This window comes from Enoplosus armatus, chromosome 12, assembly GCF_043641665.1.
Source record: "Enoplosus armatus isolate fEnoArm2 chromosome 12, fEnoArm2.hap1, whole genome shotgun sequence".
NCBI classification, from domain to species: domain Eukaryota; kingdom Metazoa; phylum Chordata; class Actinopteri; order Centrarchiformes; family Enoplosidae; genus Enoplosus; species Enoplosus armatus.
In genome coordinates this window covers 21,889,048-22,012,762 of record NC_092191.1, presented here as the reverse complement: position 1 = coordinate 22,012,762, position 123,715 = coordinate 21,889,048, and the positions used below count along the sequence as shown (strand labels likewise).

At 44.6% G+C, this 123,715-nt stretch overlaps 3 protein-coding genes across 5 annotated transcripts in view; 1 reads left to right on the top strand and 2 right to left on the bottom strand.

Annotated features, from left to right (window-relative positions):
* Positions 1 to 4,985: 4,985 nt before the first annotated feature.
* Positions 4,986 to 83,012, bottom strand: slc24a3 (solute carrier family 24 member 3). Its single transcript, XM_070916554.1, has 18 exons — positions 82,914 to 83,012; positions 79,833 to 80,106; positions 49,543 to 49,671; positions 18,930 to 19,006; positions 15,820 to 15,894; positions 15,582 to 15,666; positions 15,108 to 15,211; positions 14,501 to 14,575; positions 14,334 to 14,359; positions 14,190 to 14,243; positions 13,478 to 13,605; positions 12,071 to 12,231; positions 10,465 to 10,705; positions 9,097 to 9,263; positions 7,930 to 8,044; positions 7,114 to 7,226; positions 5,270 to 5,335; positions 4,986 to 5,135 (listed from the first exon to the last, which is right to left on the bottom strand). Exons 1-18 carry the CDS (start codon positions 83,010 to 83,012, stop codon positions 4,986 to 4,988), a joined length of 2,139 nt encoding a protein of 712 aa, XP_070772655.1.
* Positions 83,013 to 106,496: 23,484 nt separating this feature from the next.
* On the bottom strand, positions 106,497 to 108,847 carry soul2 (heme-binding protein soul2). Of its 3 annotated transcripts, none has more exons than XM_070916041.1 (6): positions 108,831 to 108,847; positions 107,912 to 108,077; positions 107,693 to 107,819; positions 107,226 to 107,382; positions 106,853 to 107,048; positions 106,497 to 106,727 (listed from the first exon to the last, which is right to left on the bottom strand). In XM_070916041.1, exons 2-5 carry the CDS (start codon positions 108,032 to 108,034, stop codon positions 106,877 to 106,879), a joined length of 579 nt encoding a protein of 192 aa, XP_070772142.1. In that variant the 5' UTR covers positions 108,035 to 108,077; positions 108,831 to 108,847; the 3' UTR covers positions 106,497 to 106,727; positions 106,853 to 106,876. The 3 variants fall into 3 exon arrangements, with proteins under 3 accessions (XP_070772142.1, XP_070772140.1, XP_070772141.1); XM_070916039.1 differs by having other exon boundaries at positions 106,858 to 107,048; positions 108,831 to 108,846; XM_070916040.1 differs by lacking the exon at positions 108,831 to 108,847 and having other exon boundaries at positions 106,858 to 107,048; positions 107,912 to 108,080.
* A 4,032-nt stretch (positions 108,848 to 112,879) lies between these two features.
* The window catches only part of ccdc85a (coiled-coil domain containing 85A), a 23,600-nt gene continuing 12,764 nt past the window's right edge, over positions 112,880 to 123,715 (top strand). The window contains exons 1-2 of the mRNA XM_070916553.1: positions 112,880 to 113,116; positions 114,124 to 115,201. Of these exons, the coding sequence (XP_070772654.1) occupies positions 112,892 to 113,116; positions 114,124 to 115,201 (1,303 nt within the window). The 5' untranslated portion in view covers positions 112,880 to 112,891. The remainder of the gene's footprint in view (positions 113,117 to 114,123; positions 115,202 to 123,715) is intronic.

Here is a 123,715-nt window from a genome sequence, read left to right as displayed (position 1 = left end):
CAAAAAAAACTTAAATATTTGAAATGAAACGATCCCGCTGTCGTATTGGTTTGTTGCCTCCTGGCGTCTCCCACCAGACGGTGAGCGGATTGGCCCAAGATTGACTGACACGGGCGCCAAGGTGAAGGGGGGCACAACCATCTGCCCCCAAAATGGAAATTTTTGGTTTAGCTGCCTTGAAAGTGCTTGAATTTTACTGTAAAATTGTACGAACCCTGTCTTGACTGTAAAGGCTCATGCACACCTTCAGTTTCTTGAAGCTAGGTGTGGCAGGAAATTCCACATACAGTCCTTTTACTTGCAATAAATTTATTATAGACACAACGTTTCTTTCCTTAGATCTTCAGGTAAGACTCACCCGAGGACATTCCCCCACACAGCCCCCCCAGTCCCTTAGAAAATTGCGACACTAAAAAGAAGGTCTTTATGTTTTTTTCCCTCATTATTTGGATTTATTTATTTATTAATGATTGTGTTGATTCCCTCAGTGTTCCTCTAGTGTCACCAGCAGGTCAAATATTTATTATTTTATATGAGTTGGCACAACATTTGGTACTAACATTCATGGCACCCAGACCATGTATTTTAAAGGGGACCTTTTATGCTGACTTCCAGCTCTATATTCTTATTCCGGGATTCCACAAGAGTAGCTTTGCATGACTCACGGTTCTTATTCATCTTATTTATCTATTGCACTTACAGGTTACACTTATCTGCTTTGTAAGTATATTTTGCTGTTACTACTTCTGTGCTTTCAACTACGTACAATTTTGAATGCAGGATGTTTACTTGCACTTTTAAACACTGGTATTACTACTTTTACTTAAGTAAAAAAAATCTGAGTACTTCTTCAACCACTGCCTTAATGGGAAATAAAATTCACTGTTTAATGATAAATACAAAGATAAGGGTCAGCCCTTATAGGTAAGCTTCTGCATGCATGTGTGAGTTTGTAGGTTCAACAAAAACTTAGCACTGGACAAGACTCGTGTTACCTTAAGCAAAGACAACTTTATTAATGCTCAGGTAGCAAAATGATCTCTAAAATTACATTTGAAACATCTAAACACAAAGTAAACCATTCTGTTGAAAAGTTTCTTGTGTAGGAAGAGGTAAAGCTTGGATACGAAGAGAAACGTATCGTCTGCAAACACTCTCACTCTCCATCTCTTATATCCTATACTAGCAACAGCATGCAGTCATCTAGGATATCCAGTTCAAACTAAATCCAGTGCCATCTAAAAATTCATTGGACTCTCATCCCAAAGTACATTAAGATTTACCATAAATAATTTATTATATTGAAATATCTCCATGCGAGTAAACAAAGGACAATAGCTTCAGAGGTCTCAAACACAGCAAAACAAAAGGGAGTACAAGGGAGACCTAGGATCTATGAAAATATATTCAACAGATATACAGATTGAGACAAAAAATATATAAATACATTTACACCTATCTATTTACATATGTACATCAGCAATATCACCCATGTGAATATCACAAATTATTTAGAAATCTCCTCTACAAGACGCCTCTTTTCAAAATGTGAGCGCCTTTGTGGTAGTTTGGTTAGTTTTAAAGACATGGTACCTCATGTTTAGGTGTTAGGTACATGCAGTGAATAGCAGCACAGAATGTATTGAACCAAAATAATCTGTAGAATCAGTTGTTAAATGGTAAAGTGCATGATACAGATATTTTCTGATAAATACGATAAACTGAAAAAATGCCCTGGGTTAAAAAGATACTGATAATACTACAGCCAGCATATTGTTTGACATAAAGTAAATATCTGTATCTTAGTCACCCTACCAAAAAGAAGTAGAGCGCTTGTGGCTAATGATAGACACTGGCTTGAGCCAGGAATGCTACAATACACATACTTAAAGATGCTCGTCTCAATTTTGTTAAAATCACCAATTGCTGATGTTTTGAAACTAAGTGTTGAACAGTGATTTTCAGAGTGCCAAAACTCATCACCACTTGATTTGAGAGAGATAAAAAAGTAATTAGTTAACACTTTATTTAATTGGTCCCATGGCCTCCTAACAATTTCTTAGAAAGAAACTGATATGTAAGGGTACATTGTTACAAAGGTCCCTGGAAACTATGTCATTTTCAACAATTAAAATGGAGACAGTGCCCAGTTAGCACACCTCCAATTAATAATTGCTAGCTCAACCTCAAGAGTCTTTAAGTCAATGCACAGCATTTCAGATGATCTGGAAATCAGCAACTGCCTATAAACTCCACATCTTGGATGTTCCGAAGTCAAAGTGCGTCAAATGTGACCATTTCCTGGTTCTTTCAAATAAACTTAATGTATACTGTCTCAGAATATATAATTTTTCCCAAATAATTGCACCACAACTGCACTACTGTAGTTCTTTCAGAGAAATATTTGAAAGAAATTATTAGGAAATGATGGGACCTATAAAAGAAATCTTTAAAAGCAGTGTCTTTTATCACTGAGGTGCAGTGAAGGAAATTCAGCTCACCAGTAATTTGATTATGCTGCGTGGCAGAGTTGGCTATGCTGATGTTCAGAGTTGCAGGGCTCCGTGTGATAATAACAGTCCTGTTTTGATTGTTTGTATAGTCAGTGATAAATAATTTCATAGAGAATGACAAGCTGTTACAGTGTCACATATTGACAGACATCATTTACAATTGAAATACATCTTTTTAAACTCTAATATAAATTTGTCTTTGATCATTAAAGCGGCATATTTACACGTTTGTAAGCTCATAGTTATTGCATTACATTAGATTCAAAACACATTTAAACCCTGTTTTCCGGTCATAGCACAGAGTACGCCCTGCCTGTGTCTCTGAAATAAATAAGTATGTATGATAAACAAAACAAAACAAAACTCAACATTAATTATTTGTACATTCGAAAGACAACATTTCTCCGATTTGATATTCCATATTACCAATCAATACATTTAAAATGTACCTGAAACAAAGCAGACTTTTAGCAATTGTCTTCCCTCAGTGAGAAAAACAAAAAAAAAGAACAAAAAGAAAAAGGAAACAAGTAGGGCACTTGACATTTTATATGAACCTATCTGGAGGAAAAGCTGACATTTCGATGAGTACTGAGTGAGAATCAACAGGCTCTGACAGACGAGTGTTCACTTCTGCAGTGGTGGAAGTCTTTGAGGAATAAGTGCGACTTTTGCTGGCGTGCCTTGAATGCGTGGAATAGAAATTCCCCCGTAGGGTTCACGAACCACATTGTACATGCTCTAAAAACTAGTAGGAATATTTATGTACCACAAACCTACCATATCTGGACAAATCTAGACATTAGGCATTACAAAATACAAAGGACTTCTGGATAAAAATAAAGTCGAAAAAAACCCAACCAAACGTTTCATGGGCTGGGATAAAAGTTCTGACGCGTCGTATTGCATCTTTACTCTACTCCTACAGTACTACCGCTTAAATGCCTCACGTCCTCTTCGGGGGCCACAGAGGAGTGAAGCAAGGACATCCATCCGCCACAGAGGAAATACCTCGTCCGACTCGCTTGGCAGGTTGTTTTAAATAATGCCGCCGCTGTTTCTGAGTCTATTTGGTCAGTGTCTTTGAGAGGAGGAAAAGAAAAAAAAAAAAAAAAAAAGCAGCAGTCCGTCTCTCCACAAACAATCCCCAAATACATAACATTTGCTTTATTGAAACCATGACAGGATAACTTCATACAAACCTGCGTCATTTTACAAGGATGCTCTCCTCATAATCAGCGTGCATTAGGAGGGGGAAGCCCCCCCGTGAAGCGAGTGGAGGCTTTTCAGTGCAAGTTTGAATTTCTGTTTTTTTTTTTTTTTGTTGTAAGTCATCGACAGAATCGACCTTCAGAGGAAATTGTGCTTAGTTTGTACGCGAGTGGTCATCTGGAACAAAAAAAAAAAAAAAAGGATCTCGGGTCTGGATTTCAGCAAATCCTGGGGCCCCATGGACCCCACAACCTGCCTGGGTGTTTTGTGATACTCCCGGAGGAGGAATGTGCGTATGACATGAATAAATAATAAATAGGACATGTGGGGGTATTTACAGGGGTCTGCTATTTACAGAGGGAAAAGAAAGGGGGGAAAAAAAAAAAAAAGCCAATTCTCCATAAAGCTAATTCATTCCCAGTACAAAACACAGACCCTACAGCTGTGATGCTATTGAAGTTAATTTAACGGAAGGTAACTGGATAATGCCCTGGTTCTGTGATTCGTTGATTGAAAGAAGTTCCGGTCTGAAAATGTAGCTGTGTGTTTGAAAATGTTCTGGAAAAATCCCCCCCCACCCCACCAAAAAAAAAAACTAACCGCGACATAATTGGAAAACGCACTCAACAAAACCACCTGATGGAAATATAAATAGTCCAAAGATAATGTGCTCATCTGCATAACAGATTTTGTTCTTTGCCTGAAGACTTTTAAACAAACTCGACAAATCTTCAAAACTACACCCTCCCACCCGTTGACGCCATTGCTTTTTACCGTTATTACTCTCGACTCGTCGATCTTAAAAGACCCGCCTTTCCCCCTCAGGACGGGTTAGCAGCTAGTAAACTTACGCCTAAACACAGGGAAGTTTCAAAATAAAAAGGTCCTCACGTCAGGAGCAAGCAGTAGTTGGACAAAGAGTTCTTTCTTTTTTTTTCTTTTCTTTGCTGTCCTGCGCGAGGGCTTGAGAGCGACAGTCAGTCTCTCCCGCCTCTGCTCCTTTTAAAAATCAAATCCCACGCCCTGGTGGCGCCAGACACCAGGGCAACTCCGTATTGCACCGAGCACAATCAAACAGTATTTGCAAATCATCCTCGCTATTGATTCGATTTAGAATTATACTTCCTGGCTCTCATTCTGTCGTCGGAACACCACCGTCTATTTAATACTTCGCTTCCTTGCAAACGCTGTATGTGCATCCGTGTGTGTGTGTGTGTGCATGTGTGCGTGTGTGTGTGTGTGTGTGTGGTTGAGCGTGTCTCAGTCATCCCGGCAGGTTGGCAGGTTGACAAAGGTGAAGATGTTGTACTCAATGAGGCAGGAGAAACACAGGAAGACGGAGTAGAGGAGGAGACACACGAATCCCAGGCGCTTGTCTAGCGTCCACTTGTTTAGGTGGACTCCCATGACCTGGACAGACAGACAGACAGACAGACAGACGGGAGGGGAGGGGGGCAGATCAATAGACAGATTGAGACGAGGCAGAGGCAGAAGCTGGTCCTTGCTAGTGGAGCTTGTGTCAAGAGGCGCTGTTGTGTACTCACAGTCAGGAACACCGAGGCCAGCAGGAGCCCCACGGAGAAGATCAGCCCTTTGCTGTTCAGTTTGATCTGCAAGAGGATCACGGGTGAGACATTAGCGTTGCTACATCGCCGCGGCCTGGACACGCCGCGGCCTGGACACGCCGGGATTCGAACGGCGAACTGGCTGGTTTTTAGCAGCTAAAGAACCCCCTTTTTGTTTTGTCCCCCCCCCCCCCCTCCCTCTCAGGAGTTGGCAACGGATAAATCAGAGCCTCTGGTCTGGCCGTGGATCCACCACGCTGTCCTGCTCAGTGTGTGTCATTTTAGTCTGTTGAACGTACAGTTTTTGCAAAGTTACGGAGAGTTTTAAGGACTTTTTGTTTATCTCGTCGTACTACTGTTGGTTCCAGACCTCCCAATGTGGACCTTTTGATTAAAAAAAATAAATAAATACAATACGAGCAGCAAATACACACCTCTCATTATTCTGATTATTTTAGCAAAAATATGTTCAATACATTACAACAACTCTGGCTTAGAGGACTTTGTTTCATCTCCGTTCTAATTTTCTGTCATTGAATGTCTTTGTGCTGATAATTTGGGGATAGTGCGGCACGTAACACAGCTGCTTTTACTGTCAACACACACACACACGCACACACACACACACACACACACACACACACTTATTACCACGCTCACCTCCCTCCCCTGCCACTTAAATGGCTTTTTGCTGCTCCACTTTCTGTCCCGCCGCCCGTGTCGTCACTCTAGACTGTGTTATCTCTGTATCAGCTCATCACGCTGACTTTTTAAAATTTATTTATTTTTTGGCGCTATTTTTAAAAGCCAGCTGGGTTTTATTATCTCAAGTGCGCAGATGACTTATCATTCTCACCTAATGCGGCGGCGGCTGAGTTTCATCACGCGCCGCAAACGAAACTCGCGGAGTAAACTCTGCGATTTGCATCTTATCTGTTCCCCTTCCCCCCCCCCGCCCCGTTCACTCCCCCACACTGAAATACGGATTTCACGTTCAAAGATGATTGTGTCTGATACTACTTGTGGTTCCCAGTTTGCCTGCATGTTATTTATTTATTTATTTTTTGTGTACCTGATCCATGCTGTGGTCTGTAATTTTCATTAAACTGACATGCAGCTTTTGTACGTTTTCTGGGCTTCTACTGCGGCTCATCTACCTGCACGACATGTTACTTTTTTTTGTGCTTCTGCTAGTAAACTTCAGTGTATATATATATACATATATATATATATATATATATGTATATATATATGTATATATATTAAAAAAATAAAATAAAATGGGCACACTTTTGCGTATAGTTGCATTGGCCGAGACTTTTGACAATTACCCGTTGTCACACTTTGCTTCCCAAGTCATGTGTTCGGTTTCCTGTTTTATTTTTGTTAACTTCCCTCTCCTCTCGTTTCGGACTGCTTCACTTCCTGCCTCCGTGTGTTTTCCCACCAGTTTCGATTGCCTGCTCCGCCCTGATTGAGTTCACCTGTGTCTTGTCTCCCTGTGTGTCTCCATTTCTTTTGTTAGAGTTGTAAGTAGTCATGTTTTTATAGACGAGAGGTGCATTCTGTATGTATTCTGTGTTTAGCATAGTCTCATCCTTGTGTACACAAGCATGTGTGTGTGTGTGTGTGTGTGTGTGTGTTTAGGCATATGACTTTACATAGTGCCGCTCAAAATGTCTGCTGACGGCAGACGACAAAATGAAAGTTAAGCGTGTGTTTTGGCACTACAACTCCCATCATACTCTGGGTGACTGCACCCCGGAAAGTCATGCTGCATCACAAACGTGCAGACAACAACCACTGAGGAGTTTGCTACTTACATCAGAGCCGTAGTTGATGGCGAGGGTCTTCAGGGCCCAGGGGAGTCCGAGCCCCACCAAGATGTCGAACACGTTACTGCCGATGGAGTTGGACACCGCCATGTCTCCCATTCCTGGACGGACAGAGGGGGAGTTGTAAAGCGGCAGAGACGGAGGGAACAGGAAAAGGGAGAGGCGCAGAGAGAAGGCATGACAGGGAAAGTGAGTGGGCATCAAGGAGACAGGAAGGGTAGAGGGTGTGTGTGTGTGTGTGTGTGTGTGTGTGTGTGTGTGTGTGTGGGAAGGGAGGGAGGGGTGTGTCAGTTTGGGACAGAGGTAGGTTGATACAGGCGAGATCAGCGGAGCTGCCTGTCCGACCGACGTCCCGCGGAAAACAACGAAGCAATGAAGCGACAGCACCCACAAAGCGGAGGATCGACAACTAAACTGTGTGTGTGTGTGTGTGTGTGTGTATGTGTGTGGGGAGTGTGCGTCTCCCAGCGAGCCCCCGCACACAGACAGACAGAGCCGTTTAAATATTTGATGACAGGGGCAAGAATAAACACAGATGAAAGGATGGAGGAAGGGACCCCGTAGGGCTGTCTCCCCCCACCTCCTTCTTTTAGAGCCTCACCACAGGGATGGGGGGGGGGGGAGGTGGGGGGCAGCTCTCTACCATCCCTGAAATAGGTGGGGAGGGGACAACTCCTGTCATCTCTTTGATGGGGGCTTCACTTTGATTGTGTTGTTTGGCTTCCACCGGGCCGTAGGTGTGTGTTAAATGACAGCTCTGTAACCTGTCATTTTGTGTGTGTGTGTATGTGTGTGTGTGATTACCTTGTCGTGCCACTATTAGGCTGGCCATGCAGTCAGGGACGCTGGTGCCGGCTGCCAGGAAGGTGATGCCCATGATGACATCTGGGATACCAAGCGTGAAACCTATCACTGTTACCTGACAGGGAGACAAAGACAGACGCAGGCCATTGTACACCGCTTGTATTTTGGTTGGTTATGCGTGTGTCCTCGTGCACGAGATAAACAAAACGGGGACCCGCGCATATGAAAAACAGGTCCATAGTGCTACAGGAGATCTAAAGTTCCACAGGGAACCTATAAATTCATCAGTTTGCCAGAAACACAAATTTGTATATAAGCTGCCTTTTGCTGATATGTTCACCATATCAACTTTGTCTTGTGGTATAAAATCTTTTACAACAAAGATTAAGTGCTGGCTAATCAGAGCTGTACCCATCTTTAGCTAATTGTACTTGGTGTATGTGTATTGGTGCATCGTGGTATGTGTATTTCTATGATACCGAAAGTTGTACATTTTAATTACACTGTACATGTAAAGCCCAACTAGGGACAAGAGTTGATAATTAGCAATAAAGCTAAAGCCTCCGCATAGCACATCAGTTTCATGCTCTGTATTGGAGCTATGTTAAATTGCAAACCGTCCCTGTCAAATAAATTCAACTGAAATATGTCAGTGTTGTAGCTTTCAGCTTGTTCCACTACACCCAAGCAGCTGTAAAGCCAGCATTCGCTTGCTGTGCGTCGGCTCGGTGTGTAAACATTCAGCACTTGGCTAACACGTTAGCCATGTCAACTTCAAAAAGACAGCACACGTTTGACACACTATAGTCTTGAAACGTTCATATGGCTAACGTGTTAGCAAACTATCGCGTATTTGCACTTCCAGCAACTCTGTTCACCAGCTAGTTGCTAACTTTTATTGAGCTTTTTCACTGAGCGACGAAAGTCAGACAAAACCGTAATGTTGCAGGCCATAACATTTAAAAACAATAAGCTAATGTCTGCAGCTACTAGCTAATGTCTGCTGTCTATGAATGTACCCTTTCACGACATAGTCAGTTGACCCATAGTTAATATACCGTAAAAATATTGATTGCTTTCGCATGTTGATTTCTGCTGGAGATATAAAGGATTAAATGTATATGTGTGTATGTCTGTCAGTTTGAGCCTTCCCCCTCTGGGCCTTACCATCCAGACCATGATGTAGGAGAAGGCAGCGATCCACAGGGTGGAGGCGACGAACGACAGCATGAACCAGTTGTCCCAGCGAGGCGTGGAGCTGTTGGGGACGGTGAAGTACAGCAGCAGGCACAGCGGCCAGGCCAGCAGCCACTTCAGCTTGTTACACACACCCGCTGCAAAACACACAGGGCAACGTGCAGTGTCAAGACTGAGATCCACGGACTTCTAGTGCGTCCTTTCATACTATAAACTGACAGACAGTGAACACTGTTGCCCACCCATAAGAACAATTTGCTGTCCAATGAATACGTTTTTTTACATAAGATTCCTGCAAGGTTATTTCTGACTACATCACTTTGAAATGTCATTGTTTATGCGCTCAACTGCATCTATGAATGCATTTGAATTCTGCATTGTTACAGCATCTGATGTGCGGGATGTACATTATACAAATGAATGGTTAAACACAGTACATTCCAAAAGGCTAGAATGCAGGAATAATAAGATGAATCATACCAGGGTGGAATAAAAAAAATTAAAAAAACGCGTCTTAATGCATGAATTACTAAACTTGATAAACTCACATTTGAACTTGTTTCGATAAAGACATGATTCGATCCACGCAAACGTGATAAGAAATTGCTCTTGCATCATCTTGCGGATGATCAACAATAACAGATAAATAGCTCACAGAGTTGTGTCAGACCGCGTTTTAATCGCATGATTTGTGCCTTTTTTTTATCTGAAATGAGATAAAACGTTTACAGCACATTTATCAATTCACTGTGCACTTTCGTCAACCTTGTGATAACATTTTTGCCTTTTTTTTTTTTATTATTTGAAGTTAAGAAAAGCCTTCAGCTGTGTTTGAAAGATTTTTTGTGAGTATATATTTTGTGCCATGACCGCTAACAACCTTCAACAACAACCTAAAACCAACATTTGACACTGCATTATGGGAAAAATCACTCTCCTACTGTGCTAAAAACAATTGCTGCTATTGACAGTGCTTTTAGAACCTCTGAAAACACATTTATTTGACTGTACCAAACATTGGCAGCTACAAATCCAAACCGCAAAGCTCCCATATCAAAAGGAATAGTTCGACATTTTGGCAAATACGCTTTATTCTCTTTCTTTGCAATGTCATGTCTGTGCGTTAAGTATGGGGCTGGAGTCAGGGCGTGGTTAGCTTAGCTTAGCATTGAGACCGAAAGTAGCTGGAAACCGCAAGCCTGACTCTGTCCAACACTCAAATATATGCCCCACCAACACTAAAGCTCACTAAACACTAAACACATATCTCGTTTGCGGTTACGTGCTGGGACTATTTCATGCCAGACGTGTAACACAGATCCATCCCCGGGCAGGTACCTGGGCACTGGAAGGGCACGAGGGGTCCCTCTCCGTCCTCCTCCTCCTCCTCTTCGTCGTTCTCGTTGTTCTCATTGTCCTCGTTCTCCGTCTCGTTGCCCGCCTCTCGGTCGTCGTGGCGACCGCCGACACCCCTCTCAGCCCCGGAGAGCCCATTTTCTATTCCCCGTCTACTTCCCCCTTTCACTGGAACGTCGGAGTCGCCGTTGGTAAAAGTCCGCGTGTTGATTAGACGCTGCCTCTGTATCACGCACACACACAAACACACACACACTTATACAAATATGCAGACATACTGATAGAAACAAATAAATACGATATTTCATTCATTTCTGAAATTGAGAATTGGGTGACACAGATACAAAACTTTTATTGTCATAAAATTGTTAAAATCGGTTAAAATCAGTCCAAAATTGTGTGGTGGTTCGCGCATCTGTGCCAATGTTTGATTGGCAGCAGAGTTGAGAGTTGAAACTTAAGAGGACGAACAGCATTTTGTTGTTGGTGCTGCTGAAGAACAAGGACCACACCACTTGGCATCTAACCTGACCGACGTTGACATTTGCAGGTGAGTCTTTTTAAGCTGTTCAATGGAGGACAGTTGACGAGCTAATCAGCTAGCTAGGCTGCAAAACGGACACTAGCAGTGCAGACGTCCCCTCGCGGCGCGGTGACCGGCGCTTCATCCACTCCACAGAGAATCCACTCAGTGCTGGGGTCACGAAACGATCCTGCAGGACTCACAAGTGGCGAGGAACCCCATGCTGGAGCTACAATTTACGACGGGACGTGGTTGATAAGGGCTGGCAACGCCAGACGCAGGGAACCAAGAATGTCATGTGAAATTGAATGTACGCTAATTGATACGCTCATGCTGAGTTAACACAATAGGAAGAGTAGGAGGCTTTGAGTTGATATGCTGATTCTGATGCAGGAACAATAATATAATAAACTGAACTAACAGGAACTGTTTCCTCCTATCCACTTAGCTGGAATGTGAATATATATATATATATATATATAAAGAACCAGTACACTGTAGGGGGGAGGTGTGTCCCTCCTAAGGGAGTTAAGAAAAGCACATGACCCTGACCTCCTTTTAATGGTACTTGTATTTTTTTCTGTAATCAACAGCGTACACATGGATGCTGTCGCACAAAAACAAACAAACCATGCAATTTAATTTTCAGGGGACTACAAGGAAGTGAAGGGCTGAGGTTTGCTGCAATACTGTACTTTGAGGACTTTCTGTGATTTACATTTGTAATAGTGAATGAGGTGAGGTCATTTTTTTTTCGGACCAGGTTTTTTTTTTTTTTTTACATCTTGTCTTGACTAGTCCTTGAGAGATGTCCAAAAAAAACAAAACAAAAGAAACCCGGAATGCCTTCACTGGTGCAGCTGATTTGTAGGCCGGGGGCCTGCGTGCAGCACCAGATTACTTTGTTAAAGAGGCTGTCTGAATCACTTTTCCCTCTGAGAAAAACACAGTGCAGCCCCCTTCAAATTGGAAATGGCAGCAATCTTTTTTTTTTTCTTTTCTTTTTTTCTTTTTCTTCTCCCAACGAGAAGTGCAGCCGTAGTGCGCCTTGTGTGCTATCATTACCTCGGTGATGAGCATTCGCGAGGCCATGGTGAGGCGGGTTCTGGGGGAGAAGTGGCTGGTGATCATGATCCTCATGCCGGCCTCGGAGAAGGACAGCTGGTGGGGGTACGCGGACAGCAGCTCGTCCACCATCAGCACCGACGGCTTCCTGTGGTGGTTTGCTGTAGGACACACACACACACACACACACACACACTCATGCACATGCATGTAACCGCACAATATACACATGCACTTATGACCACTTTTTCATGTCCGGTACCGATGCAGCAACCTCGACAACTGCGGATACCGATACCAGCCAATACCGTCTTTTTCCCTCTCTTAAGCAACTAACTAACTTACAAATCTAAAAACGAACAACTCTACTCCCCCAAAGGAAGAAATACAGAGCCCCCAGCATGACTCAGTTACAGACAGTACGGTCCACATGGCATCTTCAGGCACTCACAGCTGAAACTGGAGGCTATTTCACCTGATATCAAGTTAGCTACGGCCTGTTGTTCAAAGGTTAGCTTAGTGTTTACGTGATAGTTTAGGCTGACAGATCATATCTGATTATACTTTTTTTTGTCCTCCGATATCCAATCCAGTGATTTTGGCCGGTATTGGTCGATTAGTCCGATTAGAGTATCGGATTGGCACATCCCTACTCATGACCGCAAGAGAACACGTCAACTGCGTTCTATGCTTTGCAAATATCTGTGCTGGAACATGTGGCTCAGCAGCACATCATTAAAGTCCTTTGACGACTGAATGTATTCTTACAATGTTACAATGCAACCGGAGCGATGGTTCCTCCCATCTGAGCATTCAACTCTGCAGTGAAGAAGTGAGGCTTGAAGTGATGAGTTTTACACTTTTTAACGCCTCCTTCAGTGCCGCTTTCATGTCTGAGTGTTACGTATGGAGATGGAGCAGGGAGGCCTTTAGCTTAGCTTAGCTTAGCTTAGTTTACAGACCGGAAGCAGCTATCCCTGGCTCTGTCCAAAGTTCTTTTGTTCAAGTGGTACAGAAATACAATAGTAAAAAACTTGCTGCTTGGAGTTCAATCATAAGCAATCAAATACAGTTCAATAGGCCTGTTATGAAAAGTACAAATTTCTGCCGCATAGTTGCATCTGTGGTTTCCCTGTGATTTTACTGGCCGCATTAAGCGGTTTCCCTTCACATTTGGTCAAGATGACGGGCCACAGATGATGTTAGGTGCTCAGATAGAAGCCTTACATTTGCACAGAATAGAGGTCAGCGCAATTGGTCTAAAATCATTTAAAAGGCTAGCCCCTGATTTCTATAGGCACGGTGCTCTTCAGGTCCAGGAGGAGCTGAAACAATTGAGCCGCTTAACCTTTAAGCACTCGTCGAAGGCGGGGCTGTGTCGAATCCCCGTGTAACAAAAAAGTGCACCTTTCTTCAGCAGAACGGCGGTAGCGTCACAGCCGTCGTCTAGTTCGGCGTTGTTGGCCGCTCCGTTCCTCAAGCTGGACGAGTCCTTCTTTCGCCTCTCCAGAAAACGGACCACATTCGAGTTCAACCTGCAACAGACGTCAGGTGGAACACTTTGCAGTTATTCACTAGTTCTGTTAATTCTTCGATCAACATTAAATACCAGTGTATATATAACCCAGGTCACGCAGAATACAGATTGGGCTACGTGGTGCGCATTATTTTCAGGTAACTGAAAGGCTCCGGCGTTTAATGCTCATACGCAGGAAGGCTAGAGGATGTTTATTCCAAGGTTGGTTTAAAAAATGCAGACAAATTGTTTTCCAAAAGCAAAAATAAAGATTAATAACATTAGTGGGATAATCCAATCTGACCCATGCGTTTATGAAGAATAATGCACTCCATGAAGTCCTTGCAGACACTGCAGAACCTGACCACAAAACGCGACAAAGCATTTCCCGTTGGTGCTTCACTACATAAACATATACATAATAAATGCCAACATGGCAACAGCGTTACACAGAAATGCTTTGACATGTGGACCTCTGTCCTGTTTTTAAGCATCCTCATTTTAGTAGGTAACCTTTTTAATTCTTTACGGGAAGAACCCCCCCCCCCCCCCCATAGAATGTTCTAACTGTGTGCCATCCAAAAATGAGGCTCAGTTACTTACTTCATGATCAAGATGTAGACGAAATACATCAGAATCAACGTGAGAGCTTCCCACCTGGAAAACAGAGCTCGGATCAAATCACCGCGTTCAGTGATTGTCCCGTCATTCATCTTAAACAGTCTCTACTTTGTAAATTAGACTCACCAAACCACTTTCTCGTCGTATATGAACTGCAATATGGAAGAGGAAAATGACATGTCATTTACACAGCCGTGTGTCACATCAGGCCAACTTAAGTGGGACGATGCAGTTTATTAATATTTCTCCGCCTGACGGAGCTCAGGTTTGTGTTACGTCGGGCTGTTCCTTACCACTATAAGAGCAGTGATAGACAAGGTGTAGTAGACGGAGTCTCTGAGCAGAGGCCAGCAGGAGAGACGTATTGTCTAGGAAGGACGGACAGACAGACAGACAGACAGACGGGGAGAAGGAGTGAGACAAAGCAAAAACTTGCAGACGCTGAACTACATTTTTTTTTTTGTCCTGTTGAGTAACACATCCCACAAGGTACTCACTGCTGTGCACAGCTAACAAGATAAACCAAGCTGTGTGTGTGTGTGTGTGTGTGTGTGTGTGTGTGTTTTGGCCTTACGTAACGCGTAATCTAAATAGGAAAAAAAAAAAAAGAGAACTCACACACACTTCTGCTGCAGAATAAATGCAGTTATGACGAGAGAGAGAGAGAGTGTGTGTGTGTGTGTGTGCGTAGTTTTCCATCCAAGGTTTTTAATGTGAACTGTGATGTATCAACTATCAACAAAACAATTTCAGACTTGCTTGAGGCAGGAAAATTTAAAAATAGACCAAGAACATTAAAGATCGCACAGCGCCAGAGGCTTGGCACAAACGGGTCGGCAGCAAAACATCATTGATAGATAGGTGTGTGTGTGTGTGTGTGTGTGTGTTTTGGTATGGTACCTGCACAGCGAAGATCCCACACACCCCAATAATGCAGAGGATGTTGAAGACGGCTGAGCCCACAATGGTGCCGACCCCGACGTCGCCTTTGGTGATGAAAACCCCTGTACGGCGTGCACACAGAAAACACTGGTCACCGCACACGGCGAGCAATGTTTTCCCACGTTTAAATGGAAGCCTCGTAGCAGGAAGAGACACTCGACCTCAGACTGTCCATTAACCTTTTAAAAGCAATTTATTCACTTCTGGCAACTTTATTAACTATTAAACACGAGTCTGCTATAAATAAGTTATTGTGAGCCATGACATATAATGTTAATCAACCCTCTTCTTGTTATTATTTCTTTTACGGTATAATAGGAAACATTATATTCGTCTTATCACAGAATAAATGTGGCTTTCAACTTGTTTTGTGGTCAATACAGTTCCCTCAAAATGTCTGTGTCTGTGTGTGTGTGTGTGTGTGTTTCTCACCGATGACAGAGGTGAACAGTTCCGGAGCCGAGCTGCCTGCTGCCATAAACGTTGCTCCTGCAACATCCTCGCTCAGCTGCAGACGCTGGTTGAGAGAAGATAAGACAGAGAAAGAAAGACAGAAAGAAAGAAAGCACTATTTTTAACGGAGATACATCACAATGCATTACTTGGAGAGCTCTTGTGTGGTGACGTAAGCTCAGTAGAAGTGCAGCCATAACCTGCAGTGTTTCCTTACCTCACATAGCTTCTCTAGTGAGGGGACAAAGTAGTCGTCGCACACCAAGGCCAGGGCATAGAACATGTAGACCGCCTGCGGGGGGTGGGGCACACACACACACACACACACACACACACACACACACAGGTGAGCAACAATACACAACTGGCCGAGACACCTGCTGAAAAAAACATGTATAACTGAAACTGGGCCCTGACACAAGCCACGTAGATACTGTAATACATCCATACAAAGAACCCTAATGGTGGCGGGGGGGGGGGGGGGTTAGCTTAGCTTAGCATAAAGACTGAAAGTAAAGGGGAAAGTTCCAGTTCAAAAATGTGCTTCCCAGACGCAGCAGTGTGCCCACCTTATCCATAGGGTGACCTGAAGAAGTGGCCTCGGATAGCATACAGAAATCCACCTATCAGCACTTCCACAGCTCACTAGTTATTACTATTATTATTATTATTAGTTACTACCTTATATTTTGTTTAATCCGCACAAAAACAAAGTGTAAAAATTGTAAAAACGCAACAAGAGTAAGTCTGCAGCAGACTGCGAGGGGTTTTAAACTCTTTGTTAAAGAAACTAAGTAACAAGTGGCAAGTTCCCCCACAGAAGAACGGGTCAGTGACCTCAACATTGGCTACATTACTGTGTGTTTCGGTTGGGAGTGTGAATTAGTTTCTTAATCCTCTCAGCGGCAGCTGGGCAGAGCTGTGGTGCTGAAAGGACCGGCTCAACACGTGCGCCCAACGTTGCGGCACTGCTGATCAAGTTTTCAGTTTGGACAGCGCCGCCCTATACATGAAACATATATACGCCATAGGCCGCGTATAAAGATGGCCGACGCGTCTCCACTTCCTCCCACTGTACAGACATGACGGCCAAAATATCCCGGATGCGGCTGCTGACGTCTTGCGCTGGTAATTGGGGGGGGGGGGGGGGGGGGGGGTTTGTTTTTGTTTGGCCCATGTCCCATCCGCTAATATGGAGGGGGCGGGGCTTATGACCTATACTGCCACCAGCCAGCCACCAGGGGGGGGCGATCGAGACGCTTCACTTTCAGGGCGCTGTCATGTCGTCCATCTTTATACACAGTCTATGTACGAGTTGCGATGCTTTACACCCCAATGTATATATTAAAAGGTTAGTTCATTATATATATTTCTCTTAAGCCAAAGGAAGAGTCGCTATGAAAACTACTAACAGCTTGTTTGATGGGTTATCCAGAGCAACCAGGATGCTGTTTGTAGAAATAGGAATTAAAGGCCAATCTCTAACATAAGCCTGTTTATGAATAAAGCTTTAGTCAGGTAAATAAAAGGCCCGTCCAGTATTTGAGACAGCCAACTAAAACAGCTAGAAAATAGTTTTTTGTTTTTCTTTGTGGTTACTACATACAGTGTATGTTGACATGAATATAGAAGTCCATAGCTGAACAGACCAGGCTCCCACAAACATGGATTTCATTTTAGGGAATGATGTAACCGCTGTGTGACATGCCGAGCAGTTTTCGGCGTCTGAATCTTTGGAGAGTCAGTCAATGTGTCCTCGCATCACACATAAGCCGGCGCTCAACATCTGCCAAACACTTCCGCATTACACCACACGGGCAGCCGGCTCAGTGGGCGTCTACACTTTCGGTGCATTCTGTGTGTGTGTGTGTGTGTGTGTGGGGGGGGGGTGTGCCGCTGTACTGTTACTCCCTGGCCATCAATTTGATTTTATTTCAGGGAGAAGTCTCCATGTTGCTGTTTGCTGCGTGCTGTTACTGTAAACTCAAAACTTCCTCCGTGTTTAGCCTACCTGTACATTCAAATAACGCGTTATTCCACTTTTCTTTTCTTTTCTTTTTCTTTTTGCCACCTGATGCACACGTGTTTCACATTACACATAATTCATCCCTTTCCCGTTAGGCTTTAAGTTTGGACCGTTATGCTTCATTGATGCCGACACGACAGTGATCAAAAAGACGGCAAAGGAGAGTTTGAAATTGCGACTGAGGACATGTCTGTTTAGTTGCACAGTGCTGAGTAGGAGGTTACACTTAGTTCAGGGTGAGGATAACGTCAAAGTGCCAGGTTTAATGTTACTAAACGAATGAAAGCAACGCAAAGGGACCAATCTGGCAGCTGGTTTACTTTTTTTGTGCCGGAACCGAACACATTCACACAGGTGTTTGGGTTGTACGAAGTCTGCGGTCGCCCAACAGGTATGTTGAGTCTCAAAACACTAGCCTGAAACTGGTTATGAAACAGGCTTTGGAATAAATAACGCATGGAGCAACGTTAGCTAGCTAGGCATCGCCTGCTAGCCTATGATTTAAATCATCGAACTCCACGATTCCTTGCATTGTAGTCAGAAAACGTGCATTATAATATCATTTTAATAAAAACTGGCAACACGCGATGGTGCAAAAGTGTCATTTTCGGCCACCAAGAGAGCCAGAGATATGCGCGGCGGCTAACCGTCGGCACTGTGTAGGCCGCTCTTTTGCATTACTTGCAGAGTCGGCGAGAGTGCGATCAAAACGTGAGGATTTGATGATGATGTGGATTCAGGAAAGTAAAACTGATTCAATTTTTTTCTCTCAAAGTCACAGTTTGTTGTCGGAGCAGCTGATAAGAGCACAGAGCGGAATGTCCGTTGACCTTTTCAGCAGCAATTAGGTCAGTGTTATGTTTGGTAACTTTTATCGTAATGTTTTAGGCATAAAGCAGCTTTGACGGGATCTACTGGACAGACAACACTGACAAATGGAAATCCTTTCTGAACATGACAGCGTTACATGGCAGCTTGTCTACTTCTGCTTGCAGCCTAGATTTGTCTATAGCTGAATCATATGTGTGTGTGCTGTATCTGTGCACAGTACATACATATATATATATATATATATATATACTATCCGCCATGGGGCATCTTTTTGAATCGAACCGTGTTGTATTGACGAGCTTTTTATGCAACCTCAGCTTCCTGATATCCCTCACAGGGGCCTTTTCTAATGCTGTGTAACTGATTTCAAGCCACGCAAAGGAGGAAAGCGTGGGAATGCAGTGGCTCGATCAAACACTGGCGCCCTTTACTGGGTGTGCTGTATGTGCAGCGCTGCAGGTGACACTCACACAGAGGACGTGCAGGCCCACTGCTCCCTCGACGCGCTCCTGGTTGGTGAAGTAATCCCTGGGGAACTCATGGATTGCTGCGGACAAAAAAAAAAACAAACAAAAAAAACACAAACACATGCTGAAACACTGAAAGCAGAACAAATCAACTGCAGAAGAGAGAGAGAGGACTCGTGTGGGATGTCTCGTCGGCCAATCAACAAGCAGGGAAAATAAACGAATAAAACCGCGGCTGCAAATCAGGTGCAAGTCAAACGGGCAGCTGAACTGGATATCCAATGAGGAGGCAGAGGCATGAACGGAGAGTAGCGACGCTGCAGTGGACTCGAGTGAAACCAATTGTTGAAGAAGACTAAACACAAGAGTTGCGTCTCATTTTTCACGGTCCGCTTCGTCTTCTTCGGGAACCGCTTCTGCCTGTTTGGCGTTTAGGGGGGTTTTGAGATTTTGGTCATTGGCCAATATAATTCATGTCAATGCAGAAAGCCAGCCGTTAGATTATGGTTAGCTATCCCCAATAGCGAGTACAACAATATGTCAAGTTGGTTGGATGGATAACTCCTGTAACAAATTTTTAGATTGTAAGTCGTTGTCAGACTCAACACAGACCCAATACTTTCAACCATAAGCTAACTGTTGGTCTGATTAACAAAAACAAACTGTTATTTCCCCCACTGAATGGATTATATGTATAATGTGTAATGGATAATAACACAGGACAGGAGGAGGGTGATGTCATTCCCACTCTGTCTGAAAGATGCGGGCTCGCAAATCATTTCGACAGAACATTCTAATGTTACACAATTAAGAGCAAATAATGAATAAAACAAAATAAAACACCTTGCTGCCACTGCAGGTGGTTCATGTGTATCCAGCGTCGGAGCAGTGAAGTACGTACACAGTACGTGTGCAGAACGCAGGTTTTTAAGAAAGGTGCGTGTTCCTCTCGCTTATCTGATCAACATTTAGAAGGCTTTTTTTTTTTTTTTGTAGGGGGACTTTAATTCCCCTGCCCTGCCTGACCCTGAAGAAATACATTTTTTTTATTCCCCCTTTAAAATGTCTTTGTGGGTAACTGTTTTCCATTTTAATGTTAGTCAATTCCAAAGAAAGGACTGTTTATTTGTCAGTCAATCAATCAGTAACAATCTTCACTAATACTAATTATGCTTCTTCTATTTTCAAGCTCCAATCGAGGTGAGATTGATGTCACCTGGCACTTATTCCAGAGATCCGCCCCCTCTCCCTGATTGGCCACAGACAGCAGGTGACCAGGTTATAAAAGGTTGTGGAAGAGCGCAAACTGGTTGGGTCTGGTCCCCCCCCCCCCCCCCCCCCCCCAAGTGACGAACCTGCACCTTTTTTGGTGGCCGGTCTGAATAAATGTCCTTTGTTTGTAAAATCAGCGCCTGCATGCTGGTCCATCCTTCCCGCTCGCACTACCAAGCATCCTTAAGTGCAGCAATGCCGAAACAAATAGAGAGACTTCGTCAGGAACGGACGCCTCCTCGCATCTTCACTGGGAGGGGCGACGATGTAAGAAAAAGATGCCAAGGGGGGGGGAAACATGGATTCAATGAAGGGAATTGGGATGTGCCCAGAGACTTTGGGTTTTGGTTTTGACCCCATTGGGACCTGGTACAAAATCAGACAGGTACTTGTGGCTATCAAATGCTTAGAAGTGTCTCATACAGGATCTGCTCAAAACCAGAGCAGGTCCTGACGTTTCTCTCTGCTAATGACTCAAATTCTCAGCTCTGCTGGAAGGGGCGCCCACACCGGCGTTTCCAAGGCACACAAGACGCCGCCCTGCCGCGGCTCAAAATGACAGCCTGAACCGATGGAGGGAGCGCCCAAAGATGTTCTGACCGAGTGATCCACACGTGCCCGGTGTGAAGCGGCGGCCCCCGGCGCGAGCTGTCCCTCCACCCTCCACCTGACAGTGGTGGCACAATGAATCCGTCGCCGTCTTGACAGCGGAGGGAGCGATCACAGCGTGCCAAAATATGCCAACATATTCATTCATTCATTCATTCGCAGCCATCATGTGCATTTCCTGTTGCATATGAGTCTGCATACGAGTGGCCCGGGCTAAAAATAGCCTCAGCCCAGTGTGACTGACTGTGTGTGTGTGTGTGTGTGTGTGATTTGCTCGGCTTGCTCTGTGTGTGTGTACACGTGTACTATCTGTGTGTTTGTTTGCTCTGTGTGTGTGTGTGCGCGTGCACGCTTGTGTGACATGAAGGCAACCCAATGTGCAGTGACATTCTGTCTCCCAACAGCCGAGAGCTTGTGAGTCAGGCGGCTTCAGCTTCAGCCTGCCCTGCGTGGCCCAAACACAAACACAGGCCTGTCTGCTCATAGGAAGTGACAGCGGCACGGAGAGAGGGGGGGGGGGGGGGAGACAGAAAAGAGAGAGAGTGGCAGGAAGACAAAATGAAGAATGATGCGGAGCTGCCATTGGGGGGGAAAAAGAAACAAAAAAACATGAAAGGTTGGAGACCTTTTTTATAATAGAATAAAATAGACCTTTACATCTTATTCAATCCACTCTTATACGTTTCCACTTTAGCTGTCCTCAGTTTACTACGGATGGTCAGTCTAAAAAAAAGCAAAGCATTGTGGGTGTGTTTGTTTTTGAGGCTCAAGCGGGAACAACAGGTCGTGTAAATAGGGTAGGCAATAGTAATATATATGTGTGTGTGTGTGTGTGTGTGTGTGTGTGTGTGTGTGTGTGTGTATAGTTAGTTACTTTTTACACGCGTTCATTTGAGAGACGTTTGTCCAGACAAAAGAACCAGATGCTGAATGTCTGGTTTCCGGAGAATGCAGTGAGTGAAACGCCCGACAATCAAAGCAGCGAGTGGCTCATTGATTTGCCTCACTGTCCGCCATTTATTCACTACAACTGAACTCAACTGAAGCTGCACCAGCGCCGACCGTGCTGCCGAATCTCTCTTACCAGTTGACAACACAACAGCTCACTGTCGTGTCGTGGTAACATCGTGCCTCCCTCGTTGCCGGAGAGAAACTAACAAAGTCAATTTACAATTTACATCACAGCTCGAACGTATCCTCGTGTAAAATAAGAAGCAATGCATCCGAGTCTGGGTTGATTTGCAGTTTCGGTCCCGATCTGGTTCCCTGGAGCCCGAACATTGTCACCCAAACATGGGCAACCCTAAGGAAGAATGACGGCGTGCGCTCATACTTGCACTTACAGTCAAGGATTCATGTGCTGTAATTACACAAATGATGACTCCGCGGCTGGTAGTGGATCAGTTGCACTTTCTCATCGGAAACTCGCCCAAACAGCAAAATATCGACAAAACGCCATCTATCTCTTTAAAGTGAGTCGACCGCTCTCACCTCATTTTTGGACTGCTTTTAAATTCGGCTCTGGTCCTAAATCTGGTTTCTATGCGAGCGTCAGCTGAACACCTCGGATGTCAAACGTGGAGTCAGTCAGTCTCTGAACCTTCAGCCAAGAGCAGTGCAACACACACACACACACACACACACACACACACACACACACACGGACAAAAAAACAAAAACCAAAAAAAAACCCAGACAGCCACAGCACACTGAGAATGCATGCAGGGAGGAGAACAATTAAGTTCACTCTCTGTATCGCCTCACGTCTGACACGCATTGTATGCATATTCATACACACATAATTATGCAAACCAAAACACACACACAGGCCTCCATACATGCTGATGAGACGCCGCTTCGGCCGATCCCACAGCCCCCAAACATAATGACGGCAGCGGCCTTGGTCTGTTGCCGTGACTGGCTCTTTTGGAGCGTCTATGAGGAGTCTTTGTGTTTTCCATTCACAGATTAGAGGATCACTGAACCTGGCCAATGCAGGCATGGAGGCAGGCCAACTCTATTTCTACCAGAGATGAGTGTGCGTGTGCGTGTGTGCCTCTGTAAGTGTGTGTGTGTGTGTGTGTGTGTGTGTGTGTGACAGGCGACACAAAGCTGTCCTTTCTCTTTCCTTTCACCTCAACCTGGCACCGGCGCTTCCCGAGGGGGGGGGGGCGGCAGGCAACATAGTACAAAATCTCTACGATTGAAACACGCATGCTTGCAGGGGCGTGCAGTTCTGCAGGAGCGCGCCAAGTTTACGCTTCCAGGAGGAGTAAATCCGTCTTATCTGCCTCTCTCCACACCAGAAATGATGGAAGGTATTTTTCAAATTGAACCTCAAGTTGTCGCAGAGAAGCATTTTTTCTTTTTTCCAGACATGAATTCCAAGTGGAAGACGTTTGTTTGCCAGGAAACGGTGATATTCCTTTTGATATGCTTTTGATATACTGCGCAGCGAAGAGCAGCACTTCCTGGAGCTGGAGCTGCTGCTGCTGCTGCCTTTACAAACATTTGTGAAAGAATGGGTCTTTCTAAAGAGCTCACTGAATTCGAACGTGGTACTGTAATACCACAGCATGGGGGCGGCATGGTGGTGCAGTGGTTAGCACTGTCGCACGGGAGGTAAAGCTGGTTAGAGCGGGTTGGGGGTTCGATCCCCGGCTGCCCTCGTCATGTCGAAGTGTCCTTGAGCAAGACACTGAACCCTAAGTTGCTCCCGATGGAGACCAGCACCTTGTATGGCAGCTCGGTCGCCATTGGTGTGTGAATGTGTGAGTGAATGGGTGAATGAGACTTAGCTGTAAAGCGCTTTGGGAACCGTGAAGGTTGAAAGGCGCTATATAAGTGAGATCATTTACCATTCACTTAATAGGATGCCACCGTTGTAACAAGTCAGTTCGTGAAATTTTTTCTCTCCTACATATTCCACGGTCAGCTGTACGTGGTATTATTATAGTGGAAGTGTTTAGGAACCACAGCACGCTGCCACTGGACTCTGGAGCAGTGGAAACGTGTTCTGTGGAGTGACGAATCACGCTTCTCTATCTGGCAGTCTGATGGACGAGTCTGGGTTTGGCGAGTGCCAGGAGAACGTTACCTGCCTGACTGCATTATGTCAACTGTAAAGTTTGGTGGAGGAGGGATGACGCTATGGGGTTGTTTTTCTGGGGTTGGCCTAGGCCCCTTAGTTCCAGTGAAGGGAAATCTTCATGCTTCATCTTACCAAGTAATTTTGGACAATTCTATACTTCCAACTTTGTGGAAACAGTTTGGGGAAGGCCCTTTTCTGTTCCAAACACAAAAACAAAGTTTGGTGGAAGGAGGGGGATGATTTTAAAAGTCTCACAGCCTGGGGAAAGAGGCTGCTCCGGAGTCTGGTGGTGGTGGTGCTGCACCAGGTACTTCCACGCCGCTAGCCAGACGGCAGCAGCGTGGCGCTGGTATTGTCTTTTCGTATCCTTCGGGCTCGGCGCAGGCACCTCACCTCGGGGCAAACTTTGGCTGCCTTTGTTCTGTTTTCTACAAAACTCTTTTAAATACATAAATATGAATAAAAGAATAAACAGCAGACACGGTTAGAGACGAGCCTGGTGAACGTAGTGCAGCGCCCGGCAGCTGAAGAGCCAGATGTTTCCCTCAGGAGTCGGTGGAGACCACAACTAGAGCGAAAAAGATATGATTTGAACACGATACAAACGCCATTCTGCGTTGACCCTCTTGTGGTTTTGTGTGCGTACAGGATTTACAGTATGTCGCCTTCTGCCGCCCTGGATAAAAGCCTCTACTAAGTGCTTCAAACTTAATGTCAAAATGCCTCTTCCTCGTGTCACGTACGAGCATCTGTCATGATTTCCGAACTGAAACAAACCCATATGGGGGCCGGCGGTTGGACTGGAGCTGCACTGACGTCACCCTCTGCACTAATCTTGTTAAATATTCTGTGAAAAAAAAAAAAAGAGAAAAAAAGAAAAAAGACGGAGGTCAAACAGTGAGTGAGACAAAAGGGTTGCATAATCGCCGGATTTAGAAAGAGAAAAATAAAAAAAAATAAAAATCAATAAGATTTACAGCAGCTGCTGCGTTTCAAGCTGTTTCTGGAAATGTCTAATCTGAGTCATCTGGTGTTTTGTGGGGTTGAGTGCAGTCTGCAGCCTCTCCACTGTACAGGACGAACAGAGCATAGAACGTAAAAAGGGACGGACAGACTGTTATTAGTCAGCACCACAGTGGCTTCAGCTGAATGTTTGGAGAGGCCCGGGGCGATATTTGGATTTACTCGGAAGCATATAAAACGGCGGCTCCCATGTTTCAGAAGGTGTTAAGGTACGTGGATGCAAGGCTGCATCCCGCTTATATCCTTTCGGTGTCAACGTCCCCACTTGCCAGATGTCGTAGCATCCCCTATCCCTCCAGGAGAGATTTTGCAGCATCCAATGTGGCCCTTAATAGTCTTTTTTGTTTGTTTTGTTTTTATTTGTATTTTAATCTGTTTGATGCAACATTATAAAGGCACTTTAAGCCTATAGAAATGATGGTGGATTATGAGGTGGGGGAATCTTGTTGTATTGATCTCTCCCTCTCTCATTTCCTGTCGTTTATCCACGGTCTACAATAAAGACTAAATGTGTCCCAAAAATGCCCTAAAGTGGCTATAATTTATATTTTTATAAAAACAATGTATCAAATGTGAAAGGGGTCACTTTTTAGTGATGAACCTGCATCAGCTGTTCACGCTCACTCTGTTTTCAGATGCAGCAGGCAGCTGTATTCCGCTAAAATGCTCTACAGGAAACCCACTGAGCACGACCTGCTCGGCACCAAACGGCAGACAGACACAGTTAACAGACCAGCTGGTGAACGTAGCGGAGCGTTTAGCTGCTAAAGAGACGAGATATGTCCCTCAGGAGTCGGTAGAGACCAAAAACAGAGCTAAAACAGAGAGAATATTGGACTTCCAATTCCAATTCTGTTTCTCCATGACTGCACGGACTGTAAAGAAGCAACTATTTGCCAATAAGTTTGCCATATGAGCTTAAAAGGTGGAGGATACGTCAATGCCATGTCCACAATGTGTTTCTGCTGCCCCTGAGTGGCCAAAAAAAGTTATTGCAGGTTTTTTTTTTTATTTAAATGAGAAGATGTTTTTTGGCTCTCAGTGGTGGGAACTGAGGTGAAGATGTTCCAACTTGGGCAAAACATTCACCGCAGCGCAACAATCTGTTAAAACACAACGTTGACAAAAGTTAAGTCTAAATCTCTCCCTTTTTTTTTGTTTAGCTCTGCTGCGTGGTTTCCGCCAAAACTCACAAGCGTGATGCGAGTTAAACATCGCTTTCGTTTGTCAGACATGAGCAGTCCCGGGCGTTCAATCCTTTCTCCAATCACTGTCCTTTTAAACAAGCTCACAGGCAGTTAAATACCCCCCCGTGCTGCAGGGATGTGTGAAAGCTTAAGAACGTCTAATTGAATGTGTGAATGGATGAGCGGGGTTAATCACACTATCTAACTCAAGCCTCTCATGGTTCTACTTATGGGTGAACACGCGTGAATTGCCATGGAGTGTGTGGTACGCCTTTGTTCCCTTTATTCCCCTGAAATGTTTGACCTTTGATTGACTGTTGTATGAATCCTCGTAGCCTGGGACAATGGCAATAATGCCAACAACCAGCTTGACTGCCATATTTCACTGATCTACACATGTGCGGACCTGTGGCCTAAAGTGGTCTCATTTCTACCAGAGAAGAATCTTCAACGGCCGATCCTCAAACATCCATACCTACAAATCACCGTTTTTAAGAACATGTACCGCAATAATCTACAAACTTTTGCACTGCAAAGTAAACAAATATCATTGCAGGGATTTTTAGCTTCGTCTGCATCTACACATGACAAGTCTGGCCCATGCATGAGGGGTCTTTGTGGGCCTGAAGGGGAATAAAGCTAACAATGTAAAAATCAACTTGCCAGGACAAACTTCGCAATAGTGACGCTGTTTCTAAAGGACCTCAAACCTAGTCCAGCAGGTTTGTACTATTTCTGGTTACTTATCCACCAACATATACACTGATACAGATATGTGCGCAACAAGATGATGTCGGCCAGGCTGATTTCCTTTTCAAAAGGGAAACTGACCCTCTCAGTCAGACTACTGGAATTTTCATGAACCTGCACAGCCAACACAGGTGTTTTCACTTTTTTTCTTTTTAAAAGCTCGCTAGTCAGACCTCTGCTCAAATTGAAGTCCTCCACCAAACCTCGCGGACTAATACGAACGCTGAAGCTGTACCTTCTGCCACCCAACAGGTGCGACAAAACTAATGGGCGATTCAAAGACATGACAATCAAGTGCAGTCCCACACAGTCGGAAGAGATCTAATCAGGCAAAATAATGGGCGCACCAAGAAGATGAAGGGCCTTTCGCGTGACACATGGACATTTGACACATTTCACACGGGACTCCTTCTAGCAAGTCTGGCAAAGAGGTTCTCACACATTGGAATGTTTGTCTTTGTCAGCTCCAACAGGGACTATTTCTATGTTGGAAAGAAGTTTCAATGAATGCCTGAGCAAATAAAACCAAAACTATCTGCGTGGCAGACAAAACATGTTTGTTTTTTTGTCATTTAGGCAAACCAATCCTTTCAATTCCTTACGCTTCTTTTAGAATTTTAGATGCAGAGAAACAACTTGCAGAACACATGGTTTAGGTATTAAAAAATACACACTGAAAATAATGTGTAATGAATCACTGCTGCAATTTTGGTTATTTCTGAGAATGATACAAATGTGAGGCAAAGCTTTAGCCACACACACACACAAACACACACACACACACACACACACACACACACACACACACACACAGTTATGTTGTCAAATCCCCAAGCACTGTAAGATCAATGTGGATTGACCCAAGCGGAGACGGACGGCTCGTCACTCCAGGGGCAGAGAAGCAAACCGTCCAGCCCCCTACCCCCAACCCGGGCCGCTGCCACCCCCAACACTTACGTAACACCCCAAGCATTACATAAGAGCTCTGCGGCTCCAATAGAGACAAAGACATACAGCAGAGAGAGAGAGAGAGAGAGAGAGAGAGAGAGAGAGAGAGAGCGCGAATCCTCCAAATCCGACACAGCATTAAAGAGATCTGAGGAGGCCGCTGTGTTTTAAGAGCAGCAGAAAAGATGCTGCTTTATGCAGATGACAGATGGCTTTTCCTCCATCTATGACAAAGCGTGCTCAGCATCTGTTGTGATGGAGAGACGCACACACACGCGCTCACAGAGACATACAGCACATGCAGTGTGTAGAGGGAGAGCGCTGTCAGAAACGGTCACTACAGCCCTGCTGCCGCATGGAAACCGCGTATCTCCAAAATGCTTACTTTCCCGCCTTGTTTTCAGCATCCTGACCTTGTGTTTTTGAGTTCATCCGTGGGTTTTACATGTTTTGGTTTTTTTTTTAAATATAACACCAATGAATTATGAATTTTCTCAGGGCAAAACAAAGGCAAGCCTGACCTAACGGTGATACCACTTTTTCCATGTTCGATAATGATACTGCAACCTTGAGTGTCTGCCGATAGCGATACCAATTCGATACTGTCTTTTTCCCTCTCTTAAATAACCCTCCTCCCCTAAAGGAAGAAATACAGAGCCCACAACATGACTCCGTTACCGACAGTGCGGTCCACATGGCATCTTAAGGCACTCACAACTGAAACTCAAGGCTATTTCACCTGATATCAAGTTAGCTGCATTGAAAAAAAATACATATCTAATGGTATTTTCTGAGTGAAAATAATGTGACACGACTTTTCTAAACTTTTTCCCTCTCTTTTTTAAAAAGATATTACTACACACACAAACTGAAATAAATTAAACTAAATAAATACTTATAAATACATATACAAATAGAGAAAAATATCTGGTAATAATTACATTAATTTAAATAATGAGTAAATAAGTGGGAATGCATCAAATCAGACACATTTTTCTTCTCCTTCTACAGATTTTCGTCTTCCATTCAACCTTTAGGACAAAGACCATTTTTTAAAAATTTCATTTGACTTCCACATTTAAATCTCATTCTATTTATACAGTTATTTTTTTTCTTCTTTGATTGTTTGCCTTGTCTGTGGGCTTCACTATGTCGAAGACTCTGCAGGTGTTTCCACTCATCTGACTGATTAGACTTCAGTTCAGGTTGAAGAGGGCGGAGAATCGCGCAAGGTCACCGAACCTCATCAACCAATAAGAGGGACAGGCCCACATAGTCCGGAGAGGGGGCCTAATCAGCCTCAATAAGTAACACCAGAAAGATAAATCACTCCTTGTAGTTCAGCAGTTTTCTACAGTGTGTTTGGCCAGTCTTGAACGGATGAAGTGACGTAACCAGGATTTTAGAAATACTGAGGTCATGAGCAGAGCTTCATCCACCTAAGAAGTTTTTGACTAGGCATCCAACCAAACACACAAAACAAAAAAAAGCTTAATTTCACATATTATTTACTCAAAGAAATAGTTAAACATTTTGGGGGAACATGCTTATTTGTGAGGGAATGAGAATTGTACTACTTGTTTGTGCATAGATTGGACAGCTGAGACGTGTGTTACTCAGTGCTTTAGAGGTGTTTGGTAGGCCAGGCTAATCGCCTCCTGGCTCCAGCCCTGCATTGGGTGGTGTCGACCTTGTCTCGTCTCGCTTTCAGAAAGAAAGCGAATAAGTTGTATTTCCCAAAATGTTTAACGTTATTTACGTAAGTTTTCCCTACACTGCGATATGTAATTCTGGTGGAGAATACTAAAGTTGTTGCCTCAAATTTTTATATATTTGAGTCATTTATGGTCAGATCTCATATCAAATGTGATTTCATCCCCGAAATTACCAAGGACATAACCTTCAACCCACAGCTGTGGCAACATTATCGCTCTATTTGGAGAATTATCGACTATAGCCAGCCAGTGGGGGGAAAAATGACAAATTCTCTGGAAAACACAGAACCCTTTTTGAACGAAACCACATTCATATGGAGCAACAGTTTGGTCCATGAAAACCATACTGATGAGGAACTTTTGGATTTTTTGGTTCTCCCACGCATAAGCCACGTTTCTTTTACTTCCAACTGACACAGTTTACTTGAGAGTATTTGTGAGCCTCCCTCCCTCTCCCACACACACACACACACAGAGTATGCCAGTCTGGCGGTAGCTGTCCTAATCCTAAAGATGGCAGTTTAATGCATTGGGAGGTAAGTGCAGCACTAAGGCTCAGGCCCTGACAACGTGCCACTCTGACGGTGTCATTGAGGTTCAGTGTTTAATGCAAACTCTCTTTGCCTCGTGCATTTATCCTGTGAACTGAGCGGCTTAAGACGGACGCAGTCAGCATGCCATGTACACGCACACATCAGCAAGTACCAGGGAGAAATATGATGTAAGTTTGAAATGCTCGACCCTGTGGCCTTACGCCTGCCAGTGGTTAACAGTTTAGTGCACACACACACACACATACAAACGGCAGCATGTGGTTGCATTTATTTTCTGCCACAAGTGCTTACAAGTAAGTGGGTGGTATTACCTAACACGTCGGACATTCGTCAGCGGGGGGAAGAAGAAAAAAAAAGTGTAGAAATTAGAGAAAACGAGGGGGAAGCACGAAGAGAGGTCGACTCTATTTACAGCATTTTCCTGTAAGTGGCCCACCAACATCAGCGTTGGATACACACAAATAAACATGTCTTTACAATGGCTCCTAATGTCCACAGCAGTGTGCAAAATGTGCAGGGGGGGGGGGTCTGCAGAAATAATTTTCAGGGGAAGACAGGAGGAGGAGAAGAGCAGATTGCGGGGGGGGGGGGGGGCAAAACGAGTGTCCAGGTTGAGCTGCCCTCCGCTCTGTTCCTCTATAAACTGTTCCTCTGAGTGTCTGCAGCCTCGGGCCACAATTAGCACCAGAGGTGGCTCAGTGAAGGTTGGGTGGGTGGGGGGGGCACTGGGTTCACACTAGCCCACCCTTGAGCTACAGTAGCTGGGCAACTAACCTCAGTACTGCCCCGCTTGTTAGTTCCGGAAAACTGACTCTTCTGCTCTTTGCTGTGGCCCTGTGGATAAAGTTTTGCAACTTGCCTTTTAATGTTAGTTATCTCCAGTTCACTCTTCGGATTTGAATGAATTCGAACTTCCGTGCACCGTTTCAACCACCAGAGCACGGCACTCGCCAAAGGAACTGGTGGGAACAAGGCGACATTGCAGACCCTAGTCTCCCGGAAAGCACACCGGAAAGAATGCCTCTCATTACAAAGGAAGACTGTGTGCACGACAAATCTAAATCTAACCAACGCTGGCCACAAAGGCCAGATTAATCATCTTACCGCACGCCGTCACACTTCTTTCAGCGACTCTGCCACATTCTCAGCTATCAACTCGGTGATTGCTGGAGAAACGAGGAAGAAATCGGCAAAAATGAGAACCGAGTTGTTGCGAGATGGGACTGTCTTTTAATTAAGTTTCTCACTGTTCATTTCGAAAGGGGGGAAAAAGACAACAGAATGAGCAAGACCTGCCACACATTGCTGTCCCCAGTTGGCCTTTGGTCTACGTTTCCATCGTCTCTGAGTCTCCGTCAGTGAAACGCAGCAGATAACCCTATCAGATCAAGACGTGACAGTGGCTTCACCTCCCCCCTCCCCGACAGGACACATTCCCGATCAATCACCCTCCTGTCCATGATGACAAGTGACCGGGAATAGGCTTCCTGTCTCTCTCTCTCTCTCTCTGTAGGCGGAAAAAAATTCCAGCATTCTCGTCCTCAAGGAGGTTTTTTTTTCTCTATTTTCTGAGGCGGCTGAGGTCCTTCAACATCTGCCGGACTATGCTGAGGATGTTCTATGAGTCTGTGGTGGCCAGTGCTATCCTCTATGCTGTTGCATGCTGGGGGCAGCAGGCTGAGGGTGGCGGACTCCAACAGACTCAATAAACTGATCCGCTAAGGCCAGTGATGTTGTTGTTGGGGGTGGAGCTGGACTCTCAGACGGTGGTGTCAGAGAGGAGGATGCTGTCTAAGCTGCGGGGCATCTTGGACAATGTCTCACATCCTCTCCATGACGTACTGGTCGGACACAAGAGCAGCTTCAGTGGGAGACTCATTCCTCCAAATGTACAACAGAGCGACACAGGAAATCATTCCTGCCTGTGGCCATCAGACTGTTCAACTCCTCCCTCTGAGTGTCTTGAATGGGAGCACCGGTACTGTACAGCCCCCCCCCCCCCAGGATCAATCAATCAAGTATTTCTGATTCTGATTCTGTATGGAGGCCTGTATGCATCCATGTGAGGGCGATGACTGACAGCAAGAGTTGCTTTTTGTTGCAGATGGAGAAAATGACACACTGAAAACTTGGTTGGTTGTGTGTGTGTGTGTGTGTGTGTGTGTGTGTGCGCTACTTCCCAGCTAAAGGTTACATGGTAATACTGGCATTTAATCAGGGAGGCAGCAAACGTGGGCAGCAAGAAATCAGATTGTGACCCGCGCTGACCTGGGACTCGCATATTATACAGGACAGAAAAAAAAAATCAATGTAATGTCTCTTCAGTGTCTCACCTGTGGATGACGGAGAGTGTATGGTATGTGTCCAATACGTATCCTTTCATGGTTACGTCATGCCTCATCTTTTCAGTCCCAAAGTAGTGGAATTCATAGAACTTGTCACATTCTTGTCAAAGGGGCTTTTGCTGCCCACTGTACACATTTTCCTGACATATTAGGTAATAAGTGGGTGCAAATCTAGATTCAGAATCACTTTGGCTGTTTAGACTTTGATTGCGGGTCACCTCTATTTTCAGTGTGTCAAACCCCACGCTTGAGACTGCTGATGGCCGACTCTATTTCCACCCAAAAGAAATCCATGCATCCGCATTCTGCAAGCATCTCTATGTAATGGTTGCTACTGGTGAGTCATCTCCATTGCGGGGTTGAAGGTGCATTCACAAGGGCTTCACTCACGGGAAATGATGCATTCACGTACTGGACAACAGACAATTTCACGTAAAACCCCATCTGTGACAGTCACAGGACTACCCGGTAGAGGTTATTTGACAGTCTGGTCCTTTGTCGTCACAGTATTCGGAGCCATTAAATAACGCGGACAGAAAGAAGCGTCTAGCGGGAATCAGTGCTAACGTTAGCAAGCTAGGCTAACTAGCTTCCGCTTTCAGAGCGAGATTCAAACTTGACGAAGCGATGGGTCCTCCAAAATGTGGGCTGTTGTAACAGGAAGCTAGCTTAAATTGCTAATGGTAGATGGCTAACGCCGTGTGGACTTCAAAAGGGGGGGAAATAGTCACGCGTCAATGTTTGTAGTTTACAGTATGACTTTTTGAAAAATACGCAAAAGAAACATTATAGTTTATATGTCTTTACACCAAAAAATGAGGAGAATTCCAATTTCGGTTGGACTGGCGGGAATCAGTACTAGGATTAGCAAGCTAGGCTAACTAGCTTCCACTTTCAGAGTGAGATTCAAACTTTACGAAACGATGGGTACTCCAAAATGTGGGCTGTTGTAACGGGACGCTAGCTTAAATTGCTAATGGTAGATGGCTAATGCTATGTGGACTTGAAAGGGGGAGGGGGGATTGTCACGCGTCAATGTTTGTAATTTACAGTATGACTTTTTGAAAAATACGCAAAAGAAGCATATATAGTTTCTATAATATATAGTGTCTTTACACCAAAACTTGTCTAATTTCCCCCCGGGGATCAATAAAATATATCTGATTCTGATTCTGAAAATGAGGAGAATTCTAATTTCAGTTGGACTGAAAAGAAAACAACTTTAAGGACAATTCAGCACAAGTCCACACACCTTACACACATACTACGCAAAACCATCTAAACCCACCACATACTGTGGTCATTATACCACTACATATACCATATAGTGGTGGACATCAGACTTACTTCCTCTTCCAATCAACGCTGTGAACTGACAGGCACGGCAAACAAGTGTCATTGTCTCGACCATGAAGACAAAACATGTTCTATGTTGTCCATGTACAGTGCAGCGGCCTTGAGTCTCTCAAGCAGTAACGGACCAACAGTGGAAAACAACAGGAAGTAATGTGAAACGACGTGTAGCCGGACTGAGGTGTTCCCATTTACACTACGCTGCGCCAGTGTGATCGGCTGCTCTGACAGCATGCGACTGTGAGCCTGCTGCTTAATTGCAAACACATTTGCGGAGGTGGAATGCTTGTAAAGGGAAATAAAAAAATAAAAAAAAGGTTGTGAGGCAGAGACAAGGAGGAGAAGACAGGTAGAATAAAGATGATCCTTTTCCTGTTTTTCCGGGGGTTTTTTTGCAGCTGAAATAATGTGTTTATGTCAGTTTTCTTCTGTAAAAATCCACTGCGTGCTTTAAGAAACCAAAAAAATAAAGGGGGGGGGGGTGCTTCCTCTTAGCTTATGAGAGAATGGCAGCCTTTGGATGGCAAGAAAAAGGAGAGGAAAATGATGTGTCCGCATGCATAGATAGTGTAGTAACCTTTACACTCGCTTCTGTTGACTGACTCACTGAATCATTTTGAGCCACTCCAGCTTTGATTCATCAAAAGTCGTGGGAAATGTTGCGGCCCTTTTTGAACCACTGTGAAATCATCTTAAAAAAGACGATTAAACATCACGAATCAATGAGGAGGCACGACGAAGGATTTTAGGCGCTACAGAGTGAGGTTTCACGTGACTTTTAGACTCACTTGGCATGATGAGATGCGATCTGCTTGTGGGTCTTTGCATTCACACCTGGTATTACGATGCGTTTGCGTGACCTCGATTCTGCTTGCATTATGATCCGTCAGCAAGCAAGTTGTGGTCTTAAGGTCAAGGGAAGCGAGGGTGGAGCTGGAGGTGACCCCCAAAGGGATCCGTAGGCTACTTTTCCTGTGCTGGGTTCTGACTGATTTTGCAGGAAAACACTGCAGAGTAATTCAACATAACTGATATAAGCCTCAACCCTCATTCTCTTTACATTACGTGCCAGAGCCGCATTAAGTGACCGATAATGCAAACGGAACACCCTACTGCAGCTGCTTCAAATAAAAAGTGTCTCAACTGCCAGTTCCATTTCATTTCACTGTTGCATTTTTTTTTTTTTTTTTTTTTATGGCCGCAATCAAAAATGCGTCTGCAAAACAAGAAAATAATCATTTTCAGCAGTTTTTTTTTGTTGTTTGGATCAGTTTAAATCAGTTATACAGTGTCAGAAAACAATCCTCGTGCAATGACCCCGTTACACTAAAACATCCACTGACCTCCAAATCATAAATTACGTATTGTAAAGTTTTAAATGCACTGTTTTTTTTTACACTTAAGGCCCCTTAAGACGGAAAGCGACAACCGACACGGCGCAGCTCAAACCGCGTCACGTCTGAAGGGGGCCATTGGAATGACCAAAACGAGCACTTTTAGTGGACGTACTGTGACGGGCGCAGTTGCCCCCAAGGATTACGTTGCAGCCATTGCAGCCCGTTTTGCGGCCGCCGGCTGAGGCAGCCTGCTGGGTCAAAATGTTTTGTGCCTATTAGCCATTTAGACCCCAAAATATGTTTAAAAGAAAAATAGGGCCCAGGTTTAAAAATACCGGATTACCCTTTAATTTGACGAGTGGCAGCGATGTACTATCTGGAGAGTTCGACCCTTAAAACAAGCAAGCTAAATACTGGTTTGGTGAAAAGGGGAATAATGACGCACACACTGATACGCACACACACAGATACATGTAGGTAGGTTGAGTCCAGAGAGGCTTCACTGTGTTGATAATTCCCAGCGTTAATGCACTGCTGCCATGCAGCTCCATTTCAACAGTGCTCTTCAGCTGAGCCCCGGCCTCCCTCTGCTGCTGCTCGCAGCACAGGAGGCAGGACACAACTGTGTGAGTGTGTGTGTGTGTGTGTGTGTGTGTGTGAGAGAGAGAGAGAGAGAGGGAGAGAGACCCTGCACACAATGTGTAGATGTGAGTAATGCAGGAGAGAGGCAGGGAGACGATACAACCATTATGACGACAACACAAATGACAAACCGTGGTGACTGTGAGAATGAGTTAGTGCTTTTACACACACGCAGTGCAAGTGCTGTACGTGCGTTCACTTGATGTCACTGCATACATAACAGTGTGCAGGGCCACCCCCCCCCCCCCCAACGGAGACACGGAGAAAAGCTGCCAAAGCGATGCTGTTTTTTTAGTAACCGCGGTTTTAATATGAGGTGACCTCTGACTCCTGGAACAGTCAGACCCTCTGCACCCTGACCCATGATTGGATACGCAAAGCATGTATTTCCCGTGTCCAAGCCAAAGTCTGTCGTGCACCTGGGACGGGCGGCCTTCCAGCAATGGACAATGAGCATCATTAACAGAGCAGTTGGGGGTCAAATCGGCGGAGTATTAAACGTGTAGGTTATGCAACTGCATTTTTGATCTCGGGGAACATATGTGGCTGTGTGTTTAAGTTGCTGACAGGGATAAACTGCACCATGTAATGTCTCCATTTAGCTTCTTTTTACAGTTTTAATACCTTATTTCCATGAAAAGGGACGGGTGTCACAAATGGACATCCGCTGCAAACATTGCAATAGCTGTTTTCAGTTTGTCTGTCCTATATCAAATAAATGAATATTGACCATGAACACATAAATAAAGAAGTAATATACCAAGGGAGTAGTATGGCTCTGGTGTATATTGTGGGAAGCTCTATGACACACAGGCATAAGCTTCACAAGCAGTACTTGCAAGAGGGGTCACACTCCGCTGTTTGGTGTGTGGGTGTTTTCATGGGCTCGGTGACGTCATGGCGCACGCAAACCAAAATAATGACGGAATCCATCACAAATCATTTCAAATGACGTGTATAAAGGCGCCTCTGAGGGACACTTTACAGAGATCACCCGCAGCTATCGCTTGCAAACTGGAGGCGCGCACATTCACCCCAGCCGCTTCTGCGCCGTCGTTATTCCGGGCAGACGCCATTCGGTGGCTTGCCAGGGAGGAAGGATGCCGTCTGAAACAAGCCGTCGTTTGAATAACGAGACAGGAAATTTCATAAGTGAGAGAAAAAGATCCCGTAATGATGTTGATGTTTGTATAATTATGAGACATAGTCATAATCAGGAGCCTGTATATTTCAAATGATTTGGTTTTTCTGGGGGACGCCAAAGCCAGAAATGTCCACTTTCTAATCGTAGCGACTGGAAATATTTGACGTTCTGCTGCTTAAAAGTTAAAGTTCATGATTCAGTTTTGGAATGAGATGAAATAAAACGCTACTGCGCCCCCCACCCCCCAGCTCGTGGCACATCAGCTGTGAATGTGGAGTTGTTTTCCATCACTCCTGTCGCTGTGCTGCATGTGTGTTGCAGTCCTGTGCCTCTCTCTCTCTCAATGCTCTGTTAATACCATGACATCAACAACACAACCCCCCCCCCCCCCCCCCCCCCCAGAACAAGAGGAAGATTACATATGCCCTCTCTTTAGCATGTGCCCTCCTGACATGGAATGTACTATCCTCTTCATACCATTACCTTCCACAAAGCCCCTCCATGGAGCCTACGCATGCACGGACACGTATTGTTCGTCCGCATGCACTGTTCGCGCAAAAGACATGGAGCCATCATATGACAACTGTACATAAACAGATGGGTCTGATATTAATCTCATCACACACACACACACACACACACGTCATTTTACTTTATGGTTCCTTTTATTCTCTGGCCTGCTGTGACCTGCTGTACATCCACTCTGTGCTGCAAATCATGACATCACCCAGTAGAGCCAGCGTGGGTCTGCAATGTGTATTATATCACCGCGCTCTGGCTGATCTGTAGCATTATCCGCGGCTTTCTTTTTTTTTTTTCCCTCTTTGCTGATGCATGTTTTGGAGCTGTCCTCCTCACTGCACGAGAACACTCCTCTCGCTGCAGGGAACTTTTCGGTGTGTGGGAACACAAGATCGAGGTGGATGTCGGTTTGAATCGATAGCGCCTATTTTTGCAGTGGAAATCAGCAAAAGCCTTAGGAAGGATAAGGTGTTCGGGAATTACATGATTGTCATCAAGTGTAGCAAGTGTAGATACACAGGGGTGTGTGTGTGTGGCTGGTGGGTTATATCATGATGTAATCCTCAATTTCTGGCCTCTAACTGGTGATATCTACACCGCTGCAACAGCCTCATGATAGAAAACGTGCGTGCAGCTTACTGATTTAGAGCATAAAAAATATTGGAGCGCAGTCACCCAAAATAAACCGAGGAGGAGAGAGGAGAGAGGAAGAGGAGGAGGAGGAGGAGGAGGAGGAGGAGGAGAGAGGAGGGGAGAGCTGTTGCGAGTTTGCTTTTGACGAAATCACAGCCGAGCCGGTGCTCATCAGGATTTGATCGTGTCCATGGGGCGAGAGAAAACTGGGCAACAGTGCTATTGAAGCCGTGTGACGCTGCATGGCAGCTAGCAGGCTTTATCCTGCAACTGTGATTTATTTTAAATATCAAAGATACGTGTAAGATATGTAAGGCCTTGCGCGCCTGCTCTGCCAATAGGAAGCCTCAGCCTAAGACCAGTACGACACTGATCGACAAACACAGATCCAAACCATATTCGGAATGAAACTGATGAAAAATCCTGTGTGGGCGGTTCAACAACAAGTGGGCTTAATCAGACACTCGTATGAATGAAATGGTCACATAAAAAGCTGAATACAAAGGTGGAAATTCTCTTCCCTGTGTTCCCCTTTATTGTCAGCAGGATGGAGTTGGACACGGAGTCAAACCAATAAAGTTTCTTCATTCAAAAACTGAGGTATCACACATACGTATTAGAGATTTGCCTGCAGGAGGCGACGCGCTCGGAAGCAAACCCCCATGACGAAATCCCTCTTCTGTTCTGTATTGCAGTGTCCACGCCTCCCGCCCCCACCACCCCCCCCCCCCCACCCCCGAACCCCCTGACTCGGGTCGGTCGGCTCTGGCTCCGGCTCTTTAGTTTCCACCAGGAGAGTTTTGAAATGTAAACATCCCCCGCGGAGCCCGAGGAATGCGAAGCGGCACGCCGAGGCACCAGAGGCAGCCAAGCACCGCTGCAAGGCCTCAGCTTTGCCAGCAGCTGGCACAGCGCGCTGTTTTGCTGGCGGTAAGCTATCAAGCAAGAGAGAGAGAGAGAGAGAGACTGAGAGAGAGAGAGAGAGAGAGAGAGAGAGAGAGAGGGGGGTAGGCTTGTCCAGGTATGAAGCGGACCTGCACGGCGAGAGAGAGAGAGAGAGAGAGACAAGGAAAGCTGCAGTATTGAAATATGCATTGGACACGGTGCGTCTCCTCTTCTGGATACTTCTTCCTTTTTGTAAAACTCACACTACTGCCCGAACACACACACACACACACACACACACACGCACAAAATCCACTGGCAGGTCACACAGTTCACCGGTTGCCATGGCAGCAGGGGTAGGAGGGTCTATTCCCACCAGCGAAAAATATGCTGATTTGCCTGAGCTGCAGAACGGTCCTAAAGAGTGTACCTCAATTACACACACACACACACACACACACACACAGAGCTATATCCACTGATGTAGCCAGGTTGTAGTGTTGGCGCCATGTTACTGCGCCCTCCTGAGAGTTTGTTAGTGCTGGCTGCAGATCTGTGCGAGGGCATCTGGTACGTCCGTAATACATTCCTGTTGTTAAAGGGGAATTCCACTCGTCTGCTCTGAATAATTTGGCATAATTGCAGTGGCGTGTGTCCCCGCTTCGACTTCATCCTGGCTAATTGGACCTCCTCTTAGTTTGAAGTTGGGCCATGCTTTGCAGAGAGTCTGCTGGGATGATCGAAGTCCACACTGTAAATTGACCGATTAAAAGACGGGATTCAGATAATAATGCTGACCACCCTGCTGATCTGAGCTTCTCTTTAGAACACAAACACTGTTTTCATCTGCTCATTATTTATTTCCAATCGTTGTCAAGCTATCATCGATGAAACGTCAAATTAAAAGCCGACCAGGAAGGAGAGGGATTATGCTGTTTGAGCCCCTTGGGAGTCTCTTAATGTGAAACACATCTGTGCAAGACATGACATGACTATGTTATTGTTGTTGTATAACTATATATATAATTATTCTGAATTCGTCAACACAGCAGGTACACATAGGGGAAGTGCATTACCGGCACACAACATTAGCTAGCTAGCTGACACACGTTAAGTCCAGGAGTTGGTTGGAAACTCTTCCAGCTGGCTTGTTAATGTTTCTATGAAGAAGAAACATGCAAATTTGATGGCTACGTACATAATATCATGCACACTTGCACAAGTGCCGTGTAGCTAATGATCCAAAAAATACACGCTAATGGGTACCAGGCAAAAACTCACGTAGAAGCTAGCCAAGCATGCTATTGTTAGCAGCAGACAATTCAGTTAAACAAATAACAGCAACTCCTTTGGGTGCACCTACAAGCTGTGTGTTTTCTTTCAAAAAGGTCAAAGGTCATCCTTCAGAGCACTGTGTGTCCATGGTCACTAATAACAGATCAAAGACACAGGGGACGCTCAGCTCCTCAGTAATTTCCTCAGAGGATTATACACTGACAAGGAAAATCTCCAGCACTCAATAGCGTTTGCGTGTGCAGGTTTGGTGTTCAGGATAGACCCGAGGGGTGGGGGGTGGATTCAATTGAGGAGAATAAAGAACGTCCCGCAGGGCTCCACACAGGGACATTTATCTTTCTCACCCAGTAAGATGTCTGCTTAAAACACAGCTACAGTCAATTAACATAGATTTTCCTTGAGGGAGGAAAAAACAAACATTGCAGATAAACTACCGGGATGTGCTCGTGTGTATGTGTATTTAATGCTGGTGTTTGTTTGGAGGGTGATTTATTGGCCTTGTTAATACACGATCACCAACCGAATCCCCGGTTGGGTTAGACATCACTGAGATCAGTAACATTCCCACTTCTGTAACCTTGAAGTGTTTTCTGAATGTTCCGTCCAATCAGCCCCTGGGTATTCGTCACTGCTGTCATTCCTCAGTCAACCTGGCTGCTCAACACTGACCACTAGCCACGGAAGATGGTTATTAATTGTGACATGTCGATAAATGTCACAAGGTATAAAATCAACTCACAAACTAATTTTCATTTCATGGCACTGTAGGTGGATGTGAAACTGCTGATATAAAGGTAAAATGTAGTTAGGGCTGGGTAAAATCAAAAAATTGGACCTTGCCTCTGCTGTTATTTCACATCCATGGAAAAGGTGACTGAGCTGACATGACAGCTAATGAGCGCTGCAGGGCAGCAAGGTCCGGTGGACTAGAAGGTAAGCATGTACTGTGCAGACTGATGACCGCGCGCGCAAATTCACAGCCGCACATAAATGCTCACTTAACAACGCTTTCACGCCTCCTTTGTGCTGTGCGGCCTGGCTCAGCAAAAGGTGAAGCGGAGAGCAAAGCTCCAAACCGGGCTTTGCTAAAAATGACAATCCAAAATCATAAATGAGTAAGCAGATTGCAGTAAAACACACGCACACCTCCCAGACGCTGATGAAATCCGACACCTCGTGTGTAGCTGGCCTCGCCATTACGCTGCTGAGTAATATGACATTTAAGCCTTAATCTCCATATGTGTCTGAGGTTGGGTTTTGTGTGTGTGTGTGTGTGTGTGTGTGTGTGTGTGTGTGAGAGAGAGAGAGTGTACATGTCCCCATGCTGAGGAAAAGTAAGTGCAGTGGCAGACTATGCATAATATTACACCATTATGCACGAGTATGGCTTGACTTCCTGCCGCACACGGAAGAGACACAGCAGTGGGTGGCAGATTCAAGCACACACACACACACACACACACATTCATGACACCCTGCCCAACACGGATGAAGCAACAATCTGTTACAACTGTCCAAAACGAGATCCCACTATTGAAAGATTCTGTCTGAAAGGACTGCAGCATCTGAGCATCGCGATGAGCTTTGACATCAAAAGCAAGCAGAAGTGTTTTGCTGTCTGTCTGTCTGTCCTTTTGAGGATTGCACACCCCACCCACTGTATGCTGGGTAGGGCTTACTATGTTCCAAGCAGTCCAAGGAAGGAAGGTTTCTTTGAATGTTTTGACACCTTCTGTAACAATCTTGGTCCCTGGGCCGGAATGTATTCCTATTGCCTGTGAACCCAAGCTGACCAAATCTGCTGTACCTCGCGATGGTAGGGAATTCTGAGTGAGTACTTCATCAAACTACAAAACAGTCTTTATATAAAAACAAGTACGGTGATATCTAATGATTCTAAACAGGTCGAATAGCCATTCACCAATTGAAATGATGTCATCACAATTTTGCCATGCAGTTATTTGTGTAACAAAAACGTCTCACTGCTCAAGGGTCCATTTACAAGCTTTTGACTGCATCTCACGGTCTTCATTCAACGAATGAAGCCGGCCCTGGTGCCATCACGAAACTTAAACACGGACGCTAAAAGATATATATATATATACTGCTCATATATCACCGCAACCTATAACCTGTATACTGTGGCATCACTCCATTATGGTTTTAAATGCTAGTTAGAGCTTCCACAATTTATTCAAAATCCAAACTACCATTCGAACGTGGGAAAACATTTCATATTCGATCTGCAGTAATCTGTTCCAACCCATGTATAAGCGGTCCAACGGGGGGCGTTCATAAAATGCTCTGTGCCTGAACCGCTGCATGCCTTGTAGCCGTGCCCAACTGTTGATAATGACATGAAACTGTGTGATAAGTAAAGCGAGGACACGTTTTGGATTGGACTCAGTAGATGCACTGATCATATGGATATGGGTGCGGCTGTTTGCTGATTCTGCAGTGAGTCAACAGAGACGCGACAAATGACTGGAACACACCTGCACAGTGCATGACTTATAGGCTCCACTGTCAAGGGTTAACTCGGGGAAAGCAACTGTTTTGATTGGGTAACTCAAAATTAGCCAATTTTGTTCTCTTTGATAATGTTTATCTCCTTTCCTGTCTCAGACTTTGGATTATTTCGTGCTGGTGGGATTCCTTAACAGGAAATGATGTGATATGAAGTGACAGAGATAAGCCCCCCCCACCCCACCACCCCCTAACATATACACACAGATAAACACACACACACGTGCACACATACACACACACATTCTCCCAGCTGGCCCGCAGTCTCTGACATGCCTAGTGAGCTTTCTTGGAGTGACAGATAGACCGCGGGCAAGGAGGGGATGGCTTGGTAAACATACTCATATAATCACACACACACACACACACACACACACACACACAGAGGTACATACACACTCACATGAGGGCGTACACATGTAGCCCCACGTCAGCACACAAGCTTCCTTCCCCACATGGAGCTGGCATCAGGCTCTCTCTCTCTCTCTCTCCTGCCTTCACCCACATTCTGTGTTCGGGGCCGGATCCCCAAGGCTCCACACACATGGGGATACATGACCTGCCTGCCTTTCACAACCTGTTTGTTCTCCTGCCCTGCCAAGCACCACAGGCACACACACACACACACAACAGCAACGGCGGAGCCTGGACCGGGGACGGGCTGTGATGTAGAAAACGAGTTCACGTGGAATTCGCGATTGCGGGGGTCTCTTTCATAAGCACTCGTTCGTTGCTGTAGATGTTGTTGCGGCTACATTAGATTTGCCTTGAATGAAAAATCTGAACAACTGAAAGGACAACACAGTTTTAATTTGTCTTCCCTCTGGCTGCAAAGCCAAAGGATGGTAATTAGTGACCGTCTAACCAAAACTCTGATCCCAGAGCAAGATATCATGACAGCTAACAGAAAAGCTGATGTGAAATTCGTCATAGATAGTCCTGATGTATTATTCAACTATTAGGAATAGATTAGGCTATTCCCAATACTTTTAGCAACCCCATGATGTTTTGTCTACAGTGATGCTAACAGTTATGTTTTGAGCTAAATGCTAATACCACAAGGACAATGTCTAAATCTCTCATTCATTCACTACTCCCCATTTAAAAGACACCCAGTAGTTTTTAACTATGGTGAGTAGTAAATGTAATTTTGCATCATCACTGACAGGTGCAACATCGCACTTTAACATCTCTGTGATGCATTGCATTGTTGGACAATTAGCAAAAAGTAGTGTGCATGCCATGGGGGTGAGTAAATACAGTGCACTATATAGTAAGTAGGGAGTGATATTTTGGACATGCTGATGTTTAGCAGATACAGTGCTTACCATTGTCACCATCTTTGCTTAGCACAAGAAGTACAACGGAGGCTGACGGGAATGTCATCAGTTTTGCAGGTATTCAGTCATAAACCGAAGTATTGGGCGGTGCCAATTTTGATCTGATGGTGTCTCATTGGACGAAAAAGTCAGCAGATTACAAAAGTCACGTTAAGAATGTGTGTGTGTTATTTCATGGTAACACATCCAATAGTTGTTGAGATATTTCACTCTGAACCAAAAAGCCAAAAGGCACCAGATGAAAAGTCAAGTGATCGCCAAAGTCACTAGGATTCACCCCACGTGGACCAAGACTTTCAGAAACTTTGTGGGAATACATTCAATAGTTGAGACATTTCAGTCTGGACCAAAGTGGTGGCCCAACCAACCAACATTGCCATCCCTAGAGCCACACCACTTGTGTGGCTAAATATACACATATACAAATATGTACAAATTTACTGAGTACATCAATTTTCCCCAAACATGTTTGATCCATCCAATACTTTCATGTTGCACCATCTAACAGTGCAAACCCTAGTACTTGTTTCCTGTTTCTATTATTGCTTATGACAAGTCCCCCCCCCCCAACGTAACTCGAAGGCTCTGAACGTTTTAACCAATTTTAGCTGCCTCCATTCCGCCAGAACTGTCTCCAAATAGACTCTCACTCTGCCTTTAAGGTTCAATTTGCCTCAGTGTGCAGTAATGGAAAAAGGGGAAATAGTCCCATTAAGCAGCATAATTAGCTGCATGTTAGAAAAACCTGCAGTACACACGCTGTTTATCATGCTGTGCTGCGACTCAAAGCAGCGGTTTCTCATGCGTCCTTGAAAGAATTTGCAAAGCATTTGACTTTTGAAAGATGAGGCAAAACCGCAGCAGGACTCAGCACGGACGTTCCTGACTGGGAAATAAAGGTCTAGAGTCTAAAGCGCCACTGGCGGCCCCTCAAGGCTGCGACAACATTGGCTCATTACAACCCACAGCATGGAAGTGTTGCAAGGAACAAAACCACATACTTTAGCTATACTTAGAGTCTCACCAGGAATGGGGCCAAAAGTGTGAAGTCTGCGGGTCACGTCAATCAAAAGGTTTAGCCCCTTGGGAGCATAAATGTGCTAAGAAAATGTCCTGGCACTTTATGCTAGTTAGATTAGATTATCTTGCATGCAAAGTTGAGGTGTTTTTAGAATTTCTGGGTATGATGGTACTCCTGAGTTACTATTGTGCATTGCTGACCTGAACTTTCTTTATTGTGTGTTAAAATTGCTAAAACAGTTGGTACGATGTTGCTACAGCTCTTAAGGTTGACTCTTTGGCCCGAGGGTGGAGCACGAGGAAAGCTCGTGGAGAATCCAAAACAGAAAAGGGTTCGTCCTCAGGAGAGCGTGACTGTGTTCGGCATTAGATTTTGACATTTGTTAGGTAAAAGTGACGTTTTGAGCCTGATGGTGGTGCTAAAGAAAAAGGCCAGACGGTTACCAGAAATGTAGGGACGGATTCTCTGTGGACTTCAATGGCTGGCAAGACATTTTTGAGACACCTCACCACAAACAAAAGTGTTGCTCAGCTTTTCCAAATGCCACAAAAAAAACGAACCTTTCCAGAGAGAAGTGAACCGTCCTCAGCTGATCAGTCACGTGAGTTAAGTGTTCGCTACGTGGGAACGTAGGCGTTTCCATATCCCATTTAGCGCATCGACTCTTTTTCGGTGAAGGCAAAAACCACATCAAGCATTTTTTGCGCAACCGAGTGCGTTTTATCGAATTTTGCTGCTTCCATGCAGCTTTTCTAATGACTCAACTTTTTTTTCTCTAATAAATGAAGAGAGAGCAGAGTGAGGAGAAACAGAGAGCGAAAGAGCGTAACCTTTTTAAATGATGTTCCATTTGTGTGACTGCAGTAAAATTAGACGGTAACAAGTCTGGGTTTTTTTTATGGTTAATTAAGACTAGATAGACAGAAATGTGGGCCAAAGTGTAACTGATAAGGCAGGTCAACAGGTCCGCTGGACCACAATCGCTACAGACATCCACATCTATCTGTGCTGCTGTTTATGATGCAGCGAGATTGAATTAGATGAGAATAGATATGAGTCACGGAGGAAAATGGCAGAGGTCATTGCTACCATGGCGCACACACACACACACACACACACACAGACAAATAAATACACACATTGTAATGAGGCAGAGGTTGTTGTTTGCGGTGCATGAGCGGAGAGGAGAAAGTCGCAATTGTAAACATGATTATCTCTATCCAACACACTCCACTGTTATAATGCGTAATCATAGCTGAATGTGTGTGTGTGTGTGTGTGTGGTGGTATTTGACCTTAGAGGGATGGAAAATGGCACAAAAAAAAAAAAAAAAAAAAAGTTGCAGCCATGCCAGACACAAGCTGAAAACAAATAATAAATCAATGCCTGTACAGTTTTTTCCGTCACATATGTACGTTTGCATAAGTGTGTGTGCCTTGTTCTGTTGCACGCGCGAGTATGGATGCATTTGTGCACTGAGAGGGAGAGTTTAACCCCCCCCCGGGCACTAACTGTTGCAACGTGGTTGGTTCACCTGCACAGGTAATCAAACCAGGTTTAATAAATAAATATATACATATCTAAGCTGCTACATATTCATTTGTTCTGCCGGTGCTTTGAGCTGTACTTCACCTGTCAATCAAATGTCGCAAGCGCCTGTGACGTCCTCTTTCTCAGGTGTCTGTTGTTATTGTAGTTCGTCTGAAAAAAAAAAGCTAGCAATTGGACATTGGGTTGAGATTATTTTCTCTTCAGTACAGTTCAGCCGATTTTGGTTTCACTTGAGGTAGCCACACCGAACCCCGGCTGGCCTGAGCCAACTGCAGAAGGATGCAAACGCAATTTTTTTTTGGGAGGGGGGGGGGGGGGGGGGGTTGCAGTCACATGTCCAAGCTCCATTGTTGCCTATTTTTGCAGCGGGGCTGTCAAGCAAACGCCACAAAAATGGGACCTAATAGACTACCCCCCCCCCCCCCCAAAATTGTTGCTGTGAAGGCTCAATGACTACTGCAACAGATTTCCTTTTTTTTGGAGCCCATTCCAGCAAATATTCTACTCCCTTATTCCCCTACCGTACACTCCTTATCCCTCCTTACAAAAGGAAAAGACTGCCCACTGATAAAAAGAAAAAAGGGCCTGTCTCGCCTTATTAAATCCCCCATTTCTGGACTCTTTCGTTGGCAGGAGGGTGAAAAAATTTGACTCGTTTGTCCAGTAGTTCCAACTGAAACAAGCAATCCCATTCGACAAGGGCTAATCTCCTTTATTCCAAGACGCAAGTCATTTGGTTTTGGGAGTCTGATCTTGCAGGAAGTTAAACAAATACAACAAATCCAATTAGCCACGCTGCCTGAAATGCTCACTTGTTTTGAGAACAATAAGGCTCCGATGCTCCGCATTAGATTGAACGTTTGCTTAGATGGATACGTTCATGCACGTGTCGCCACATCCGCGGCACGATGTGTCTCCTCAGGGTGTGCGTGCGTGCGCGTGTGTGCGCGGTATCTTTTCCGGCTTTGTGCATGACAAGAATGCGCTAGGACTTGAAATTGAACTGATGATTGTATCTGTAAAGGAAAAAATAAAAAAATAAAAAAGAAGAGAGACACCACAGAGAGACAGAAAGAGAAACACAAAGAAAAAAGCTGCAGACAGCAAGTGCTCGGGGGGGGGGGGGGGGGGCTTAACAGATGATAATGGAGCGTCAGACAGAGAGAGACAGAGCGAGTGACGCGCAAGGAGCACGCCGTGAAGGCCCCTCTTAGTGCAGGAAAGCAGGAATAATCCCTATTAAGGTAATTAGTGTTTCAGGAGACAAAGCGTAATTAAACAGAAACAGGCTATAAACTACGCGACGTCTAAATATAACTCGACCGTACAAATTCAGTCAGACTGCAGAATCCAACGTCTGCATCCCCAAACTGCAGGCAGGACGAGTTTGCGTGTGTGTGTGTGTGTGTGCATGCGTGCATTAGATGGGGGCGGCGTGTTTACAATGAGATCAAGAGGAGGCTTGGCAGGACGTCATGCCTTGTAAAGCCCCAGGATCCCACATGGAAAACACTCACGCACTCCGCGCCACGGGGAAAGCACACACACACACACGCGGCAAAAAGCCCACAGAGAAAACAAACATACGGCATGATAGCTTTTTGGTCCGCACGGGGGTTCCGTGGCCCGGTGACGCCGGCAGCGGCTCGGTCTCGAGGAGAGCGGCCAGGCTTTTTCTACCTGGGAGAAGTTTTGTGTTTTTTCATCAGCTTTCATCTTAATGTCAACACCCCCCCCCCCCCTCACTCTCCCTCTCGCCTTGTCTGTCTCCAGCTCCTCGCCAGTGGGAGCGCCGTTCACTTTTTCATCTTCGCTTCGGCTCCTCTGCAGCCAGCTCTCCTGAGACTGAATAGTGTGTGCGAGTGTAAAGAATTGGAATCAGACGATTCTGAAGGTGAAGGTGGTGTTTCTTATTTTTTTTTTTTCTTCTTCTTCTTCTGCTGGACACCTGATATTTCTATCATCATGCAGGATCCTTAACCAACCAATTTGATAACCCACGTCTCATGTTATGAGAGGTGAAGCCAGGGGAGTCACCAAGACGCAAACCTTAAGAGTCTACAGCTGTGGCTAGCAGCTCTGTTAGCAACAATGACAATGCCGAGTCCAAAAAGTAGGTAACTAAGTAAGCAGGTAAGGTTTACCATGTTCACCATCTTGGCTTAGGAATGACCAAAATGATTACAATTCATCCCGAGGGGGGGCATGAATGTCGCATTTCAGCATCGGGCCTTCATTCGGCTGAAACGTGTTGGGGTAACCCATGGGTGACAAAAAATCAAAGCCCAGTGTTGGTAGCCCACTAGGGAGCTCCAGGCACTCCCCTTCTTCCTCCCTCTCTCTGTGCATTATGTATTAGCTAGTGGCACAGGTTTGATAAGTGAAATGGACCACGTCAGTGTAAAACAGACAAATAACAAAGGCCTTAAATCTAGGTTTTAACTCAGGGCCCCCTCGACAAGACAATGCCTCAAAGTTATAATGCAGCTATTGTCTGAAGGACCCTTTTTTATCTCACTTTATCTTGTGCTTTTAGTGGTGCACACAGCATTAACCACAAACTAACTACCACATGGTGAACCAGGAGACTCTTTGGGCTCTTACACTTGATTCATAATTGTACACATGGAATCACATACGTCTACTGAGTCTACTGTCTTTGGCAGCATCAGGGCCCAGGACTCTAAATAGCACAGCCACACCTGACCCAACCACACCCAATGGAATAAAGAAAGAATATGGCCCCTTAGACTTATGGCCCTGATGACATATATTCGAGAGCTGGTTTGGTTGTTCTAATCCAAACTCCCACGCTGGTGTTTTTTGCGTTCGGAGTTGCATTTGGCTCACCAAGCATCTCAGCTGGTCTTACCTGGTTCAGTGCAGTTTTTTTCGCGCTCAGTGGTGTAGAGCTTGGACTCGTTGTCATAGACCTCCTGCAGAAGGTGGCGACTCTCCCACCTCGCCCCCTCCTCAACCGTGGAGCCGGGAACGTGATATCCTGAGTGAGTCGGGGGGGGGGCAAAAGAGAGGGAGATGGCGGAACGGTTAGAATGGTTTCATAAAAGAACTTTTGCACTGCAAACAAATCCGCCGGACAAACCATTAGTGGCAGCTCTATCCCAGGGCAGTCACCTCGGTGAAAGACATTGAATGCCTCACGTTGCATTCAACAACCTTTCAGATCCTTTTAGATTTTGTTTTGAAATTTCTACAGATAAACAGTAGGTTAGTGACCTTTCATTCTTTAAATAGATACATGTTGAGATGTTTAAATGCCCGCTCGTGCGCTCGCACGCTCAGACTAATGGCCGTGATGCACAAGCTCTTAGTTCCGCCGCTAATTGACATTCCTGAATACTCCGAACCTTCCCCTCTCCCCGCAGAACAAAGGCCGATGAGACATGCATCTTGTGTCACCGCGCTCCTGCGGGAGCATCAGCACGGTGAGCGCCGCGAGGCCGATCATTCCAGCTCAGTCATCTGGGTCACGGTATCCTCAAGAGACCCCCCACCTCCGACCCATCTCCTCTCCCACCATGCCACAGGCCCCCGACTTAGGTGCAGAGCACGCCGGGGCCTCTATAAATAGCACCACGCTTGGCTATATCTATCCAAAAGGTTTTGAAGCCGGACAAATTGAACGGCAGCGAGGTGGAAGCTTGTAGCTGCTGCAGCATGGCAGTGTCATAGTGGGAGCATATGTTTGGCTAATAGCCATGCACACCAACGACTGTAAGTCCGAAAGCAGAGCTAAGCCTCAGAGGTGCAGCGCAACAAGTATGTGTATCCCTAAGAAAAATGTATCTCCTCATTAACACCCCCCCCAAAAAAAATATATTTTTCATTGATTATTGTATTTTTTTAAACCCTTGTTTCACATGAAAGGCAGCGTTTACAATAAAGGCCCAGTGCAACCGAATTACTACTACAAAATGTCTGCCATTGCCACAGCACTATAGAGGGGGGGCTTTCATTGGAACCCCCTCCTCAGTAGAAAGTAGGGTCAGGCAATAAGACACATACCATGAGACAACATAAAGTAAGTGAGTAATGTGGCTTCAAATCTGAAAGTGTATTTTCTAAAGGATGAAAAATTAACGGCAAAATAAGCAAAAACCGAAGTCAATAAAAAAATATCTTTAACTATTATTCGTGAAGAGTTTAGCAGTCAAAAAAACAAAAAAACAAAACACAGCTTCATCGGGACCGTGTGGGGGTGCTCTGATCACCTTTGATTGACAGTTTCCGATCAGCGTGAGACACTACCACTTCCATTGGCTCCTTCACTTCCGTTAGGGCAGGGGTTTTTACCTTCCTGAAAGCGGCGCTAGCAGGTGCATCACATGAGGCCGTGTACTCCGTCAGCTATTAAGAGTCCTCGTGCACGTGTGTGGGACAACTGAAACTCACAAGCCCTCCATCCTCGACTAGAGGCCAAAAACTCCACAGGGCACCTTTAACCTTTGCGCTTCTTTGTATTCATCACTGTGCTTTTAAAACTTTTTTTTTTATCAATTATTCATTTGACTGCTGTCTATGAACAAAATTGCCCCCCCCCCCCCCCCCCGGGACATTCCTCTTGTGTTGCTGATCAATGATGAGCAGGACCGCTTTATGGCAATACTGGATTCTGATAAGATTCTGGTGACATAGACATTCTATCAAGGAGCAGTTTTCACAATGGATCTTCCAGACAGTGCGTTTTAGTCTAGTTTAATTTACGTGTACTGTCAGGCGTGCTCTGTGAACAGGGACACCTCTACTGCGCTGAGTTGGACCCGGAAATCTCAGAGATGGATGTCTCAAAAACCTGGACGAATAAAGCCCAGACCACATGCATGACTGGATGCAATTAGAGGCACGAGGACAGAGCCTTTAATATCAGCTGGCAAAAAGAAAATGTGCATTTTACGTTCGAGCGCGCACACAATGCACAGCTGTGCGGCGCCACTTGCGCGCGGTGTGTATGATTCCGCAAAGAGAGCTGAAGGGTGAAATCTGCCAAACTGCATCAGCGCCAGAGCTTCTATACAGCTGTGACGCCTTTTGCCCTCTTACTGTATGCTCTTCCCCTGAGCCTATGCCTTCTGTGTGTGTGTGTGTGTGTGTGTGTGTGTGTGTGTGTGTGACATTAGCAGAAGACATTGCACAACTTGACGGCTTGAAACACACTCAACGCGCTCCACAGGAATCCTCTCTACCTCTTGTCGTTACTCAATAACTTGAGTCTGTGCCCCATTAGACAGCAGACACACACACACACACACACACACACTCACCACACAGGCCATGGTGAGCCCTTCAGGTGCCTGGTGGTCCAGCGAAGCAGGAAGCATCAGCCACTGCTGAGGTTAGCATTGTGACGTGACGTAACAGATAAGATGCAGGGAGCGGGGGGGTGGGGGTACATGACATAACACTGAGTAACTCACGCACATACGGATACACACACACACACACACACACACACACACACATCAATGACTAACCAAACTACAAGCTACATGCTATCAGAATTGCCGTCAGTCACACAGGTAAACACACTCGGGCTCATATCAGCAGCCCGGCGCTCCGCGCTGGTCGCAGGTCCACATGGTGGAGAGGAATGTGAGCCATGCTGACCAGGGTCATGGGAAGAGCTAAAAACGGAATATTTGCAATTTGCATATTCATGCCTATGAATAGCTACAAAGGCATACTAATGCACAGATTTCAGAGCTGAAGGATTTTGGGAGACTTTGTGATGAACACTGCCGCTGTCTATTAGATCATAGTATGCTTGGAGGGAGGTCTGTATACTTTTGGTGGTGGGCAATATCTGTTGGACAAGCTGGGTTTCTGGTATAACTCGGCTGAAAAGTGGGAGTGCCAGCGCAGCTACTGGCCAGTTTGGAACACTTGATTATCTCTTTGGTCCACGTCAAGGTCGAAAATCTGATGTCCTGGTTGTCCTGAAAATTCCTTCGGATACTCACAGTCCCCCGATGGATGCATTTGAATGCTTTTGGTGATGAAGCAGATTAGGGATTTTTGACACAGCTTCACCTACTTCCAGGGGTGCGTAGACCAGGAAATAGTCTTGAAGGGTCAAAGCTCCAGTAACACTGTGACTGTAATTGTAACATCATGTTATTCTTTTGTCTGTTGCATTGCACTGTTTTATTTTGACATTAAGCTCTCCTGACGTGTCGGTTCCTGCCCTCGTGTTTCTCCAGCCCCTGATTATCCACACCTGCATCCACTTACCTGCCCCTGGTCTTGCCCTCGGTCAACCCCCGTTATATATATATACGCCCCTGGTTTCACTGCTCACTTGCCAGATTGCCTTTGTTTCCCCAGTGTGTTCATCGCTTTTCCAGCTATTTCTTAACGTTTACTTCTCTGGGTTTTGGACTTTGATTAGTTTCTTGGTTTTTTGGATTTTTTCCCTCCTCCCTGCCTGGTTTGTTTGTTTGACTACAGGACTGATCTCCCCTCTGTGACTGTCTGCTTATAGTAAAGATTGGACCCATTTTGAACTCTGCCACATGTGCTGTGTGTTTCCCTGCACCTGAGTCCTGTCTCGAGCCATTACATTCACATGTGTATTATTTTCATTAAATACAGGCAAATGTACTTTACGTTGCCCTTTTTAGTTGAAGGTAACGGAAGGGGAGGAGAACGCTGGCTGAAATAGTCTTATCCCAACAGCCTACATCCGGAGAGGCCGACTATGTGATGTCAGATAACCGCTTCCTCATGAAGTCGGACAGATTTGTAGGAACTCTTACTTTGAGCAGCATTCCATTGCGCTTTCCCTGGTGGGAGGTCGGAAAACGTCCCGAGTTCCGAGTTGCCTGGAACGCAGCATAGTTCACTGAAAACAGCTGCCTGTTGTTGGAAACGATGCTGATGAGAGCCGCGAATCTGAACCAAACAGTAAAAGTAACGGGGCCGGAAAACCAAAACAATGCGCTGAGACGACGCTAAAACGCTCCACAGAACTAAGGGGAACTGAGTCACTTCTTCCACATTATTCACTCATTTGCTCATATAAGAGTTTCAATTAGTGCAACTTTAAAGACAGTCAGAGAAAAGGAGAATCGGATAATAACAATAATAATAATAATACAAAGAGCAACAGAAAGGTAACTAAACAGCAGGTGAATGAATGTGTGTGTGTGTGTGCGTATGTTGCTGGATTTCCCTTCATATTTCAGACCAGTATGGAGTCAGCCAAGATGTGCTGTACCTGCAGGAATCACCCACCTCACAGATCTAGGCCAGCAATGCATGTGTGTGTGTGTGTGTGTGTGTGTGTGTGTGCGCTTCAAGGGAATTTGAAACACCAGGGGAGCTGGAATGAATCTCGAAAGTATTCCACCCATTTATACATTCTGATACATCTTTCTCCCCACTACATTCGTCCGTCCGTCTTTCTCTCCATTGGCCAAAAGTCCTATGTCTATAGGTCCAAGCCGACCCCATAACGTCACATAACACGGCCGCCCATCGCTCCTCACTGTCATGTTTAATTAGCCACTTTATCTTCATTAGTGTCCCTTGGCAGGCGTGTGTGTGCGCGCACATTTCTCTGTCCACGAAGACGAGCCCTTGTGCATCTGTGCAGAGCATGTGTGTGTATTTATATGTTGTACATTTGTATGCGAGTGAGTGGTAGCTACAAGCTCGTCCCTGGAGAGAGGGGGAAAAAAAAAAAAAAAATAAGGCCATGACCACGTGGATCATACTATACGGTGCTGTAACATGCTCCACGTGACACCAACATCCTTGGCTTTTCATCATGGGACATATATCTAGGTTACCGTTCTGTGTGCATTGTTGTACAGTACATACATTATGCATACACAGATATACATGAACTTCCAAACATGATTGCATTACTCTTTACATTAGCATTGGCATTTCAGGCACTGATCAAAGGAATTCCATTGTTGTTGTAAGTTAGTGCAGGACTGACTTTTCCGGGTCACTGTACCCAATTAGCAACAAACAGTAAACGACAGCAGTAAACGACATACACTATGGTAAATGCACGGCTAACACATTATATAATGTTGCACTAATTTAACAATGCACGGCAGAACATATTCACAAAATATTTGCGAGATCGGTTGTTACTGAGGTTGCCAAAAAGAGGAAAGGCTTCACTGACGTCGAAAGGGGTTCATCTGCTTGGGAGCGCGAGCGTGCTCAGATAATCTGTCCATTAGCTTTCAATGTGTCCATGACAGGGCCTGCTGTTAGTCAAGGAGAAATCCCGGCCTGATGAAGGCGTTTGATGAGAGGTCAAGGGGTCCCCAAAATCACAAGGGATCAACCTTGGGAGACCACGAAAATCTGCACCTAATGTCGTAGTAGTAATCAACGGCCTGAGGAACATCAACATCCTGTTTTTATTCCGTGTTCTCACTCGGCATGATAGCTAACCCTAAACCCAAAACTAAAAGACTACAATTGCATCGGCAGGCGTGAGTCATCAATGACCATCTAACCAGCGAATCACTGATCACCCAGAACAAGTAAAGCTGTCGGCTACTCCACTGCTCCAGAACACAGTTTCATAGTCATGTTGACTGTTGAGTTAAATGCGAGAGCTGGCCAGAAGGAGGTGATGCCTCAGCAGAGCGTCACGGTTGTACTTGCGTGACTTTTCCAGGAATGTAGTACTGTTCCACATCTTAGTTTCATTCAATTAAAACTTGATGACTCGATGTCAGTCCGAGAAAATAGTTTTGCCTTGGCTGTTTGCTCCTTCTGCTGCCTGAATATGTGAAAGTGTGGGGGAAACTCGTAAGGATGGTACCATGGAATGCAACCTGTGTCCAGGTCAGAATCACACTGTCCGCCAAAGCAAATTCGGCAAGCAATCTCTCGAAGCAACTGACCAGGAAAGCATTTCCACTGGAGTCTTCCCCGTTACGGAAAATGGCGAGAATATCTCAAGTTCCTGTCGAACAGGCTGGGATCATATTCCAATCAATATGCTGCTCACATGGACAATTAGTATCTGACAGACAGATTCCAAACAAGATCCCAAATCACAGGTTACTATTATAGCAGCCTCTGTCTCATTTTGCCATTCCTATCTGTAATAAGAACACTGTACTCGCCGGGTTAATTGCTGAGATTCGGGAAGAAATAGGGTGAGAAACACTGACAATCAGACAGGCTTTAAACAACACCCCAGGACAGTCAAACTTATTTGGGAGAGAAAACAAAGGCGAACAGTGAGATTTTCAGTTTCCTAAACTGTGTGTTTTAAACATCGATCGCAGCTTACAGGCCTGGGTAAACCTTCATCTATTGTACTACTATTGCACACCGCTCTGATTTTCCACCTCATTGGAGACGCTATAAGTTTTGTTTTTTTTCAGAAAATTTTCAACATGCAAGCTGCACTTGGAAACACGAGATTATTTCCTCCATGCTCATTTTGACACACTTCACTAATCAAACCAAATGCCATACTTGCAACCCGTGCACGAACACACGAGGGCCCTGTAGGGAGTTTTTTGCGAGTGACAAACATTGTGCTAGTTGTGATGGACAGCTGCAACCTGAATGCAATCCCTGACGGACAAGAGGCTCACGTTTCAGGGGTCCCAGAACTGCACAACGCCATTTTAAAACTATACCACTATCCTGACGCAAAGCACAACGGAAAGTCCGCAGGTTTGTGAATCGGGAGATATCAAACGATGATGCTTCCTTGCACCTGGTGACACAAATCTACACCGCGCATTATTTCAGGAAGTCTTTCTATATGCAGAATTGAATAAAATCAAAGTACATTTTCACCTAAAAAAGAGAGACACACACACAAGCCGTCAGTGGCAGCACCTTTCAACGCTGGATTTACTTTTCCAGATAGTCAAGCAGTCAATGCGCTGTTGCAAATCCCGACTGTCACGCTGCCAGCTGAAATTCAGAAACACACTACACACTGCTCAATATCTCGGAGCAAGAGCAGCGCAAGATCCGGCAGGCACCGCTGTGAGCTGCGTGCCACACACCTCGCTCTCTCTGGGCCACGCACCAGCCGAGCCGTGCCGCGCGGTTGCCCGTCAATAAATCAATATGACTGAGTGACGATGACACTGGTCCCTTGTGCTTTTAAAGAAATACTGTGTGTCTCTCTGCAGATGATGTCAAAAAAGATTCTCCAGAGGGAATATATATATACCATCTGTATTTATTCCTATGTGTATTTTTATGTCAATGATTTTGCGTATGGGTATAAAATATGGCAACACAAAAGATCAATACATGCAAAGCCCATCAGAGGGTTTCTTTAACTGTCGCTTAGCGAACGTGACAGCTCGTTAATGGTCTCATTAGCAGACACCGTCAGACGCCACCCCTGCTGCGAGTGTGTAAGGGTGCTGTCATCTCCGAGGGTTCCTATCACCTCTCCCTCTCATCTCTCTTTCTGTCTGAAGATGCGAGTCATGGGGGGGGGGGGGGGGGGGGTCACGCGGGTTGGATCCCCTCTCCTCCTCCTGTGGAGCTTTGTCTGAGCTCAGCTGACACGCGCTGCGGTCAACTTCAGGTAAACCGGCGTTTCTGCGGTTTCCTCGAAATTAGGTCTGTCAAATATACGTGCACCTTTTTAACGAATTTAACAATTTCAAAACACTGTTATCTTGGCGGTCAATTCTTTTATTTAGTTTTTGCCTTTCGGCTGCCACTCCTGAAATATACTCATACAGATGTATTTTGAGCACAAAATCTCTTATATTCTTGTAATAAGGAAAGAATCATGACCAAAAAACAGGCTCATCGTCTTCAGTAGAGCCAAGGATGAAATCACCAAAGAAGCAAAAAAAAAAAAAAAAAAAAAAAAGATAGAAACCAGTTTCATGAGATTTTTGAGGAAAGTCCTGTTTCATATTTAGGAAACACTAGCACACAGGGAGACATGAGGGACACCAAATAATGTTCAGTCTGATCCTGTTTCTATTTTAATTTGTCTTTTCTGACCTTTCCCACAGACAAATGAACTAAATCTGCTCTTTCTTTTTCTGGCCCACAGCAGATCCACTTCCCTTTGGATGAGCGACCCGTCCAGTATACACGTCACATACAATAACCAGCGCGATGCCGCCATGATGTCACTTATGTCACAGCGTGTGAATGTATTACATAAGTGTCATGTTCCCTGTGTCGATCAAACACAGACGAAGCCAGAAAACATCCAGGTCCAGAACCTGAGGAGATTTCTGCTCTTCTTTACAAAGACCTACTGCATGAATTCTCCTCCGCACTGCAACCCAGACCAAATAATGTATGAGCTTCAGAGCAGCAAAAAGAAAAAGAGGGTGTGTGTGTGTGTGTGTGAGAGAGAGGAAGATCACTGTGGAAATGTTTTATGTGTAAAGATCGGACAAAACACACACACACACACATTTCAGGACAAATTGTCTCTCAGACGCAGAAATGACTTCAGACAAGATAGTTATGTAATCAGGGTGTATTTGCCTAAATTGTCCAAAAATTGCTCTAGGGTTAGTGTATGGTGCGTTCTCTGTGTGTATCCCACGAGACGTTTGATATGAACAAAGCACAAAAATAATCTTAGTTGGACCAAATTCAACATATATATGTGTCGAGTTACGTGTTTGTGGACCAGTGCGCTACGCAGCCTATATCGAGTAAAATGTGAAATAAAAGAATACTGCCCCGTCTGCTTTGAGTGTCTGTCATAAAATAGGTGGTTCTGGGATCTTGGTGACATGGTGACTACTTGCAGGACTAGTCAGTGAACTACTGTAGCTTACAAGCTAACCAATAGCATATTAGCTAGCCACAAGCGTGCAAGCTCTAGCCAGCCACAATAGTTGGCTAACCAGACAGTAAGTTTACACAGTTTGTTCAAGAGGTGTATTTGTGCCATCCTGCCGCGCTGACTGCAAACCATCATCTCTTTTGTGAAACCGTTAATACTCCTAGATACCTCCCAGAGCAGGGGTTGTATAACAGGATAGCGCAACATGGCTAATATGGTAGCGTCTTCCATTGCGACTCTTTCATTCCCTCAAAGTTCTGCACTGTCAAGACGGTTTGCCACTGGTCAACGGTGACGTTTTGCATTTCAAAGGTGGTCAAAGTTGATTTACTTCACCTACCTTGCACTTACTTGCATACGTACATATATACATACAGTGATTGGGTATTGGGCTCGGAGCACTGCCAAAAAAGCGGGCGACCTACAGTCAAACCTGAACTTTAACTGACATGAACAAAGAACAATGAAATTATTACAATTGACAAAAACAATACCATGTTTCCGTAACGCTGGCATTCTGTTCATCCCGCTGCACCAGTTCTGCTTACCAAAATACCTGCATTTGAAATGGAACGATCTAATCTCAAACTTTAAATGGGTAGTCTTCTTACCCGTTTTAAGTTTCTCTCTCTTGACTCTTGAGCGCCAACTACCCTATGGGGAACTTCATAGGGAACTAGATGGTTCGATTAGTCTTTCACCCCTATACGTTGGAAATTCCTTATTAGGAATAACCCCTTGAGATGTACCATCTCGTTTTCAAGGGGGTCCTCAATACCCACATCGGATAACTGATTTGCACGTTAGGAACGCCACAGGCCCCCACCTCCAGTCTCCTCTGGCTCTAACCTTGCCAGGCACAGTTCAACATCATTCTTTTGCAGGCATTCGTGCTCTACCTTCCGGTGTGCCCAACCATGCAGGGCCGCGAGTCACAGGGTTTACTTCACCCTCTCTAGTGTGGGTAAGGCTCCTTGGTCAGAATTCAGCCACGGCATTTTGATGAACTTGCTGAAAGTCTCAGTCAGTCAGTCTCCAAAAGTTATTCCCGTCTTTAGAACATAACACAATATGTATGCCACTTGGAATCAAACTTATAATCGGCGAGACTTGAATAGAATGGCTTCTGGCAGCCAGACTGCCTATTAAACAGTGAGTTCTCTGGATGAAGAGCAGGCTGCAGATAAGGAGACAGTTTCACTCATTATCTTTCCAGAGAGGAGATTAATATCCTCAGCATATTTGTCTTTTCAATAGGAAAGGCCTTTCTAATCTCTGCCATAATAAGCTCCAACTGTCTCACGCACACACACACACATACAAACACAGACACACAGATTGTTAAATTTCATTCAGAGTCACCTGAGAGTATGATTAATCTGATCGGAGTAATTAAAAGCGCAGCGGGTTCCTCTGGCCCTGCTAAGTGCAGGTGAATAGTGTGAACTGTGATTGTGTTTGCATTGGTCCAGGGAACAAAAGGGCCCTGCAGGCTAATCGCTGTAGGAGAGCTCAATCACACATCCAACTGTGTCATCATCAGCCAAATTGGTATTTTCCAGACTCAATTCAATTTCAATTCAATTTTTTTATTTATATAGCGCCAAATCACAACATAAGTCATCTCATGACACTTTACAAATAGAGCAGGTCTAGACCGACTCTTTATAATGTTATTACAGAGACCCAACAGTTCCCACCATGAGCAAGCACTTTGGCGACAGTGCCAAAGAAAAACTTCCTTTTAAGAGGCAGAAACCTTGAGCAGAACCAGGACTCTAGGTGGGCGGTCATCTGCTTTGACATAAGATACCAGTCTTATGACGGGGGTAAGATATGCACCCATACAAGGCTGGGAACAGTGGTTGTGGGCTTGTCTCTCCAAGAAGAAAACACAAATGTTTACCTTCTTTCGGAAGGATGAAGAATGTGTAAGACTGTTTGTCCACCTGGTTAGTTTGGAAGTCAGTCCGTATGACAGAATATCTGCTTGCTGTAGTTCCAAGTCATCGTGTAGATACAGACTTTCATGGTTCCCAGATGATGTATCCTAATGACTTTAGTGATCCCCCTGCTTTTCCTCTAGTGCCACCATGAGGTTGACATTTTTGGTTCAGATGGACTGAACTATTGGATGGATTGCCATGACGTTTTGTACCAACATTCATGTTCCACTCAGGATGAACTGTTATACATTTGGTGATCTCTTGATCACCTAAGTTCAGGTCAAAACCTTTGATTTATGACCAAATACTTACAAACTAATGACCTTCCTACAGATGCACTTTGTCTTTTTGTGCTAATCAGCAAATGTTACCACGCAAAAGTAAGATGGCAACCATGGTAAACATCTGCTCAACATCAGCATGTTACCTTAATGTCATCATTGAGATCATGTAAGAACTGCTGTTCCTGTGTACAGCTTCAAATAGCTGTTGTATTACAAAATATTGCGCTAAAATATATTGGTGCACCACCAACATTTATGGTCATTTGAATCCTATCAATATGGACAAGAAGTCCTTAAAGTGCTCAGGAAAAAAAATGAAATTTGAACTTTTATAATTCCATGACAACCGGGCAAACTGTGTCTGCTAGTGAAGCTCATGTGATATGATTGAATGTTCCAGAACAGATACTAGTTTTCCCAGCCATCAAAAAAAAAAAATTGGTTATGGCATGTAATGGTGTAATGGACAGATATCCTGGCTCTTAGGGCAATTGACGTTTTGGAAAAGTGAAAGCAAAATGAGTCTATGGCATTAAGGTGTAATTATATTTCATCCTGTCATTTTTTTTTTTTCAATAGTACTGCAAGTGTCTCATTCAGGACAGTCTCTCATTTTAATCTACAGACACTGACCTACATTTCACTGCATAATAATTCTCAGTTGTGTAAAACTAATACTGTCAGACTCGTGGCCTTTGGGGAAACAGGAGGACTGTTCTATTTCTGATGTACAAGGAGGGACTTGTATAGAAAGGCAGAATGTGGAGGGCCAGTGAGAGGTATGGCAGGTCTTTGCCAAGCTCTTCAATCAAATACTTAATGAGGACGTTTAAAGTTCTTCTCTATATATACAGTCTTATATATTATAAGACCACCCTTGTTTTCTTCAATTTCTTGTTCATTTTAATGCCTGGTACCACTAAAGGTACATTTGTTTGGACAAATATAATGATAACAACAAAAATAGCTCATAAGAGTTTAATTTAAGAGCTGATATCTAGCCATTTTCCATGGTTTTCTTGATAATAACCAAAATCACTTAAGTTCTTACATCAATAGCTATGGCATTGTACTGCCAAAAACAGTGCTTTTAGGCATTCCATGTTTTCTTTTCTGTCTGTTTTAGTCACATGATACACACAGGATTTAGTACTTGATTGCATAACCATTGTTTTTGATGACTGCAGCCATGCGTCTTGGCATGCTCTCCACCAGCTTCTGACATTGTTCTGCTGTCACAGCAGCCCATTCCTGTTGCACAAATTCAAACAAATTTGCTTTGTTTTTGGGCTTGTGGTTCTCCATTTTGAGTTTGATGATTTTCCACAGGTTTTCCATTGGATTTAGATCTGGTGATTGAGCAGGCCAAGGCATGGTTCGAATGTTCTGGTTCTCCATCCAGGCTTTAACTGACCTTGCCGTGTGGCAAGGGGCATTGTCTTGTTGGAAAATCCAGTCATTCGAGGCAGGAAAGAGTTTTACAGCTGATGGAAGAAGACTGTTTTCAAGAGTAGCCCTGTACATGACCTGGTTCATTCGCCCTTCACACAATTGCATTTGCCCTGTTCCACCCATACTGAAACAACCCCAGATCATCACTGATCCACCCCCATGTTTTACTGTAGGGGCAAGACAGTCTGGTTTGTAGGCTTCTCCAGGCTTCCTCCTAACCAGTAAGTTGGCTGGAGTGGGCATCAACTCAAAATTGGATTCATCACTGACGAGAACCTTAGCCCAATCATCAACAGTCCAATCCTTGTGATCCCTAGCAAAGAGTAACCGGGCCTTCCTCTGCCTTTCGTTGATGAAGGGCTTCTTCCGTGCCCTGTGTGACTTCAGACCAGCTTCAAGAAGTCGGTTTCGAACTGTCCTTGCCGAACAAGTCACATTTCTCGACAGTGCCCACTCATTTTTAAGGTCCCTGGAGGTCTGACGACGATTCCTGACACAGGAACGGATGAGTGCACGGTCATCTCGTGGGGTAGAAAGACGTTTCCTGCCTCGACCAGCTAGCAATTTGGTAGTACCATGTTCGGCTTGTTTTTTCTTGGTGTAATGAACGGCTGTCTTGGAGATCTTCAGTTTTTTGGCTACCTGTCTCTCACTCATGCCAATTTCCAGCAGTGCCAAGATGGCTGCCTTTGTGGCTTCACATAATTCTTTTGTTTTAGGCATTATGTGAGAGCTGACAACTTATGAGTTGTGCTACGGCTTGAATGTAAGCAGGAAACCACTCCAGGCCTTTGCATGTGCAGTGCTGCTTATGACATGAAATGGCCTCTTATATACCCTGGGAATACAATTAAGCTTAAGCATGTCAAATAGGACATAAAGTATTATGTAATCAGCTGCATTTTTTGTCGTGTTCATTGTATTCTTCAGGTAATATACCTTTAGTGGTACCAGGCATCAAAATGAACAAGAAATTGAAGAAAACAAGGGTGGTCTAATAATTTTTTTCCATGACTGTATATATATATATCTATATATATATATAGATGTGGGATCTACAGGTCAGCTTGAGACAGCATGGGACATGATTTTAAAAAACCTATATGAAAATTTGACAATGCCAAGACTGTGGCTCGCTGAGCAAGAAGAACAATGATTCTAAGAGTTAAAGTCGCCATAGGTAAGAGCTTTATTGGCTCAAAGAACGAGAAATGGCATCATTAAATAAAGATTTCAGTATTATAACCATTCCATAGTCAGAATGTGTTCTCTTCGTGCTAACTTTACACTCGCCACCTGTGTTGTAGAGATTCAGGACATGCCGACTCCAGTATGCAGCTGAAACGGTTAGTGGATTAATCCACTAGTCGATAGAAGATTATCCACCAATTGTTCATTGTTTGAGTCATTTTTAAAGCAAAAAAAAAAAAAAAGCCAAACATTTGATGGTTCCAGCTTCATAAAAATGGTTATTTGCTGATTTTCTCTGTTTTAAATCATTGTACCCTGATTGTCTTTGGGTTTTTCGACTATTGGTTGGGCAAAACAAGACATTTGAATAGCTCACCTTGAGCACTGGGAAACTGTAATAGGTATTTTTTCCCCAATTTTCTGACATTTTATTAGACCAGAGGTTTTCACAGTCTTATACCGTGGACCACCTTGCACCCATTTGTTTTAGCCTCTATTCTTTTACATTTTGGCAAACTGGCACCATTTAAAAGTATGCCGAATTAGCTATTAGCAGTTGTTGGTTATCTGATTAACTATCACTGGATTACTTTGATAATGACGAAAAAGTTAAAAACCTGATGATTCTGAGGCAAGTTCTGGGATCAATGATTTCAAAGCAGATTTACGGACTTTTATTGGACATCAGAGATAATGACATCCATGACTGAAATTCAACAGCAGGTTATCGAGTGAACTAATACGAGGACAATCACGAGTCATTTCACTCTGATTGGCCGACCATATTTACATGAACCACGTTTTGGAGCGTGAAATCCAGTCCCTCGCAACTCCTGGAAATTCCAACAATGGATGATAGTGCTAAGCCTTAAACTGAGCCTCGCGTCAACGGCGATTACCAACGTACTGTATAACAATGAGCCTAATACACAATGGGGAAGAACAGGAGATTAGAGACGAGGAACAGTGAAGAAGAGAGGACATGAGAGCAGAGGTGGAAAGAAAGCAAGTGATGAAGGAATAAAGGAAGAGAAAGAGAGAAAGTAAAGACAACAGCAGGTCTACAGAATCTTACACAATGGACACACTCAGGGGTCCATGGATGGACCCCTCTCTTCAACTCTTCTTCCTTTCATCTGTCTCTCCGAGCCATGCGAGGATCCCAAAATACAGATGGCGGGTGCTAAAATAGGCTTTGGGCTGGGTGATGAATTAGCCAGGGCGTATTTGGGGAGCAAGGGAGCGACAGAGAGAGGGAGAGAGAGAAAGATTAGAGTGAGAGAGAGAGAGAGAGAGAGAGTGTGAGATAGAAAATAGCTCCTAATGTTTAATCACAGCTCGATCTAATACATTACAGGGCCCACAGACAAACTCAGTGCCCCTTGCTTAGATTTGCCCATCCATCATAACCGAACTCTGAGTGTGCTGTGTGTGTGTGTGTGTGTGTGTGTGTGTGTGTGTTTCCATATGATTTGATTATGAACACGTGACAAAAGAATCTTGATGGTGAAACTACTGTTTACAGATTGCGGGCAATCAGGAGACACACACACACACACACCTACGAAATCTAAAACCCTACGTTATTTTGCCAGAAAATTAATGTAGTTGGTTCAATATATTATACTGTACAATACCATATCATAATATACTACCCCATGCTACTACACCATTTTATACTATACAATACCATAATATACTATCCCATACTACTACACCATTCTATTCTAGACTAAAATATACCATAATATACTATCCCATACTACTACACCATTTTATACTATACTATACCATACTGTACAATACTATACCATAATATACTATACTGTACTACTACGCCATTCTATAATAGATTAGAATATACCATACTGTACTATACTATACCACAATATACTATACTACTACACCATTCTATACTGGACTAGAATACACCATACTGTACTTTACTAATTTTTGCCTGAAAAATAATAAAAATTGTTGCTTTTATTTGTTGAGTGACACTGATTAATCAACCAATCATCTTGGCTGTAGAATAACGCAAGACCCGTGTACAAATTTGCAATTCATTGAATTACCAGAAACGAATTGTCACACACTGGGAGACCCCCGGACCCTCCAGGCGTCACATCGTCACTTCGTCCACCATGCTATATTTAGAGTACACTAGTCTGGCTTTTCTTGCCGCCTGAAAGCACAGTGAGATTTGGCTGCTGCTGGACGAGCCAAGTGGCCACTTAATTATCACCTCAACGCCAGAATGTTTCCTATGAAGTGCACACATGCACACGCCCATCAACTCCCGCTTTCTTTCTCTCTCACACACACGCACGTGCAAACACTTACATAATTCTGAACTTAGCGTGACATTATTCTCAGCGTGTTTATTAAATAATTACCTTATCCTCTGTCCTGATTTGAAATGAGCGAGGCCCTGCATCACAGCGCCCTTACTCCCAGCAGACCGGTGGAGCAGCATCGCCACGCCGCTCTCCGGCGCGTAATCCAAAGTCTTCCCCCACAGTTCAAAGTGTCATGCAGTCGTCTCACGATGTTACACCCTGGATCTGCTCTGCTGCGGATTCATTATTCATCTCCAGGCTTAAATTAAACATAGGTAGGGATTTCCGTGGAATCAACAGGAGTCTTATGATAACCTCGTTATTTACCAGAAGCCTGTGAGAACCTGTGTGTTTGTGTATGTGCGTGCTCAGCGCTTTAATTTTAGCTCACCCTGTTACATTTGAAGGACATACATATCTGTGTACACTTTGATGAATAAATCACCTACAAACCAAAGAGTGGTAACCCAACACACCTTGCTAATTACCTTGCATCTGGTACTGCTCTTGTGTTTTACAGAGGAATGCACCAAAACGCCACTTTGGGCTGAGCCAAAACCTTTTAGCATCACGCTAAAATTAAAGGCAGCATCCATGGCCTATCAACAGCGATGGACCCACAGAAAATAATCACTTGAATCGGCAGTTCCCCTCAGCTCTCCACCACATGGTCATTGTTTCAGTTTTCCTCTCTTCAACGTTCTCTTCAAAGTTCTTAACCTTAAGGTGCTTGTTGACTATTGGTCTCTTTTAGCCTTAGATGGATTCCCGGACAACGCGACTCCGAGAAGACCGGACGAGTATCAGTCACGGTGGCACAAATGTGGAATCAATGTAGAGGTGGGTTACATCCCACAGGGGTAATTTCTTCTTTCAATGAGACTCGTCAAGGACAATCAACATTTGTCAGAGCGCTATGAGTGAACGTGTCTGTGTGTTCAGGGGCCTCCTGCCGTGGTAATGCCCGGTATTCAGTGACAAAAGCGTGGACCTGTCACCCACGCAGTCATACAATGGGAGAATAGAAGCTTTGACTGACTCACGCATGCAGTTCATTGGTCTGCTGAAGGTGCACTGCTACAGCAGAACAGTAAAAAAAAAAAACGGAAAAGCGCTGACATCTCATCCAACCCACAATGACACTTTGCAGCCTCTCTAGACCCTACGGACCCCCATTTGACAAGGTTTGATCTGAGGGACCTGCATATGGACCCAATGGTATCAATTCAGTGGTAAACGGTAACTGCTACAACTCCCGTGGCAACTGGGGTGAAAATCAGCGTTACACACCATATAGCATAGTGAATAGCATGGCTGATTCTGGTCGAAATGAGAAGACAGCGCCAGCAATATGACTACTAGCTACTGGGAAGGACACACTGCTTTTACTTAAAACAGACAGCTCATATGACAACTGCTCGAAACGGTGAATTTAAGAATAATCCATGGTTGGCGAACCATTTTCCCCACCTCCAAGCTCCAGCAGATAAGAGCCTCCTCCAGTCCTGTGTGATAGTCGAGGATCCTCACAGTCTGTAGGCTCGGACCGTTCCATGATTCAGTCATTACGAATAAAAAACAATTGTCAGGCTCAAGTATGATCGACTGCTGCTCGACACATAACGTTAAGTGTATAACATTAAAAGAGGTAGTTGTAGTAGTGGTCTAGCAAAGCGTAGTGTTGATAAAGCCATTTCTCCTGACCGCTGTAGTCTTTTTAAGACTTTTTTTCCTGGCCTTTCTGTGACATTTAAGATGGTTGTACTTATTTGCAGTGTTTACATTTGCTATTTGCTTGCAAAGTAATGCGGACGCTTTTGACTGTCATTGTCTTTGAATCCAGTTCCACACGGAACAATGCATAACTTCTGAATATGTTTGTCCTTTCTTTCTTCTTTTATCATATTTTACACAGTTTGTCGCGTGGAGTGACACCCACTTGCTATCTGTTGAATCAGCTTCGGGAGAAATTAGGAACATTTGTTTTGACGCGTAATGCTAATGTAAACTTGGCAGAGTCATCGTCCCATTCAATTTGCATCGCATCAAATTTAGGGGTCTACAGAGTCAACAAGTAAGGTACAAATGACCTTAGCATCTTTGGGATGTTACAGGGTAGGTGTTCAACAGAAAGGACACAAATTTACAAACACGTAACTAGGGTCGGGTTCCGATGGCCGGTTCCACTTTGGATCCAGTGCTCAATCGGCGAAATATGCAGATTTTCTAAATAAAGGCACTAATGAATCTCATGGCTGTTAGGAAAAAAAACAGGTGGCGATGGTTCTCTAAAGAAACGATCGAGCTGATCGAGTCAATGTCATTTTCAGCAGAATCTCCCAGTTAAACTTTCATACACACCATATCAGCATTTTAAGCTTGCCAACTTGATTGTTCTGCATTAGGACCTGCAGTATTTGAAGCAATTTGCTCATGAAAAAGGTGTAAAAGTGTGAATAAAAATTGATGCTCGCACTAAAAACTTCAGTATTGTTGTGTTCTCAGTCAACAAAAATTGATTGGAGATGTTTAAGTGTTAGTTATGTATAAATTTAGTAACTTAAAAATGTTAAAAGCCAAAGCTAATTAGATTTGATACAGGATTAGGATAAAATGCTCTCCTGAGCCCTGTTCTTCAAAAGTGGCTTAACTAATTCAGGCTAACATGCTGTTATCAGGCTGAAATAACCCTGTATATTCTCATGCAGCTAATTCTTTGAAAGCAGTTTGAGGATTGATTTCTTAATCCTGGATGAAGTCACCTTGATCACCGTTACTTTGATTAGCATTCATATGATTGGATGAGTGCTGATCATGTGATTGCAGTTACAGGAGGTACTGTAGATTCACCGAGGCAATTCAGTTCAAGATTAATGGACCCCCTTTTCTGCGTTCCTGCATTGTTGCGGGTGTCATTTTGCTCTTCACAGTGAAACGTAATCCTGCCAGTTCCTTCAATTTGTGCATTAAAAAGACTCGGAATAGAACCGGTAAATTCAGTAACCCACGGACGAAGAATAAGGCCCAGGACCCATGTGGTCCACGACGGTGGGGGGAACAAGTGCTTTACAATAAGTAAGGTGCCAAATTACCATTTGATCTATGAGGTATAACATGGTAGGTGTTCAACAAAAAGGAGCCAGGGGTTGCTTTAAAGCAGAAAATACCTCTTTATAATCACAGAACCTTGTTTTAAAGAGGACCTATTATGCCCTTATTTTCTGTCATATCTATAATGTTACAATGTGATATTCATACTAAACGTTGCAAAAGTTGCCAAATAATGAGGTAAATGTATGTAAAAGTAATCCCTGTGAGCCAAAAGCTCAGGCTTCAGACTGCTCTGAACGCTCCGTTTCCAACTTTTTTCAACCGCCGTGTCTATGTGATGTCAGACAGGCACGGACGTCCTTATATGGTGTCTCTGCTCCAGGCACAGACCAGATGTAACCTTAGGTTTACAGTTTGCCTTTGGAAATGACTTCTGGAACTTGGCCGGCCAATCAGAAGAAAGTGGGCTTCTAGGGAGGGGCTGCCTTAAATAGAGAGGAGCTCAAACAGCTTGTTTCAGGCAGAGGATGAACTGAGGGGCTGCATGAAGGGCCAGGAGAAGATAAATCACGACTTTGAACTGTGACTCATGCAAAGCTACTCTAGTGGAGTCCCAGAATAAAAATATAGAGCTGGAAATGAGCATAATGGGTCCCCTTTAAATCCTCATCAAGGCTCCCAAAGATACCAAATATACCACCCAAAATTTGGGGAGACTGTATATAAAATGATGGCGAAAAACATCTGGAACACTTCCACTTGAATAAATAATGTAGCTCGAACAAACCAGGCTTCCTAGGTTTTGATATTTCACTCAATGTAAGCTGAATATGGATTCAACGTTATTAAACTTAAAGAACATATCAACCATTAATCATATTTACACCTTACACTGAAATGCAGCTCCAGTATTCACATTAAAAATACCCCCCCCACACACACACACATTTCACCATCATGTATGTCACTTCCTCTTGTGCACGCACACGCCCTTCACAACTGACAGTAAACAGTAAATGTTCCATCCCTGAGTGCCCTGATCGATTTGCATGCGTTTCCACGTTCAAGCTGAACGCAAAAACGATGATCCTGTTTGTTGCAGCTCACAAAGGTGGACTGGAGGTGCATTTGTCATCAGTGTGGCTACATGTTGTCTCTGAACACCTCTTAGGAGGTAGTTTAGAGATTAAAGATTGGACCCCAGCTGGTTCTTTACTGCACTACCACCTGGATTTCGCGTGATCCCTGGAAACTGGAGACAAAGGGCCACTGAATTAGGGTGACAGGTCACATTTGCCTCAGAAAATCCATGACGTAAAAATTCAGTTCAAGAGTTTGGATTGCTTGCACAACCCCTATCGACTATTTGACATTTCTCAACAGCTGCTTTTCCCATAACGATGCTCCTCCTCCCATTCATTAGGAAAACACACATCGTTTGGCCCGATCCTTTTATCCCCGACTGTATCACAGCAGCTTGAGTGCCTGCACCACATGATGTTTGGGCTTAATAAAGCTGTTATGTAGCACCAGGGTCCCCGCTCTGCAAATGTGGGCTTCACTAATTCAGGCTAACACCCAGGGTGTTTATTCTGATCCAGGTAATCTGGTTCTTTGAACGCAGTTTCGAGGACTGACTTGTTAATCCTGGATGAAATGATCGCGAACGGTGCGCTCATATTTTGAAATTAAGGCATGCTGAGTTAAGAGTTGAAACCGCACGACTGGCTGATCACGTGATTGCAGGCGCATTAGGTAGGTGTGTTGGCTGTTCTACATTGTGCTCTTTCATCACTGTTAAACACGGCATATTACCAGTGGCTACGGTGGGACTGCGAGTGATGTTGGTGCACGATTAGTGGACGTGCAAGAGACCTTTCGGTGATAATCATCAGCCTGCTGTGAAAATGAAACCTCGCTTCAATCTCTCGAAAAAAAGCAGCTTCAATTGCATGACCAGCTTTCAGAAACAAAGTGAGTGTTGACGGCTGCATGCGTTTCCCTGTGTTTGTCCCCGTTTTCCTTCTGCTCTCTCGCTCTGCCCAGGTGTTGTACATCTAATTCCTCAACCAGGGGCACCTGGCCTGAGATGGAAGTACTTAAAGGATCCTAAACCTGCACCAGAAGGAGAGAGGCTTCCGGCATGGGGACTGCTGGGCTTGCTGCCTCTCAGTCTGGGATTCTGCCCTTTGGTTGTCTTTATTTAGCATCTCGGTTGTATGTAATAAATCCCATGGCTTTGGTTGTTTTTAAAGGTGTCTCACCGTGTGTTGATTTGGGCCGGTGGTGGAGTTTTAATGTTCGTCCCATAGGGCGGGACATAACAGTGAGTTCAGCTTTAAGTTTTGAGCTGAAACGCTTTATGAAAATATCAGATTGTGTATGAAATTTGCATCAGTGTGTGTAGATTTGTTTTTCAGGTGTTACTTTGCTTGATTAGCTAAAAACGTAACATTCACCCATCTGGTAATATTTATAGCCGGACTAAAAAACACAAATTAGGCCTGCGTAATTTGGTTTCGCTTCGTCTGTCGTTGTGTGTCGTGACGTTTAACCTGCAATGGTCAAGGGCTTATTGGAAATTGGTGTTAGGCTACTAAAAACAGAAATATTGAGGGGGGAAACAAAAAAGTGACCATCCTTATCTAAACATGTGGCGTGAAACACACACACACACACACACACATGCTGTTGTGTAGGATTCTGTTGCAGGGCTGGATTTTTGGTTATTAGCGTTGTCACTAATTGGGATTTTGATTTTAGGCTTTATTACTTCTGGAACAGAACCCTGAAGTTCCAGTTTCACTTTCGCTGCCCTTTCAGTGCTCTTGCATTGGGTAGATGGCGTGCGATCAGTTTGTGTACACTTGTGTGCTGGAAAAACCCACCAGACCAAAACATTAAGCAAAGGTTGTATGTATGTGTGTGTGTGTATGTTCTCAGTGGTAACAACAGTACCAACAACCCTTTCACATTACAGAAAGTCATTTAATTCTGTGCTGAAACCAAGACAAATCCTTAACACAGCTTTAAATCTGCATGTGGTCACTGCCCCGAATGGCGTTGCAGGACTGATGTGACTGGAGTGAATAACGAGAGTGTTCTCTTGTCCATCATTCAGTCCGAGAAGAGGACAATATGATTCCCAGCAATCTAACCCAGAGCGGAGACAGGCCCCATTAGGTGCTCAGCTTGTTACAATAACACAAAGCCATCTATCAAAGCCTGGACTCGCTGTCACAAAGCCCACAAAAGGCAGCTCCTATAATGAAGTGCTACATGACCATCGGATCAAGAGGGGTGTATAACGGAGAGCGGATGGAGCGAGAGAAGAGAGAAGGAAAACAGAGAGAAGGGATGGGGGGGGGGGGGGGGGGGGGGGGGGGGACCAAGCAGCGGTAATAAAAAGCAAATGAGAGAAAGGGGAGAGAGAGATCCATATAATGTAGTCCCTGATGAACACCAGCAGGCCATTTGCACCTCATGTTCTGAGTGTTTCATTCATCACACGCGCACACACACACACACACACACAGATTCACACACACATATACTTCCTTCCTGTCATGTAGCTACTGTGCTCTCTTCGGTTCACAAAGGCGGTGCACTGCACGGCGGCGTCTGCATTCTCCTGTAAAGTCAGAGGCGCGTTTGGGTGTGTGGATAACTTGATGTTCACGTATCAAATTGTGCACAAGTGCAGATGGAGGTCAGTTCATCCGTGCTTAGCGCAGTCACTCACGGCAAATCTGTGTGTACCTGACATGTTTGCCTGTTTGCACACACACACACACACACACGATCGGCGCACACAGATGCACTATTTCTTTCATTAAATACGTTTCATTCAACGTAACATCAACCGTTGTTATGTCATGTGTTGCACCTTAAATACTGAATACAAGAATTGAATGTCCGGTCAGATTTGTAATCTTGTTTATTTTGTCTTATTTCTTTTTTTTTAAAGGCTTCTTCTGATAGCTTTTTAATAGCTTTAAATTCATTTTTTTTGCCAATTGTATTTAAACAAAGTTCCTTTATAGCAGCTTGTTTTGGATATTTGGGCTTCTTTTCTTCAATTACAATACTAAAAGTTTACAGACACGCTAGCAGCTCTGCGAGGCTGCACTTTGACACAATGGTGCTTTGAGCTACAGGCTAACGTCAGCATGCTAACATGCTCACGATAACAATATTAACATGGTGACATTTGGAAAGTAATGTTTACAACATCTACCTTAGTTTAGGAAGCTAAAATGTTCTAATCAGGGTAATGGGACTCAATGAAAAGTCGGGGGGGGGGGGTCGCTGAAGTTACAATTCATCCTGTGGGGAACATTAATGCATGTACCGAAACATCATGGCAACCCACACGGTGGCTGTCAAAACCTCTCAGCGCAGATCGCAACGGCGGACCAACCAACGCTGCCCTCCCCGCAGCCCCAGCGTGGCTAAGAAAGTTCTTTTATGTGCTGCCATTGTCATGTCTACAAGTGCCACTATAATATAGTGCCCACCGTTTCACAACTGCAACTGTGTCTGCCAGCACAACCGACACTTCATTTGTCCATTACTGGTTGGACAGAGACGGCCCTCATTGCTAAGTTCCTGCAGTGGAAAATGGGAGGAAAGTACGACGTTGAAAAAAAGCATCAGTACTAAAACACAGGCATCGTAACAGCACTAGCGTCGAATATTGATATCCAAGACCGCTCTATTCAGACAGAAGCAGTCTAAGCATACATTTCTTCCACTTAGGCTGAGCTGCATCGAGTGTGCTTGGGCCAACGCGGTGTTTAACTCAGAAACAATGACGCAGATGCGGGATGGTGAGGCAAAACAGCAAATAAATAAGTCAGCAAACAGGCGAGCTGTGCTTGAGCAAATTCTGTCAACAGGCTTTTGAAGACTGCGCGCTGATGATACAGGAGAGAGCGAGCGAGGGTGAAAAGGAGAGGGGGAGGAAAAGAAAAACTGTGGCGCTGCGAAGGGCATGAGGGTTACAGCTACGGGTAAGGGGGGGGGGGTATACACCGAAATGATAGCTGAGTGCCACCGAAATGGAGGGAGAGAGGGACAAGATGAGAGCATAGTGACCGCTAGATGGAGGGGATGATTGCGAGAGAGTACCGACAGAGGAGGGAGAAATGGATGGATGGCAGAAAGGAGAGAGAGAGAGGTTGTTTGCGTCTGTCTCAGACTGGGGGGGGGGGGTGTTGCTCTCTGTTCACACAGGCTGACCCAGATGCAGCTGAATTAGACACAGTCCTGTGTGTTGAGGTGTGTGTGTGTGTGTGTGTGTGTGTGTGTGTGCATTAGTGTGTGTTTGTGGATGACAGCGTAGGTATGAGAGCCGAGGAGCTTGAGGTAGAGAGAGAGAGAGACGAAGAGTGATGCAGACATCTCTCGGTTTCTGAGGCTCACGAGCCCAAAAAGCTCAGAGAATCCATAAATGAAAGGCGCTACATATAGCGCTCCGACATCATTAGCACATTGATTTCGAGAGTTCAACAGGGCTCGGTACGGCAACCTAAATACTTTCTGGCTAACCCTATAGCACAGAGTATCCAAAACTGTCAAGTAGTAAAAGCTAGTATTGAATGTCTGGTCAGATTCATAGTCTGGCGTTTCTTTCGTTATAGGAAGGGGACTGTAGACATGACGATAGGTATTTATTCCACAAAATTAGGTATTGAAAAATCGATACAAAAACTGTTGTACCAATACCAAGCAACACCCTGACATTAACATGATCTTTGCTGGAAAGACTGGCAGTCTGTACTGGCATGTAAACACTGCTGAACACGTGAATTGCTCTGCAGTACGACACACGGGGAAGACCAGTGACACAGCGAGTGGCGTGAGCACATTGGTGACGACATACAACATGTTTGCAATAGGAATGTGGTCTTAAAGAGACGAGTTACTGAGGAATATTACAGTTTTTCATACCAGGAAAAAAAAACAACTCTTTTAATGTTTGCCGTGACGAACCTCCCATTGTGGCTGGTCAAAACAAAAACAAACCAAAAAAAAAGAATCAATTACTGCAGCTTTAATGTGTCTGCCCAGCATAACTCAGTCCATGCAACGCAGCTCCTCTGAGAAAGAGGGAAATGCAGCTTTAAACTTCTCTAAATGACTGGTCTGACTTCACCACACATTGTAATTTACGTGTTTAAACAGCTGCTGATTTCACTCTGAACAAAGAGAGAGGAACGGATCGACCTACTCGCCACTTCCTTTTAACGTCCTCAAATGTTAGCACACACACCCATGGGACCTTGCTGTCCTAAGCTGTGCCTATCATACATACATGTCAGTACATACATAAATGCTTCATGTACTGTAATTCTTTTTTTTTTGAGGTCATTAAAAAGCTTTAAGTCTGGCATCCAATGGACGAAAATGTTCCTTGTGTGTACCTGCACAGCTCAGTAGGCCCTCTCTGAAATTTAACTAGGTAATTAATGCACCCGTCAATCACACATGAAAAAGCACCACCCAGGGAGGAGCAGCAGTCCATTTGTGGGAAATGTCAGCATCTGCCCACTGGCCACGGGAACAGGAGACGAAACATATGGAAGGCAGAAGAGTAAATGTAGAATGTTGAGTTTCCTGTAATGAAGCTGCGTGAGATGTCTTGATGGTGGTTAATTTTCGCTTGGATGTAGCTGGTGGCCGCTTTTACTTTGGTTTTTTTCACTTCCTGTGAAACGCTCCTCCATTGTCCTCTCTCGTCATTCTGCGGTCAGCGCAGAACCACTTCAGGCCCTGACCTTTGTGCCGCTTAAAGGATCGTTCTGAATGTATGTATGTAGCGTAACGTCCTTGTCCCTAGGAGCATTTATGCCAGAGAGACCCTGAGGAGGCTTTGTTTCCCTACTAGTGCAGTGAGGCCGCTTCAAGGTCTTGCAATAGAGCGCTGAAAGAGGGGTCTTGGCAGTTCGATCCTTGTCCACTGTACAACAACACAGAGTCGGACCCACCACACTGGGATTTTGGAGCATGGCAACACCGCTACAATCAAATCCGATGTGCCAAGAAACAAGAGCAGTCAGATGATCAGACTGAATTTATCGAAAGCACTTTGGTTCGAGGCAAAACTGAACGTGAGCGCACCTGAAACGTCGGTAATCATCCCTCATTGCACGACTACAGTAGATACAGTAGGTCAAAGTCTTTCCTTGCCTTCATTTTTTCTTCTAAATAGGTTTGACTGCCCCCCCCCAATCTCTCGATTAACTTGCTAAGTACATCGTTATTACAGCAGACAGGACTGATGCTCCGAAACGCCAAACATGAGACCCAATTTGTAATAAACCGGAAATTCTACTTTATGTTGATCCGTGGAAAAAAATGGCTTCCCTGCTGCTGCACTCATTGGAGGTTGTTTTGCACACGACCTCCAGCAAAAATGCCTCAAAAGGTAAAATTAATTATTAGTTTGGACTCTTCAAGAAAGGACAGATCAGAGTCAATCAGAGTCTGCATCGCCGGCACTGTCAAACCTAACCTCTCTTCGTCCTCCCTCTTCCTTCTCCACCTCAACATGGACGACCCCCCCCCCCCCCCCCCCCCCTTTCTCACCTCTCTCTCCACCGACTCCATCTCACCCTCTACGTCTCGCTTCCACCTGCAATACTTTCCCTCCCTCCAATCTACTCCTTCGGCATCTCCCTCCTTCCACCACCTCCTTCCATCGCTGTCACTGCTGTCCTTGCTTGCTCCCACTTTTCCTCTTCACATCACTCCCCGTTCCACCCCCCCTCCCCCGCTCCTCCTCCCCCTCCATTTCCCTCCACTCTTGTCTCTTTTCCTTTTTGTCTAATTCGGCTCTGAATCCCGGGGCTTCGTCAGCGCAAAGTGCTCTGTCTGTGCTCCTCCGCTCTACCCTCCCGTCCCCTGCTAGCGTGCAAAGACAAGGGAACCCACCGATGAGAGCTTTAAGTTATGTAATGAGATCATCTGGAGACTAATGCTGTACACCAGATATACCAAGCCTTAGTGGCTGCTCTATAGCATGACCATTTGTCTGGCTGGTCCACGCGTCCTTTAGGTTTGGTCACAGATGGGTGATGGAGGGACTTTGGCTTGAGTGGCAAGGCTCAATGACATTAAAACATCCAGATGATGGCAACATGTGTTTGCTCGTATGGGTAATCCTCCTTCCTATAGTGCTTTTGTCCTGGGTCTGGCTTTTTAGAAGGTGAGATGTGGACGGATGAGCTAAGAGGGATGGTGGTGGAAATAAGGACAGATGGAGGACAAGGGGATATGAGGAGAAACGAGTGCACGTCCACGTGTCCGTCCGCAGGGCCGCGAGGGGGGGGGGGGGGGGGGGGGTATCCAAGACCTTGAAAGCCTCAATATGGCCTGAGGGCTTACTGTCGCTTACAAGAGAGGAGGTCCCAGTCTCAGAACACATTTATACATCAGGGGAGGTCGGCATTGACGGTATATTCCAACGATGGTGCTGAAATGATTTGTCGATTATGGGGCCAAGGTGGTAGGGTTGGGTTGTTAATGGTTATTGTAATGTATCAATCACAAAGATCAAATGTTCAAGACTCTCCAATGTGCTTTCCTTCTCTTCTATGTCACTGTAACATGAATATCTTTGGGTTTTGAACAGTTGGTCGGACCGAGCACACAATCTGAATATGTCACCTTAGACCCTGATAATATATGGCCTATGATTTCTCACTCATTTCTGATATTTTAGGGAGTCAATCCGGGGTTTTGGAAGTCTGACACCGTGGACCCAGCCCACGCTGTTGCAGCTTCAAATTTGGAAAACATCAGGACAAAACTAATTGGAAAAGAAAGACTAGACGAGAGAAAGAAAAACTCGACAGATAGATTTGGCCATACAATCTTAACTCAAGGTCCAACTTATTGGCTTTTTTCAACCACATCCCAGGATCTTCCGAAGCAGATGCAGTTGTCCTCAGCAGCTGTGATAGAGACATGACAGGGCTAACTCCACTGAACTGGATCAGCTGAGATGTGGCTGAAAGCCCAGCCCAAAAAAAAAACTAGTAAGTGGACCTTGAGTGAAACAGTTTTTCGTTTATTTTTTCAAGTTAATCTGTCACTTCTTTTTCTGATTGTTCAATTAGTTTAGTCTACAAAATGTCATTAAATGAATGAATCATTTCTCAGAGCCCAAGGTGAACCAATACCCAGATGGAACAGTGAAAAGCAGCAAATCCTCACATGTGAGAAGACAGAATTACAGATCAGCCGATAATGAAAACAATAGTTGCAGCCCTAATACCATTAGCAAATAGAAAGAAAGAAAGAAAGAAAGCTCTTAATTATATTAAGAGTAATAATGTATCTTCTTCATCATCATCGTTAGTCATCGCAATACTGTGCACAACAAAATCACAGTCTTCTGATTCGTTTCTATTACTTTTCATCTTGATTAGATCATCGAATTGTGAAGAATGCCCTCTCACACCTGAGAGGCTGGAACCACAGAACGTTTCGCATTTTGCTTGTTTTTGAGGATTATGACCATTGAATTCTTGCACCCCGTTGGCTACATTTTATTTCAGGGAACCTTTTTTACTTCTTGCGATGCACGACACCACAGTTTTTTTTGATTGATTCTAATGCATTATTACAGGTGGACTGGGTTGTGCTGAGGTGACGATAACAGATCATGAGGAACGTTATCCATGTCACGGCGCTCGAGCGCCACACCTGACAACAGAGAAAATCACGTGGCCCGGACTTGTGAAACTCCATGGAAGTAAAATGATCGACGATCTCTGGCTCCCCCAGTCATTACATATTGGGAGACATCACCCACCCCCCCAAACCCAAAGATTTGAGTTTCAGCACACCATCACCATCAGAACAAAGTTCACATTCCCAACTATGTGAACAATTAAGCACCGAGCATGGGAAAATCCCACTGTGTGTGCTATCCCTCTGCTCGGTCAACAGTGGGGAGAGCGCTTGGAAGGATGGAACATGTTTCTCCACAGTCTGTTTGCATCCAGGCGATAATATTTATTAACACTAACTGGGCCCACTGACTTGACCATTGACGAGACCCACTTGGCAAAAGGCACCCAAACGCTGGCTGAGCTCACAGCCGGTGACGACTTGAAGCTGTTCAAAGGGTCCCACTCGAGCTTGGGCGCTCTCTATTATTTACACAATGTAGTGTTGCAACCGATTGATTGTTGCCCATAACTGGGGTCGATCTGAGAGTCCCTGCTAGTGGCGATAAGCTCGCGAGGGTTACTGGTAACTGGTTCCCTGTTTGAAATGATAATAATCTTTCAGCTCGTCGTTGAGTCGGCGTCGCCAGAACAAACGGGCACCATCTACAGCAAGTTCCCACCTCCCGTCTGGCTTATCGGCTGGACCTCTGCCGACCCGTGGCTCGCAGGAGATGGCAGGAAAGAGTCCATCCCCGAGAAGTAATTCAAGCAACGCCGGGCAGCACAGGCACCGCTACCATTTCCAGGGGGATTATCATTTGCAGATGTTGAGCTCCAAGAAGGCATGTTGTTGTTTCAATTCTTTGCCGTGACTGTGAACGTGTGCACAAGATGTGCAAAATCCAACCTGACATCCAATCCCATTGGATCTATACTGCTTTTGCGTGTCTGATAGCCTGACCTGTGGTCAGTTTACAGAACCAGCCCTGTGCTTATTGTGACTGCTGGCATTCAGTCCCATTCATGTGCAGCTGTTTTATTGCATGCAAAGTGTCAGTGACCAACACTGACTTCACTGCACTTGAAGCTTTTAAATAAAACATTTTAAATTCCTTGTTTTTGCTATACTATTTCTCATGTTAACACGCATTTTTCTGCATATTTTCCTTTCTAGCACCCGTCACAGTGGAGCCGCCGAGGGTTGTTTTGTTGTTTCATTTAAAATGTGACCAAATAAAATAAAGGACAAAGAACAATTAGTGGGGGGGGGTCGTAAATATACTCTGTTTCTCAAGCCCGCCTGTTTACCTCCAAACTGCCTGTTGTTCCTGCCTGCCACAAACTCTTCGTGAACGCGGTCCTCCCCGCACCGCGGCGCAAACACGTAATTCGACAGTGAAAGACGGGAGAAACTGAGCTGCCCCTCACCTGCTTTCCGTGCCAGAGACTGGAGCCCCACGGCGAGCCCCAGCAGCACCCCCGCAAAGCACATCTGGATGGCGAACAACTCCTTTCGCTTTCTCCGCCGGGCTTTGCTCCGCCGTCGGTTCAGCATCACTCCTCCTCCTCCGACGGCCGTCTCAGACGTCCCCTCAAGCACCGCGCGGGCCATGGCGCTCTTCTCTCGGCGAGCGTTCCGGCGGAAACCCCCTCCCCGGTGGCGGAGGTGGTGGCGGCGGCGGTGGTGCAAAGGTACGAGAAGCTGAGGCGCGGAGGGAGAGGCGGAGAGGTGCGCTGTGCGGGCACCGAAGTTACTCGGCGAGAGGATGGATACGACTGGCTTGTCGATGGATCGGTAAAGTCCACCAGAGTGCGCGGGGCGAACATCCGTTCTGACATTTCAAAATAAAACCCCTATCGATTAACGTTGGCGAGACGTTGGATAGGTGGCAAATATTTGGGTCGCTACAGCTAACGCAAGGATTTCAACATAGAACATTATTTATCTAGTAGGGATTTTTTTTCGTCCTAGATACATAGTAATACAAATATATAGTATAATGGTAATGGCTGGATGTTTTGAAATCGACAAACACCAACTGGGCCCATTAAAACAGTACTAATAATCAAAGCCAACATTTATTAAATATATCTAAATTTATTAGGTTTGTTTGTGATTAATTTGTTTTATGTATGATTCGCATAGACTTGACATTATTTTGGGTTGGAATGATCCCATATCACATTGTAAAATTCTATTCTGGTTGACATCTGATGCAAAAATTACAATAAATATAAAATATTTGTAAAATAAAGACATTTTTTATCAGCTAGGAGTGGACCCCCCCCCCCCCAATTTTATTAAGGGCAGCTTGGAAATATTTCTGGTTAGAATCAGAATAATGCAGCAATATACCATCATCAATATTTGCCAACCGTGAAAAGTCCTGAAATGAAACAAAAGTACAGTATATATAGCATAAACGCAAATACCAAACAAGTTGTATAATGTTCGTGCTTTTATTTTGAAGTTCCCGTTTCCGGCGCGTGGCTAACTCTGAGGCACTTCACGCAGTTTGAAGAGGTTGGCGATCGCTGATAAGTGCCCCCCCCCCCCCCCCCCCCCCCCCCCCCCCACACCGTCTCCCGCACCTCCGTGGTCGGAGTCAGATGGCGGGCCTCCTGACTTAAATGACCCCGGGTCAGGAGCGAGGTTTCCCGGCTTGGACGTTGGAGGAGCACGCCAACTTCAGGGTGACTTGGGTCTGCTGCTCCGCAGCCGGAGATGTCACAGGGGGAGAGAGACATAGAGAGAGAGAGAGAGAGAGAGAGAGAGAGAGAGAGAGGGAGGGACGTGTGTGTGTGTGTGTGTGTGTGTGTGTGTGTGTGTGAGAGAGAGAGAGAGAGAGAGAGAGAGAGAGAGCGAGAGAGAGCCTATATCAGACATTGTGTAACTAAAAGTCGGTTTTATCTGATTTGGAAATGGTCATTTTACACTGTTTATGTAAAACAAACCAATCATGACATTCCAAAACGTCTCCTTACCAGGACAAAAAGTGACCACACTGTGCATCACAATAATACAGCTACTGCATTTAATATTACTACTGCGTCAGATAGCGTCCTCTAAGACCTTTTCAATTTGTATTCAATTTTGGTTGTGCAGAGTAATTACTTAGTTTTACGTAGTTCTCCCTTTTTTTTCCCCCTCTTTTTTTTTTTTTTTTTTTTTTTTTTTACTAACAGATTGAATTATGTTCCAGAAAATGAGTCTCTTGGGAAAGAAAAAAGAAAAAGAAAATGTGCAGCTACAACTGGAAAAGTGTGTTGTAATGATGGCTGGACAAAAGGCCTTTGGGGGGGGGGGGGGGGGTCAGCCGTTATGGGCGCCACCATTAAAAGCAACAACACGCCAGCTGATTGGGTGTCAAAGGTCGCGCCCTCTGACATCCCTACAGTGAAACATCAGGTGGACGCTTTTATTCCAGAAGCGGAACAAAGAAAAGGAACATGAAAGTGGAAAAGGGGTGAGGAAAGTCAACGGTGAGGCGCTTGAGATTAAGCCGTCGCCGACTACTCTGGACTTTCATGTGTCACATGTATGTTTGTTTGACAACATACAAACATTCAGATAAACAATAGCAGCACATACAAAATGACAATAAAAGGCAATTACATAAAAATTAATAAAAAAAAAAAAAAAAAACAGTAACCAAACAAAAGCATATTCAGTCAGAGGCTTCAGGGGGAAAAAAGTTCCACAGTGTTTCAGAAGCTTATCACTTTTTATTTGCTGTTTAATACACTGAGTGATGTAAGTAGAGAAAAGATGAGCTCTTAGAGTTAGCAGCTTCAAAAAAAGTTCCGTGGGATATTTCACAGTAAAAAAAAAAAAAAATTAGGTGAGAAAATGTTTCTGTATTATGTTTACAGAAGATACAAGAAATATTAGTGTCTGTAAACAGGGCAATAAGACATTTTGCAGGGTACAAATACATAAATTTTTTTGCAATGTACTTCCTCAGCCTTGTCTGAGACCTGCCTGTATGGCTTGAGCCTTTCTTTGAAAAGTTCGGCAAATACGCTCATTGTTACACTTTACAGTCTGTCGGCTGTAACCCCACCCAATGTCAGTAAAGACAGACATAAAGCGTTCAGGGGACAGCGTGTTGCCAAATTCGTCAAAAAGATTGCGAATGCGGACCGTTTAGGAAAGAATAAGGATTCGTCTCGGATAAATGTGCTGCTGCTGTTTTGTGATGTGAGACACTGTGGGGAAAAGACAGCTTCCCAAGCTGGAAGGGCTCGCTGATGGAATTTTGACAAAAAAAAAAAAAAATGACAAAAGCAAAGAAAGACGTCCAATTTTGTTGAAAATGTGATTTGGGATGAAAATACCGCATTGAATCTGGATTTGAAGAATCTGAAGACACTTTTTTTAACCTCGAAAAGGTATTAGCTGCAAGATTTTTAGTCAAAGTATTCCCAAATACTGAATCCGGAGTTCTTCACCGGGCTGTTTTCAATCACATGGATCATCCCAATCACGCGGGGACAAACATTTCACACCCGAGGCCCGAGGCGTTCTTCGCTCGTTTTCTTGCCCGCCCACCGAGGTGTGAAACGATCGCCATCGCAGGCAGGGGCGGAAAAAACCGAGGGACCCATAATGCCATGTGAGAGATAGAAGGCAGCGTGGCATTAGCGAATGAGCTCCCAGATTACACCCACAGCCCCTTGGCCCATGCTTATACACACACACACACACACACCCACACACTCACACACACGCACACACACACTTCCTTCATGACGGATTGGGCATAATCCCTGTCCTGAGCAATAGCGTCCGACAGCCGTGATTCAAGACAATGGCAATGACATATCGAGTGTGCTGGATTAGGAGGCAGCGAGGGATTTCTTTTTTCTTTTTTTTTTGCTCTCCATCCTTTGGGTAAAATCTCCTAACAGAACAGCTTGTTGTTTTTTTTTACATCTGCTCTTTCAAAAAAAAAAAAAAGAGGGTTGGCCGTTTGTTCAAACACACTTAAAAGGAAATATTATTAAATTATAATTTCGGTTGAAATAACTAATTTTGACCACTGCATGCCGATAACAATATCTAACTGGAGGGCTGCTTAAAAAAAAAGAAAGTGTGTCTGTGAGCACTTTGTATTTAGTCTTTAAAAAAAAAAAAACTGGACCAGGTCTGAACCAAAAAACCAATCAGGGTAATCGCGGGGTGGGGGGGGGGGTTCACACTCCACAATCCCAACGGTGGAACCCTCTGCAGAAGCCCTTTGTCTGTACAGAGTCGATGCGATTGGCCAGGTACGTGCTAGCTAACCCCCTGATTGGTTGTTTGATTCAGACCAGGTCCAGTTTCTTTAAAAGACTAAACACAAAAAGGGGGCAGGTGGCCACAGACGTTTTTTTAAAAGAGCCCTTCAATTAGATATTGTTAGTGACACGCAATGGTCCAAATTAGTTATTTCAACAGAAATTATAATTCAATGATATTGCCTGCTGTGGCTTTACAGCAGATAACGTGACTCGCGTTGTTTCCCACCTCAACGTTCCACTGCATGAAGAGAAAAGGAAAGACTGGAGTTGGTGGTCTCGGCTGACTGGCGGTGGCTGGAGGGCTACGTTACTGGAACTGCTGACACCACTCTGTTGACAATAATTGCGATGTTTATATGTTGTGTTATGATGTGGTGTGTTGCGTTTTTGTTGAGAAAAAATGGTGGTGGACTTCACCACTCTATGATGATGATGTGATTGTTTGAGTTAGCTAATTTTATTTTTTATTTTTTTTTGTGCACCAAAATGCTCATGGTAATGATTAGCGTTAACCAGCGCAATTGTTTATGATTGATGAAACTGCTATTTTTGCGAGCATAGAAAGCTCAAGGGGAGGTCATGCTATAGAAATTTCCACACCCCAGGTACAAACTGATAAAGGTGGCCATATACTTGTATGGCCTGTCCTGTACTTTGACACTGTGAATAAGCAGAAAATGTGAAGAAACCATGTGTTTTATGCATATAACAAACCGCTAGTGACTTACTCCGGGTCCAGGGGACAGGCCAGATAAGACAGCCTAAATTGCACCGCTATCTTTTAAGATGCTGTTTTCCGCAGCAGCTAAAAGATAATGATTGATTCGCTATCTTTCCCGGACCTCCCAGTGACAGTGTGCACAATTTTACCACCTAAAAAACGTATGTTTCAAACTGAAAAAAAAAAGGATAAAAACATCTTTAGGTTTTACAGGCGACGACACATGAGGAGAATCGGTTCAGAAGTCCGTCGCAGATTTTGCACTCTCGCTCTCCTTGCCCCCCCCCAAACACACATCATACCTGTCCCCCATCTATGCACCTCACACACTCTGCGTTTGTAGTGTGATGTTACACCTGCCTTTGATGTGTTGTTAGTCCAGGCATTGTCCTGTAAATCATTCCAGGATTCCATGTTTATTCCTTTCTGCGTGGACCATTGAAGCCGCTCCTCACCTCTTTTGATCATCAGGGATTTGGTTGGAACAGTTAAAAGGCTTTCTCTCTCTCTCTCTCTCTCTCTCTCTCTCTCTCTCTTTCTCATAGAAGATTGATTAGGTGTGTTTGAAATTCATTATGGGAGACACAGAAGACGATCCCACCCTCACTGACTGAGGCGCTCCTGGTTCGGCTGAACGCCGCTTTAATGTCTAGTCGTGCCGAAGACGTAAAGAACCATCGGTGAAATGTCCAATGGGTTTCTTTCTCTGTGCAGTTTACTAATGGCAGTATTTTACATACTTAATTTGCATACTTAATAATCCAAGGTAGTCAACAGGATTAATTAAAACGTGACAGATAAAAACTGTTCATTACAACATTTAGCTCGAGATAATGGGATACCGTACACTATAAACAGAGGTTAGTGTATATGGAATAGTACATAGCTGATAATTAGACAATGGAACCATTTGATGACAATACGTGGTCCCCTGGTGTGACATTAACACTGTATATAACATGCTATTTATGTGTATTGCGGGCTGTAAGTGGATACTTTAGACTGTACATAAAGATAGGCGTTATGACAGCTCCCCAAAGGTGAAGCCATCCATCGCCCCCTGGTGGCTGGCTGTGGTTATAGGATGGGTCGAACTACTTCTCCCAAAGATGGTCATTTTAGGTAGTTCTTATCGCGCTTACGCTTGTCCATCTTTCTGATAAGTTTGGTTTTAATTCGTTATTTGATGCTATAAAATGAGGCTGTCATAGACTGTGATGTGCTCGCGATTGGGTCAGGCGGGTGTACGGGCCGAACCTCGATACCGCGCTTTTGGCTTCACTTTTGTACAGTGGGAGGACGTGGAGATGCGTCATCCATCTGCACGTACAGTCTATGGTGGAGACCTGCAAAATAGACTGCAGGGATCACAAATCTAGCAGTTATCAATGTCAGCATCTTCACACATCGAGAAACAAGACTGGGAGTACAGTAGCTCGGTGAGGCTGCACTCAGTACACAGGGGTGCTTTGAGCTAAATGCTAAAATCAGCACGCTAACATGCAAAACGCGAAGTACAGCGAGGCTGATTTATGAGTGAACGTCATTCATCAAGAAAAGTATTGGACAAATTGATTGATTTATTGCTTGAAATTGGGACTTTAACCTGATGATGGTGCCGGATAAAAAGTAAGTGGATCACCAATGTTACTAAAATCCACAACTAGTGGATTCACTAAAAACCATATAATGTCAACCTGCTGGCTGTCAGTAGGCTACATCCCCCGAGAGCATGGATTTATGTGCTACAAAATTACAAAAATTCCCTAGAAATCCAATCCATGGCAAGATATTTCAGTCTGGACCAAAGTGGGGTACAGGACCCATCCAGAGCAACCCCGGGTTCAGTGCTGATCGGACCACCAACCTCGTGATTCATGCTCTAACTCCTGAGTCACATCGCCATCCCTAGAGCCATGCTGCTAGCCTACCCTGGTTTGGCTGTTGTGAAAGGGCTATGGGTAAACATGAAAACACAGAATTTTGTCTTTGTTTGCTCACTGAATTAGCATGAATTAGCTTTTGCTCCTGCGTGGCGCTTTGTAGTCGTGGCCTTCCAGCTGGTCCGACATTTTAAAAAATCCATCCTGTGACGACCGTCTCTGTCTGTCACTTGGTCTGTGTGGCTGATTTCTTTTGCAGGTACTGGAGGTAGGCGTGGCAGAGGGTCATCAGCCTCACTGCCAACACCTGGGCCCGGTGCCAGTGCTCCTTTAAAAAAAACCCTTTCGGAGCTCAGTTGTCTGATGTCCGCAGCCCTGCTAACTCTTGTTTTAATGTAGTATTTCTTCACCTGACGTTGTCATTTGTATATATCTCAGTAAGTCCAGCTTTACGCTTGTTTTGAGGCCATCAAAGTCTGTCTACAGGTCTTGGGGAGGACTAAACCTTGTTAGCTTAGCAAGGCAGCTCATGCAACCTACCTAGATGACTAAGTAGCTAGGCAGGGTTGTGAGGTTTGGTTTATTACCCAGCATCAAAGGTTGGTTTCCATCCACCTGTTTTTATGGAACATTTTTCAATTTGCAAAAAACCTGAGTGGAAATCGGGGCTTAGCCGAGGCGGAAAACGAAAAATGCGACAAAGTGCAAAACAGACTTGGCGAATAAATCATGACATTGCACGAAGCATGTGACTTAAACATCCACTGTAGCTTCCACTCCACTGAAGAGACCATAAATGGCGGCAGATGAAAACATCAGATCTGCGCGGGGCGATAAGGAGACTGGAAAATCTGTGACACGAGCGGTTTATCTCGACGAGCCAACGCCTTAATTACTCGCATTGCGGCAGTGGGTGGAATTGGAATGGAACCGCCAAAGTTTCTCGAAAGTTCGGCTCACATTTGCATCACATTTGGATGGCAGCCTACAGTGCATCCGGAAAGTATTCACGGCGCTTCACTTTTTCCACATTTTGTTATGTTACACCCTTATTCCAAAATGGATTAAATTAATTTTTTTCCTCAAAATTCTACACACAACACCCCATAATGACAATGTGAAAAAAGTTTTTTTGAAATTTTTGCAAATTTATTAAAAATAAAAAACTAAGAAATCACATGTACATAAGTATTCACAGCCTTTGCCATGAAGCTCAAAATTGAGCTCAGGTGCATCCTGTTTCCACTGATCATCCTTGAGATGTTTCTGCAGCTTAATTGGAGTCCACCTGTGGTAAATTCAGTTGATTGGACATGATTTGGAAAGGCACACACCTGTCTATATAAGGTCCCACAGTTGACAGTGCATGTCAGAGCACAAACCAAGCATGAAGTCAAAGGAATTGTCTGTAGACCTCCAAGACAGGATTGTCTCAAGGCACAAATCTGGGGAAGGTTACAGAAAAATTTCTGCTGCTTTGAAGGTCCCAATGAGCACAGTGGCCTCCATCATCCGTAAGTGGAAGAAGTTCGGAACCACCAGGACTCTTCCTAGAGCTGGCCGGCCATCTAAACTGAGTAATCGGGGGAGAAGGGCCTTAGTCAGGGAGGTGACCAAGAACCCGATGGTCACTCTGTCAGAGCTCCAGAGTTCCTCTGTGGAGAGAGGAGAACCTTCCAGAAGGACAACCATCTCTGCAGCTATCCACCAATCAGGCCTGTATGGTAGAGTGGCCAGACGGAAGCCACTCCTTAGTAAAAGGCACATAGCAGCCCGCCTGGAGTTTGCCAAAAGGCACCTGAAGGACTCTCAGACCATGAGAAACAAAATTCTCTGGTCTGATGAGACAAAGATTGAACTCTTTGGTGTGAATGCCAGGCGTCACGTTTGGAGGAAACCAGGCACCGCTCATCACCAGGCCAATACCATCCCTACAGTGAAGCATGGTGGTGGCAGCATCATGCTGTGGGGATGTTTTTCAGCGGCAGGAACTGGGAGACTAGTCAGGATAGAGGGAAAGATGAATGCAGCAAAGTACAGAGACATCCTGGATGAAAACCTGCTCCAGAGCGCTCTTGACCTCAGACTGGGGCGACGGTTTATCTTTCAGCAGGAAAACGACCCTAAGCACACAGCCAAGATATCAAAGGAGTGGCTTCAGGACAACTCTGTGAATGTCCTTGAGTGGCCCAGCCAGAGCCCAGACTTGAATCCGATTGAACATCTCTGGAGAGATCTGAAAATGGCTGTGCACCGACGCTTCCCATCCAACCTGATGGAGCTTGAGAGGTGCTGCAAAGAGGAATGGGTGAAACTGCCCAAAGATAGGTGTGCCAAGCTTGTGGCATCATATTCAAAAAGACTTGAGGCTGTAATTGCTGCCAAAGGTGCATCAACAAAGTATTGAGCAAAGGCTGTGAATACTTATGTACATGTGATTTCTCAGGTTTTTTATTTTTAATAAATTTGCAAAAATCTCAAAAAAACTTTTTTCACGTTGTCATTATGGGGTGTTGTGTGTAGAATTTTGAGGGAAAAAAATTAATTTAATCCATTTTGGTATAAGGCTGCAACATAACAAAATGTGGAAAAAGTGAAGCGCTGTGAATACTTTCCGGATGCACTGTAGCTAGTGTTAACTTCTGTCACATTGTGATTCAAAAGGTCCACCTCATAGACGCACAACTCTGTGAAGACCGAAAAGACACAGTCTCTGTGGTCGCTCAAGCCCGACAGGTGCTAGCTAACGCTGCTAACGCTGCTAACACTACGTCTCCCCTTTTTGATTCTGAGTAATATTCCAAACTCACAAGCCGGCCTAGCGGTAGTAAACCATAGGTAGCCTGAGCAGCCTTGACCTAAGCTAAGGCTTGAAGGTAAAGAGGTTTAGTTATCGTCTCTAGCTGACGGGCGCTAACCGGCAAAATCTGGTAAACCAGCCCGTGTTGAGCTAGCTAGCTCAAGAGGAGGCAGGGGCCATGGGATTGGCTGAAAAGGTGAAAGGGCTGTGACAACACCACTGCCATGAAAATGATTGGGTCGTTTGTGTCATTGGGGAAAAGGTTTTTGAAATAAAATGTTATTATGAAATTAAAAATGAACTCCTATAAAACAAAACAAACAAAGATAAAATAACACAACATAACTAGTTTTAATGATTTCTTAAATAATTTCACTAATTAACGTTTCATTTATTGGTTTTTATGAGCACATTTTGTTATGTAATGGACATCACAACGTCTGTGGGTCACTAGCAGGGATGCAGGCTTTGAATCTCGTCGAGGGAGGGAGGTGCTCCGTTTGAGCTCTGTGTTGCACTTGTGTGCGGTTTACCTGAGCTGAACTGCACATGAGGGGGCAGTGATTTTCATTAGAACATACAGTATGCGGGTGTGTGAAGCACTGTGTACAGTAGTTGCAGCTTGTCCAGACAGGAAAGGTTGTAATAAAGAAATCCTTGCTGCCCTCTGGATGAATAATCCTGTCCTCTGTAAGAAGATTATGGAGTGTTTTGTGCAGGTTTCTTGTTTATTTTCACGCAGATGTGCGCACACACAAGTGGACACGCACTCGCATGCAAACACACACACACACACACACACACACACACACACGGAGACACACGGTCGAAGCAAATATGCTCTTCAGAGTGCTTACAGGCATAAAGGTACACCTGAGCGCACTTTGGAGATTTTAAGTGCAGGTGCGCACACACACACACACACACACACACACACACAAACACATACAGATACGGTATGCATGTCCTCATGTGAACGTGCATGCTCCCTAAAGCGTTTACCTGTTCTACTTTAGCACTGAGTGTTTTTGTGGGAGGGAACATCCTATTCTACAGCTGATCTCTCTCTCACTCACACTCACACACACACACACACACACACACACACACACACACCAACAAGTGCCTACAAAACAATTCCACACGATCAGGATACTCTGTCCAGTGCCCTCCTGTACTAAAATGCCCTTGGACTCACTTTAGTTGAGTTTGGCTTTTGCAATTTAAATGCAGCTTAAAAAAACAGATAACAGGAGTGAAACAGATGTGACAGGAGAGGTCAAGAGGCTGTGGGCAGTTTGCATTGATCATAGTAGTACAGTTAGTGTTATCTTTACTATGTTTATCAACTGTTGTACAGAAATGATGCAAACGTGAGGTACATCAGCAGCGTTGTATTTGCCGTACAAACGGTCGATGCGTGTGAGCTCAAACCAGGAAGCCGCTGTGTGGACAGGAAGTTACTCGCTGAGGGAGGGACAGCTGTCAAGTTCTCTGAGTAAAGACTATCATCCATTGTGTAGAGTCATAACATCAGTCATGTTCATTGGTATCTTTTGTCTCGATGCCACAGCAGGTTTGAGTTTTGTTTCTCCAGTTTGTTTGTTTGTTTGTAGAGAGTTGCTAGAGTTCTTTGTATGTGTGTGTATTGTTCACTGTTCTCAGAGGCACGAACCCCACCCCCCCCCTGCCTTGGAATCTGATTGCCCCCTCTACCAGAGTCAGAAGGTAGTTGGCTCATTGGTATCATGGATGGACTACTGAATGGGCCTACTGGGCACAGGCCCGGGTCCCTGGACTCAAACCTGTATATGAAGTGATTAACATTACTTGTTGGAAAGTCAATCAAATGACCACAAATAGAAACACAGAGATGCAGGACAACCCCAAAGAGATGCAAAACCACCACAAAGAGACGCAAAACCACCACAAGGAGAAACAAAGAGACACAAAATCCCCACAAAGAAACACAAAACAACCCCAAAGAGATGCAAAACCACCGCAAAGAGATGCAAACCCAGAACAAAGAGAAACAGAGACACAAAATCACCACAAACAAACACAAAACCACCACAAAGAGATGCAAAACCACCACAGAAGAGAAGCACAACAAACACAGAGAGACTCAGAAACATGCGAGGGCCCGATGTCTCACAATCTGCCTATGGCTGTCGGCTGTTTGGAGTTACAAATAGCAGCTATTTATTAACAGAACTTCTGATTTCATTCTAGAATATTTCGAGTTGTCATTCATCACACAGAATAAAGCACGCAACAATTGATAATGTACCATTTATCATTGCCAAGAACCAGGGCTGCATGTCAGTCTTAACACATTCATCATTGCCTTCTTCGGAGCGCGGGTGACAAGAACACTGAAGACTGCAGTTCATGTCTTTCTTTGTCGGGGGGGGTAATGAGATAAGCTCTGTGGGGCAACTTGAATTGTATCAACTGACGTCCACAGCTGACTAGCCCTGTCCGGGCAGCTGATCCGGGGAGCTGACCACAGTCCACAGGTTACGTTTTCACCTATTTTCCTTACTGTCGAAGCTGTGGCAGCAGTATATTCTTATGTTTCGTGTGTTTGTTGTCCACAGTTTGTTAGAATGTTGATTTGACTGTCCTTGACGTGAGAGCTCTGTTACCTAAAGGGTCGGTTTACAGAACTTTGTTACCTGTAGCGGTACAGACGGATAGTTTGGGTTGCATTTGTCCAGGTTTTGAGATATCAAAAATGTTTTTTTTTTTCCATTTAAAGTGTTCAACAGCAACATGTCCATGTCCACAAAAAAAAAAAAAAAAAAAAAAAAAAAATATATATATATTTCAGTTACTGTGATCCCGCTGTGAGCAGTTTCACTGGGACTACTTTTTGCTGCAGAAAGTGCATATGAAAGCTGTTGACAGTGCGATACCACTCGGGGGTAAGTGAGAAGATGCGTTCAAGCCCGAGGAGATTGTTTTGTCAACTGCTGCTTCCGAGGTCAAGAATGAACTGTCAAACCCCGAGGATTGCCTGGACTTTGTCAGTGGACAACGTTCTGCAAAAGCACAAAGCCCTTTTTACTTTTTTAAACTTTTAAAATTCCACCGTCTGAACATGCAGGACTGCACTGCCCCCCCCCCCCCCCCAGTGTGAATTGGAGAATGTGTTTGTTTTGTGAAGAATGTGCCCATAGTTTGTCTCCAAAATAAGAAAAGCCTCTCCTTTTTTTTTTTTTTTAAATGGTTTGCTCGGTTGCAAAAACCCTCACGTTCAAACAGTTCAAATGAAATTCAAAGAAGTAACTAATTCATTGAGATCTTGATCTCTGTTCATAATTTTACTTGCTGCTTGAGTTCAGCCAACATCCAAAGTAGCTTTAACTAGAATGAATACATGTTTAATAGCTCACAGTTGAAATTACGAGCCACAAGCACAACAAAGCGATGACACCGCCGAGCATGGCCGGCTACATTGTCGTTGAAGTGTTGCTCAAGCGCTCGTTGCCTGGTGGTTATGTGTGCCTGCGAACACTGGAAAGTCACCCGATTTGGAATGTTGTCACTGGATTGAATGGGCAGTTATCAGTGGTCATCAGCCTCGTGGATATGGGTTAGAAGGGGCCTGCTACACCTGCCGGTAGGTTCGGAAGGCTGGTCAGCCTTGGTCAAGGTTTGGAAAGGATCATGGTGTCGCGTCTTAAACAACTTAAAAACTTAAATGAAGTCAACGTTGACTTTTGGTTTCACATGGGACACGAATCCTGGCCTCCACTCTTGTCACTCTTCACACGCTGCGTTCGCTCGCTGAAATAAATGGGTGATAACAGCCTCCTGAAACTCCTAGCAGGTTTCGGTAGGCCCCCTACCAGTCCGTATATTTGGGACAGATGTGTGATGGTAACGCCTGTTCAATAGATCCCTCATCGGCTCTTATCATGATTTTCACCTTTCACAATTCGCAAGTAACTAAAGGCTAAAGTAACTCCCAGTCAGAGATGTCAAATCAGACACTGACTATGTGACTGTGTGTGTGGTTGTGGAGTTAGGAATTACTTGGATAAATTGAATCTTGGACAGAAACAATGGAACTTCCAATGCAAAATGCAAATCCTACACTTTTATTGCTTTACATTGCGTCTCCAAAGATATAACGTAGTGTGAGCTTACGGTGCCTTCATATTTGATCACTGCAACACATAAACCAACTCTAGTGAAAGGTGTATTCTTGCAAGTTCACTATCTGATCAGCTTGGATTTGCCCCCCCCCCCGTAGAAAAGGATTTCATGTCATCAAATCCCACCTCCTTATGCATCTGTTATGTGCAGGTGCGTGTTTGTGTTTTCAGAAACGCACTGTGCACTGTACAGCATATAAGAGAAGGATGTTTTCCTCCAAGTATTGCCCACAAGGAGGACATTTGGCCATCTGTCCCCGTGTGCATGTCTATTCAAGAGGTGTAATTTGGTCCTCCTGTCAGATCAATAGTGCCCGTCGCTGCTCTGCCTTTCCCCAGCTCTGCTCAGCAGCTAGGCTTTCCCCTGTGGGGATTCTCCACAGCACTAATGCCTCTACTCTCTGGGCTATTCCAGTGGTGACGGGTAGACTCCGTACTCTATATTTGGAAGAGATCCGTTTGCAAAGTCACTCCAGGGACAAAAAAGCAAGATGGGGATGGGAGAGGAGGGCGTGAGGGAGGAGGAAAACGGGGGGAGAGAGGTGGAGCATGGAAGGGAAGGAGAGGTGAAGGGCAGAGAAGAGCATGGAAACGACAAGAATGAGTGCTCGTTTATTTTTAGGTCATATTCAGTTCACTTGAGTTGGGCTTAATGAAAATTTCATTCCGGCTTTTACAAATTGAGCACGCTTTGGACTGTGGCGCATTCTCCGAGTGAGGCTGACAATACAAAGAGAAGCGGTGCAACAAGGTAATGGTGCTATAAGTCAGCTTGTACTGGGACATTTACAGTGGAAGAATACTAAATGAACATGTAGTGCTTTGCATATTTCAGTCTAGAATATCTAAAGTTGTGCTTTTATTATGCAGGTATTGAGAGATGCAAGGACTTGATATGTAGACTAATGAAAAAATGTGAGTAAAGAGAAAAAAAGAGGGGGGGGGGATATGTAGAGAGTAAATGCAGCTGTCCAAGAATTAAACGGTTCAGTTTACCCAAATTACATATCTCAGGAGGGCGGCCATGTTGGTTGGTTGGTCCACCATTTTTATCCAGAATGAAATGTCCCAACAACAGCTTTGGTTTAATGACAAAATACCCCGCAAAACTAACGACACTCCCAATTGTAGTTTGTGTTTTTACTTTTTTGCTAATTAGCATGTGTTTGCATGCTTACATGCTACAACTGCTAAACATCAGCTAGCACTGTCGCCTTGAGCATTACAGCACGACTGCAGCCTCTCTCAGTTCAGTTGTTTAGCTGTTCTGGCAACTGAACTTTTTTTTTGCACAGCACCAAACGGCAGACAGACACAGTTAGCAACTAGCTGGTTGGTAGAAGAGTTGGTAGAGATGTATGTAAATTAGCAACTGTTTGCTAACAAGTTACGTTCACAGCTTGTTTCTGCTGCCAGGTGTTAAAGGTTGGACTTAATGTATGACACCTGTACATTATTGCACAGAACTTTATTTAGCCTGAGGGGAATTGTTGCGCAGCGGTTGCAGCACAAAGCAGGAAAACTTGCAATTATTATATTATTATGTAAAAACAAGATTTGAAATAGTTAAAAAAACAATTTTTGTCTTTTTTAAAGGCTACGGTCTGAAAAAAAGGAGGCTTGACCTGTGACATTTAGTAATGTCACAGTATTCCCACATCTCTGCAATTACTTTAGTTATGCTATGCTATGTTAACACCAACACAAATGAAGGCCAAAACTATGAAAATAAGACCTAAATTGTAAGAAACTGGAATTCTCCTTAAACTCCGGACCCCATGTGGCATCTTTTTATTCCTTAATTTTTCCAGATTGTTTGGGACAGCCAACTGAGACCTTCCATCTGGAAGGGACATCTGGACGAAAAGGATGCAAGGTTGTGGGCAAAACTAAAGCAGGGGGATGAGGGCATTTGTTTGAATAAATGAGGATATTTACTGTCAAGCCAATCTGTCTGGATGACCCTCATCTCCTCCCCTGTCACACTGTGACACTGGCAGAATGCATAATGGGACGCGGCAAAAACAAGCCAAAAACGCAGCAGGGGCAACACACAGTTTGGCGACACACTTCTTCAAAAACGCACCTCCGCCGGCCGACGACCATGCGTCCAGGGGGGGCTCTGACGTCTCCCAAGTATACATAAATGTCCGGCCTCGTTCTGTGTTCACATGTTTCGCCGCCTCTTTTAAGATGCTCTGTACGTGAAGTACAGGGACACGGTGCTGCAGGTGGTGGGCGGCGAATCAATGTGAACACAGAGGAGTGATACATACTGCAGGCCTTCTTTAGCCTCGGCAATCACACACACCCACACACACACATGCACATTAGCATTCATGTAATCTCCACAGAGGCGCCATTAATGCATAACTACATGCCTTCAGTTGCTAGGAAGAGGGCGTGATGCTATATGGAGAAGCCTGCTCGATGTATTTTTGAATATGGAAAAACTGCATGCATGCCCTTTAGAAACGCACAGTATGCGCATGGATGCTTGTGTTTGCATATCTGTGTGCGCATACCTATAACAATCACTGCAACACACAATCTCTCTCTGTAACACACACACACACACACACACACACACACACACACACACACACAGTATTGATCCACCATTGTGACTGGCTCATGAAAGACCCCATTAAACTGTAATCAGAGTGGAGTTCATGATAAACAAGACGGAACTTGAGCTCTCTAATGTCTTGCCATACTCACCACGACGTATTGGAACAAACTGGTAATGCGGGTGCTAATTTAGTTAAGCAACATTTAGCAAATATGCCTACTTCAACATACGCAATAACAGGAAAAACACGTTGTAATGCCATTCCGCTATGACTTCTGTGAAAGTAAATGTTTAATGTGCCGTTGTTGACTGTCAAAGAGGTGTTCAGGTTTCCTCTATGATCATTTGTCGCAAGTCTCACCCACACATCATGGTCAAACCACGATTACCTTTTGTTGCTGTTCTGGAAACGTAAAATTTCTCTGAAGTGATCCACCAAAGTTGGTGTCGAGATAAGTTTAAAGTACAAAAAAAAAGAAAGCCATACAGTTAATGATCCATACTTATATCAACGGTTCTTCATTTAAAGGATTAGTTCAAATATAAAATAACACATATTTGCTTTCTTTCAGAAAGTGAGATGAGATCGATAGCAATCTCGTGTCCGCTGTGTCAAGAGCGGAGTTGGCATCAGGATGTGGTTAGACTAGCTTAGCATAAAGACTGGAAGCAGGGGGGAAGTAGCTCCCACACTGACATTGATGATTTATACTTGAACTTAGTCTTAAGGTTTTTTATGCTCAGTATCTTATATGAATCGAAACTAAGCACACCGTCAGAAATGATCTTGCTTATTCGCACTTCTATCTATAAATCAGTATGACAGAAAAAATCTGCCTTCCCGCTCAAGTGAGCTGATCTGTAAATCGCAAATTAGCTTAAAATTGACGGCGCCTGCCTTACAATCAGCGATTTCCCCTTTTATGTCCCAAAGTGGACAGAACCTGGACAGATGAGGGTATTGCATGATGACAGCGTGTCTTCCTAAAAGAACATTTTCTTGGGAGACGATAGCGACTTATATGCCATGGATCAAGTCATTCCGGTCTCTCCCTTCTAAAAGCAAAGCTTTAGCTGCTTCTTTCCAATTCAACACAGTATTTATATACACGCCTTGCATCTGGCAATTAATTCGTCACACCTTTTAATTGATAATTCCTGTCACATTGTTCATAAAACTAATGCGAAGTTCCCCACAGGCTTGGATGTATCCTGCAATACCCCTACGTAACCAACAGGAGAATCACTCCCGCCAAGTCTAGAGTTTGCTTTAGAGTTAAGACCATTTCCACGTCAAAGTAAGGTTTTAGAAACTACTTATACGTGGTTTTCTGCTTAAGTCATACTTATGATCAAAATTGATCGTTTTATAAGTTAAGCAAATTTTAGTATAAGACTGGAAATGCTTGAGCTGTTATAAAATTTCACTGGGCATAATGTTTACTGGATATTTTGGGCTGCATGCTGTCCCTGCCACGACATCACTTAACATTAACTTAAGTGATGTCATCTAAACTAAATCAGAAAGTACATTGTTCATCTTAATAAAGATGTGTCCAGGTTGATTTCATTTATTTGTGCTGTAATTCACTTTCTGACGTCTAAATTGACGCTGGCTTGGAACTCAAATGTACACACTGAGAAATTGGTCATCTATGATGCCTGCAGAAAAGGAGTCGTTGCTAAAAATAGAAGAGAATAGAAGATGCGGCGGGATGATGCGGAAGCCTATAAATAGAGACTTGAGCCGATCTGGAGCCGCAACTTTCACAATCATAATCTCTTATTTTGGAAAGGGTTAGGGAGACGCGATGACAGTGGGCTCTCGTATTAGAGGAAACACATCGTGTAACACCATGATACCACTCAGACACGAGCCGGAGGGAAAGAATGTGTCAAAAAAAACAAAAAAACAACAACTTTGAAATGCATCTCCTGCAAAGAGCAAATTGGATGAAGTATTGCTTAAATGTTGCCAATCAATGAGCAATCCTGTCAACATTTGTGCCTGGCAAAACACAAGTGCCTATCAAAGTTCCAGACTGTCCTCACCAGACAAAACGGTTTAAAAGACCTATGTCCTCCTGACAAGCGCCCTCATGTGGCCATGTAAATAATGACTGTTAAGGAGGAGGCCAGGGTGGATGGGTACACATAATAAGTGTCTGAATTTGACACTGGAGACCGCTGTTTGCATCCCGTCCACCGACTCCTTTTTAACCATGACCATATTCTCTCCCTGACCTCAGCCAGGTAGTGTTGTGCCTACACCTAACCAAACTTTAAACATAGAATTGGCAGATCAGAAACAGCTCATATGGTCGATTTTAGAGGGGAATGACAAACGGCCTGTTTTGTCATTTATGTAAGAGGACTTCATTTTCCATAAAACCCCGCTCCTGCAGCACAGTCCACTTATTCGCTGTCTATATGTATGGCAAGTGTGTTCAAAGGGCTCGTGCCTTTGCCAAAACATGGCTGAACTCGTTACTTCCAGCTGAGATTCGGAGCTTGAAGGTGCGTAACAGCATGGGCAATCACTCGATATCAGCTTTCTTTGCTGACGATAGGGTTTTGTATCTCCTTAATGTCTATTATTGCATCATATATGACCTCTATTTAAGCAGGTAGTCGACTGAAATCAAGATCTCCTTTAGCAAGAGAGACCTGAGTAAAGGAAAACAAACGGACAAATGCATAACCACACAAGGAAAAGCGTGCAACATACAAAGAACATAGCCAGATGCAGCAAAAGCAACATGCAGCATTATTGCAAACACAGATAAAGTATCCTAATACTAAGATGCTGATCAGCAGTTTACACTCTGTTGTTGTCACACAGTAAATGAGATGTCTTAAAACATTTTTTAAAAAAGCTATCCATTTTGGAGGGGCAGCATTCCACAGTGCCTCCTTGTCATATTTATTTTTCATGGTTTCACGGTTTGAGAGTCAGTAGGCGGCGCTCTTGGCATCTGTCCGATCACGCTAAATGCCCAGTTCTTCTGGTTACTCCAGAAAAATAGACTAATACTTAACTTCCCATGTGCTAAAGTTTTTTTTTTCCCCAAGACTGAGCTACCGTGCAATGGCTGTTTAGAGTCAGTCAAATGCAAACGCTTCCATGAACTGGCAATAGATCACATTCCTATTATATTTAACCAGTCAGAGTTGAAGGATAGCAAAAGGATGTGACATGAAAATGTATCATCTGCCTCGGACAGCCTGTGACAGTATGGTATTATAGTGTTGTCTGTGCGGGTACACAGCACGTTTCTTGACCTGTGATTGTAGGATCGGGGGAAGGGAACCGTGTGTGTCACAGCAACAGTGATGGGCATAGACAGCGAGGGGGAGAGAGAGAGAGAGAGAGAGAGAGAGATACAGTATGACAGAGAAAATCTGCCTTCCCGCTCAAGTGAGTTGACTAATCCTGCACCAAACCCACTGTGGGCAAACTAATGCCATATAATCCATGCAAGTCCATATCAACACTGTGCACTTGCAACGGGACAGAGCAAGCAGCATAAACTGCTTTTGGGATAATGCACGGTGCACTGCGTGTCCATTGTAAACACTTCCCAGTAACTGCCGTGAAGTCATGCGTCCGGCCGGGCATCTCTCCGAAAAGACGGCAATAGAAAATCCGAACGCAGAGTGTTTCCACCAAACAGTATTATGCAAACACAGCACACGTATGTGACGAGATTACACCACTCCCCAGCTAAAATGTTATTATTATTATGTTATTCTAATAAATGGGTTTCTCTCCTCTGTTTACCTGCACGTGTATTTTTGTCAAAGGGAAAAAAAGAGAGAGGGGGGGGGCACCTCTTTAGTTTGCAGCCACGATAGTGCCACAGCTGTATGGATGGCGACACATTGGTCTGTCAGCTCATGGTTTAGAAGTATTTCAAATGTGAAACACCTCAACACCTATTGGATGGATTGCCGTAAAATGTGGGTAAAGACATGCGTGTTCCTCTCAGGAGGAGTTGTAATCACTTTGGTGACCCCCCCCCCCGCCACGACATTTCATCCAGCGCCATCATCACATCAGCGCTAATTGGCTAACATTGACAGTGAACATCATACCTGCTGCCCATCAGTCTGTTAACATTGTGTCATTGTGAACCTGTTAGCATGCTGACCTTAGCATTTAGCTCAAAGCACCACTGTGACTAAGTGCAGCCTCACAGAGCTGCTAGCACTAACTCTTAAAACCCAATTGGACTGGATTTATTTCTCCAGGGGAGGAGGGGTGATTTTAATTCATTTTTACCTTTTTTTTCTTCTCTTTTTTTTTTGGCGAACTCACTGGTCCTGCTGCGTTTCATCAGCTCAGTGTGAAATTTGACTTTTGTGTGAAAAAGGATGAGGTCAAAAACGTTTCGGCTGATCCGATAGATGGAAACACGCTAACAGCAACATATAGATTAGGTCTATTTGGGAGCTAATGTCATGACAGGAAGAATTAAAGCCATGGGGAGAGCAAGAGCTCATCACGTGTGCTGTAGTAATGTCAGCTACAGGTACACCAGACGCTGGTATTCTCTTTTGAGGATTTAGAGAACTTCTATTTGTTTCCATTTTAACAAGTTGGCACCATTAAAAGTATGCTGAATTGGCCATTTGCAGCCCCTGTTTGAGACTGCGCCATGGATGTGAAGACGACTATCACTGGCTCACTTTGATACGGTAGAAAACTTAAAATGTGATGATTCTCAGGCAAGTTCTGAAGTGTCGTTCTTTTTTTTTTTAATCTATGATTTCTTAGCGAATTGGAGATAATGACATCCTCAGGTATGATATCAATATGTGTTTCATGTCTCTGTGTTAAGATTTGACAGAGAGGGGTGCGATTTTTGACTCCCCTTGGTCTTCTCTTTTGGCGAGGTCCGGCTGAATGTCGATGTCTATTACAAACCATCCTGCACCACGCACACACATGTGGCTTAGTTAACATGTCTCTCACTCACATAGACTGCAAAGACCTTATTCAATACACTCAGATATACCTATATTAGAGTATTATAGGACCCCCCCCCACACACACACACACACACACACACAGCTGAATACATCAACATTGCATTTTTAGAGCACTCTCCTCCACAGAGCAAACTCTATTAGCAGGCGTCTCCCCTCAGGGCTGACACTGACTTCTCCTATCAGACTCCACTGTCCTCAAGTGGACACACATACACACACACTCCCATGGGCGTGACAAACATACACACATGGTTTGTTCTAGCAAGCCTGCGTGTGTGTGTGTGTGTGTGTGCATCAGATAAAGAGCGAGAGAGAGAAAGAAGCAAAGAGACTTATTAAGAAACTACAGAGACAAAAAGACAAAAATAGGCAGAGGAGACGTTTCAGTCACCGTACAGATTATTTCTCATACATGTTTCATACGGTGAAATCAGTGCATTTCCAACAGTTCATGCTCTTTGACTGAGACGCCAGTCCCAGTGTCCCAGCATGTCACTTCCAATTTGGGCAGTTCCAGGCAAAACCACACAGGACGTTGTGTGTGTGAGAGACAGGGATACAGGGAGTGACGCTCTATATTTAGATTCACTATTCCTGTCAGTATTTGAGATACATTTTAGCTTTCATTTTTAACTGAGCATAATCTGGATTTTTTTTTAAAGTGAAAATATCCTCTATAATTATTATTCTCAACTAAATCCTAAAATTGCAACCATATTGTCCACAAACCCTGTCACTTCCATTGCTCCCAAGGTAATTTTTTTGTTGTTGCTGCAAGAACAGCAGCCCTCTTCCAGGCTTTCAGATTTCCTGCCAAATCCAGCCCGACGGCACATGATGTAAAATGCAGCGTGGAGGCTGCTAATCCTCTTGGCAATGGTGTTGTTTATTGATGATGATTGAAACAAGATCACGCAGTGAGCGTGAAAATGATCTATTGACGCTGTAAAGCCACATACAATCTCTCTAACTAGATATGACATCAAAGAGCCAAACGGTGAGTGGGAACAGAATGAATTTCAAAGAAGCACAACGCATAGTCACATACTTCCATTGTGCATTGCTGTGGTTGGTAACCATGTAGCTTGCTCATAACCAAGCACAAAATGCCTTAAACCTGCATTCTTTCTAATGGCCAGCCGGGGGTGACTCCACTGGTTGCAAAAAGAAGTCCGATTGTATAGAAGTCTATGAGAAAAGGACGCTACTTCTCTCTTGATTTGTTACCTCAGTACACATTTTCCTCATGAGTTTATGGTCTCAATCGCTAGTTTCAAGTCTTCTTCAACACACCGTGATGAGATTGCTGGTGTAGGTAGGCGTGCACAGTGCCCTCGCCTTGTCAGGTCCCCAGCTCCACCCTATCGTCCAAATATGGCCACTTCTGGTCCCAAGAAACCAAGATGACGATGGCCGAAACGCCAAACTTGAAAAAAAAATCAGGTTGACATGGATGCAGACGCCTAGAAAAAGTATTCACCCAAGTTCTCATGTTTCATTCTTATACCGCTGGATAAAAGTAGAGATGTTGTGGCTTTTAAGACAGTGATCAACAGAAGCAGACGAAGGACAAAGTGAAAACAGATGTCTACAAAGTGATCTAAAATACAAAGTACTTGTTTGCATAAATATTCACCCCCTCCAGGCCAGTGTTCAGTAGCATGCTAGCAATAGACATGTCGACTTTGACCTTTTGGAGACATTCAGTCCAAAATTCTCAGGTACACGTATTGTTGTACAAACTTCTTTCATCAATATTAAAGAGGTGTTTTCCCAGGACATTTCCCAATCTTGAGATGACAGTCAAGAGTTGGTGTTCTCTAATATCCTACTTTAAAAAGGGGAATTTACCATTTCTGAAAGGTCATGTGACATTTATCAGGCACATGGACAATGATGCATCTAAAAACACTTCTGGAGTATTTACACAAAAATAAATAATCCCACAAAAAAGAAAGAAAAGGAAACACATATGTAAATACTGTGCGCACAATAAAGTAGTCAACTGATAGAAGATAAAATGTAAAATGCCCTCCATTGTAAAGTTCTGAACCAAAGTATTGGTACTTATTATTTCCTGTTAGTTATAATTGGTAATCATTGTAAATGGTTACTGAGACTTTACTTCCGAATGATCTCTCCTTTTTTCGTTAGTCTGTTTTCCTTGAGATGGAAAGGAAAACTGGTTCCTTTCTTTCAGGACTCTTGCAGGACTTGTTCCTTAAACCATGCAGAAACCGTTTCAATGCTATCTATCTTCTCATCAGTGGCAGCATCGTTTGTTTCAGTGATTGCACATTGACATTTAAATGTGGGCTGTGGCTCAGGAGGTAGGGCGGGTCACCCACTGATCACAGGGTTGGCGGTTCCTTGCGCAAGAGACCCAAATTGGTCAGGCCAGCAGCCGATGGTCACAACAGCTCGCTTGCCATCGGTGTGTGAGTGAAGGGGTGAATGAGAGGCAAAAACTGGAAAACGCTTTTAAGTGTATTGAAGAAGGGGCTCTCTGTAAGCATCGTCCCATTCACAGAACTGTATTTGTATTATCAGCCATGCTAGCGGTGTGGCAGGAATGGCAATGTCAGTCCACCACTTTGGTTCCAGACTGAAATATCTCAACAATTATTGCCATGAAATTTCTACAGCCATGGTCCCCAGAGGATGAATCCTACCTACATTTTAGCATGCTGACGCGCTAAACTGTCCTCTCACATCCACATTTTGACAACGTTAGTATGACGTTAGCAAGGTTGGCATACTTTTGAAACACAAACAGAATTGTAATTGTTCATAGCTATCCATGTATGTTGGGCTTTGAAAGTTTTATCTGCATTACACTTCACAAAACAGTGATGTCAAAGGTGGGCTCAACACTGTCGGATATCTTTGCTCCTATCAGTCATAACATATATCCCATAATGCTTGTAGTGCATAGTGGCACATATTGTAAGCGCCAGGTTCAAACATGAATCTAGATCATTTTGGCGTTTGAATTAAAGCTCTGCAAAGTTGATATACTGTATTTCCTCTATGTCCTGAGTTCTTTTCTCAAAGACATAATCAATTAAATCAGATTCTGAAAGCGTTTCTTTCCTCTGTGCAGAGCTGACAGGCATGTAAAAGGGTGGATGGATGGGTGAGTAAGTCGTTATTAAGCATGAGTCATATGGTCACACTCTTCTACTTTTACTCCAGCCTTCCCTAAAAGTGTGATTACATACCTGATGCACTGGGCCTGGCCTCCAGCTATAGAAACAGTTGCTGTGGTGACTGAGTGTGTCCTTTTGAGCGGACGAGGGTCTTGTGGCAAGGAACAGTGCTATGCTGCTCCGGTTCAAGGTTACTCTCTGTTCTCTCAGAGAAACCTTCTGTGCAGCGGTAGCTGAACAGAGAGCAGAGCTTACTGAGCCTACTGGAGATGCTGTGGGTTCTCTATCAATGACTCATACTGTACGCGATAGGAGGGGACAACTCGATAACCCCTGCCCGCACTCGCACACTCAATGCGCTAAAATAGGTACAGTCGGTGAGATGTAGCCACTGGTACAGTATGTAGAATCTAAACTTTAAAAATCTTACTTTACTGTAGGGTTGATGTTATTATTTCAATTTACCTTCATTTGTTGTACAAGAAAACAAATTGATTTTGTTTTGGATAGCGGAGGGTTTTTGTCATTGACTCTCCTATTGCTGAGCTCTTGATGTTAAAGTCCAGTTCACGAGTCATGGGGAGTACTACTCAAACGATGAAAACTGATGATGTCAGTTGGGGTCATTTCGGCTTGGGCTTGGAGACAACAAATTCTTGAAGGGGTACTTCAGCAACTTAGTATTACTCTTTCATGAAGTTGGGGAGACCGGTTTTAAAAGGTATGGTCAAAATCGAAGCAGCAGAGGGCAAGATATCCTGTCTTTCATTCGACCCTTTGCCTGGTAAACACCCCCCCAACACACACACCCACCGGTCTGTAACACAGGCTTTCTCTTAATAGTTTGAAATCTCTGCTGAGATAACCCCCATCATCAGTGTGACATGTCTCTTCCAGAGTCAGCGAAGACACCATAGGATTGATTGATTTGCACATCAATGTGCACGATCCCAGGTCAGTTTGTCATTATTGCCCTGTTGCCATACATGGTCATGACCTAACACAGGCCATTTCTTTTTTATTTTCGGACATTCTTCATGTCTTTATTACAGACAGTGGAGAGATGACAGGAAATGAGCGAGAGAGATGCCACAACCTCCCCAGCCGGACCCCAAACGGAGAGGAGACGTTGTGGTTCACGGTTGGCATCTTGACCCCCAAAGCCACAGGGGCGCCCTAGACAGGTCAGGACAGGGCACAGCTCCATATTCCACCGAAACTCATTGTAGCCTCATAGTATTAGTAGCCTCACAAGTTCAAGACTCAAATTCTTAGTCTGGTAAAGATGCCAGGGACGATCACAGGGATGCCATTTGAATAAAAAAAAAACCATAAAGGATAAAATTATTTTGTCTTACTTGAGTAACATTTTGAATGCAGGACTTTTACATGTAATGGAATTTTTCTTTTTCATTGTGGTACTGCTACCTTTACTTAAATAAAGGATATGAATACGGTGAAAACACCGCTGACTCTCACAGAACACAAATCTTTCACACCTCTGCAATATCACATATTGGTATGAAAACAATCAAGCTATTTCCAACATTCGAGGACATGTGACTGCACATACCTGACTGAACATAATGATGCAACAGCAAAAGAGGGAAAATGTCAGTCAAAATCAAATTCTGGATTTTTCTTTCTTTTTTTTCTGTGCTTGCTCCGTTTACCAAGTCTTATTTGTTAGCCACACCTGCAGCACCATCTAGTGTTAAACATCAGGCATCACACTCACCAGTGAGCGTGGCAGTACTGGAATTCACCAGTTCATGTGTCTTTCAAGTATGTTTCTCTGTAGTCGTGATCATTTGGTTGGTCCACAAGTTCCATACAAAAATACCAATGTGAAATGTGAAAAAACAACTTCGCTTTTCTCTCTTTTTGAAAACAAACATTGGCATCTACAAAATACAAAATAAAGTCAAAGTTAAAGTGAAAAATAACAGAGTAAATAACAGAGCCTATATTTCATTTTAATTAAGTTATATATTACAAGGCATACTATTAAACTGTATCTTGAATAAAGATGGTTTCTAGATTTCGTCGAAAACACTCAAAAGTGTATGTTATTTCGTCTGATCCCGTGTAATGTGCCACATTTTCAACCCAGACGTCAATATGTGGCTAACCCCCCCCCCCAGTTCAGAGCAAGAAGTAGCTTTGCTTGTAATATACACATATCTATAAATGTATACTGTTGCTCTCAAAATATGATCCGGTGGGTACAAGTCAAACAAAAAATACCTCAGGTTCTAATGGCATTTTTTTTGAGATCACATCAGTAATCTCCCTCCCAAACTCTTGAATTTCAGCACAACCCCAGCAAACAATGACTAAGAGACTATACGCTTTACGCTTTTTTGGCAAAAACAAGTTTAACCAGGGAGGAGGACTTTAGAAATTCTTTACATTTTTGTGTGATGGGAGACGGGCCTTTGTTCAATTAGGCAGGCTGGCCTGTAGTGAACATTCCAGGGAGATAGGAAGGAACAACTAAGAACACACGCAAACGTAAAAAAAGACAAACACTGTCAACAGTTTATTGATTGGGGCAAGGACATTGTTGTATTGCTTTTTTCTTTTCTTTTTTTTTTCATCTACATCAGATATGTTCAGAGCAAGAAGCATGATCAGACAACAACAACAATGTCATCACGACTGCGTAAAAAGTGAGAAGGGCTGCTGGGAAACAACACAGCATTCCTGAAACCGGTTTCCAGCGTGCAACAGAAGCAACAGAACATGTCTGCCAGCCGCCTGCCAACAAAACATCAGCTCATTAAATTGGGACAGCAGTGACGCAGACTGCTATTATTTGTATATATTTGTTGATATGCGTTTACTTGGATTTCTAGTTACTACAGTGATTATATGATGTACACCTTACAGCGTTCCCGTTGATGTTGTCAGGGAGTGTAGATCCAGATCTCGTTGTGGTGAGTAAAAGAGAGAATGTGGTCATAGCCGGCCGCACTGTACGTGTCGGGATCAAAGGTTTTCCCAGCTTTAACCAAGGCCTCCTGAAGCGTCTTTGCATTTTCTTCCCCACTCTCGATGCTAGGAGCACTATTGAAGACCCTTTTATATGATGTGGAAACAAAGACAGGAAGAAAATGGTGAAATCTGTTTTTTTCCCCCCTCTCATTACTATTTGGCAGCTTGTGAACGGTTAAAAATGTTGCGTGCTAAAAGTGTTAAATGCACGTTAAATGAAACCCCCAATTTAACAACGACTCGGAAGATAAAACTGTTCACCTGACATAGACAGTGGCTTCAGGTCTGCTTTGCAGTGTGACTGACGGATCGGCGTTTTCGGCCTTCATTGTATTAGGAGCAACAAACCAGGACAGCGACAAATCGCGGCCATCTGTGACGGTGACCAGTACAGGCCAGGAGTCAGGGATCGCACGACCTGGAAGTGACAAACAGTGGTCTCAAATGGGAAGATGCTTTATATGCAAAACGGTACGGCACTGCAGGGGACGCAGGCATGTTTATAAGGAAAGCAACCAGTGGTTGGTCAACTTGTCCAAAGTTTCAAAGATTGAAACATTACTTGAAGGTAAAATCTGTGCATGTTTCACCCCTCAGAAATCTGTACAATGTTTAACATCTTTTGGAGGAAAAACGGCTACAAGTGTTGAAATTTGTATGAATGCTTTTAACATCTATTTCGACGTTATTTTACACACGAACCGTCTGGTTTTCCGACCCGGACATACCTGCATCATTCTGCCTCCTGCAGTAATCCTTCAGCCTTAAATGTGCAGCCATTAAATCAGCGCTGCTAGTGCTTTCTACCTTGGTGGTAATCCATTCAGTTGCAACATACAAACGCTCCTCAAAATCCTATAGACGACAGAAACAGAAAACAGTTTTCCTACATCTACTCATCGCATACCAATCGCGTGCGAGTTTGTGTGAACTGCTCTGAAGCCTACCTGGTTTGTCCCAACCACTTTGTATTGAGGACATTCTAGCCGATGGCAAAAGTCCGGATGTATCCAGTCTAGTCCTCTGCAGGACGACGCCAGGACAACCAGCAGGAACAGTGGCCGCTCCATCCTCCCGAACTCCCCTACAAATGCAGCTGCAAGCTCCCTCCTGCTGCTTTGAGCGGAATGATATGGTCACATTTCAAGTTACCGGTTTATCAGGTCACGCAGACACTCCCACACGGTTCCACTCCCACGAAGGCTGACTGTCTCACAGTCACTGCAGTGTCACATACAGTTCTTTTTGTAAACAATTCATCTTAATCATCATCTCAGCCATGCTAACTGCTAATAAGGTCAAGGCTACGATGATATGTGGGCACATGGACACACTGTACTGCAGTAAGAAGTGAGCCAGATGTACCGAGGATGTGATATGACACGTGTTATCCTTCGTTAACTCTTTCTAATCTGTTCACAACGAGCCACAACGAGTGGTTTTCTTACGAGCTGGCAGCAGGATTATAGTTTAAAACAATGATGGCATGCCTGTATGAACACTGGAAGAGTTACTCGTCGCTGTAATTGTTCCGTTTGTCCATACTTATGTACAAAATGAGGACTGTGGATCTTGTTCCCCTATCTCTTACGTTGCAACTTTTTATTTTTGCTCAATTTTTTAATTGTAGTTTTGGATTTATTATCACTACGACTATTATGCTCTATTGCCCCTGTTTTAGGTAAAGTTCTACTTCGTTTGCCATCATTGGACCTGCCTCAGATGTACATTGAGTTTAGTGCTAATTAGCGTGCTAACATGGTAGACTAAGATGTTGATGTCAAACATGTCGTTGAGAGCGTGTTATCATGCTGATGTTAGCGTTCAGCTCGAAGCGCGACTGCGCCTGAGTTCAGCCTCACTGACCTGCTTGCATGGCTGTAGACTTTTTGTTCAGTCTTGTTTGGTCTTGTCAATCAAAAGGCTTCGCTTGCTAAATGTTTGAGTCGTCTTTGGTTGAGTTCCAGTTCAGTGAAACATCCTGGAATTTCTGGGAAATGACACCGGCTGACGGGAACTGCTTGTGTACATTCCTGCTGAGCCAGTGAGTCATTGTTGCGCGAAGCAGTTGATCTTGTGATGTTCCTGCATGCTAACGGAGCCACTCCTTCAGCGGATGCAAAGTAGCTCCGGGTCTAATGTCACATCAGAGTTTCCGACTTGTAAAAAGCTTAGCGCCCAAGTCGTAACTACAACTGGGAAACTGGTTGATTGATCGGATATAGTGTTATATTGGCAACGCAACGGAACTGTGAACAAGGGCACAGTCCTGTGCCCAACTCAAACCTGTACGCTGTTTGCATATAGACACTATGAATTGTGGGACATGACAGCTACAGCTCCAACCAAACCCTATGCTAGCACTATCCACTACAACTATGAAAGTGATGGATGGGCCGGACAACATACTGGTGACGTTGGGCGGCATGGTGGTGCAGTGGTTTTGCACTGTCGCACGGGAGGAAAAGCTGGTTAGAGCAGGTTCGATCCCCGGCTGGCCCTGTCATGTCGAAGTGTCCTTGTTGACACTGAACCCTAAGTTGCTTCCGATGGAGACCAGCACCTTGCATGGCAGCTCGGTCGGGTGAATGGGACTTAGTTGTAAAGTGCTTTGGGAACCGTGAAGGTTGAAAAGGGCTATATAAGTGAGATCATTTACCATTTATGTTGAACTGCTTAACTTTCTGTCCCTTTAAAATTGCAGAGATGTGTTAAAAGGCTTCAATTCATATGTGGTTTAAAGGTCGTTTCATTCAAACAACAAAAATATTATCATTTACTGGTATCTAGTCTTAAGGTATCTGGGCCTGAGGTTCTGCCTCCTTGCCAAAACAGTGGAGGTGAATGGAATTCGGTTTGTGGTGCTCACAACACCCAAAAAAAATATATAACCATCACAGCCTCTTTTTTTTTTCTTCTTTTTTTGCAGAAACAATGTCCTAGTTTCTTTGGATAATCCATGGAGCTCAACGTGAACTGCTCTCATTGAAACCACTTTCTGCGATCCCAAACGAAAACGACAGACGGCCGTGTTCTGTGGAATTGTTACTCTCGAACTTTTGAAACGTCGAGTTTGTTAATGCTGCGAGCACCGCTGACCAAACTCCATTCATGGCCACTGTTCGTTTGTGTTTGAGAGACAGATATCACAAAACCTTGGCGGCAAGGCTATGTGAGGACAATATGTTGCTGAACTTGTCAACTTTAAAGATGGGAGCCCCCTGAAGCTGACAGTCAGTATTTCGTGTGCTAGAGAACAGAGCCAAAACAATATGTCACGACTTTGAGACTGCACTGTGCTGTGTCTGGTGATTCAGATATTATTGTAGTCATTATCTTCTTTCATGGACACTTTTTATCTGGAGAAGGATTGTCCCCCTTTCATTTAATGGTTTCTAGTTTCACACACTCGTCCAGTGCTGTTTTAATCACTTCAGAGGACATTACATTGACTTCCATTCATTTCCTGGAGACTTAGCCTATCCCTAACCCCTTAAGCCAAGTCTTCATCCTAAAATGTAATGATTTACGTTATGGGGACTTTGACGTTTTGTCCCTTGTACTTCAGTACTTGTGAGGACGTACATTAACATAATGCACTCCCTAGCCCGTTGCCCTAACCTTAACCATCACAACTAAATGCCTAACCCTAACCTAAACCTAATTCTAACCTTAACCATAAAACCAAGTCTGAACCCTCAAACAGCCCTTTGAAAGTCTGACCAAGCCAAAATGTCCTCACTTTCCAAAAAGGGCCTCACTCCCAAGATCTAAAAGTGATATTGGTTCTCACAAAGATAGCCGTACAAGTACACACACACACACACACACACACACACCTGGGTGAGGACATGCTGTGTCATGCACCATCCTACATACAGTTTTACAAAACAAAAGTGTATGGTTGTGAACTGGCGACTGGTGTGTGCTCTCAAACATCCACGTCTTTTGAGCTTGATGTCACTGTCACGTGCTCTGTTTCTCAGTATTTGAATGTGCACAACTATTGTGCACATTTATGGCGCTACGTCAGGTCTGTAATGACAGCCGTGTGTCAAAACACAGTCCCAGGATTCGTTTCATCTGGCCCAGAAGCGAGCAGGCCTCGACCATGTCAAGCCGATTCTAATTGCCTTTACTGGCTTCACGATTTGTTGCATGAGCGAGCACTGTACTTCATTCAAATGTCTCGTCGTTTTTTTTGAGACACTCATGCTTTATTGTTTCTCTCTTTAATGCCACTCACAGCTCAATACAACAAACAAATACAATATGATACAGACCCAACCGCCCAACAGCAAAATAAAGTAGGTAAAATGAGCTCCACCCAGATTGGCTGCAACCTTTAAATGCTGCTGAAATGCGGACGCATTAGTAGTGCTAAAACAAGAATATAATATAACACATAATACTCTTTTACTTTTCATAATTTAGGCACATTTGTCTTAAAATCATTCTGTAACCTCAATGAAGGACTTAGGGGGAGTTAGCTGCTGGCTCAGGCCTGCCTGGACCAGCCCCCTAGTTATGCTGCTATAGACCTAGACTGCTGTGGGACTTCCCATGATGCACTGAGCTTTCCTCCTTTCCTCTGCTAACTTTATATCTTCCCCCGGAGTTTCTTTGTGCTTTGTCGTCTCGCAGGTTGCTGTGGATCATGGTCCTGGTACGCCTGGGTGCTGCTGCCATGGGCCTGCCTGACTCTCATCACTACAGTTATTATGTTTAGTCGTAGTTCTGTTACTATTAAAGCTGTTATTGCTATTATTAATCTCAGCTATTATTACAGCTGTAACTACTATTATCAGTCATATTTCCAGTATTATTATAATTATAGCTGTTATGGCTACTGCTAGTGCTGCCATACATCTCTGCCTGTCTGCTTGTCTGCCTGTCTGTCTGTCTGTGTCTCTACGTCTCTTTCTCTCTCTGTCTCTCTCTCAAAGCAGATGACCCCCCCACCTAGAGTCTGGTTCTGCTCGAGGTTTCTGCCTCTTAAAAGGAAGTTTTTTCCTTGCCACTGTCATCAAAGTGCTCGCTCATGGTGGGAACTGTTGGGTCTCTGTAATAACATTATAAAGAGTCGGTCTAGACCTGCTCTGTTTGTAAAGTCTCATGAGATGACTTCTGTTGTGATTTGGCGCTATATAAATAAAATTGAACTGAATTGAATTGAACGACCAACATGTAGTCTCATCTGCTCACTTTGCCCTCATTCTAAACTGAACTTGGAATGGAAGCGCCACCTTGGACAGTGACTGTGCGGCGGTGGCCTGATGCCTCACAGCTACAGCAGGTGGCGCAACAAGCCAACGCGGCGCCAGGAGAGTGAGAGAGAGAGAGAGCGGGAGGCAGGAGAGAGTTCTCCCTCCTCACGAGCACACCTTAACATCCTGGTTCTCCGGCTATGCACCTGCAACCTCTCCTTGCAGTCCTCCACCTCTTCCTCCTCCTCCTCCTCCTCCTCCTCCCGCTCTCCTCCTCGCCGGCGGTCGGACGGCGGTAGTGCGCGCTGAGCAGCGGCGGTTGCGCAAGGCGGCCGGCATGCACCTGGAGAGAAAGCGCCCCACCAAGCCGTGCGGGGGCTCAGCCGGAGACGCAGCGGCATGCAGACCGACGCTCTGAAGAGCAGGGACACAGCAGCAGATCGCCGAGGCCGGACATCGGAGCTGCAGCATGGGCGTGGGGGGGGGAGGAGTAGAGGCGCAGCCGAAATGAAAGCGATGTAATCCCACGGACATAAGACGCAAGGAAGGGAAGGGTGGGTGGGGGGAAGCCAAGTAGCGTTTGGATCAGAGTTGTCCCGGGTGTATTTTTTTTTCTTTTTGGGGTGGGGGGGGGGGGGGAGGGCTTGGTTTGGTGTCTTGCTCTCTAGAAATTCACCGAACACCGTACTTTTTTTTTTTCCTCCACCGGAGTTGAAAAGGATGGAGAAGGGCGCGCAGCAGCTGTCCAAAAGCGCAGAGGGTCCGGCGGAGGACATCTCCAAAATACACGACGAGGAGCTGCTGAAGTGGGGCAAAGAGGATCTGGTGCGTCGGCTGCGGAGGGCAGAGGCAGAGAAGAGGGGCGTCATCGTGGAGCACGGCAATCTCATGCGGGAGGTGAACCGGAGACTCCAGCAGCACCTGAACGAGATACGGGGTTTGAAGGTGAGATGGGATGGGTGAGTGGGTGGGTGGGTGGGGGACCCAGGTAGTGCCCTGGGGTTCTATACCGGTGTTGCAGGCTGTGATGAGCACGCTGATTCGGACCTGCGCAGGACCTGCAAGGGCAGAAGCCCTCCGAGATGTGGGCAGATTTGCAGATTGTCAGTGAAGGGCAAAATGGTCACTAAATAATCAAGGATATAAAAGCATTAAACCTGTTGCACACGGGACAGAATGCAGAAAGATGGATGCAACAAAGGCAAATGGATGCATTTCGCCCAGTTGTGTCCAAAAGTGCGCAAATGTTTGCTGGCAGACATGAATTCATGACAAATTGACTTTGCATAGAATATCACAAATAGTTCTGTAACATAAAGTCCTTTAACCCCAGTCAAGACGCAGATGAGTTGATTAACCGATTAGCTGATCGCCAAATGAATCGACAACTATTTTAACATCAGATGATTTTCTGCTTTTCTCCATTTCATGTCGTTGTCAACTGAATATCGTTGGTTTGGGTTGTTTTTTTTTTGAAGTGGCAAAACAAGACATTTAAAGGCGTCACCATCTTTTGACACAAAACGATCAAATCAAATCAGTCAAAGAATACGTTTCATTATTGGTTTAATCTGACAATTGTTTGTTTTTTTTCCCCCTCAGTGAGCTGATGGATCATTCCGCCTTTGTCCCATCAACAGTCCAAAACCAAAAGATTATTCAGTTAGACAAAGTGTTCCTCACATTTGAGAAGCTGGAACCAGGGCATGTTTGGCATTTTTGACTGAAAAGCAGCTCAAACAATTATCAAATTTTCTGTCGATTGACTAATTGAAGCACCTCACACAGACACACAATTGCATGATGGGAACTGTCTTCTCACTCATCAAATGATCAGTCCCAGCAGGAATGTGCACGTAATCCCTCGCTGTGCTGCTCTGTGTGTGTGTGTGTGTGTGTGTGTGTGTGTGTGTGCCTCTGTTCCTGTATGTGTGTGTGCCTATGTAAACCAGGACGTGAACCAGAAACTGCAGGAGGACAACCAGGAGCTGCGGGACCTGTGCTGCTTCCTGGACGATGACCGGCAGAAGGGGAAGCGGGTGTCGCGGGAGTGGCAGCGCCTGGGCCGCTACAGCGCCAGCCTGATGAGGAAGGAGGTGGCCATCTACCTGCAGAAGCTGAAGGAGCTGGAGCAGCGGCAGGTGGAGGTCATCCGGGAGAACCTGGAGCTCAAGGAGGTGTGCCTCATGCTGGAGGAGGAGAGGGCCGTGGCTGTGGTTGGGGGGGGTGGAGGTGGTGGCCTGGGCGGACAGGGAGGCCCGGGCCGCCGGAGCTCCATCGACAGTCAGAGCAGCTTGTCTCAGCTGGGAGGAGGTGTCCCGGCACCAGGCCTGCTGCGGGATGTTGGCGATGGGAGCAGCACCTCCAGTGGGGGGAGCACGGATAGCCCCGATAACCCCCACCTCAAACCCCCTCCTCTGGGCTCCAACACTAGCCCTGGGCTAAGATGCGTCTCCTCAGAGCACCCCCAGAAACCTGGAGATGTGTGCGAATCCACAGGCAGGAGGCACAGCTCCACCCCAGAGTACCACACCTTCCCCCAGTCCTGCCGCCCCCGCGGAGGGTCCCTCACCAACTTGGAACCTCGTGGCCTTCAAGGACACAGCCCCGAGAGACACAGCAAGTCTCCCACCAGGCTACCATGTGACTCCCACCCCAAACCCTGCAGCTCTGACCTACTAGCCCAGAAACAGCTACTGATGTCAGGGCAGGCGTCACCAGGCTGTGGGAAGGGCTCAGCCAAGTCCAGCCCAGAGCTGAGTCAGAGACACCGGCCGCTCAACGCGGCGGGGGCAGGCTGCGGGAGTCCCGAGACCAAGCCGGCAGTGATGGTGACGCCTGAGCACCTGAGGAAAGGGCGGGTGATTGTGGGTAGTCCAGAGTCTATACGGCACCACCATCACTATCCGCACAGCCCCGGGATGGAGCATGGCAAGGGGAGGTATAGCAGTGGCTCCCCCGGCAGGGACGGGGGTCAGAGGAGGGCAGCGGGAGAGGAGCTGGCCCCCCACCACCAGAGTCTGTACAACGGTAGGCACAGGGTAACTCTTATCTTGTATTTCAATTCATAACCCATTCATGACCCCACCAAAAAAAGAACATTATTTCAGTCCCATAAAGTTACACCAGGATGCTGGTTTGAAAAGATCTGGTCTGATCGAGGCGGTGTGATCTGGCTTTGAAAAGATGGATATGAGGTTGCTATCACACGTTCACTGCAGACAGAGATGTTCACGCGTTTATCATAGAGCCGATTTTACCTTGTCGTCTTTTGGGAAAATGTACCTTAAATGATTCTTTTTGATCAAAGGCTTTTTATTACAGGAACGCTCTGATATTTTTAAACCTGGGTCAGCTAGAAAGGTTGTAATGCTTTCATTGTATGTCTTCGCAGGCTGATCATTTCGCCCAATAAAAACCATCATAGGACCCACACAATACCTAAACAAATGCAGACGCCGCTCAGTATCTGCAGGCAAAATGCGTTCTCTCAGCTTTCTTATCCATTTGAACTAGTTTGTTTAAGAAAATGAACTTCATTCCTATTTACCGTCCATAGCTTACAGGAATCAAGTACAAGTACAGTGGGAAGTACTACAGTGGTCATATTTGTATTGGAATCAATATAATACGTTCATTTACAATTTCATACATTTAAGTTGAGCGATTTAAAAGGTAACTTAACCATCAAATCACATGACATTCACTAGAGTCAAAAAAAAATGAGACGGCAGCTACTGAGATCTGCTAAGCTAGCTACCTTTAGCAGGAGTGTTTTTTTTTTCTTTTTCTTCTTCTCTCTTCCCCGTGGCATCCACCGTAGATGGTTTGAGCACCTGGTTGGTTACGCTCTGTCTCTCCTCCCGGTGGGCATTTGCGTATTTGCCACACATGGCGCGCATCAACGTTATTTTGCTATCAAGTTAGCTAACCGGCGGCTAACTGCAGCTCCGTGTTTACTGCAGTGCGAACAGTCGCGATAAAATGTTTCATTTCAGTCGCTATGGATGACTATTGACAATGTTTCATGATTTTTTAAATAAAGACGGCTGTCTGGCGTGCCACTCGCCATTATCAAAGGATATGATAGGCTGTTCATGAGCCAGGGCGCGTTCGTCATGTGCTTTCAAGGCGGTTTGCATTTAACGCACGATCGAACATTCTGTCAAACTGCTTTCTCATTGCTGTTGATGAATTGTCTGTCGCCGCTACATATCGCCATCGCTTCATCACCCAGGCCTATCTTCCCATCTGACTCGTCTAAATCTGCAAGGTGTGTCCCACCACTGTTTTTTTTATTACAAAACTGTGGTTTTCATACAAGAATTTAAAATGGCTTTGGTTCAGACTGTTGAGCGTTGAGCCACAGTCATAGATTATCTTGGTTTAATGTACAGGAAGAAACACAAGGCGAGGTGCACCCACGCAAAGCGCTCAACTAAGCTTAGACCCGGCATATGAGCCAGACTGACAATCACACACACATGTATATACACACACACACACACACACACACACACACGACCACACACTGAGCTCATGTGGATTCACTGGCTGTGGCAAGAGAGCGAGGGAGACGTGTACTCATCTGTTTGTGTTTGTAAGCAGGGGAACGTGGGTGATGCAATTCTCCAGGGTGTACGGGTTACATAGGTACGCTTGGAGGTGTGTTCAGGGCCAAGGTGCTCACACACACACACACACACACACACACACTCACTCACGCCTTTGAGAAACGGAAGTGCAAGCAGAGGACGCGTGTTGAAGGAGACGTGAAAATACATTTGCTTGGCTTTTAAGCCTGACTTCATTCTGCTGCCGTTAAATATTCCAAAGTGCTCCCTTGCGGTGCTTCTGGTATAGTTGATTCTCTCTGTTTATGTGTTTCTGAGCGTTTACTTCGAGTGTGACGGCTGTGACTGAATTAATGAGTTGCGTCCCGGAGACGCATCGGAGGGTAAAAAAAACGCCTCAACTCACTTTACCCATCGTTTTGAACGAAGGTGCATAATTAACATTTAGGTTTTTTCCGTGGGCTGTTACCACACAGGAGGCTTGTTTTGAAAAAGGCTCATAGTATATGAGGTGTTTGGGAGGAGCTCTTGCCTCTGTGTGTTTCTGTTTCTCTGTTTTTTGCATGCAATCATTGGTTGTTCATGCGTGGGGGTTTTTTTGCAGCATGCAGCGCTTAGAGGAACTACTACACTGCAGAGCCCTGCGTAAGGGAAATCCAGCGAGCACTTATAAACCAGCAGGAGTCAAACATACAGTACATCAACCACCTGCACACCCATGTGACATGTTGTCAAGGGGTTTAGTAATTGGAATATCGTGATCTACCGATGGATCATTAATTCATTTGTTAACTCCGTGCTGTTCTGATGCTGTCGGCTCTTCAATAATCAACAATCTCTCTTCTCCGTAGTAAAACAGTGCAGAGAAGGCTTGATTCTCAAAGTCGAGAGCAATCAGAGCATAAATCATCTCGTCTGTTTTGACTTTCTGTCGTCCTTGCTACCTAAAGATTTCGTCAATAGGTCTCTGCCAACGTCTAAACCACGAGTGTCGAGTCTCATAACATCAATAGACCCGGGAGGATATTTGAGAACTCGGGACATGCTTTTGAGAGCTACAACTATATCAGGTATCTTTAAAAGTGCAAGATGTTACTTTGTGCGGCACAGCCGCTGGAGTGATCCATGTATAATGCTCTTTGCACCCTTGAAGCTCTTTGCAACAACGCTCCACGTTGGGGGTTGTGGCTGAGCCGTCTTTGTACTTCCTCGCGGGCTGCATCTGATGTTGTTCGCTGAAACGTGAGCGTGTGTCGGCGCTGTACTGTGGTAGTCCGGCGGCAGTAATGATTTCTATTGTGCTGAGTGGAAGCGCTCTATATTACAGCTGAGGCCATGGGAAATAGCTTTGTACCTTGCAGGATCCCTGACTCAGCTGTTACCAGGAAACAATAGAGGCTGGGTGTGCTGCACCGTAAGCTGAGGTGATGCATACATACACAGCATACATATACATCTTAATACCGTTTGCGACACACTTGCTTTTAGTGGAAGTTAAAGTTTAGTAAAACCCCCAGCTCTCCTCAGTTTTATAGCACTCAGTGGGATTCTTGGAAGAAAACACCGTGTCCACAAAAATAGATGCATAAATCATCAAAATGACTCAAATGACTTAAATGGTTTTGTTCAGAAGTTAGACGTCATGGGGAGCTGAAATTCTGGCTGTAGAGGACAAAATTAACATCCTCAGGAACAACTGTGGGTGGCAGAAACATGATACTTCATTTAGTTTAATAAGATGTGTCACTCGCCAGAGCTTCGCCACAGTAAGTTTTTATTATTGCAACGGTTCTGAAAGCTCTTTAGCAGCCGTTTACAGAGGAAAAAGTCATTAAAGCTAATGCTCCTGGCTAGAAAGGCACTCTATGCCGTCTGTCTGCACAGGTCTGAATAGAAAACTCATTTCAACCAATGTCTTCCTCACTTTTTCGTGTCACATTTTACAGTTCCCCAGTTCCCCTCAGCCCCCGCTCACCTCTCCCAGGCCATGTTCACACCTGCCTTCCTCTAACTGTCCACCAGACAGACTAGACTAAGATTAAGACTAGATCCTGGTCAAGATAAAGGTTATTCACAAAGCACCTTAGCCCTTAAGAGAGCTCCAAAAGGTGAACAACTGTTAGGGAGTAGGGAGGAGGACTTTTAAGAGGCTTCAGAGTTTCTTAAGCAGGGGAGAAAATGGCGGGACAAAGAGGCAGGAGAAATATTCTCCAAACGCTGCATGACTTAGTTGCTTGAGCTGCAGGTTAGATCATGCAGGGATAATGTTTGCGGCAGAGTGTGGTTTCACTTCCTTATTTTTGTTTGATCAACCAATCACACCTTTTAAAAGAATGTGTCATACCCAGCAACAGGGTCAACCACACCTCCTCACTTAGGTACCTTCCCCCCTTCCTTGCTCAGGGTTTCTTCGAGGGTTTTCCTGAATCACTCCTACGCTAGGACTCCTTGCTTGAAATGTTTGGGCCGAGTAAGGAGCTCCCTGAGAGTATTCTGAGAGTGTTTGCGAACACGGCCCCAAGATGTCCGTGGACTTTCTCTCCTTTTCCCACCACCTGACTGTCTCACACCATCCACACACCTCCTGTTCCCATTTCTCATCAGCTGTGCAGTCAACTGACCTTCCCCCACCTGCACCTCATTCACTAATCACCCTGCACTACATATACTGCTTCACTTCCTTTGTTCCTCGTCAGATTAAGTCAAATAGTGTGCCTCATGCCTTCAACTTCTGTCGCCTGTTTTTCTGTTACCTGCCTGTTTTGGACTTTTGATTCTTGCCCCGCTCCTTGTCGGATTTGTTTGCCCGTTTTGGACCGCCATCTCCGGTCTCTGAATTGTGTGCAGATCTTCCTCTGTGGTCTGCATTTGGGTCCTATCCCCATGTGTTCCAGTCACCCTGCGTAACCCACCGTGACAAATAGGTGGTTTATTAGGAAGTAAAAGTCTTTTCCCCTCTTTTGAAACCGAAAGAATCAACAGAAACTACTTGTTAACCCTCTCTCACATCTGTCTTGTTGTTTTGTCCTCCAGATTTGGGTTGATCTTGTCGTGTGTGAGCAGCAAGCAATGTGAAGATGTCACCTTGGGTTTTTAGGAACCTCTGATGGACACATTTTTTACAGATAAAACAAGGGATCGATTTAATCAAAAACTGAATCCAAATACTGATTTAAAAAAAAAAAAGTCATTAGTCGCAGCCCCACTTCGGTTCTTTAATCCGTTCTATACGACACATTCTCTCTCATTTTTATTCTCAGTGTTTCCCTCCGCAGCCTGTAGCCTTCCACTGCTCTTCCCAGATCCCAGCCTCCTCTTCTTCTTCTTCGACTCCATCCATCTCCTCCGCCCTTCCATTCATCCTACTTTCATTTTCTCCCTGTTAACATCTGCCCTCCCCGCGCCTCTGGACCGCACCAGCATGTAATACCTATTCTTTGCAGCTCTCCACCTCTTGTTGGTGCCCCGCACACCGCCAGTGTAAATCTTCATTACGCTGCCTCCATCAAAGGCCAGCAGTTTTACAAATTGAGGTCATTAACTTCAATGGGCTCTCTGCACTGCTGCCTTAGTGCACTAAATAATTGAAAAGGGTCTGTGTGATTCTCTCTGTGTTTTTTTTTTTTCATAGTAGCACTGGTAGTATCAATACATGCTGTTTCCAAAACTAATGTGGCCCTCAGGCTGTCTGCCTGAGGGCTGAAGGTTGGACTGGGCTTGAGTTGAAGGTTGCCCCCCCCCACCCCGCGCTTTGTCACATCTGATTTAGGATGGATGTGCAGCACAGTGCACAGCAGAATGTGTGAGTGTTTCGAGGAGTTCTCGACAATGTGCCATAAGAGCTCCGGGACACAGCCGTCTGTTGCATGTAGTCAACGCTTTCAAGAAGTGCTGCGTTTTCATGCCAATTGGGAGCCATTGTAGAGTCAAAAGTCCTGTCATCAGCAAGTGAAGGGCAGACCTCCAGAGCAGCACTGGGCTGTGTGGACTGATATATCCGACGAAGCTGATGGATTCAATGATACTGTGCCGGCTCCCCCATTTTTATACAGTCGCCGGCTCTGCTGCTACGACCTCCGCTGCCGGCTTAACAGTACGGCGAAGACTCGAAAATCAAGCATCTGTTGAGTTGTAGTCATAACCGATAGCAGGAATGGCCAAAACACAGGACAGTTTCCCATAATGCAGCTTGATTACATTATAGGAAATGATTGCATTTTGTTTAGAATGTATCTATTTTGTATTCCTTCCCTTCCTGGTAAACGCCCACATCTTTCAACCTTGGCACCTCTAGTTTGTAGCTTTCAGTTATATATGTTGAGGCTGTATTCGAAAACCTCCTACCACATATTACCGACAAATACAGTACGTACAGAATACTGCTTTTCATAGTAGTATGCAGTATGGAACTGCCGAATCGATTTTTATTTTGCAGTATGCCCGCCCAGGCTTTGCCGGTTTCTAGTTTATGAAAGCAGAGGTAATAATCATGCAGGTGTTATGGCCCCTGCCTTACGAAAGTCGGAACAAATTTTCTTAAAATGAGGCCTTGTAGATCTGAGTGAAGATTCAGTGACTGGGCTGCTTGTTTCTCGCCTCAAATTCGTTCAGAAAGGGATTTTGGCGGGCTGCTGAGGTGAAATAAGTGAAAGCTTTCGGAACGTTAACGGCAAACCACCAGCCAGCGCTTTGCACTGTGGGACCCAGCAGGCGAGGTAGACCGGTCCAATGCGTACTGGAGGATCAGTGCTTTTGTTTTCCATACTAGATGCCACATTTTGGCCGAATCAGTACGTACTGCTAGTACAGTAGGCGGTTTCCAATACAGCCTGAGTCTCCAAGGTCAAGCCTCGATGGTTGACATCACTGCGACGTCATGGGGGTTATTTTCTGACACGATACAAAGCTCGTCCAGAACCACAGATGATATTATGAAGATCAGTTTTCTAGTCATTAAGAGCACTACTCAGCCTATTAAAACAGCTGTATGTGTCGCTGCACTTCCCTCTGGGAAAAGCACAGCTTCTGCTTTACATTCTTTTTGTGCTAACAAGACGCCGTTTTGGGAGCGATACCCAGTATTTCTCTACCATTAGTTTGCCTCTCTTCTCTGGTGGAGACGTTCTCTCGTGCCCAGCTGGTGTTGCTGCCAGCGCCCGGGCGGATATGTGCTGAATCAGATGCGAAGAATTAGTGTGCAAAAGTCATTAGGCTCTGTACATAGCCAGAGCACCAAAGCAGGCTCCCAGTACAAATGGCTGTGGATTCGGGATGACGTCTTTGTTCTCACAGAGGAGGAGAACAGAAGATTCTCCTCGCTTCATTAGGAGCCCAACATCTCTCTTGATTGAAGCATGCACGACACACACACACACACACACACACACACACAAACAGCTGCATACTCATCAGCAACATGCGCGCACACTCACACACACTAACATGTATTCCTTGCAGGGGTGGGGGGGGGGGGTGTACCAAAGTCCAGGGTGCTCATTAGATGGGTGAGGATGTGATAGGTTGTGACTCTCACCGACTGCTCCTCCCATGCCCGAGCGAGTTGAGCTGGAGAAGTGACTTGTCTGTGTCCACCGTTAGGCTCTGTTCAGTATCATCACCTCTCTGTCTGTCGCCGCTGAGAAACGTGTGTGTGTGTGTGTGTGTGTGGGGGGGGGGGGGGGGTCGCACATCTCTGGAGGAGTGGCCAGTTGCTTAGTGACTGGCGAACATGGATTTTCAGTAAATCCTCAATCAAGTTTGAAGATATTTAGCAGAGTGAGGCGATACCGTGAGATTTGCTTCGTCACCGTGTGCCATCTCCTACGTGTGTGTGTATATATATATATATCAGCAAATATACAGTACTCTTTCCAGTCCATGAATCTGGTTAGAATTTACTGTATGTGAAACATGGCGGTTCAGGTGTCGCCTCGTGATCACCGTGTTTCGGACCCAGCAGGAACTGGAACTGAATCTGAAGACTCATTCCGCGGCAAAATTACACTTCCTGTTTCCGTGTGTCATCCCAAGCGCTGTGGCAACTGTAGCTCCAAAACTCGGAACGAACGAAAATAAGAAAAAGGAAAAACAACAGGTTCATGAAATTTTGCTCACCAAAGCATGGAACGGAAATCTACGTAATTTGGTACTGATTTATAGGAAAAATTACGATTTTCTTAAACCCAAGTAAATATGAATTCATGAATCATTTGTTGTTGGAAACTTTATTGTCGATACATGTCGAATTGCATGTAGTTTACATTTTTGCACGTTCACCTCATCTGCTGCACAGTGACTTCAGGACTCAAGACTACACTCGCAGATATGTGGAATCAATGAGCTGAACCGAATGGAATACATTTGTCCTATAATTCGTACCAGTTCTCAATGTTACTGGAAATGTATTGGAAGCATCTTAATGCACTCTCCCCTATCCATCCACATACAACTAACTGCGGACACAAGTTGCAAATTGCGTAGAACATTTTTTGTCCCAGAACATCCTGAAAATTACAGTGTATGGCTTGCAAAGCTAGGACATGCAGTGCCTATACCAAAAGCCTGTGAATATGAGGTAAAAAAAAAAAAACTGGGGTTAAGAACATAAAATCAGGAAGTGAATGTGTAAAGAAAATTTAAAGATCCATCACTTAATAGCCACACCACACGCTGACCCCATCCCAATGCATGCAGACCTGTTGTACCTGCGCTGCAGCCACATTCAGAGATGAGACGTTAGCATCTTACTGGAAATGAAGCCGTAGTGCTGCCATAAAAGGCAGGTGTTGGGGGGGGGGGGGGGGTTGGGGGGGCTGTTATTAAAGCCCTCAGTTACCTGTGGTAAGTGAATGGACCGACACAGTCATGGCTTCCTATTAGCATTGGAGACTTGGCAGATAACATGCCCTCTTGCCAGAACAGGTTTAGTGGTTTTTATTCTTTAACACTCTCTTTCTCTCTCTCACACACT

Excerpts from the sequence above, each read along its gene's own strand:
- slc24a3 (XM_070916554.1), bottom strand. The coding sequence starts at position 83,012 with ATGGGTCCCTCGGTTTTTTCCGCCCCTGCCTGCGATGGCGATCGTTTC. Across the intron at positions 12,232-13,477 it reads CGCCGTTCTGCTGAAGAAAG|CAAACCACCACAGGAAGCCG; the intron begins GTGCACTTTTTT and ends TGTGTCCTACAG. Across the intron at positions 10,706-12,070 it reads CGCGAATGCTCATCACCGAG|AGGCAGCGTCTAATCAACAC; the intron begins GTAATGATAGCA and ends TGCGTGATACAG.
- soul2 (XM_070916041.1), bottom strand. The coding sequence starts at position 108,034 with ATGGAGCGGCCACTGTTCCTGCTGGTTGTCCTGGCGTCGTCCTGCAGA. Across the intron at positions 107,383-107,692 it reads CAGGAGGCAGAATGATGCAG|GTCGTGCGATCCCTGACTCC; the intron begins GTATGTCCGGGT and ends TGTCACTTCCAG. Across the intron at positions 107,049-107,225 it reads GAAGCCACTGTCTATGTCAG|GGTCTTCAATAGTGCTCCTA; the intron begins GTGAACAGTTTT and ends ATCATATAAAAG.